Source organism: Phoenix dactylifera, chromosome 2 (assembly GCF_009389715.1).
Source record: "Phoenix dactylifera cultivar Barhee BC4 chromosome 2, palm_55x_up_171113_PBpolish2nd_filt_p, whole genome shotgun sequence".
In the NCBI taxonomy this organism is placed as follows: domain Eukaryota; kingdom Viridiplantae; phylum Streptophyta; class Magnoliopsida; order Arecales; family Arecaceae; genus Phoenix; species Phoenix dactylifera.
This window is the reverse complement of record NC_052393.1, coordinates 23,480,141-23,622,575: the sequence shown is the minus strand read 5'-3', so window position 1 is coordinate 23,622,575 and position 142,435 is coordinate 23,480,141. Positions and strand designations below refer to the sequence as shown.

The 142,435-nt window shown below is 40.6% G+C and overlaps 11 protein-coding genes, 1 long non-coding RNA gene and 1 other non-coding gene across 23 annotated transcripts in view; 4 read left to right on the top strand and 9 right to left on the bottom strand.

The window, feature by feature from the left end:
- LOC103699260 (pentatricopeptide repeat-containing protein At1g03560, mitochondrial) overlaps window positions 1–356 on the top strand; it is a 7,216-nt gene extending 6,860 nt beyond the window's left edge. For all 3 annotated transcript variants that reach the window (XM_039123707.1, XM_039123706.1, XM_039123705.1), the window contains exon 3: window positions 1–356. This exon is cut by the window's left edge. The gene's annotated coding sequence lies outside the window, so the exon portion shown is untranslated.
- Window positions 357–8,910: 8,554 nt separating this feature from the next.
- On the top strand, window positions 8,911–9,718 carry LOC103698620. Its single transcript, XM_008780658.3, has one exon. The coding sequence runs from the start codon at window positions 8,960–8,962 to the stop codon at window positions 9,530–9,532; it is 573 nt and encodes a 190-aa protein (XP_008778880.2). The 5' UTR covers window positions 8,911–8,959; the 3' UTR covers window positions 9,533–9,718.
- Window positions 9,719–11,643: 1,925 nt separating this feature from the next.
- LOC103698619 (probable RNA-dependent RNA polymerase SHL2) lies at window positions 11,644–23,441 on the bottom strand. Of its 2 annotated transcripts, none has more exons than XM_008780657.4 (3): window positions 23,146–23,441; window positions 20,268–23,043; window positions 11,644–12,802 (listed from the first exon to the last, which is right to left on the bottom strand). In XM_008780657.4, exons 2-3 carry the CDS (start codon window positions 22,992–22,994, stop codon window positions 11,933–11,935), a joined length of 3,597 nt encoding a protein of 1,198 aa, XP_008778879.2. In that variant the 5' UTR covers window positions 22,995–23,043; window positions 23,146–23,441; the 3' UTR covers window positions 11,644–11,932. The 2 variants fall into 2 exon arrangements, with proteins under 2 accessions (XP_008778879.2, XP_038979632.1); XM_039123704.1 differs by having other exon boundaries at window positions 20,268–22,994.
- A 12,119-nt stretch (window positions 23,442–35,560) lies between these two features.
- On the bottom strand, window positions 35,561–37,065 carry LOC103695709. The gene has a single exon (XM_008777099.4). The coding sequence runs from the start codon at window positions 36,686–36,688 to the stop codon at window positions 35,801–35,803; it is 888 nt and encodes a 295-aa protein (XP_008775321.1). The 5' UTR covers window positions 36,689–37,065; the 3' UTR covers window positions 35,561–35,800.
- A 7,629-nt stretch (window positions 37,066–44,694) lies between these two features.
- LOC113461131 lies at window positions 44,695–45,606 on the bottom strand. The gene is made up of 2 exons (XR_003383199.2): window positions 45,166–45,606; window positions 44,695–45,083 (listed from the first exon to the last, which is right to left on the bottom strand). It is a non-coding gene; the product is annotated as an uncharacterized LOC113461131 (long non-coding RNA).
- Window positions 45,607–51,083: 5,477 nt separating this feature from the next.
- On the top strand, window positions 51,084–65,743 carry LOC103695710 (protein STRUBBELIG-RECEPTOR FAMILY 3). Of its 6 annotated transcripts, none has more exons than XM_039123703.1 (17): window positions 51,084–51,100; window positions 52,277–52,424; window positions 54,589–54,649; window positions 54,729–54,800; window positions 54,999–55,064; window positions 55,171–55,242; window positions 55,336–55,407; window positions 55,495–55,566; window positions 55,640–55,705; window positions 56,431–56,496; window positions 56,736–57,109; window positions 57,203–57,483; window positions 59,030–59,298; window positions 59,413–59,551; window positions 63,452–63,591; window positions 63,691–63,847; window positions 65,283–65,743. In XM_039123703.1, the coding sequence occupies exons 2-17, from the start codon at window positions 52,316–52,318 to the stop codon at window positions 65,400–65,402; spliced, it is 2,136 nt and encodes a 711-aa protein (XP_038979631.1). In that variant the 5' UTR covers window positions 51,084–51,100; window positions 52,277–52,315; the 3' UTR covers window positions 65,403–65,743. The 6 variants fall into 6 exon arrangements, with proteins under 6 accessions (XP_038979631.1, XP_038979630.1, XP_008775326.2 ...); XM_039123702.1 differs by having other exon boundaries at window positions 54,520–54,649; XM_008777104.4 differs by lacking the exon at window positions 51,084–51,100 and adding an exon at window positions 51,140–51,392.
- A 3,368-nt stretch (window positions 65,744–69,111) lies between these two features.
- Window positions 69,112–69,185, bottom strand: TRNAV-CAC. The gene has a single exon. It is a non-coding gene; the product is annotated as a tRNA-Val (tRNA).
- A 1,264-nt stretch (window positions 69,186–70,449) lies between these two features.
- On the bottom strand, window positions 70,450–72,639 carry LOC103695712 (pentatricopeptide repeat-containing protein At1g03540). Its single transcript, XM_008777106.4, has one exon. It carries the CDS (start codon window positions 72,524–72,526, stop codon window positions 70,601–70,603), a length of 1,926 nt encoding a protein of 641 aa, XP_008775328.2. The 5' UTR covers window positions 72,527–72,639; the 3' UTR covers window positions 70,450–70,600.
- A 1,302-nt stretch (window positions 72,640–73,941) lies between these two features.
- Window positions 73,942–76,653, bottom strand: LOC120109923 (MDIS1-interacting receptor like kinase 2-like). The gene is made up of 2 exons (XM_039123699.1): window positions 74,969–76,653; window positions 73,942–74,420 (listed from the first exon to the last, which is right to left on the bottom strand). The coding sequence occupies exons 1-2, from the start codon at window positions 76,542–76,544 to the stop codon at window positions 74,059–74,061; spliced, it is 1,938 nt and encodes a 645-aa protein (XP_038979627.1). The 5' UTR covers window positions 76,545–76,653; the 3' UTR covers window positions 73,942–74,058.
- A 1,928-nt stretch (window positions 76,654–78,581) lies between these two features.
- LOC120110006 lies at window positions 78,582–81,790 on the bottom strand. Its single transcript, XM_039123966.1, has 2 exons — window positions 81,366–81,790; window positions 78,582–81,216 (listed from the first exon to the last, which is right to left on the bottom strand). Exons 1-2 carry the CDS (start codon window positions 81,788–81,790, stop codon window positions 78,597–78,599), a joined length of 3,045 nt encoding a protein of 1,014 aa, XP_038979894.1. The 3' UTR covers window positions 78,582–78,596.
- Window positions 81,791–95,859: 14,069 nt separating this feature from the next.
- On the bottom strand, window positions 95,860–98,549 carry LOC120109922 (MDIS1-interacting receptor like kinase 2-like). The gene is made up of 2 exons (XM_039123698.1): window positions 96,848–98,549; window positions 95,860–96,301 (listed from the first exon to the last, which is right to left on the bottom strand). The coding sequence occupies exons 1-2, from the start codon at window positions 98,421–98,423 to the stop codon at window positions 95,940–95,942; spliced, it is 1,938 nt and encodes a 645-aa protein (XP_038979626.1). The 5' UTR covers window positions 98,424–98,549; the 3' UTR covers window positions 95,860–95,939.
- A 20,059-nt stretch (window positions 98,550–118,608) lies between these two features.
- Window positions 118,609–126,131, bottom strand: LOC103696801 (polyubiquitin 3-like). Of its 3 annotated transcripts, none has more exons than XM_008778519.3 (4): window positions 126,009–126,131; window positions 119,503–120,414; window positions 119,413–119,450; window positions 118,609–118,842 (listed from the first exon to the last, which is right to left on the bottom strand). In XM_008778519.3, exons 1-3 carry the CDS (start codon window positions 126,048–126,050, stop codon window positions 119,418–119,420), a joined length of 987 nt encoding a protein of 328 aa, XP_008776741.1. In that variant the 5' UTR covers window positions 126,051–126,131; the 3' UTR covers window positions 118,609–118,842; window positions 119,413–119,417. The 3 variants fall into 3 exon arrangements, with proteins under 3 accessions (XP_008776741.1, XP_038979628.1, XP_008776742.1); XM_039123700.1 differs by lacking the exon at window positions 126,009–126,131 and adding an exon at window positions 125,824–125,995; XM_008778520.3 differs by lacking the exon at window positions 118,609–118,842 and having other exon boundaries at window positions 119,021–120,414; window positions 126,009–126,130.
- A 3,455-nt stretch (window positions 126,132–129,586) lies between these two features.
- Window positions 129,587–131,397, top strand: LOC120110005. The gene is made up of 3 exons (XM_039123965.1): window positions 129,587–129,909; window positions 129,991–131,035; window positions 131,125–131,397. Exons 1-3 carry the CDS (start codon window positions 129,587–129,589, stop codon window positions 131,395–131,397), a joined length of 1,641 nt encoding a protein of 546 aa, XP_038979893.1.
- The last annotated feature ends 11,038 nt before the right edge of the window (window positions 131,398–142,435 follow it).

Sequence of the window (142,435 nt, the reverse complement as noted above, 5' to 3'; positions counted from 1 at the left end):
GAGATCATGATGATAATTCAGGTGATCTATCCTGTCAGGTTGTTCGATCGATGATTGTTTGACCTTTCTAGCCCATGAACAGGACAGATGGTGATGGGTCTTTACTCACTTTGACCTGAAGCTTTTGTGCTCAATTACTAGATGGAATGATATCCAAGGTTTCAATATAGATGTACTCCCACATACTGGGCTCTTCCAAAATTATTATTGGCTACTATAACAGTAACGACTGCTGTTATTTATACGGTCAACAATTGACCAACTCGCTTTAGAATATGATTATGGGCCATGTTATTGAACTAAGTAACTATTATAATGAGAAATAAGTTATGGTAATAAAGGCATGATTTGCTGAAGCCGCTATGTGTACAAGCAGGTTTTTTTAACTGTTTACGGAATTTTAAAAAAATAATTTTCTGGTCTTGTATTGATATTTGAGTTTAAAATAGTTGTTTCTTTTTGGCATATTTGAATTTTCTTTTTCCACGTGTCCCATTGGTCATCAGGGGTGGCAATCGGGTCGGGTCGGATCATAAACGGGTCGGGTCACATGCAGGTCGGGTCAGAAAATCATAAATCTGAACCCGATCTGTTTATTAAACAGGTCAGAAATTACAACCTGAACCTGACCTGTTTATTAAATAGGTAACCCGATCCGATCCGTTTAACCTGTTTAATAAACAGGTAACCTGTTTATCCAACTTGACCCGACCTGTTTAACCTGTTTGCCCAACCTGATCCGTTTAACCTGTTTAGACCTGTTTAATCTGCCCAACCCGACCTGTTTAACCTGCCCAACCCGATCTGTTTAGACCTGTTTAGACCCGTTTAACCTGTTTAGACCTGTTTAGATCCGTTTGACCCGTTTAACCTGTTTAGACCTGTTTAACCTGCCAACGGGTTAAATGGGTTAGACATCTAAAATCCGTATTCGACCCAATTAATAAACAGGTTAAACGGGTCGACCTGTTTACGACCCGAACCTGTTTAGGCCAAACCCAAACCTGTTTATGGCGGGTCGAACACGGGTCGGATTGGCGAATCGGGTCATATTTTGCCATCCCTACTCATCTATCATTATAAGCTCATTCCTAGCTGATCCTGGGAGTATGTCAAAAGTGTTTTCAATTTCGCATAAAAGTCTAATCAGCTAATTTACATATCTTCGAGTATCAGAACATGTATTAGAGGCTTCTACCTTGAAACAGAATCCATGTTGATCCTTGCAACGAGCACTCCATGATATTATTTCTTCTAGGTGAGCGAGAATTCGAATCATAAGTAAGACACCTGAAAGCCTTGAAAGCGTGATGGTATCGAAAGCCGTTGGCGTAGGCGTGGCATTTCGATTCCGAAAGCAAGTAGGAATCGAACTGGAAAAGACCGTTAGCGCAGGTGATTTTTTGAAACCAAGCAGGAATCTAACTGAAAAAGACCGTTAGCACAGGCAATTGTCCGAAACCAAGCAGGAATCGAAAAGTTTCCTCTAATTTCTGACCTGATCGGAACAGTCTAAAAAACTATAAATAAAACCCTACTTCATGCTTTCACCCATACGTCTTCAAGCTCTCTTTCGCTATAATCTCTCTCTTTATTTCTCTCTCCGAGCCAACCATGGATCTATGGTTGAACCTTGTCCGCGGCAATGCATCGTTGCAGTTTAGGGCCTTCTTCAAAGCAGGAGGCCACCGCACAGCAGAGCCCATGGTGAAAGTCAAGCTCCAAGTTTCGAGGTCCTGCATCCCCCTGCAGCCGAGCTGCATCGTCTAGGTCTACGTTCTTGGCTTCCTCCTCCCCCTCTCCGACCTCTTGCCCCACCGGTGCCATTAGCTCCAAGTCGAGTGCATGCTCTCGCACGTCGGCCATCCCCATCGCGGCGACATCCACTTCTAGACGGTCCTGACATCCTGCTACGCCTTTTATGTCGCAAATGTCACTCTTCGTCAAGGCTGTAGCGGGTTCTTGATTGTCGTCGACCTTAATATCTCGTTCTCTGAGCCAATGATCCACGAAAGGTTGTGGCGCTCTTTCGAGGAGGCGGCGGGTACCGGAAGGGCATTTGGTGCCGCGCCGATGTCCGAGTCTTTGATCGAGGCTTTGGAGACGTAGAGGTATCAAGGGGACGGAAAGGATGGGTCAGCTTGTGCTGTTTGCTTGGAGGATTTCAAGGCCGGACACAAGCTGACCGTAATGCCGTGTCACCATGAGTTTCACCGGTCTTGCGTGACCAAGTGGCTGGAACGAAGCAACATCTGCCTGCAATGTCGTTATGCGTTGCCGACGGTTTTTGGAGAATGTGTGATAACATAGGTTTTGATGCTCCAATGATGATTTGGTGCATGGATGGTGGTGTGCATTTGGGGTGTATATATATATACATACATATATCTATATACATATATACATACATATATCTATATACATATATACATACATATATATACATACATATATCTATATACATATATACATACATATATCTATATACATATATACATACATATATATACATATATATATATACATATATATATACATATATATATATACATATATATATACATATATACATATATACATATATACATATATACATATATACATATATACATATATATATATACATATATATATATATATATATATATATATATATATACATATATATATATATATATATATACACACATATATATACATATATATACATATACATATATATACATATATATACATATACATATATATACATATAGATATATATACATATATATATATATATATATATATATATATATACATATATATATATATACATATATATATATATATACATATATATCCCCTAATCTTTGACCTCCATGTCTTTCTAAACCCAAATAATTGACCAAACTGGTACCCGCCAACAATAAGATGAGGCTGCTCTCTGTTGTATTGTCCGGATTAAAGGATCTAAGAGCTCCCTCCCCTCAATATAGTAGCATAATACTACCTGCACCATAGAAGTTAGCGTTTGGCCATTCTTTAGCATTCCATAGAAACCGAAATTCCCCCTTGGTTACCCTTCTATCTTTGTCCGGGCAACAGAAAACATCCTGATGCGGATCACTTGCATCCTATCTTGCACCATAATTGGCTTGGGATGATGCAAAAACAAGATAGTTCATCAAAAAAGATGTTGGAAAATCTTAGACTGAATAACAAATTACATAACAAGACAAAAAAAAGGCAATTTCACTAATTATGCAACGACTCAACATTAAGAGAAGCAAACCATCATGCACTTTATCTGGCCTTGCAATTTCTTTTCTTTTCTTTTTTTCTTTTTGAGTTGGAAGCATGGGCATAGCCCCGCAAGTAAATGAAAATGAAAATGCAAGAGGAATTACAAGTAAGAAACAACAAAAAAACGATAGCCAAAGGCATCTACGGTAACGAAATACTGGAGATACCCTCCATGCAACTTTTATCAAAAAATGCAGCGACCTTCACATGATTAATTAGATTATATAGCATTGCACACTGATTCCATGGCTCATTAAAGTTGATAAAATGTGCAGAAATTAGAATGAAAAAAAATGTAGCATATGTGAGAACTGGCTTTGATGGGCCATACTAGGCTAAAGTTGGTAGGCCCAACCGACTTCAGCTCATGGCCAAGAAAGAACCAGAACAGAAGATCGCGATCGTGATATTCTGCTCCTTCTTCGAGAAGATAAGGCCGTAGAGTCGTGGCCGACTTCGCGGGCAAATGAACCCTGACTCAGGGGAAGTTTGAACGGCTGGTGGTCATTCGGTCGAGCCCATCCGCCGCGAGAATCACGACGAAGCAACGACCCCCGACTTTATCCCTTCGAAAGCTCTCCTATAAATGTCCCATCCCTCTACAATTGATCCACCACCGAGCCCTCTCCTCCCTATTTCTTCTCCTTCTCCAATGGTCGGTGTGCCACCCCGGCCGAGCACCATCGCCCGAAGCACTCTTCTCTCCCTCGATTTTCTCCGTATACTTTGTTCCAAGGCTCCTTCTCCCTATTTCGAGGGCCGCCGCCGCTAGCAAGCCGGACCAAACTTCTCAGCTGAGATCTTCCATCTCCGCCACCAGTCGGTAAGCCTCCTTCCCCTGTTCCTCTGGTCGAAGCTAACAGAGATGTTTTCCTTCTCCTATTTTGGGCCAAATTGAGAATGATCTCGGTTTCTCTTTCTCACTAGCCACCGCAGCTGCCGCTGGCCGCCACCTGTTGTCGACGGCTGGCCATCGACCATCCAGGCCCGCCCGCCGCCAGACCTTCTTCCCCGGCCTCTTCTTTCTCCTCTTCCCTCTCTTCCTCCTCTTAGTTCTTCTTCTTCTTATTTCCTCTATTTTTCTTCCCATTTTTTTCTCTATTTGTAATTAATTAAAATAAGGGGAAAACCCTTCTCTCTACTTGACTTGTGGACCAGATATATTGATGATCCTGGATGGCCCGTGCCATCGACAGACCAAACCTAGACCCCTGACTGAACCCGAGCTAAGATTCTCTCTCCTCTCCCTCTTTCTCTCTCTAGACAGGTTTAAGGATCCTAGTGTAATCTTTGCTTTTCTTGTTGCTCGGATCTAAGTTGACCTAGTTTGGAGACTTTGAACCACCCCAGTACATGAGTGGTGGACCGGCCTATTATTATAGTCCCTACGAGATCTTTTAAAATTTGGCTACTTCTGTTCTTCACCTGACCGACCTGATTTGGGGGCATGAGGCCATTCTTCAGTAGTGTTTAATTTTGCTTTGCTTGACTTCTGGAATGATGATGAAATTTATGATGTTTTAATTATATTAAAATAGGTGCTAAAGTCAGATTTTTGAAGCGAGAAGAGTTAAGTAACTAATGCTTTAAAGTATGTTTTCTGGAATCTTGGTAAAATAATAATTAGTTAATTAAATTTAATTATGATATCTATTTTATACTTAGCTAAACGGGTTAAGCATGTTATGTTATGATAGTAGTTATTTTAAAATATGTTATGTGTTATGTTATGAAATCTGAAAAATTTAACTAGGCAAATTATGAAAAAATAGTTTTATATGTATGCGTTCTCAATATGGATATGATCTGATTTGGCCCCACCAATGGAGATTATTTGTTGGCCTTGTTGACTTATAATCTGTGAGAAACTAGTTTCGACACAGCACCACATGTTACTAAAATAGTGGTATTTGGATACTATACTATCGATGGTTAATAATAGTGGTATTTGGCACTTTGAGCATCTAACCCATGCCACTGGGTTATATGGCCATAGCCTGATATCTTGTTTCTGACATTTGTTTATGAAAACAATAGCACACTTCAAAAAGAAATATGCATTATTTGAGAAATAATTTATTTTTCAATCAATATTTTGTGCTTTTGATTAATTATTTGGCATGCTTTGATCCCACTTTAGAGTCTTATGTTGCTTACTGGGCTAGTGTAGCTCATTATTATATTTTTTTAATTTTTTAGATCCGAATGCATAATTGCTCGGGATTTGGGGAGTGCGCTAATTTTTTGAAGATACTTTCAGTTATTGGAGTTTTAGACAGACTAATTAGAATACTTTATTTGATTTATGTTAACAGTTGGCAAATATTGACTTGTGTCACTTTGAAACTATTGTAAGAACAATTTGGATAAGTTCTTGATTAAATAAATTTTTAGAAATTATTATTGGTTTGATATATTTTGTACCCTTGCATTATGGTTTGCCATACAAATATGCGGCATTTGTTATGCTCTAGATTTGAGGCATGAGAGCATATACATTTAAAATAGTGTTTTTTTTTCGCATATAACTTGCATATAAGAACTCTTATTTGCATGATTGTAAAGATGAACCTGACAACATCAAGAAACAAAAGTTAGCTTGCTAGTTAGAAGCTTCAAAGAGCTAAATGAAGTGAGGCTTGAGAATAAGTGAAGGAAGGGCTATGATTGTAGCCGGTGAGACCATCTTTTATAACAGATAAGATGAGGAAAATTGGTCAATAATTTTAAAAGGTTAGCTCAAACGAAAATATTCGATAACATTCCATTATTGGTGTTGAAATGTTGATGGATCTCTAGCGGAAAATTTCTAGAAGAAAGGTATTAATTTGCAAATGTGGGGTTTATCTGCAAATAATCTATAAAAAGAAGATATTTTAGACAAAAAATTTATTTGATGCACAGTGAAAAAATCATATCATGGCCAGTACATATCTAATGGTAAAAGACTCCTTCCCTTTTCCTTGGATATCAGGGAGGTAAAAGCCATCCCTGACCTCTTACTTGAAGGCCAGAGGTTGTATCACTGAGTTAATTTTCTGGTGTATGGGTAAAATCATCCTTACCATAAGGATCTAAAAAGTGAACCAACGTCCCTTCTTAATTAGAATAATGTTGGGTCACCATTAATCATTTCTTAAAAAATGATTTGAGAATTACCTAGGTCAAATAATCAGATAAACTCCTGCTTGAAAACAGAATCTCATCTTTCCAATGGATGAGCTATAGCCCACTTCGCCAAATAGCAGCTGCTATAAGCTTGTTGCTGCTGTTATTTTGAACCCTGGTGATCATCTTAATTGCAGTTTCCAGACTTGATAACCTTGCTGTTTGCCCTATTTTGATGGGGCTGTTCCACTTAACATATCCTTGTATGACATCCCAGATGGCACTGGATGCATGCTGCAGGAAATCCTCGGAGATATTACGTTGAAATAGTGCTGTCTATTTGCAGAAGGGCGAAGCTTTAGACAGGCTGAGTGAAACAATTAGCAGTGCAAGTTGATGCTGTACGTGTTAGCAGATTGTGGCTTGAGAGAGCATGAACTCGAACCATCCATAATCTAATCCTCCACCTTTCCTCTCAAAAACGGATTCTCGATCTCTATTTTATAGTGGAACTGACAAGAAATATATCTTACAAGTGATTACATTAGTTGATACAAATTGTGGAAGGAGCCCAAGATTGAGGTGTCTTAAAATATGTCTAAGAGTTTCACTTGGGAACCAACTTAATTACGTGCCTTAAGGTGTTGTAAGACGATAGGTTGTGAACTAGCTGTTGAGAAGAATATTTTTAAAGATATTTACTGGGAAGAAGACTAGATTAATGGCACGATAAAAATAATTGCAAGAGTAGCACAGCTGTGAAGGAGAAGAGTGATTACACTACCTGTAGTTCTGCCGAACTGTTGAAAGATCAACCACTACTAATTAAACTAGTAGAATTGCCTTCCATTGTCAAGTCATTCCATTGGAAGACTTGATCCAGAAGTTAATAACATCCATATGAGGCTTGTGATCGTGATCGAGAAAAAAAAAATATTGTAGAAATTCTAAAGTTTGCGGACCCTGACAAGGATAGGACTTGTACAAAAAACATTAGTGTGGCGTTGTACTGCTCATTGACAGATATGCAATGAGTTTCATGGCATTAAGAACTCCCTTAACGAGATTAAGGGTAAATTCAATTTATTTTTAGTGGGCAGTCATAGGGGGCTCCCTTCAAGATATTCCTTTGATATTGAAAGCTTGGCCATGAAAACCAACATTTACCAATTAGAAATAACTGAGAGGATAGAGATATACACATGTTCAATGGATTTTGAAATACTGGAATCTTTTCAAGATATTTAGAGAAAGGAAGTCAACCTAATGGAACATAATTACTAGATGCGAAAAAGAATATAGAGAGACTTTTTTTTTTTACCCGGTGAATCAGAAAATTAAACCATTAAACATTCGAGAATAAATATATATATGGGAATCAGAAAATAATATATTCAAAAATTGAGCACGAAAATCTGAAGTAGGATTTTACAGTATAGTTTTAGTATGGTTGGCTACACAAGCCACCATCCAATGAGCTGTATTATTTGTTTTTAATAAAAGAAATATATAGTGATTGATATAAAAGGGCTTAAGAAATCCCGCATTGACAGCTGTAGGCCCTATGATGCTCGCATGGTTGTAGCTGTGGTTAGAAGTAGCTTGAGTTGTAACTTGGGTTCAGAGTTCAGAGAAACGTACGGAATCTCGGCATGGGTTGGGCGTGCGTGTGTTCGTTCGCGCGTGTGTGTGTGAGAGAGAGAGCAGCTTTTGGACCATGACCAAGATATTTTCCCCCGGTGCCACGTTGCACTCTAGGCTCCGAGGATGGTCCAAGTGATAAATTCCAAAGACACCATCCATCTCCTTACAACAAAGTACAGAATTCCATTTCACCAAAGCTGGACAAAATTTCCCACATCTCAAGCCTTGTGTTCTCCTCCAAAAGCACATGCTCTTTCCATCCAACTGTTGTTTGCTATGTCCCTTGGTCGATGCTCTCAAACTAACACACACCCCTCCTCCTTGGGTATCTCCGCCACCCCCCACTATATCTTCCCACTCTCTCCTACTTTGAACACTCCCTTAGCCAACCCCCACCCTCTCCCCAATGGGCTCCTTGCCTTCCCGTCCTCCACCACCACTCTCGCCGGGAAACCGGGCCGTCTCCAGGATCTACGTCCCCTTGTGCCCCCGAGACCCCGCCGCCGGCCTGTCCAACTGGCTCGACTTCTACGACCTGTCCGACGACACATGGCGACGCGCCGGGCCAATTCCCGGCATCCCGGAGAACCACGTTCTCAAAGGCTTCGTCATGGTCTCCCTCGGCAGTTCTCTTTACATCATCGGCGGCCGGCTTTGCCGCAAAGAACCCGATACCTCCGGCATCAGTGATTCCGTCGAGGTGGACGTCGCCGTCCGGCCGGACGTCCTCCGCCACGACGCCGTCACAGGGGAGTGGTCCGCATGCGCGCCGCTCGTCGTCCCACGTTTCGACTTCGCGTGCATGGCTTGCGACGGGAAAATCTACGTCGCCGGGGGGCAGTGCATGCTGTCGAGCGCCCGTGGGACGTCGGCGGCCGAGGTTTTCGACCCCACGCTTGACAGGTGGGACCCGCTCCCCCCCATGAGCACGCTGCGGCACAAATGCGTCGGAGTCACGTGGCAGGGGAGGTTCTACGTCGTCGGCGGGTTCACCGACGGGAGGGTGCCGTCGCCGGTGGCCCGGAGCTCGGCGGAGGTGTTCGATGCCCAGCGGGGGGAGTGGGAACTCGTGCCAGGGATGTGGCAGCTAGACGTACCGCCCAACCAGATCGTGGAGGTGGAGGGGCAGCTGTTCAGCTCCGGCGACTGCCTCAACACGTGGAAGGGACACATCGAGGCCTACGACGGGAAGCTCAACATCTGGAATATCGTCGAGCGGTCGCACCTCCACGACCCATCGTCGCTTGTCGTCGGAGTCGACCTGGGTGGTGGGCCGGCGGTGCGGATGCTGTACCTCACGATGGCTTCAATTGGGACGCAGCTATACTTCCTCGCCGGGTACCGGATGCCGGGGGACGAGGTCAGGTCGGTGTCGGTGGTGCACACGTTCGACACGGTGTCGGGGACCGGGGAGGCGTGGCGGAGCTCTGAGCCGATGGAGGTTGATGAGGTGAAGGAGCTGTGCAGTCACTGCTGTGTGCTGCAGCTCTCTTGAGCGCTTGGTTCTCTCTCTCCAGTGAGTCTAGCAGCAGTTTGCTCTGTTCTAGTTGAAGTTATGAGCACAAACTCCTACATATATATACATATATATAGATACATAAAGCTCATACCTCTGTGCTGAAATTGTCGATGCAGCGTTGTACTCAGTGTCTCATGAATATATACGTTATGTATTTGTGTACTACTAGGAAAGTGATTGTCCTACCCGGCTTTTATAAGTTGGAGTTGATGCATCTGCAAATATATGGACATCATTTGCCCCAATAGATTTTATTTTGCTTTCTCTGAAACTGATGAAAAAAAAATAGGGAAAAGAATCAATTGAATCCAATTAACCTTGAAGGGCTATCCAAATTCAGCATGAGTTGCCGTAATCCAGCTTAAAATCTGCCTTGGATCATTTTGAGGCCTAAAATAAGCCATTTTAATAAATAAATGATTCCTCATTTGCCTGCCTAGACACACTAGTATGTGTGAATCTTGAGAGCATTTTGTTAGATCTAGATCATTTAAGGTTGATCGTTATTTCCATTTGATATACTTCTGCTAATTGTTTCCTTTAAAACTAAAAGAGGGTGTGTTTGTTATGAGATGACGAAAAATAAGTGGGTCATGTAGAAGGAAGGAGCATGGCAGCATATTTCTCAAGCCAGAAGGTTTTCACTGGTGAGAAATCTTGAAGTGCCCAAGCTACAGGCTTACAAGCTCAAGTTTGTAACCAGGCACAAAAATGTGGATTAAGTTGCACCAAGAACTGCATTTCTTCGAGGATTTATCTTCCACTCCCTCCCAAGCTATATGCCAACAATTCCACTTTATCGCCACTTAAGATCTATTTGGATATTCTTGACGTCTCTTAGCCCACCCAACCCGCATCTTCTAAGAGCCTGCTAAAGTTCCAGCCTAATCCCTAGAAAGAAGAAATATTCATAAAAGTATTTTCTTTTTTTTCAAGCTGGGAGGTGGGGGTGTTTGGGTTGATATGAGCCATGCTCAAATGGACTTCTCCGGTTCCGATCCACGAATCCAACAAAAAATTCAGCCCAAATCCTGCTATATACATTACTCTTACAAGCCCTTATTAGTACGACGTCAATTGAATTGGATTAAGAATTCCTGCTTTTTCTTGAGGGCATGCATTTATCTTCCAGTCCAGCTCAATTCAGGCTTCTTGCAGTCTCAAGCTTTGTTGAGCTCATGTGGAGCTAGCTTGACTCGTTTACACCACTAAATTTCCATGGCAATGGACATTCATTTGGTGGTGTGGCAGCGAAGCAGTCAGCAATTAAATTTCTGAGCAAGGCTTGTGAATCTCTATCCTTCATCTTGCTGGACGTGCTTGGCTGTTTCACAAGCTTTGGTTCAATTTGTGGACTTAAGTTTCACTTAAAAATGGCAAGTATGCCTGGTCAAAGCATGGCTATTAGAAGAAATATAACAACTAGCTTTCACTCGAATTAATGGAGTTAAAAATAAGTTGCAGCTAAGAGTATTGCAATCCAAATGGCAGAGTCCTGTTTTCTCCTCTCCAGTTCTTGGCTTCACCTTATTCAAGAGCAGCTCATCCAAGGCAGAGGCTTTGGACTCCAGAGTTTGATGGCTTCGTCTGCCATGTTGATGTGGGGGTAGGAGATCCATCCACTGCCCAGTAATGACGGCAATATCTTCATAAAAGATATTTATCAGTGACAAGAATAAAATGTCAGAGAAACAATCTTTCAAATATTGAAAAACAAATCCAACAGTTGCAGTAATCGGTCAGAACCCTGATCTAAAATTTTATGCTAACTAGTGAAAGCCCCGAATAATGTGGCAAGATGTTAGATCTAAGATCATGAAACATTATAAGCGCTGCACTTCATGCATGTTTGCACACTAAGGGAATGGGTTTTACTTTAGCATGCACCTGATGGCGGCATGATGTACAATCCTTGCCCTGTAGGATGATTTAACAACTCTGGATCCAATTCTCTTTTCTTGCTTCAATCTAACATAAGAGTGATATAATTCTGTAGTATAATTAAGTTTGTCCTTACTGAAGCAAAGTTTGACCAAACAAGCTCAAAATTATTAATGATCCAGGTCCGTGACTAAGAAGAGAGCAAGTTGGCAACTCAGCGATCGCAATTCCAAAGAAGAATCGATGCACATGCCACAACAAAATAAAGTGAATTGAATCTCTAAAGTGATAGCAAAAAGCTTTCAGTAATTGGAAATAATCAACATGTAAACATCTCTGAAACATGACACAACAATAGCAAAATTATATAAGACGGTAATGCCATTACCATCGGGAGTTAACTGCATTCATAACCTACTAGAAGAATGGCAGATTGGCAGAGTGGCCTTGCTGTACTGATTTCAGAATGAAAATGATAAGCAGAGAGGTCGTTCATCATATCCTTTCCGAGAGATAGCATGCAAGTGTATCAATTGGCCTTTTATTGTCGAACCTTCCCCTATCTCCAGACCTTATCTTGATTCGAACCAGGTAATCAGCCGCTATCCATGCAAAGCTAAGCCGCGCAGGCACTGCATCCCCATCTGCCTCCTCGATTTCACTTAACTTCTTAATCCAGCGGGGTTGATAAGTCACTTGGTACCATGCTGAAGCCTTTTGTTCATATGATAAGCACTTCTCATCATCTGTGAGTTGTTGAAAATCAGGCCCCATATTCTCGAATATGCGTCTGAATTCCTTGTGGAGAGCAGAGTACGCATTCCTTAGCCGCTCCTTCAGCTCCCCTTGCTTCCTGCTATTGTATTTTGGCAGGGACCAAATATGCCCGGTTACAACCTCCCCTTCTGATCTAACTCTGTACTGCGCCAACAACGCATTTAGCTGCCCATCATATGAGCATTTGTTTTGCCAAGCATCAGCAAGGTAATCAGAGGCCCCAGGTATATCAAGATCTGCATCATATGGTAATTCCTCAGCAGTACAGAGCAGTTCAGATGACACATCATTGTCGGTGGCATCTTTAATGTTCCGATAAAGAATTCCCAAGACCTTCTGTGACTGGTAGGACATATGGTCATCCTTGCCCATGAAGTCAGGATAAACTTTGGGTTTTAGGGCTGGTGGCATCATTACAAGCTTCCCTGTTTTGGGGAAGTCTACAGCAGTAGCTGCCAGCTCAGCCAGTTGGAGGCACTTTTCATCCAATGCTCCATATTCACTGCAGTCTGCATGAACAACGTGAGCATTGCAAATGACACCAAGATTTTCATTGACCATGTTCTTCAAGAAGAAGTCAATAATGTCCTGTCGCACAACAGAAACAAAAATTTGTAAGTTGGGGTATTTTGATAGTTTCAAAGCTTTTCATGCATTATAACTGAAATAATGGCGTGATGCAGAAATCCATATGTGATAAACCCCAGATCAAGTGGATTTGAATATTTCAACAATAGAATCTCAGTAATGTGGTGAAGACATCCATATAAGGCCCGAATGTCTAGCTATTCTGCACTGTGGAATTTATTAAACTATCAAAATGAATAGATATAAAACAACTCACATGTAAAAGAATTATAACCATAAGTAGGCTGTCAAATCAGCTTCAGGTACAGATATCATTTTCTTTTTTTCCTTGAGCACACAATTTGATCAATTTATCACCATCCATGTAGAGTCACACAAAGAAACTTGGAGCAACACAGTCAGCAACATAATTGCAAGCCTCCTTAATCCATTTTAATTTACAAATTTTGAGAAGTTGTTCACATTGAATATGATATACTAACACCACATGGAGCACTGAACTTGAGCTTAAAAGTTCCACAAGTTTAAATCAACATCTTTCGCAACAAATCTAGCACATTAGGCCTAATGTAGAATCTCTTCACCTTTGAGTTAGAATATTCGCTGTGGCTGCAAATAAGCCGAGCAAATCTGAGTTTTAGGCTGCTCGGGCTCAGCTTGACATACAACAGATGTTTTATGGTTCAGCTCAAGCTTGAGTTCAGGCTGCTTTCAACAGAAGCTGTTCAAGCTTAGCAGGATAAGCAATAAGCCATTCTAGGCAAGCTTCCCATTGTTTCTGCAAGTCCCCGGTGTGTTCCTAATTTCCTAACTTAGCTGAACTGAAATGAGCTCTTAAATAGCCAATCCTGAGCTGCTCAAGAGCAGCTCATTTGCAGCACTAATATTAGCAACCATGACCAAACCACCATCTGATTGTACTAGGAACTAATAAACACATCCAAAAAGGCCACAGGCACATGCAGTCCATTCCACCATAACATTGACTCCACTCTATGGAGTCGACAAAGGTGTAACTACAGGGAAGCAGATCTATCAAATACATGCACCCAAACACACAAACATATGTATATATGTACCTATGTCTATGTATATATTTATGTATGTATATATACATAGATACATGTACATATATACATAATGTATATATGTATGTATGCACCTATGTATTTATGTATATATGTGTATGTGTATGTATGTATGTACGTATATACATATGCTTATGTATTTATGTATTTATATGTATATAGATATGTATGTATATATATAGATATATGTATATGTGCATATATTTTATATAGGTATGCATGTATGTATTTACACATGTATATAGCAAGTGCTTAGGAAGCAGATGCAGGGGTAATTCTCCTAGTAGATTCTGAAACAAATGCCGTAGCATAGGCAGAAGTCTCCTGCTACTTGGTCTACATTTACTCTTTTAAACTTTCTTTCCTACCTTCTCACTGCTCAAAATCACATTAACTAAAAATCTCCCAATAAGTCAAATATATTTGCATCTCGATATAGGGCAGTCTCAAATTTGACTTCCACGTGGTGTTAAATTTTAGATTTCCTCTGGATTTACTCTCTCAAACAGAGAACAAAACTCATGTATTTTTAATATTAGCTATCGTGAAAACCAGTCAAGCCCCAAGTTTTTAAGTTGGGCTTTTGAATTTAGGTGAATAGCTCTAGCATCTGTACTTTTGAGCTAAAACTAGTTCTAAAGTTCAGATACAGTAATATAGTGAATAAAAAGAACAAACGATGGTTATTCAAGGGATTTACCTCAATTCACTCTGAAAATCAGCGACACTTGTTTTTATTAGTTATCTGCGGTGAACTCACTCCACCTGAGTTAATATTGTCCTCCCACCAGTAACATTCTTTAACCAAGAAGAACATGGCTCCAACTTTTATTGATGCTATGAAATACAAGCTCATTACAACAAAAAAGAGGGGTACTCTTTAACAGACCCAAAAACTATTTCTATATGCATCCTACCTTCAACTAATGGCAGTTTTAATATTCACTAAATACTAACTTAAATTTATAAAAATGGATTATTAAGACTACTATAAAATAGAATATTTGTGACCTAGCATTTATGATCCAGGATATACCTAGAGTATGACCACTAGACACAGATTGTCCTTGGAATAAGTCTTGAAAACCTTTCATGAAAAAGAATAAACATTTAATCCAAAAAATAATCAGAAAATATAAAATATCTAACCTATCCCTAGACACTAAATAGAGGGAGTTTCACTTAAATCTTGGCCTTCCATGGGTGCTTCACAATGGATAAACATTATTTCATAATTAAAAAATGCCAAATCGTGGTCCTAAATAAGGATTTCTCCAATTGTAGGTTCCAACAGTTGTCCCCTCTGATCAACAGATCCAAAAAATTAAGTTCTGATAGGTCGAGAATAACTAATTCATGATCCTTCTAATCATTGGATCTGTGGTCATGCAATCACCAATCGGAAACATTTCTTTATTTCCCAATCACAATCTTCATTGGGTAAAAACCTGCAATCTTTATCGCCGTTAGATTTATTATCCCATATAATACAGAATGTTAAATCATTTAACTTGTGACTTCTCAATGCCATATCACTAAACAATTATTCTACAGAAGCAGTGCGTACATGATCACTTTTAGTGATATCAAACACAATACATGGCCAATAAAGTACAAATTGGTTTAATTCCTCAGAAACTAACAGAGATGTATAAAATATCATACAAAAGGATCATATAAAACACGTTCATTATACCTAACACAAATCCTCCTCAAAACAAAGCAAGCTTGATGACACAACTTACATAGGAATAACTTCAGGTGAGAAAATTAGATATCATTTTCTTTTCTTAGAGCAATTTCTCTCTACCTACTAAAGCGAACCCTTAGGAGGAAAGAAAAAGCATGAGAGGTGAAAGAAAATCTTCCACTAAAACGACAAGTACAACTATAACACTGCAATTTTATTTGAATTGATAAACAAATGCATTAGTTACCATGCCTGCAAACTTAATCATAATCATTAAATTAATGAAGCTAGGATATTTGTCTTATCAAAATCTGCAGAATGCTCATACTTTCACTCCATAAACTGAGCTCAAACTACTTCTACAAGGGCTCAACCACCATTTTGCTTCAACCTTTGCACCAGACCAGTCCAACCATCTTCCTTGAAGAGTTTTAGCCTGAATCTTCACATCCTAAGCCCTCCCGCTCTAGAATTTGCTTCAAATAAGCCCTCACTATGAGGGAACCATATTTAACTTATAAAATGACTACCATCTCTAATACCAATTTTAGAGACATCCATTGCTAATACCAATTTTAGAGATTCTACCACCATAGTTTATGTGTAAAGAAATCACATGTTCAAAAATAAGAATTTAGAAGTAGGTATTGTTCTTCCTATATTTGACATCAACCTTAATGGAACTGATCTAATCAGGGAGAAGGAAGGACTTCCTTCAACCCACTTAGCTCGAACTTTTAGAATAGAATAAAAGAAAATAAGGTAAATGGTGAAAGTAAGGTTTAGATATCCTTTACTTTCATTGTTTATTCATGATCCACAAATTGTGTAGTCGAAACTAGAGTTTATTCTCATTTCTTTCAATCCCTTTGTTGGGGTTCTAGTGAGTGGGAAGTAGAGTCTATGCTCTTTGCTTTCACTCCCTCTATTTCTATTCTCCAAAATCATAATATATTCCCTCTATTCATACTAGCAAGGTCCTCCTTATTTGAGTCGGATTCTTCTAGCTAAAAAAGGAGAAGTTGCAAATTCTCTATTATTATATAGAGGTCCAAGCTCTTTATTTCAGTCGGATTCCTCTTTTACCTACAAGAAGATAGAACTTCCCACACGTTATACTAGCAGAGTCCAATCCAAATTGGATTAGATCCAAATTACAAAAATAACAAAAACATTTAAAAATTTCAATTTGAGCAGGAACTAGATCTTAACTCCTATATCATTTTTGTCTTCAATCGCATTGCCAAATTCCTCCCAGATTAGAAGTTATGGTTTCTCAATGTTTTGTGACTCCATTAACTCCTAGATGTGATGGATCTTGCTCTTGGAGCTTGTCAAATTAGTCCATGACAGGTTAGATGATCCTCCTGAATCAAAGCACCCAATATTTAAGGAATTTAGCTTATGCTAGATTAAAAATGGAGTTGGAGAAATTCCTGCTTCCTCATCTTATGGCTGAGCCTCTTATCTTTTTGGCTTGAATTTGTCCTTTGCTATATAGTATCCACCTTTTTCAGCATTAGCAGCATAAACTTCTCGACATACCTCCATGTTACAGATAAATTTTTGCCAAGAATTGCAAGTATTAAAGCTGAAGGCATCAATCGAGTCACAAGCTCTATATCGTATGATTTTTCTCCTCCAATTAACTGAGACATGATTTCACATCATCATTCGCCAAGGTAGGGATCCTAGGCTCTGATACCAACTTTGATTCGATCTGGGAGAAGGAAGAATTTCCTTTGACCCGCTCAACTTGAACCTTTAGAATAGAATAAAAGAAAATGACTTAAATGATGAAAGTAGGATCTAGATCTCCTTTGCTTTTATTGGTTTTTTTCATGATCCACAAATTATGGTCATATCGGATGTGGAAGTAGAGTCTATTCTCTTTACTGTCACTCTCTCTATTGGGGTTCTAGTGGGTGAAAAGTAGAGTCCATGCTCTTTACTTTCACTCCCTCTATTCTAATTCTTTAAAGCCATAGCAAGTGATGTCATCCTTATCTGAGTCGGATTCTTCTTCTAGATATAAAAAAAAAATTGCAAATTCTCTACTACTCTACAAAGGTTCGCTCTGATTCCTCTTCTTGAATACATTCCTATTTTTATACTAGTGAAGTCCAGTCCAAATCAAATGGGATTCCTCCTATGCAAAAACAATAAAAAAATTTAAAAAATTCAAATTTTGTAGAAGCTAGATCTTGACTCCTATATAAACTTTATCTTCAATTGCATCATCAAATTCTTACAGGATTGGAAGTTATGGATCCCCGAAGTTTTGGTACTCAACTAAGTCCTAGATGTGGTGGATATTACTCCTAGAGCTTGTCCAAACTTTACTTGAGTGGCCAGAGTGGGCCACGATGATCAGATGATCCTCCTAGATCAGAGCTTCTCCTATTTGAAAAATTTAGCTCCTGGTAGATTAAAACTAGAGGTGGAGAAACTCCTGCCTCCCAATCTAGCGACTAAGCTTCTTAGATTTTTAGTTTAAATTCATCTTCTGTTGTGACGTATCCACCTCTTTCAACATTAGTAGCATAAACTTCTCATAATACCTAGATGTTAGAGAGAATTTTGTGACAAGAGCTGCAAGTATTGAAGCTGAAGGAATCCATCGAGTCACAAACTCTGTGAATTGTATGATTTTCTCCTACAATTGAGACATGACTTCACATCATCATCCATCAAGGTAGAAGCTATCCACATCTTTGTCTTTAGATGTACTTCAAGCATCAAAAGCTTTTCTTCAATTTGCTTGCACTGCTCTTATGTCTAGACCATATACTAAGACTTCATAGAATAGCGATCCTAGACTCTAATACCAACTTGATCCGACATGGGAGAAGGAAGAATTTCCTTCAACTTGCTCACTTAAATATTTAGAATAGAACAAAAAATTTAATTGGTGAAAGTGAGGTCATGACCTCCTTTACTTTCATTAATTTTTCACCATATACAAATCGCGGTACATATTATGGTGGAAAGTAGAATCTATCCTATTTGCTTTCACTCCTACTGAGGTTCTAGTAAATCAAAAGTAGAGTTTATGCTCTTTGCTTTCATCCCTTTATTCTTGTTCTGCAAAACCATAGCGTATACCCTTTATTTATAGTGTTTGAGGTCCTCCTTATTTGAGTCAGATTCTTCTTTTACTTAGAAGAGGAGGAAAACTTATCCCTTTTTATACTAGTGAGGCCCAATCCAAATCAATTTGGATTCCTCTCCTAATTTAAAAAAAAAAAAATTAGAACACTAAAAAAATTAAAATTTTAAAGTTGGGCAAAAGCTAGGTCTTAACTTGTATATCAACTTCATCTTCAATTGCATCACCAAATTCTTTTCAGATTAGAAGTTATGGCTTTCCGAAGTTTAGGTACTCAATTGAGTATTGGTTAATGGCGAATCATTCTCCCAGAGCTTGTCCAGACCTACCGAAGTGGCCACATTGGTCCACGACAAGTCAGATGATCTTCTTAGATCAGGAACCCAAAATCTTCAACCATTAGGGTATACTTTAACCATCCATCACTTATTCTCCTTAGGAAAACTTTCTTTTTAGTTCATTTAATTCAAACCTCAGCTCCAGTCTTAATTTCCAGCAAACCATAAATTTGCTTAGGCCTTCCTCAATCCATCATCCCCTTCTAACCCTCAAACACATATAGACTACATATATGTGTTTCTATGTACACGTGTCTGATTCTGTGCATGCAACTATATATAGTTTATATGTATAAGAGCATATATTTATCATTATGAGTCGCATACATTTCTGGATTTGTCACCACAAGCATGACTAACAATTGCAAGCACATCTATATGAGTAGCTGTCTAGATCCAAGTATGGTCCGCTACGGTTTGGGAACATTTTAGGACCAGATCTCAACCTGATGTCAACACTCATGAATAGGTGAAGGCAACCTTGCATTAGAGAGAGACCTGCATAAACCTAAAAGGCCGTTTATAAGTAACAAGACTTGCCTAATTGATGCTGTACTCTACGCTCATGCAACTAGAACGTGCATCATACACACTATTCCACCTCTCTATTCTGATAAGTAGAACTAGTAACATGTTTCCAACTACGTAATTTTCAAGGGAAGAAAACACACAACAACATTTGACCTTTCAACACATTTATGACTCATAATCATTGACTACAAAATGATAGGTCCAAACCAATTACCAATTTGTGGACTGGCCAAAAGCACCATTGGAATCTTCTCCGCAGTTGAAGTCTATGATCCATGATCCATCATGAACCCATAATGTAGGGAATTGTAAAAGACGCTGGTAGTATAAAGTTGAGTAATGCAATGGAAGTTATGGTAATGATGTGATTAAATGCTTCTAATGGTAAAATTTCCAGTTCAACTAAGAAGTAAGAGGTTACGGCTTGATGTGATTAAATGCTTCTAATGGTATGCTTCTGAAAGTTTGCTGAGAAACCAAGAATAACAGAATTACACATTGCAAGAAAACAATGGCCACGAGAGGCTCCACTGGTTAAAAGGAAAAGAAAATTGCCTGCATCTTAAGTACCAGTTGAAAAGTATCTTAACATGTTTTAACTGTAGCGTTAAGTTATGGAATGTGCACCATGCTAATCCACCTATGGCTAGAGAAGACTAATCTAGAAAGGAGACTAGTAGAAAGGTTTCATTTAGATCAAGTCACTTACTCGAGGAGTCACCCCGCGTGGCTCAAGTTTGGGCTTAGCAGGGGTGTAGTCCATTGGGATCCAACTCTTCTTGCCTGGAGGTATAAGATTTTCATCCCATGTAACAAAATAAAGATCACCATCAAGGTCACTTCCTGATGCCTCATTTGCATGAGGCCTATCTCCTTTCTGTGGGAATACCAAGCAATCAACAAGATGGTGCAAGCTAGGCACATCAACTGCTTCCAAAATCCGAATATCTCCTGGATGAAGACAGGGGTTCTTGGCTATGGCCACAGTACCCACAATTACTTGTCTATTTTTCTTTATTCCAGAAAATCTTGAGCCATGCTTCATGAAACAATTTTCTAATGAAGGAATTGAGGACTGAATGAAGCATTGTCCATGCTCGAGTACCCCAAGTTCATCAAGACAACCCATCAACCACCTTCCCTTTGGAACAAAAATTCTTGCTTTTGCCAAAAGATCTCCTAACTGCGCAGACCTTATGCATGAAAGCATTGCTTTCAAATGAGGCTCCGTTTGAGGTTTAAAGCCAGCACTCAGCATTATTGCTGCTGTATTCCCTTGCTCAGCACACGAACTGGTAAGGACATCGAATGCAACATCAGTGTCTACAAGCATCTGGTTCAGCTTATAGATCATTGAATCTTGCATGCTTGCAAATACACTGTCAGGAACATTCAAGGATGAAAGCAATGTCACGATTTGTCGGTTTAAGAAGCCTGGCTGGAACCTCGTCCATGATACAACCTCCAACATCGTGTGGCTGGACTCAAACTTATTCATGCTTGGCCTTAGTGATAGCCGGATCCCATCATCATCTCCTGGCCAAACAGCTACAACCCCCTTGGTGCCAGCATATCTGATTTGATAGGCAGAAGGGGGATTCTCAGTTAATTGCAATTTTTCAGCAACTTCCATTGCCAGCTCCGGTGTGATCTTTCCAATGCCATCTGAAAAGATGTACCCCTTTCTTTCAATATCTGGAAGTAATGGATTAACCTGGTCCGGTGGCACATCCACTGTGGCATATGTAGATGAAAAACATTGTCCCATTCTAGCTGCACATTTTGCCACATTTTTATTAGCAAACTTCCCCATCCAATCCCTGATGTCCTCCACAGATGTGTTGCTATCCTCTGCAAAAAACCATGCAGATCGGTCCCTAAGCTGATTAGATGAAAATGCTAGAAAGGAATACCTTCTACCACAGAGGTGGAATCCATCTATTAAAATACTCCTCACCCTCCTGAACACTGTCGTCTTCTGTGGGAATGAGTTTGATGTCAGTTCCTTGACGATTGGAGCAACATAATAATTTAGAACATTGTTATTCAGCTTCTGCATGCCTTCATCCATGAAAGTCACCCTCAAAAACCTATCAGCAACCTCTTTATAATTCCTAAGAACCCTGTTAGAAAGTTCTACCCCTGGGGGGAGACAATATGCCTTTGTCGGTGTTATAACCAGCCTCCTCACTTCACTGCTATCATCAGAAAGCTTGGAGCTCTTGAGAAACTTGGGGTTCTTTAGCAGCCAGTCCTGGACGAGCTTCAACCTTCTGCAAGCATCAAAAATAGGGGTTTTGTAAGCCCATATATGCCTCAGTGCTGTTTCATTCATCGAATCACTCTGGCTCCTCAGCAAGGCAAAGAACTCTTCGGATAGCTGGTGCTGATTGACAATTCCTTTGTGCACCAATGCATCTACCAAGAACATTATCGAGAAACTGATGCCTTCCTTATGCTGAACAGAGAAAAAAGGGTCAGGCATGAGTGTACCGAAGTCAGGCTCCTCTAGGACTACAAGTGGCCGTTTAGGCCGGTGCTCAGCTATCCTACGCTCCTTTAGATAGGCGAGGGATTCCTTCAATATACGCCCATAGCGAGGAGAGAATGAAATGCGATATGAACAACACCTACTAATGGCACCACCAGGAGTGAAGTCCGTCGTTCTGATCCATGGATCTTCATCATCCAACAGACTAAACGGGGCAGTCACAAGTATGTCATCATCAGCAGTTCTGTAATACACCCACGGGGTAGACGCGAGCTGAAAAAGCATCGCAGGGGGGTACTGGTCTGTAAACAGCTTAACCTCATTGATGTCCCTTGCCAAGAATTCCACCTTGAAATCACATTTTAACACTGCCATCTCTTTTATATCCTTGAAGGCGAATGCAGTCTCTTTAGAGAAAAGAATCCTGCAGCGCCCATCAAAGGGATCAATTAGGAAATCAACCCCCGACTTCGGTCCCTTCCATGCAACCAAGAATTCATCCCTGCTAGCCAGTGTTCCAATCTCGACACCAACATCGGTGAACCGAAAGGGATCCATCGTCCGCCGCCGGCTAATGCGGAACGAGCTGTCGGTCCCGGAATTTGCCCTCAGAGGGCAGCCTTGCAAGACAAGCTCGCACTTGCCAGCAGCATTGATCGCCCTCTTGGCGGCATCGAGAGTGGCAAAGTGAACAAAAGCGTGAGGAACCACCTTCGGATAGTCATCCTTCCTCCGGACGTCGGACACGTCGAGGACGTCATAGTCGGGGTAGGATTCAGGCGGCGTCCAGGAATTCTTCACTCTACACCGCCATATCAAGCCAGCTTCGTGCTCCAAGAAATCCGTGAGGTCCTTCGCGGAGACCCTCTCATCGAAGCCGCCGAAGCTGACCTGGCTGACGACCAACTCCTTCTGGTCCCTCTCATCTGCCCCTAGCGAACCCATCTGCCCTCACCTCGTGATCAAGCACTCCACAGTGAGGGATTTTCTCTCACTTCATCCAAATTTCAAATCGTAGCTATTTTCAGAATTAACTTTCGAAATAGATAATCATCCCCCCAAAAAAAATCGAAATTAGGGTTTAGGGGTCACCGACCTGGGTGTTTTTCCGGCGATCCGCCGGAAGATGGGGATGTCCGACGTGAGGACGCCGCCGCAGTTATTGCATCGGGTAACGGGCGGTAGGATGGCGGCGAGCGGAGCCTGTCCTCTTTCCTCTCTTCTTTTTCCGATGACTTCTTCGAATGTGGCTTCGAAGGAAGCTGATTTCAGTAATTCTTTTACTGGTAGTCTGTTGCCGGAGCGGCGATCAGCGGCCGAGGTCGTGGCCGGTCGCTGCGGTGGAGTCGGGGAAGTAGGGAAAGGAGTGGGAAAGGGAGCGAAAGGAGTGACCGAGTGAGGATTCGTGGGTTTGGTCTGGGTTTCATATCTGAATTCTTTTCCCAAAATGACCTCGCTTCCGGCTCTCGAACGATGCCGAATTCAGTAGTACTCAGGATGTTTTCGTCTTTTGAAGTCGGCAGATTAGCAAAGTCGGCATACGGTCTAGAGGGCATTCATGCAGTCCGCTGGGGCTGACAACTCTACATGCTATAAGTGCTACCACAAAAAAAAAAAAGAAAATTCCCGAAATGGCCCTCGCCCCGGTAGATACCGGAACTGGGCGATCCCCGCCATTGATTTGATGCAAAGAATCCAAAACCTTTTTTTTTTTCCGAAAAAACTCTCATATGGTAAGTATGAGATTATAATTGTTTCTCTTGACTTCATACCGAGAATGCCCCGTTGTTTTGATAAACATGAGAGGGAGAAAAGGATTAAAAAAAATTAAAATCTTGGCCAATCCCAGCCGCCACTATTAGGTCCAGTCCTCTTAATCCGGGACTTGGCTGTACGGGTCCAATATCGAAATCACAATTATTCGCATATTATACGGTCCAGATTTTCTTGGACCAATACAATGCATGAGATAGTACGTTTCCTGCACCGCATGCACAATATATGAATGACAGTGATTGTAAGCCAAGATCTCTTTGATCCAAACTTTGGATTGAATCAAACTTAAACATTTTAGCGGTCTTATAGGTCTCATAGATCAATCTAATGATAGGTTCGAGTTTTATAAGGCATTCGATTCCCAAAAAATGCAAGGCAAGATTTAATATTTGACTTTTAGTTCTTACAATAGGGATAGCTCGTTTTGAAAAGGCTTAATTATTCCAAAAACTCCAAATTTTTGAGAGGTCTTTATTTTTATCCTGAATTTTGATTCATTGCAATCAGGTCTTCGAACTTTCAAATCAGTGCAATTTCTTCGCCGGTTGTTACTTCCATCTAGTTGTCATAATAGAAGTAGTCACGTGCTATCATGTAACACATAATGGAAGCTGATGTTGCGGGGAAGTTGTTGATATGGACTAAGCTATTTTCCGCATTTTTCATTCTTTATCTGACTAAGGTTTATAGTTCTCTTTTTTTCCCTCCTTCCCATCCGACGATTGGAGATCGGCAAACCCTTGTGCTTCCCTTAGTCGATGAGTGGTGGTGACAGGTAGAATTTCTTCTCCACTTTGGCAACGAAAGTAAAATAATCGGCTTGCATTAGGCTTTCTTATTTTAAACATCTATGCCTGGTTTTTCCTATGATCCGTTAGTTTAATCAACTAGCATCTCTCATCAAACTTGAAAAAAGATAAATTTCTAGTGATTGTGAGCATTATTATTAGCATTTAATAAAAAGTGGTCCTAACACCTCTATTATTGTTATTTTTATATGGCCTTGAAGCCTCTGTTGTTTTACGAAAAGTGCTCTCGAAGTCTTTTTATACCTAATTGTGCACTTTAGAGCGGTATGTTACCTCTTTTTATTGCAAATAATTCTTTTGTTTGATTGTAACTTAATTTGTTGCATGCATGGCACTTGTTGAAAAAATTGTTGCTTGATACGTCATGTGGAATAGACAGTCTCACCATAGTTGTGCATCATTGTGGCAAATTTGTTGACAAGGATTGATACATCAACTATTCTGGATGAAGTGTGGTATTTTATGACATTGGGGACATGAAAAATGTGTTTAGTGAGAAGTTAAAAGATATGGTTGAGCAATTGTGCGAGGATAAAGTTATAAGGTTGTTCTATAGGGTGTCTATTCCGAATGATACTCAAAGAATGAGGATCTTGTTTGAAGACAGCTAGCTTAAAGAGATGATAGAACTTCCATTGGATACAATAGAGTTTCTTAATATTTATGTGGAACACGAAGAGGTGGTTGATGAAGCTATCAATGCTCTAATCAGTGAAGCAGCCAATATATCAATCAGTGAAGCAACCAATGTACCAACTAGTAAAGCAGTCAAAGAGAGAGGAGAAAGAGTTTGGGCTGGAAAAAAGAGTAGCAAAGAAAGAGACTAAAAAAGGATGAGAAGCAAAGGAAAAAAAGCAACTAGCAGAGAGACCTAGGGCTCGAAGCAAAGGAAAAAGAAAGTAGCAAAAACACTCAGGGCTCAAACGGATCAAGCTTCTTTAGATGATGACTACAGCCCAGATGGTGATAGTGAACATGCAAAGAGTGAAGATAGCTATTTTATAGATGTTGAACAACTAAGTGATGATGAGGAGCTGGGAGATGCAAGGAGAGTAGTAAAAGAACCAAGAAATAAAAACAATGACATGTTTGATGAGGTTCAAAAAGAGTAGCCACCACTTGTGAGTGTTAGTAAAGGACTAAGCCATTAGAGTGCTACTGTGGATGAAGTAGAAGACAACACCAGGTACTATAGTGAGTATTTTGATTCGTCAGAGTTTGAGATCCCTACATCAAGCTCTGAGAATGAGACAGCTGAGTTTAGGAGAAGGAAGAAGTGGGCATACTTCAACCCCAAAACTGGCATGCATGATGTGAAGTTTTGTAAAAATATGACTTTTAGTACAATTAAGGAGTTGAAAGATGTTGCGGTCAAATATAGTATTGCTCAGAGATATGATCTAAGCTTTAGCAAGAATGAGGCTAATAGAGCTGAGGTTAAATGCACAATCAGTGGCTGTCCTTTTTAGACTGTAGTATTCGTTTGAGAACACTATTAATAAATTTCAAACTAAGACATATATAGGAGAGCATTAATATGTAAAGACCTATAAGAACAGGCAAATAACTACCAAGTAAATTGCAATGAAGTTTATAAAGAAGCTGAGGGTATATCCTACATATAAGCCAAGGGACATAAAGCATGATATCAGGACAAAATATAAAGATGTAATTGTGACCAAGTGTTGGAGGGCAAGGCAAATAGCACTAGAGAAGATTAGAGGGTCCCACCACAACCATTATGCAAGACTATATGATTATTATGAGGAGCTTAGAAGGAGCAACAAGAGCACCATGATGATTTTGAAGATTGATAGGACTGATGATGAAGTCCAGCTTCAGAAGTTATACATAGGGTTTAAAGCACTTAAAAGGAAATTATTGGCAGCTTATAGGCTCATTTTTGGGCTTGATGGATGTTTTCTAAAATGGTTTTGTAAGGATGAGCTGCTACATGCCATTGGTAGAGATGCCAACAACATATGTTCTTAATTGCATGGGTTCTGGTTAAGGTGGAATGCAGACTCTTGGAATTGGTTCATTCATCATTTGGCTGAGGATTTAGGGCTTGGAGATGGGTTGGGTTAGACACTTATCAATGTCCAACAAAAGGTAAAAATGTACATTGTTGGATACTTATCAGTAACCAACAAAAGGTAAAAATTTACATTGTAGCTACTTACTAATGTTATTATTTTTGAACTTTAACTTGAATTCCATGTTTCTATATAGGGTTTGGTACAAGCAGTTACTGATTTGCTGCCATATGCCGAGCATAGACATTGTGCAAGGCAAATATATGACAGTTAGAGGAAAAAGTATAAGGGTGGAGTTCTGAAGTCCACCTTCTTTAGGGCTGCAAAGTATACTATAGAAGAGGAACTTCCATAATTTCTTGGATGAGATGAAAGGGTTATCAAAGGAGGCATGGACGGACTTTACAGAGGGTATTACAAGAACTTTTGTAAATGCCTTTTTCAAACCCTTTCAACAAGATGATGTGGTTAACAAAATATGCTAGAAACATTCAACTCATACATGATAAAGGCAAGGAAGAAGCCAATCACCGTGATGGTTGGAGATATAAGGAGGGCAATAATAGAGAGGATGGCAAAGGAGAAGGAGGATATTGACAATGACTTAAAAGAATATACCCTCGGCTTTAAAAAAAATTGACAAGAATAAAGCTGAAAGTAGGTGGTGTGAGACAATCTATAATGGAGATAGGAAATATGAAGTGGCATACAAAGGACAATCTTATGAAGTTAGTTTGTTGGATAGGAGTTGTGCTTGCAATGCATGGAATCTAATGGGCATACCATGCATTCATGCTATTTCTACAATATGGAATGATGCTATTGAGGATTATGTAGCAGATTGGTATACTAAAGATTCTTGTAAAAGGTTTTACCAATTTGTTCATGTAGCAGAGTGCTATTTCTACAATAATGGAGAGAAGCTGTGGCTTAGGACTGGTGCAGTAGTAGTGCTACCTCCACCTATAAGGATAATGTCAGGTAGGCCCAAAAAAAGTAAAAGAAAGGACCCACACGAGGAGTCCAAGAACCCTCACAAGCTTTTAAAAGATGGAAGACATGACCTATCAAATATACTTTGAAAGAGGTCATAACAACCAAGGATGCCCTAAAAGAAGTGAGGCATCATCAAGTGTTCTAACTCATGAACTAACATCAAAGAGACCTAAAGGCAGTCCAAGAAAAAACTAGGTTGTTCTTGTTTAATCATCAAGTATTCTAACTCATTATTTAACTTAGTGTTAGGTTACAACTTATTCTTGTTAATCTTTGACAAGTTGTTCTTGTTTTATGCTAGGTTACAACCAGCACAAAAAGTCAAGCAAAATTGCCCATAAAGAGAAGGACTCCAGGCAATGAGCAGCAGTAGCATAACCAAGGCTCCAAGAAAACTAGAAAACGGCCAAGACATGAAAGGTTACGAGATGGTTATGGGCTCTCTGTGTTACCTAATACTAGATAAAGATTTTATATGGTAAGATTCATATTAATTTCATTTTCTCTGTCACCTTCTTACAGGGCCCAGGCCAAGTGAGGCATTTGAGTAGGGAAGGTAGAAGGCATGTTAAAAGGGGATCACTAAGAGCTCATTTAGATGCCGGAAGGAACACCATCATTAATATATCTAGTCAACCTATTTCTTCTCAACCAGGCATTCAGGAAAGCATTGTTGAGGGGACTAACATGTAGGGTCAATGCGTTGGATGGTCTTGGGGGGGACCAAATTTTGGAACAATTGCTGGATCAATGTCCTGTCAGTGGACAGTGTTTTGTTTTGTCTGAATATTAAGTCTTTGTGTTTTATCTATGAATAAATATCCTATGTGTTGTTAGTTGTTGTTTATTTTATGTTTATTTTTTCTGTACTTTATTAGACGTTGTTGTCAATGTGAATTATAAGTTCAATATTTTAGAGCTCTGATATATAGTCGGTTGTACTTTGTTTAATAACTTGAATGAAAGAATGTTTATGAGTTCAATTTGTTGTTCATAACTCATTTGTACTACTAGACAGAAATGACATGAGGCTTTAGAGCTCATATTGTTCATGAGTTTAATGGGTTATCAATTGAGTTGTTCATGAGTTTAATGGGTTATCAATTGAGCACTATTGTCTATAGCTCATAATGTTCATGAGGATTTAGACTCCAGCAACATGAAACTAAGCTTTAGTCTTTTCAGCTGAAACTATACACTGAAACTGAGCTTAGTCTTAAAGTTTCAGCTGAAATTGATCTTTGATTCAAAGTTTTAGCTGAAACTTTTTGCTCATCTTTTGTCTAAAATCAATGTTTCAAAGGTTCAGTTTTCCTTTTAAAAGTAAGCTCTCAAAGTTTCAAAACTCTAAAACTGAGGTCAGTCTCAAAGTTCCATTTAGACACTTCATTTCCGAAGGAGAACTACTCTCTGATTAAAAGTTTCAGATATCCGCAAATTGAGCTTCATTTTAATAGTGTCAAAGCTCTGAAAACAAGCTTAATTTCAATGTTTCAATTCTGAAATTGAGCCCTAAAACTTATCAGTTTCATTTACCTTGGAAGTCATATAGTGTTAACTCAATTTCACTTGCCACTTTAAGTTATTCGGTTTGAGCTACTGAAGTCTCAATATGAGATAATCAAGCAACTTTGAATTGGCTTGAGCTACTAAATCCAAGACAATCTACTGAAGTCTCAATCTAAGATAATCTACTAGAGTTCAATCTACTGAATTGGTAGGCAAAACGATCTAAGACATATGATGCAGCTCTAAATTGGTTTAAGCTACTAAAGTTCTTGATAAGGTTTAAAGAAGGACATTCATGTGCATATGTTGCAGCTCTTTATATATAAAGTTTTTTGTAATAGCATTACACGTGTCGTGGGCAAAAAGTTTCAGCCAAAAACTATTTGTAATAACATTATATATAAAGTTCTTTGTGCATAATGTTTCTGTGAGGATCCGCACGGGCGTGTATTTAGTCTCACATCAGTTATTTGCCGAAAATATTTTAGGTACTTATACAGGAGTAAGGAATCCAAATGATACCTTTTGGCTAGCCTTTTTGGGAGAGGTCATGGATTGTGAAAAATGGTATCAGAGCTTATGTGGATTAGGGGACATGCAACACGGGTTAATGGAGGCTGACCACGGGCCTATCATGGTGCATATAATTAGATTTGAATGGATTTGAACTCTTAGCCTGACAAAGACATCAGGGCTTAAACGGAAGGAGTATGTGCGGATCCGTGCAGGCGTGTGTTTAGTCCCACATCAATTATTTACCGAAGAGATCTTCGGTACTTATACAGGACTAAGGAACCCAAATAATACCTTCTAGCTTCCTTTTGGGTGAGGTCCTGGGGAAGATACCAACCGTCCCGTAGGCCATTTCAGCCAAAATCAATATCTGAATATTGACCACACATGATGCAGCTCTGTGTAAAAGTATATCAAACCATTACATTACATATAAAGTGGATTACAAAGCTGACTACGAAACATTCATTACAAAGCTGATTATAAAGATGATAACATTCCTTACAAAGATTATTACAAAATATTTATTACATAGTTAATTTTCAAAAATATAACATAATCACAGATATGTCCTTCCCCCAACATATAAGCATAATTGCTAGCACAACCCATGAAAGTATCATTACAACCACATAAATCTTTTCCCTTGTAGCACACTTTGCTAGCTCCCTTCTCAACATAGCACATTTAGTCTTCACCCTTAACTGCCTCCATTTTGATGTCGATAGCCTCTCTTTTTAAAACCTCTGCCTCTTCTAACAAACCGATTACCTCTCCTTTTAGTTCTGATACATGTCTTTTTCAAATCAGAACTTTCTCCTCCATATCTTCCTATAATTGTAGATAATATTCCCACCTTAGTTTTCACATCCCTAGCTTTATCCCTCTTTTCAAGAAGAGCTGCTTTTACTTGACCATTTTTTTTAGGACCAATCCATGTGAAGTACCTAAAATATGAATCCTTCTATAATAAAAACGATGTTGCCCAGCTATGCAGCCCAAGAAGGAGGTCTTTTTCAAAAAAAAACTTTAGCTAATAATGCAACAGAATTATTTGCTTAACAAATAAATATTTAAATCGGCATATAAGCACTAAGTAAATATGCATGGAATTAAAACAAGAAAAAAACAAACAAAGCAAACAAAAAAAAATTATAGTAGTTTGGTGTCAACTTGCACCTATATCCACTCTCCAAGACTTTTGAAAATTTTACTATAATCTATGATCCAAATTACAGCCTAGTTATTTTTCGGGTTCATAACAAAACTCGGTTAATTTTCTCTAGTTAATCAACCAGAACTTTACTGATTATTTTTTGGGTTCACAAATAACCCAGTTGATTTTTTAGAAAATTAATCAAAAGTTTCTCTGAGCCTATCCCAGGCTCAACACAATCCAATTACAGGTTTGGATGGATTTTTTTTCCAAGTTTCAATCCTTGAAACTTGTTACAACAAAGAATAGAAAAAAATAAATATTGTTACAATGAATATAGCTCCAAAACAATAAAAAACAAAGCAATAAATAGAGCTAGGCTTTGTTGGTTAATTTGAATACTCTTGAAGGTGCTTCATGAACTCTATGAAATTAAGGATGTGATCTTTTTGGCTTATAATAAAAGCTCTTAAATGATTTGTTTGTTGAAACTCTCTCTGGTTCTAGTGAATTTATTTTTGTAGTGTGTGAGCTGTCTTTTTTCTTTGATGTTTCCATTCATTTATATTCTTTGAAGAAGGTTGGAACGCTTTTTCTAGTCGTTAGACAGTTAATAGAGCCATTGTGAGATAACAATAGCCATTTAGACTCACAAAAAACTAGTTGTTATAGTTGTCAGGCACAGAGGGGTCGACTCACTATTTTCTGGGATCGACTCGGGATCTTCAAAAGTCGGTTCGAGCTTGCTTATGTTTTTGCTGCACTCTGTCTTTTGTCTGTGGCATTTGTGGAATTGGTTCTCTCGGTTCAGGGATTGATTCGAGATTTTCAGGAGTCGACTTGTTGATTTTAAGGGTCAACTCTTCAATAGACTGTCTTACGCCGCTTTCTGTCTTCCCACTTTGCCCGTTTTGGGATCGACTCAACTATTTCTAGGGTCGACTCTAGTTTTACTAGAGTCGGCTCGTGAATTTTATGGGTCGACTCGCTAATGCAGTGATTTTTATAGCTCTCTGTCTTTTTTCTGTAGCCATTATGGGATTGACTCACCTTTGTTTGGGGTTGACTCGTGCTAAGTTGGAGTCGGCTCAAGTATTTCATGAGTCGACTCGTTAATGAGATAAAATTTTTGGCTTTCTATCTGTCCTCTGAGACTATTCTGAGGTTACACTTGTGATTTGTTGGAGTTAGCTCGTAAAGGTTTATCAGTCAGCGACAATGTTTCTGGGGTTGACTCGTTGCAAGTTTGGAGTTGACTCTTGAGGTAGCTTAGAATAAAATTTTCAGTATTTGTCCATGAGCTTCCAACGAAGGTTTTTATGACCTTTTGGAGTTAGCTTCTTGATGTGGTGCTTCAGATGAATGATCTTCATTTGAAATGAAACACATAAGCTGTAATCGGACAATAAGGAGGGACATGGAGGGAAAAAAAAAGAGAACTAGAAATCCTAGCCAGAGAAAGCGTGGGAAAGGTGGAAAGGAGCTTAGTCATCAGTAAATCCTATCACATTAGCTTCAATAACGTGTCACGTGATAGCATGTGAGCACTTTCGCGTCGGCAACCAAACGAAAGCAGCAGCTGGCAGAGAAATTGCAACATTTTTAAAGTTTGAGGACTTGATTGTAACGAATCGAAGTTTGGGATAAAAAAAAATGAAAACCTTCAAAAATTTTGGGGGTTTTGAAGTAATTAAGCCCTTTGGAAATAGTAGCTAACTCAATGTTTAACAAAGTTTCCTCGTACTTAGTGTTGTATTTGACTAAAAATGAACAAATATGATTTGTGCTATTAGGAGAAGGTGCTGCTATAAATCACCTCTGCTCTATTTACCAATCCTATGTGGCACTAAAAACTTGCCCAAATATAATTGGGCATAGGTAGGTGATTGTAGAAACCTAAGTACCAGTAGCCAATCACATGTTTCTATACATAAAATTGGCAATTTGAATGGTGATTAGATAAGTGACATTTGATATTTTTCTTGAATAAAAAAGAAGAGAGAGATTCCCAACAAGCATAAAGTCTTTAATTTATTTTTAAAACTTAAGATGCTATAAGTGGAGCATAGAAATGGCTAATACCAAGTGTTTTAATCAACTGAAATTCAAAATGTTTGGCGATATGTTGCATTGAGACTCCAAAAGTCCAGTTACAAAAAGGTTATGAAGCAAAAACAAGGTCTAATCGCATGGAATTCTCTCTTTAAAATTGCATAAGATGATGGCACCAAGTGCTTGCTTGAATAGTTTTCTTGAATGCGTGGCCCTCGCTCTGACACCTAGTTAGCAAGACCCTGTTTTTATTGGGGGGGCTTAGGCTCAGAACAGGTTGCATAATGGGTGGTGGATGAGCTCTTTCGGCCTTTAAAAATAAAAAAAAAATTAGAGAACAGAAACAAAAAAAGAGGAGGAGAAGAAGGGTTTTATGGTTTGAACCAAGTAGCCTGCAGCAAGTCTAGAGTATCAGACACTAGCTCGAGAGCAATCCATTCCAAAGCCCAATTATGTCTGATGCCCATGAAATTTGGAAGTTGCAAGACTCAACCTGTTTAGTGTTGTCCATATTCCTTGGGGCCCAAAAGTTTTGCTTCAAGATACGCCCAAATCAAGCTAGCTTGCACCAGTCTTATTGTCCTCAAGTTTATATCACCACTACATTGAAAATTACTGAGTCTTGGAACTGCTCCCATGTTTTTAGTTAGGCTTACGTTCCTCTATTTGAATTTGAAAGTAAGGTTTTAAATAGGGATTTAAATTTCCTCGACCTACCAATCCTTTGGGTCAATTGTACCATTTTGTCGTATCTGGGTCTTGTTGCCCTTTGATGAGATATTGAAATTTTCTGGTTCAATCTAAAGTAGGGGTGCAAATAGGTCGAGTTGCACCTGATCATGAGTAGCCCAGATCCAACCCGGTTCCTTATTCGGATCCTAATGTTAGACCCAGATCAATCCAATAGAAGATCGGATTGGGTCAGAATAGGTCTACTGCTAAATTTTCTGACCCAAGAGGTTATTCAGGTTGGGTAAGTCCATGGACACTAATATAACCAAGCTAAGTCTTAATATAAAATTCATACCATTGGACACTACACAAAAAACAATCTCTTTCATTCCTCTCATTATCAAATACAAGAAAAGATTAGAGGAATAGAGATATAGAGACCCTGAAGTGCCTCTGCGGGCCCTGATGGTATATCGGGTTTGGGTCGGATCAGGTCAGGTCATAGGGTAAGAAATCCAAAAATTGCCATAAAAATTAAACAAGGTTAAGTCGGATCAGAATTAGTAAACTCAGACCTGGCCCTTGGGTCCTTCATATCGGGCCGACTTGAGTCTAAGCGGGTCGGGTCACAAATCAATTCGATCCATTTAGACCCTGGTAGAAGATCCACACTCAATAATATTAACCCACAAATTGCTTTCTAGAAAAGATAATCCTTTCTCAACAACGGGCTAGCTGCTTGATTAGTGATTACTCTCTGATTGGAAGGAGGCACTTGATTTATAACTTAGTCCTAGTCATATCCATTTTTTATTTTCCTATTGAGAAGCTTACTGGGGACCTTAACCTCTATGGATGACCATAGCAAAAGTAAGAAACAATATTTTTTATTGCTTTTGGATGGGATTATGATCAGTTAGGCTGTGATCAAACACCAAAGGAATTTAGGCTGCACTTGTATATATTATAAAATCATGATATTTCAGGGTTTTTTTTTGACTTTTGAGTTTAGGAGGGAGTTCCATCTAAGAAGTCCCATTCAAATAATTTAGTACGTGGGCTAGTTTGACCTAAAAATTTTATTTGGGAGAGAAATCCGACCCCTATAAGAAGTTAGTTGGAACGAATTATTCAGGATATACCACTCTTGTTTTGAACCCAGTAACTCCAGCTAGTAAAAGGAAGGGTATCACCACCAAGCTAACATAGTAATTATAATCCAAGTTGTTTCATTGTGCCATAAAATCTCAAAAGATCATGGAATCTGAAAATTTCAACTTTGTATAGAATTTTCAAATAAAATTCTTGAGGCTTCTTATTTTCATACTTTTCTAATTTTTAACTTGCTCTTTGTAGAGCCCGAATACCTTCTAAAAGTCTAAGTTTTAATAGTTAAAAATACAAATTCATGGAAATTTTTTTTTATGATTTTTATATATGAACTATCAAAATGATACCTAAATCCATAAGGCAACCTTTAAAAGTATTATGTAGTATTGTAGATCATTGATTTTTTTTTTTTTTAACATATTTTTCACTTCTTTGATACTTGCTTAAGATTGCCACAAATGAATAATCAAAATAGTGCTGATAAGAACATGACAATCCGATTCTCATTAACTTCTTTCATAAAATTAAGATATGTAACCAAATGAGTGCTTGATATATAAGTACAACATGTTCCATAAGCAAACAAATCATCATAAAAATATAAATTCTTCATCTGCCTAATTACACAAACACATGCGAGATTATTAGATTATGTACCAACAATATTTGATCCAATTCTTCAACATCACAATAACAATATAAAAATCCAATACTTTCTCACAAAGAAGAATCGTATATGCAAGCACAGTTAGCTAAACCACATTCCCCAGTATAGAATACTTATGCATCACACTAATTTTTTTTAAAAAAATAATGATAACACTATTGCAATATAACAAGAAATTATAATTATAGTCAGCCCAAAATAATGTAAACAGATAATTATTTTAGCAACCAACAAAACTTGCATTTATTTTTGCATATTAAGCTGCAACCTTAATAAGATTAAAGCCACTGTACATCACATATATATCCTTTATGTCTATGAATCCAAGCATCCTATACCATTCACTAACTCCAAAAATTCACAGTTGAGGTTCCTTTTTCTTCCCTTTCAGGGAAAAAACTACCACCAATACGGTACTTTTTGAGGTATGGTTCTGTTATTCCTTGTGAACAGAATCAAACGATGGTGGCCCTCCAATCGAGCGGCTGCTGGGCCTCCACGGAGGCGACGGTGGGCTTCCGAAACGATACGATATGGCTGCTAACCATGTAGGCGGTGACCCGATCCGAGACCCTGACCTCCTCCATTCTCATCTCCCTCAGCCTCTGCGCGAGCTCCGGCACGCACACCAAATCCCACACCACCCCCACCCCTCCGGGCTTTAACACCCTCACCACCTCCCCCAGCCCCCTCCCCCTCTCCGCTGCCGCTGCCGCCGCCGACCCGCCGCCGCCGGCTGCCATCCGGCCGAGCCCGCTGAGGTGCACCGCCGAGACGACGACGTCGAAGTAGGCGTCCGGGAAGGGCAGCCGCCGGGCGTCCCCCTCCCGGCACGTCACGTACTCCTGCACCCCCTCCGCCCACGCCCGCCGGAGCGCCGCCACCGCCGTCTCCCGCCGGCGGTCCAGCCCCACCACCCTGCCCCCGGACCCCTCCTTCTTCATCTGCTTCGCCACCGCGTTCAGCAGCATCCCCCGCCCGCACCCCACGTCCAGCGCCGTCCGCACCGCCACCCAGTCCGGCACCGCCGCCACCATCCGCTGCGCCATCTCCCACCGCAGCGCCACCGAGGAGTACAGCACGTTGCCGGCGGCGAACAGCAGGCACAGAGCCGACAGGGCCGCCACGGAGCCGGTGAAACCGGCAGCGAAGCGGATCGCCGGAAGGGGAACGCCGGGGAGGAGGGAATGGAAGAAATCCAAGATTGGGACGAAGTAGAGGAGTAGGAGGAGGGAGACGGCGGCGAAGATGGCGGCGTGGAAGGAGAGAAACGCCACCGTCTGCCCCTCGTCGGTGCCGTAAATCGCGTAGATCTGCATCCAATCCCTCCCGGCCTTCCCCATTTTCGACCAGATCGAAGCCGATCTCAATTCTAGGGCTTCGAAATTCTTCTCTCAAAACCCTCAATCTTTGATCCAAACCTCTGAAAGTCTGAACTCTACACTAAGCAACAGAGGAGTTGGAAATGAAGACGGGGGATCACAGACTTACAAGGAGGAAAGAGGAGGGCCGTCGGATGGCCCGATCTCGTTCGTGGACCGTTCGATCGGCGGTTCTTCTCGGTGGAGGCAGTGGAGGAGCCAAGGGTGGGGGAAGAGGAGAGCGAGGGGGTTCGCTCCAGCATTTAAAGAGACGGCGGTAAATCCGGGCGCGGTAGTTCCGTACGTTTACGTACCGGGGATCGCCGGTCACCTCGGAGGGAATAATTAAATAAAGGCAACGGTTATTATGTAGAGACTTGATGGATTCCATCGTAGCCGTTAAACTAGAAGATTTTTCGATCAGACGGTGAATGATGATGTCAGACCCTTTATTTGTTTAGTAATGGTGAAATTAGGCAAGTGGGGATGCCGGGAAAGCCGGTGGGCGGCGGTGGGGTTGGTGTGGGTCGCCATCGTGTCTGCCGGTCTGTCCGCTAATCTCGGGATATAGAATTTTAATTAATTAATTGATTTTGTATAATTGAATAATACGGTAAACTTTCTAAAATTTAAAATGCCAAACTTCTCTTTCTATCTTCTCCTCCTCCTTCTTCTTCTTCTTCTTTTCTTTTTCTTTTTTTTTTTTGAAAACTTCTTCCGAACTGCAAACTAATTTAATAACTTCACCTTCTTATAAAGCTCGTTTGGTTCGCAGAAAGTATTTTTTTTCTAGAAATATGGTTTCTGAAAAGAAAATTTCTATGAAAAGAATGCCTAAGAATGTACTTTTAGCATATTTGGTTAAAAATGAAAAAGTAACAGATTTAGAGAGTGCTTATATTTGGTTGGCCATCTACTTTTCTGAAAAAGTTATATATAATTTCTATTATACCCTTAATAAAAATTAGGTCTTTAATACCTCTTTTATGCTAAAGGGCTTTTTTGGAAAAAAAATAAAGATGGAGTGATTTCTGCCTCAATAACTTTTCCATGTTTCTCACGGGAAAGACTTTTCCATAAAATGTGAATCATATGCCCATGAAAATACAACTTTCTCATTTTTCTCCTTTGAAAACTACAACCAAATAAAAAGCATCTCATTACTTTCCCATTGACCACACTTTCTCCCTTCTTTTTCCGCGAACCAAACGAGCCCTATAAAGAAAAAAATCTTATTTCAAATATGTTTACCATATTGCCATGCCTTTGGAATCCGACAGGAAAGTAGGAATATAAGCTTAAATACTCCTTTTTTTTATTGAGAATTAAATACTCTTTTTGAATGTCCAAAAATTAGCTTTGCATGGTTATATTAGGTATCATATGTAATTTTAATTATAAAATTATTACATGTATAATATAAGAAAAAAATTAAGAGATAGAAGATTTTCTTTCAACAATAAACTCATCAATAATATTTGTTTAATTGAATTTCTTTCTGTTTTTTTACACGATGCATATTTAATGGAAGAGGTTTAAATTGCCATATACAAGGAGATGGATATATGAATCATATAGGAATGATATGATACATGACAAGCATCCACTTAGGTCAACATCTTGTAGTGTTTCTATTGATTTTGATATTGCGATCAATATTAGTGACAGTATAAATTATTCCTATTTGAATATGGAAAAAGTGTGCAATAAAACACCACTTTGGATATATAATTTTTTCACCATTATAATATTTACTTTTGAAGCTTTTTAATTTTGCTATTAGTTAATGAATTATCCCAACTGGTCTGTCTATCTATTGTAAAGTACAAATAATTTTAGAGATTAGTCTTTCTCAAGATTGACGGGAATTTCATAATTATGTACATTGTAACTTCACTTGTGTTTATTAATGCATTAGTCTTTAGCATCTTCTTTTCAATCTTTTTTTTTGAAAAACCCTTGAGCCTTTAATATCACAATTAACTGCTATCTTATGCATAAAATAGAATAGTAGCGTCCTTAGAACTTAATAGAGTTAGCTCATTACAAAATAAGTAAAGGGATGCTAACCTATTTAACTCTTAACTTTTTTGATCTATCCCATTTTTTTTCACCAAAAGTTTAAGAGTCAGGCCCCGACCTCAACCTCACATAATTTTTTTTTATTTTTTTATTTTTTTATACGATACCCCTTATCTAGTTAATATATTTTTTAAATTTTTCACATAATGATATATATTCACTCTTTTTCAAATTGTCTTATATGCATTATACTTACCTAAGTTCAGATTTTTGAAGATGAACCACCTAAAAATTAATTAAACATAAAATATCAGGTTATTGAGTAGATGGTTGCGACCACTAGGACAAACCTGGTTCATAACATTGTTCAAGTTATTATGACTTAATTTATTTAGCTTACATATATCTTTTTGTTATCAAATGATTTTTTTATTATTGAGTTAAAAAAGTTAACATGAGCCTTCCTATTCTATGATATATGTATACATTTACATACATACGTATATATATACACACAATATATCTCTTACATATATAAGTACACACATATGTATATATAATCAAACAAATGCTTGCCAAGTAAGTTAGTTGATATTTGTCTGCTATTTTTGTAATGTGTGCGCTCTCACGCGCGCACACGCACATATTATATATATACATATTATATATATATATATATATATATATATATTGATCAAACAAATGCTTGCCAAGTAAGTTAGTTGATATATGTTTGCTACTATTGTAATGCAAAGTGCAAGGCCTAGACTCCATTTTTCCCCAGTATTGTCTCTTGCCTATTATTGTAATGCAAAATGCATGGCCTAGACTCCATTTTTCCAAAAAATTGTCTCTTGCTCCGTATTTTTTTTTGTTGACAGAGAGAACAAGGAAGTAAACTAGGGAAAATCGAGGTGGCTTTTTCTTTTTGAAAATAATGGTGGTAGCCCCATGATGAGGTATTTACTATATCATACAAATAATGAAAGAAAGTTAATTAGATGTAATACAACCATCCATCTTCTTCTATGTTTATCGCATCTCTTTAGTACCTACCGTACATGCAGAGAGAACTTCTTAATCATGGCAAATGTGACATCTACTTCTTTGAATTACAGTTAAAATCAAACTTTAACGTGTATTTCTCTTTTTTGTTGGGGGGAGCTATTCTTAGATTAGTTTATTTTTAGTAACTAAATATTTCCTCGTAGACTCTCCCTCATACACTCACCCTCACTCTCGCACATATTTAAACAAGCATGCATTCACGAGGCCTTTTCTCTCCTTTTGTTTTAGATGGAAGGAAACTAGCATCCATTTTATTTTGTGGCACCCCAAAATTGGATTTATAATAGATACCAAGATTATTATCTTCATTTTTAACTTTTTCTTGGAAAAATGAATTAAAAAGACTATGCGCAACACATGATCTGTAGTGCATCCCTTGAATATGGTCCAACAGGTCCATGGATGGTAACATGTGAATCCATGAATAAAATTGGAAAAAGTCATTATTTGTTGCTGCTCAAAATTCAACCTGATAAGTGGATAGACTAACAAGTGAGTTGCTCTACTCTGTATAGTGGAAGGAGTGTAGCATGATGCTGGAGCTATTATGCAACCATATAAAACGACTAGAGGGTCACTGGAATGTGTCTAGCTAGGAACCCTCCAACGCTTAAATTAGGTAGATTTTTGAGAGAAAATGGGAGAGATAAAAAAGAGATAGGAGTTTTTGGAATACAGTGATGGAAGTTCACTTCATTATACCTAAGGTCCTCCTACTTGGTATTTATAGAGGAGAAGATATGAATATGTATGTTTCCGATTGTAAAATTTATGATGAGCAGTTGAGTATTCTCCATATCCGCTGATCAAGGTAATGAGGTTATTCATTTTCAAGTGTGATGTGATCGAATGCTTTCCTTATTTGTTGCACAGTTATGTTATTCCTTTTGGGCAGATTGAAATAGCAGCAAGTTGTCATCGATCGGCGATTATTCGAATATTTGATTGGCCATTGATTCATTGTTTGATTCGGCGAGTTGAGCTATCAAGTAAAATTTTAGGGATGGCAAATTCGTGCCATATCACGTCCTTGCTCAGAGATCGGTGATTGGCTACATGATATACAAGATCTTGATTGACATTGAAATACTTCTTGTATGTTGCACCAATGCTCCTCTGCTACACAGGATTAGTCTGCCAAGCTTAGATGCTATGGCATAGTAATACTTGTTAAATTATACTTCACAATTAACTACTGTGTTGTTCTTTTGAAGTCTCCTTAATTATGTCATAATATTTTAGAATGTCTATTGTTCTATATTAGATTAGAAAAATTTTAGATCAATGCAGTACATAAATGCAAGAGTCACCTCCTCTTTGTGATATCAACTTTAAGATCTCTTGCATGACAATATTATGAGATGCTTGCATCAAGAGTGATGTGAACAGCTAGAAAAAAGAATATCGGTGTTTCGTTCTCTATTAGGCATTGCCACCAGGTACCCTTTTTAAGACAAGGAAGATCCTTCAACGCGTTTTTGCAACTGTTTTCAGCTAACAAATCATTAAAGAGAGAAGATTTCAGGTTTAGCTTTAGAATCATCTAAAGAAAATTATAATTAATATATAAGAGTGGAAAGAAGCATAAAGTTTCTAAGAAGTACATCCTAGTTGAGCTACTCACCATGAGCAATCTTACTTATTAGAAAATTGTAGGCAACCCATAGATAGTTTACCTTAAGAATAACTTAATGAAGAAGACTTTTCACTTTTATAATCACTTTAAGTTATGGAGACAAACATTGTTTGATCTTTTTTTTAATCTCACCGCAAAATGGGCATTCTAAAGACTGAAATAGTGGGGTGTTCGGTTTACCCCTTGAAGGAATGCTTAATGAACAAGCTAGCATTCATGAGTCAAAGTTAGATGAAGGTTCTATTAATACTTAAGTGGATTCCAAAGAGACAAAAAAGAAAAAGTTTCATGTAGATAACATAGATTGCTTTGTGAAAAGAAACCATGCAATATAATCTCCTTTCCTCTTTTACTTTAGCCAATTCCTTTTATTTAGATCTGGATTCAGATCTAGATTTAGTCCACTCTTCCCCAGATCTCTTGTAAGCAGGGTCCCACCATGCCAACTTAAGGTAGAAAAATATCTAATACACCTATACCCTTCCGCCGGCACCTGCGGAAAAACTATTTGAGTGTTGTCTTATAGAACCTTAGAATTGAAAAAAATTTCTTCAATTTGATCATCATACAATGGCCTGATTGCCATTAGTTCAGTGGTCTCAAGGGTTTGGCTCTTGAGTTGTATAACTCTTTGGGATTTCGATCCTTCTGAGAATTTCTTTAGGTGAAAATTTTAGGTTGATTGGATGCTCTCTCTTACCCTATGGGATGGCACTTCTCTCATGTACTTTATTAGAGAAAAAAGAAGGGTAATCATATAGTATCACATGAGGTTAAGCACAAGGCAATAATACCACTCCTATGATCATAGAGAATGCTGATATTTGTTTTGTCGCGGACGTAAGTTGCTCTAGGATAATTATATTATTGTAAGTGGTAGTTATAACAAGTTTGATATGTATTATTGGATCGTTTTGAGTAGCCTAAACTTTTTAAATCAAAGAGTTAGTTAAAATAATATCAAAAATAAAGTTCACGGGAAATCGTTTTAGTTAGACTTATTGCTAAGCATTGTGGAGTCACGTGCCTTGGTAGACTAGTGGGGCCAAAATGGCTAGTGGGCCTTTTCATTCAATTTTTATCCTTATTTTTTTTAAAAAATAAGTGTTTATATATATATATATATACCCTCATAAAAATAGAGAAAATTGTCTCACAAATTTATTATTTATATATATAACCGTGTAAGTTATTTATTTTTTCATGTCTTCCCTTGTTGAGTTAAGCATATACATGCAAAAAAAATAATTATATAAGGGTACTCAAAAAATAAATAATTCATAAGAGTATAACGTGAACAGTGAATTTGCAAAGATATACACATACTTTTAGATATTTGCAAAAATATACATATAAAAAAAATAATTATAAGAGTATACATCTAAATAGTAAATTTTTAAGAGTTGGCATACCATAATTTTTGATATTTATAAAGTTATATATGCATAAAAACCTAAATATAGAACAAACCGTAAATTTTCTTGCCTAATGAATGAGACTCTAATCATAAGTGGTAGGTGAACAATGTGCAGAAGCAGAAATAAGGACATGCCCTACGATCAGGACTTACTAGTTAGCTAGATATCTCTCTTTCTCCTATTACAATTTCTCTCATCCATCCCTTTGTTTTTAGTTTTTTTTTTCGGTGAAGGATTGAAGTAGCCAGATAAACGGTTAATAAAAATATACAAAATAGTAAGACTAGAAAGCAAGATATGCCGATTCCGGGATATGCGGTTCCGGATATCCGGGTGTGGAGCACGTCGTGCAGGACCGGAGTGAGGGTGGGGGACCTCTCCCGAGTGCTCCGGCCAGGGCATGAGCCAGGACTGGAGTGTGCCTGGGTTTGGCGCCTAGGCCTCCATCCGAGGGTCGCACTGTTCTTATGGAAAGTCGTCTGGGTTCGGCTTCCGACAAGAGCAGTACTGAGCGAACGGGGCTTGAGGATGCCCCCTGAGTGCGGGGCATGCAGAGCCGATGAGTCGGTGGACCATGTACTGTTTTAGTGCACATGGGCGAGGGCAGCGTGGCGTGCGGCAGGGCTGCTATGGGAGGGTTGGACCCGAGGAACCAGTTCTTACGAACTATCCGTTGGTGGTCGGGTAACCCATTGACACGCCAAAAGGCGGTTAGAGCGACCTGCACAGTATACCAGATATGGCTGGCAAGGAATGCTCGAAACCTTGGTGAGCAGAGCATGTCGCCAAGGCTCGTGGCGGAGAGCGCCCGGGCGCAGGCGGCAGAGATTAGTCGTGCTTCCTCCTTAGATGGACTTTTGATAGCTCGGGATATCTGGGGTTCCCCTTCTGCCTCGGCAGCTTCTCACACGGTGTTTTTCACCTGGGAGCCCCCACCCCCAAGCTTCCTCAAAGTCAATTTTGATGGGTCAGTGCTGGATGGTGGCACGATAGGTGGAGCGGGTTTCGTTATTCGGAACCCGACCTCTAGGGTAGTGGCGGCGGGAGGCTGTCAGTTATTTGACTGCACGGTTTCTGGAGCGGAACTGAGAGCTGCCTGAGCGGGTCTTCGACACGCTCAGCGTGTGCTCTCAGCTAGATCAGTTATCTTGGAGGGTGACTCGGCTACGGTCATTAGTTGGATCCAGGGGGGTCAGAGGGTCGGTGCTGCCGACCATCCCTTGATCCGTGATATCTGGTTGATGATGAGGGACGGAGGGGTGGTCCAGGCGAAGCATGTATTTAGAGAAGCCAACGGGGCTGCGGATTGGGTGGCCACGTATGTGGCTAACCATGCCAGTAGTACCCTATGGGCAGGGGATGGGGAGTTGCCTCGGGAGCTCCGGGATGTTTTGTTTTCCGACTTTATTGGGTGCATCCGCACACGTGTTGTATAGATCACCCAATTTAGCAAAAAAAAAAAAAAAAAAAAAAGCAAGATCTACCATATTAGTATCGAAGGCCGTATCGGTCAGCCGATGGCATAATCCGATACACCCCTATGTCATTCCTGTTGGGCTCATACCGATGCAGTAGAGAGGGTGAAAGAGCACGAGAGAAAGAATGGGAGAGAGAAAAAGAGAGGGAGAGAGAGAGAGGAGAAAAGAAGAGAGAGAGAGGAAGGGAGGACCACCGAAGGCCTTCGGAATGTGTCGGAGGGGCACTGAAGGGCTAGAGCAGGGGCTCCACTCTCTGAACCCTGTTTTGTTTGAAACAAAAGTTTGTTGGGATTTTTTTTTTATTTTGAAAATTTTAAATAAAGCTGATAAGTTCACTTAAAATTTTTAAAATAAAAAAGCCACTCATATTTCAAATAAGATAGAAGCAAGTTAGAAAGAAACTCCAAACAAAGGAGTATATAAAGCCCAGAAAATTGTCACTATAGAGGCCCATCTTTTGCAACATCCAGCCAGCAATATACGAGCCAAGTCTGGGTTGAGCCTGTCAGTAGGATTCAATATGAAATCAACCTTCACAGCAAAAGCAGCTTGGTTTCCTTCACGATAGATGTGCGAAGTAACAAAGGAGTTAAGATGTTTAGTCCAAAACATTTAATCCTGAAATATGGGAGAATGAATAAGCCAGCAAGTGGATTGGGAGTCAATCCAGTTTAATACCGTAGCCGAATCTCCACGCAAATGAACATCTTTAGCATTGCAATGACAGAGAATGAAATAGAGTCCAAGCCAAGCTCCTGTAAGTTTTGAATAGGGAACAGCATAGTAGGTTAATTTCTTTCCCCTAGCAAGAATCAAAGAGGCTTCAGAGTCTCTTACAATGAAACCAACTGCAGCTTGGCCATCTCCTACAGTACCATCAAAGTTCACCGAAAGGACTCCAAACTAGCTGCAGCTCGGCCATCCCTTCCCTTGCCCCTTGTCCTCCTATTTAGTCATATTATAGCTCGTATATGCTGTGAGATAAAGTAGATGAACTGGATAAACATTGTTGATCATTACTGCTTTCACATTTATATTCCTACTAGTATGAATTAAGAAAAATCTCTAAAACATAAAATATGGATAAATATAAATTCACAACTCATGCTACATACTTGCTAAATAATGTAATTTACAAAATTCAATTTTTAATGTTTAGGTATTCAAAAGATATTTACTTGTTGCTTACCAAATTATATATAGATTCCTTCACAAAAGCATCGAAGTATCCAAAGCCATTAAAGTTCAACACAGGAAGTGCCATTCTTTTAATGATTTTCAGTTATTAGTGTTATGAAAAAAATAGACGGTAAGAAAGAATTTATCGGTTGAGACGTGTTGTCACTATCCTTAAGAATAGATCGTGCCTCTCGGAGAATGAATCTTGGTGTAGCAGGCAATGGCGGCCTATCCTCCAGGATACAACAACAGGGTCACTCCAAGCGTACACTCGCAAATGCAGTGCAGTGACTAGCGAAGGCTTGGGTCTCCATTGGACTCGTGCACGCGTAGGCTACTTACTTTCTTTGCTTCACTAGGTTAAAAAGATCGAAAACTATATAAAAACTATTTGAGTTTCATTTCTTTCTAATATGGGACTAAAGAAAATAAACAAGAGAAAAGAAAAGTAGACATGGAATTTTGAAGTACTCCAACAATTAGTACCTTTGTGATTAACAAACTACATCACAAAATCTATTGCAATATTTCACTACCAGAATATGGTACAATTCCCACTAAATTATAGTGTGGATGGTATTGGATCGAGTGGGAGGTTAGAACCCCACACCATTCTTAAAAATAAATTAAATTAAAAAAAAATATTTAGTTGCTATAATTTTTAATCCAGTGCGCGTAAAGGGATGCCTAGGCAACATATTTAGGACCTTTAGCCAAGAAGGAGCACAATATATATGTCCGCATATCTGTAAAAGAAGTGAGGAAAGGTCACTGGGAGTGCTTTGATCCAAAGTTGCTATTTGCTAGTACTTGCTCTAGTTGTAATTTGTAAACACTCAAGACTACATTTGGCACTGTTGTCATTTTTTTTTAAAAATAAAAAACAAAAATCCTATTTCTTTTTTTTAGATTTCTGATAACAGAAAATATGCTTGTTTTTTTTTTTTATAACAACCAGAGTAGGGGATATGGTCGGCAACGTTATAAAGGGAGAGATCATGAGACCGGCAACATGACCAAAGCGGCAGAAGAAGAGGGAGTAGAAATAAGGCCAGCAACATGGATGGGGATGACAGGTAGCTTGGCATTGAGTGGAGAGATGATCGATGAGGCTCGAAGAGCTAATGTGGTCAGATAGGGGCGAGATTGGATGGAAGAGGAGGGTTCGTGGGAAGAAGGGCGAAAACCTACTTAAAATAAAATGGAAGTAAAAAAAATTTTACTTCTACTTTTTTCAGAAAAAATGAAAATATTTAAAAAAATAGAAACAGAAATAGGGTAATCAAACATATTTTCTGCATCAGATACCTTTCTTTTATGTTTAAAAAGAAGAAGTACAAAAATACATTACCAAACAAAGCCTCAATCTTAGCTTTTGCACGCATGCCCCGGAGCAACGTTGGTTTGGCACAGTCTCGCCTAAGCTATAGGTTTGGCCTGCTCAAGTTTAACATCCATGAATCCCACCTATTACTCGTTGGACAAAATTTGCAGGTTTTGGGGCCAATAACCTGAATGCGCAGGGTTACTGGGATATGGTACAAGGAATGCCACAAGTATTAGGGTCTGAGAAGCCAAATTGGACATAGCTTATCAACTTTAATTTTCATCAATTCATATGATTATTCAGATAGGATTTTTTTTTACAGTTTTACACTATTTTTATTATTCCACTTATAAGCATATTTTCATGTACATGCTGCAAGAGCTGCTTCTTCTTCTTCTTCTTCTTTTCTTTTTGCCTTTATTTGTCAGCAAAAACAAGGATACTCTCCATTCATTTCATTGATTTAATGTAATAGGAGAGGCAAACTACCAGCCCGGAGAATGGCGACCGCTCACTCAAAGTGTTACAATCCATTTAGAAGCAAAGGAACAGGGCTTACAGAATAGTTTGGAGCACATTCTAAAAGGGACCACAGACCTGTTTGCCTATCATCCAAAACATCTATGTGATACTCGTTACGAGAGGCATTAGTCACAGGCTAGATTACGTTCTAAGGGTGGAGCCACACATGGATGATTGGCAATAGTTTTTAGGAATACCTACTAGCTGGCTGTTCAGGTCAGATGCTAGTTTAATCACATACTTATTGAAACAACCTATGGCCTCATCCAAAAATAATAACCGGAAGGCATTATTTGAATTTCTTGATCATGTATAAGTATTCAAGATCTTCATAGCGAATAACCGATGTGGGACTAAATATACGCTTGCATGGACCCTCATATGTTCCTCTATTTAAGTCCGAATGTTTTTACCCAGTTTAAGGATGCATATCCATTCAAATCCAATCACAAACACCACGCTTGTGGTCAATCTTAATTTGATTGGAGAGACGAAACATTCCGATATGGTGGATCTTGCTTTTAGACCCTATCCGACCCTACTTGTAATGGGCAAAATGGTCCACATTGAGTCAGGGATCCTCTTAGATCCATATCTCCTAGTCCACATAGGCCAAGGACAAGGTCTACTCTGATACTATTCGTAATAATTCAGAACCTCATCCAAAAAAACTAGTTAAAATGTATTATTTAGATTCGTTGATCATGAATAAGTACCAAAATCTTTTTGTCGAATAAAAAATATGGGGCTAAGCATAGACCCGTACGAATCCTCACACTTATGCATGACAACAGAAAATTTTACCTACAATCATAGTGTCTAATAAATAAGCACCAACTAATAATAACAATTTAATACACTCGGCTATACACTTGATTGCATCATGTCATTTCTTTTAAAAATAAAGAGATTACATATAAACACCCATTTCACTGATTAGTTACATGCAGTGACTCCTTTGCTTTTCAAAATTAATACATCTCTTTTTCTAGAAATTTCTTAATATGACTTCTAATAAGTTTAGTTTTCATCAATAATAATAGAACGTTAAAAAAATATTCTCATTGAGACTAACCTCATAAACTTAATTAACAAATTTTCTTGCTTTATTGTTTGTAGCAAGTGTGTATTTATCAGATAGAATTATAGCTTATTTTTCTAATTAATTTCTCTCTCTCTCTCTCTCTATGAGTGTGTGTGTGTGTGTTCAAGGATATGGGATGTATTGATATGTAAATCTGTAAAGAAAAAGTTTTTACATAATTGATATATAAAGATAGAAATTATTCTAAGAAAAACTGTAATGCCAAGGCCGATCATGATGTTGTATAAAACAACAAAATAAACTATTCATGTAGAATTCTTCTGGCCAGACTTGACTGCGAGTAAGCTTAGGATTTCTAGTTTTTTTTTTTCTCTTACGAATCCCTCCCATCATTGGACTCCAACTGCATTATAAGTGTATACCAGTTTAAATTCTTACATGGGCAACTAGTCTTATAAGCCTTAATAATGCTTATTTTCCAGTCTAGGTTTTATTAAACATGAGCTGTTGTTAGAGCTCATAAAATCTAACAATTATATGGAAAAAAGATAAGAAAAACGAGGACAGAATAAAGAGAAAGGGGAAGAAAAGTGGTTTAGTAAGAGCTTGAGAAATGGGTAGCTAACCATTGGTCTCACTAAATAAGGATGGGTCCATATGGGGGGAAAAGAACTTGATAATGTTTTTATCCTAACCGGGCACATGACTCCCCTATAGCAGATTCCTTCAGGCCAAACTACATGTCAGTCCACACTCAGTCTGAGGTGTCGCCACATAAGCGCCAACCAATCGCATGGGTGGCACAGATTCGTTTCAGCAGGATGGAACCATGTTCGATCGACAAATGTCCCCGGTTATCATTTCATCTATAATCAACCAAAAGGAGAGTGGAGGAATATGATAAGAAGTCTAAATATAAAGTTTAGCTGCTTTGCTGAGGATAAAGTTTAGATAATGGTTGGTATGACTTTGTAGAAGTTTGATGATGTGAAGATTCTCATACGGTATCTCAAAACCTTTTTTATTCCCTATACTGCAAGTTGGGTGACAAAGCCGATCAAGTAGATCGCCGGGTTTCTATAGCTTATTGTGTCGTCCATTAGAGAATGATTACATAAAATAGACGGTATGCTTCTTTTCGATCGGTGTAAGTTTGGCTATAGAAGGATATCAAAGGCATGATTGTGCTTCTAGATCTTGCTAATGACATCTTCCAAGTGATGTGCCATCAAGTTAATTACTCTTGTTAGGTTATCATATTGAATTTAAAGACCTAAAAATTGGTATAATTTTTTAATGGATTTAAAACTGCGCTCACAAGTAACTCTCTATTAGCATCTTTGAGCAAGAGTGTGTTTAGCTGAGTTTGGTAGATTGAGTAAGGTATGCTAAGAAGTTGATATATAAGAAAACCTATAGCCAACTTGATTATGTTGCAATTATGTTAAACACTATGAGAAGTCCCACCTCCACCATGACCATTTCATAGATAACAACATACCTTTTCAGAAAATGCTCTCATATTAATAATAACACTATAGAAAAGTAATCCGGCACCAAGTTTGGCTAGGTATGTTCTTAATAATACCTGGATTATATATTTGATGATAAACTACTGCACAATGCCCAATCTCCGATATAGCCACGCAAAGACAACTTTTCTTCTCGAGAAGGATTTTAGAGAAAGTAATTTAGTACAAAGCAGTTCCATAGGCAGCTCATTTAATTGGTAGTTGCATTTATTATTAGTCGCGTGTGCGCGTGTGCACACACACACACACACAAATCTTGGCAATGTTGGATTCCACAATTCTTCATCACTTGCCTTTTTAGCAGTCACAAGCTAGCTAGCTAGCTAGCTCATGTTATCATCAAGTTAGTCATCATATTCTGACCTAATCTCTATGCATTTCATATGCAACCCATTAATTAGCTCGAAAGATCAACATCTCTGAATTGGTTGACACTAGTTTTCTACATTCAATGCACATCACCCTTCAAGATTAAGAAGCATTTTATAGATGAATGCCATCTAATCAATTTTGATTATCTAAAATGTTACTACTAATAATTTTCTTTAATTCATTAGAACAAGAGTGTACGCCTAGGAAAAAAAAAAAAAAAGGAGATATAGTATCTCATGCCTAAAAGTTTTGCAGCCATTCGAGCCACCGTTATAACCCTTATGACATAGAGGAATTAAAACCGATACAATTCAATTTGATCCAACAATATCTTGTTACACTCGAAAAGATAATTACTAGATACACAAGTAATGGTGGATTTTACCACTCATCTAATTTGGAAAGATGATCACATATTAATAAATCCGATCCAACTCGGTCCAACTCAATCCAACCTAAATCTGGAGCAAGCATGAGAGAACCCAAATAAAGGCCGGTCCCATCTGACAGAATTGCCGCACATAGTACAGGATCAGATCACATGACCCCAGAATACCCATGGGGCCCATTCCCATATCATGGAGGTCGTCATCTTTTTGGAAGCTTTTACGCAACAAAACTTTTCTCCTTTTACCTCTTGCAAAATTCACAAATATTGGGAAGGTTAGGAAGGAAAAGCAGCTTTGTGTCTATCTCTTCACAGATTCCCATACAGTGGAGTGCAAGGAAAAACTCGACCAAAAGGGAGGAAAAAAAGAGGGAGCTGGACTCCTCTCTTTCCTTCCAAAACCCAACGTATACTTTTAATTTTTATATATCTTTATATATAAATGCACCATTCTTGCACGGCTTTCCTATTCTACTCCTCTATTTACAACTTGTCTGTCCGTTTCTTTGCTCTCTTTTATTCCCATTCCCTGCTTCTTTCGTTTCTCTCCGCACTTAGAGTGGAGTCTTAGCGGCGAAGTTTAGCATACTTTAGCTTAGTTCTAGCTAATTGTGGCGTGCCTTTTGACGGCACTTCTGCTGAGACCGCTTTTGGGAAGCAGGAGAATTCTTGGCCTCTCTCTTCCTCCTCCCTCTTTGAGTAAGTTTTTGAAGAGTTCGGTTTGGATTTTTTTTTTTTTCTCTTTTTGAGTTGGAAGTGTTGTTTGGTTGGAGTGCAAATTGCTGCTTGTGTTCTTGAGGATTTTGGGGTTTTGTTTTGTTGGGTTTTCAGCATTTTGGTTTCTTGTTTTGAGATTGTTTATTTTGTTTGTTTATGTAAATATGTTTGAAGGAAGCGATTTTCTGCCTGGAGTTCAAATCTTAGTTATATCCGTGTCTTGGCCAGCAAAAATGTGATTTTTGTGTGGTTTTTTGGTATTTGAATTGCATTACAATTTTTGGTCTGCAGTGAGAATCAGTGGGAATGCTGATTTAGTAGTTTTTTTTGTTTTTGTTCTTGTTTTTGTTTTTGTATTTTTGGTGGTGGATTCTCGAAAAGGTACATTTTAGATATATGGATTTTACTGGGATCATTTTTTCTAATAATTATATGAAGGGATGGGTTATGGGTAGGTGAACTAGCTTGCTTCTAACATGAATACTACCCTTCTTGTAAGTATTTTAATGATACTGTGGAAAAATTTATGTTTTATGCAAAGTTTTGTGGATAGTGTGAGGGAGAATCATTGAAAAGGTATGCAAAGAAGGATTCATAAGCTGTTTGTAATTAGTTGGGATAAAGGTTTTCTGGCTTTGATGCTTTGGTTTGTAGTGAAATGTTACAGCGAGCTGCATCAAATGTTTTGTGATCTCCTAATTTAACTCAGTTTTACTTCCTTTTGACTTGTTTGGGCTTTCTAGGTTCGAAGTATTGATGCTGTGACTGTGACCTATCAATTTTATATTATTCTTTCTGAACATGGCTTCTCTCTCTCTCTCTCTCTCTCACAATTAGTGTCTACTCTGTTTGATTTTTGAGGGCAGAACAAAAATCCGAATGATTGGTGTGCCATTAGTTAGAAGATGTTGACGGTGAATGAAGCTAAGTTGAGGATCTTGCTATGGGTTACTGTGGGCTTTATGGTTTTGTTTACCATGCCATTTTCACAGGGATACACCAATGAGAAAGATGGTAATTTACTGTCTCTACTTGTTTATATGATATGTTATGTTTTAATTATGTGGATTTTCGAGCATCCAGCTCTCTCTGTTTATGGTTACATGTAGAATTTTAGTTTTATTACAGTAGACAACATGGAATATTTTTCTTGTTTGTGCATCTGCACATCAAGTGCATTTTATTGCTGCACTGTTCTATAAGTTTTTACAATAGTTATCAATTGTAAGAATTACTTTATTTAGCTATCACTGCCAAAATGTGAACCTTGGATCGCCATTTGGTTATTTTACTAATTTCTTTTTCTTGGTTGTGGATAAGAAAGTTTTTTTAGAGTGAGCTGTATCTGTCGATAGGGTGTGCTTCAGTATACATAACTATATGTCCATTTTTTTTCAATTTTATTAAGTTTATTTCTTCTTACTCTCAGACTATCCGGTAATAAACAGGATATAAGACAAAAGGGATGGATATTCAGTTGTTCACTCTCATTTATATCTTTATGAAAGCAGCGATCATTACTTTTGTAATATTAGCTAGCAGAGGTTCAATCTTCCGGATGTAGAACTGGTTGTGGAAGTTAGTTTTGTGAAATTGGTTACAGTTGGCACCATTTAGTGTTGCATGATTTGAAGAATTCTTTGGATAAAGTCCTAAACCTTGATTTTTTTGCATTTGCTTATACAGTTCTCTTGTCAATATATGGATAAGTTGGGGCCTAAATTCTGAGTCCCCTTATAGCATCCTGCAGATTAAATGGGGGTCCTTTAGATTGAAATCCAAGTTAAACACATCTTGAACCTGAAATTCAGAATCAGCGGGTTGGATATGTCTAGGCAAGGCCATCATTGGCTTGGCAACTTTGGACCTGACTTGGACTGGTTAGATCTAAAAAATAGAGGCTCACAAAGTCAAGTCAATCTAGCCCATAAAGCTCAATGTCCATCATTGTATCATCTCTTTTGATGGCATCTCTTAGACTGCCTTTGCTCTTTGATATAGCCCAATTCAAGCACTACTGCACACATTATAGATGTATATCTTGCTGTCTGTGTGTTGTACAGAACTTCTCTTCTATTTACTTGTTATTACTTGTCTATATCAATGTTGTTGAATCAAACTAGATCATGTTTGTGCAAGACATATAGGAATTGAATGTTACAATTGATACCAAGGTCTGCAGAACTGTCCCGAACCGTCCGGTTCAGAGCATCCTGGGCTGTACCGGCGGAGGACTGGGACGGTTCCGACATTGAAACTGAGACGCCGTCGCCGGAGGGGGAGGAGGAGAAGAAGAGAGAGAGAGAGAGAGAGAGCGAGGAAGGGAGGGAGAGGGAGAGGAAGGAAGAGAGGCCGGCTGGCGGAGGCCGGGGAGCCTCCACAGGGAGGAGGCGGAGGCCGGAGAGACATGGAGGCGGTGCTCTGCCTCCGGTCTCTTATTTTGGTTCGAAACAAGGGTGCACTTTTAAGTTGAAGTCGGCAAACCCTTTGTTGACTTCAACCCTTAAAACACAAAAGGGTTTGCCGACTTCAACCCTTAAAACACAAAAATAAAAGGGCCCCCTTCTGGGCCCCTGTTTCGAACGAAACAGAGGACTGGAGGCAGAGCCCCGCCTCTGTGTCTCCCCAGCCGCCGTCTCCTCTGCGCGGAGCCTCTTTGGCCTCCGTTAGCCAGCCCCAGCCGGCCTCTCTCTTCCTTCCTCTCCCTCTTCCTTCCTCCCCCGCTCTCTCTCTCTTTTCCTCTCTCGTTCTTCCTCTCCCCTGTCTCTTCTACTGTGTCGGCACGGGCCTCGCCTGGCATGGCACGGGCCTGTACAGACTCGTCCCATCGGGCAACCGGTTTGACCGACGTTGATTGATACTCTTGTCTACTATCAAATATAGATTAGTGTTTGAGTGGAAATATAAATGCTTTGCCGAAACATCTAATTATATAGGCTGATATAGTAGAACTTGGAAGAATATAAGGTTGCATTTGTTCATTTCTTTTTCCTTACTTGCTTTTCTGCTTTCAACTATTTTGGAGGGGTGGTTTCTTATTTATTGTATCCATTCAACATCTTGAAGCTACACTTCCATCTATAACTACTAATACTTGATTTACTTTCAGTTTATGCTATAAATAACTTATATACTGCACTGGGATCACCTCCTCTTCCTGGATGGGTTGCAAGTGCAGGAGATCCCTGCTTTGAGGTCTGGCAAGGCGTCCAGTGTGTTGAGTCAAACATAACCGCTATGTACAGTTCCAAAACCTCTCTCATCTACACTATTTAGTGATGCTTGATCATCTCTTCTAATATATTTCATCATTGATAGAGTACTTAATGACGCAAATTTGGGAGGAGAACTGGGTGATAAACTTGCAAATTTCACTTCAATTACAACGATGTAAGTGTTGCATTATAAAACACTTTTCCTGCTTGCATCATGAACTGACATAAGATTTTGGATGTGTTACTCTGCAAGGTTCCAATTCACTGCAGAATTTGCTGCTTCTTTTGCAAAATAAATTGATCAAACACTAATCTTGTTATGCATTCATTATTGCGAATCATTCAATTAATTTTCTGGCATATATTGTTTTAGAGATCTGAGCAACAACCACATTGGTGGAAATATACCAGAGAATCTACCTCGTACAATGATGCAGTTGTATGTTTCTCATTCCTATTCATCCATGTTTACTAAGTTGCTTTTATATGCAGTCATTCCACAGTAATTATTTGCTAGAAATTTGTGAATTTTTTCTTTATGGCAGTTTCCTTTCAGCCAATCAATTTACAGGAAGCATACCGGATTCATTATCAGAATTAACACTTCTATCAGACATGTAAGCCTTTTCATCATTTCCATCTGTAGTCATATTGAATAAGGAGCTGTAGTGATTGCTTTTCATGCATTTTCTTTTCCTTGGTTCCCCCAGGTCAGTCAATCAAAATCTTTTAACAGGAGAATTGCCTGATGCCTTCCAGAGTCTCACTGGACTAATAAATTTGTAGGTTTTTTCCTCGAAAAGTTTTTCTTTTCTTATAGCTTTTTTAAATGTTTCTTATTTCTTATTCTATGTCTTCTGTTGAAGTAGGGATCTTTCTTCTAACAATCTGACTGGCCAATTACCACCTTCCATGCAGAACTTGTCCTCTCTGACTGCCTTGTGAGTGTTCATCTTTATGTTATGATAATTCCTGCAAATTCCTTTAAGAACCTAGATACATTCTGTTATGCAGGCATTTGCAAAATAATCAACTATCTGGAACCCTGGATGTCTTGCAAGATCTTCCCCTCAAAGATTTGTACTTCATACATGCACCTCTTATTTTATCTTGTCTATATATTTTATTCTCTTTTCACAATTTTATGTGTGCATTTTAGGTGGGGGAATGGTTCTTCTATGATTTTCTATTGTTATCATGTTCTAGATCGCGAAGGTTTAGGGAAATAAATACATTGGGATGTTCAATGAACCAAGGCGTAAGTCATAAATTTTAGGCATCTATTGTCCATGTGTTCATATTGAGAATACATGGATCTTAGGCTACATATTTTTGGGGCATGTTTGTGTGTGTTGAAGATGTTTTACAACTCATGGACACATGAACAAGCTGCTTTTCTTTAATTGGCCCAAAGTGCAAATAGTATTTTCATTTCTATCTTTGCCTCTCTGATTTGTGGCCAGAAGGGATGCTGAAAAAAGTTCTCTTGATTCTGAAATAAGTAACAAACTTGATAAAGGATCCTTAGGTTTAGGAACCGTTAATTTACCTTTTATTTGATCTTGGAGGAATTTATAGCTTGACTGATTCACCTTTAAGGAAAGGTATAAGATAAGATGTGGACATTCTGCACTGCTGTGTGAATATGTGTCCTGTAGCAAACATCCTTTGCTGTGCACCTTATGATATTTCTTTAAACACTCACTTTTAGGTGTTATTCATTGTAAAATCAAATGAAGAATCTCTGTCCACTGGCTTTATTATTTTTATTCATCTAACAAAGTCCTTGACTTTATGTTTGACAGGAATATCGAAAACAATCTATTCTCAGGACCTATCCCTGAAAAGTTGCTGAGTATTCCAAATTTCAAGTAAGTGTTCCATAACTGCTTAATTGTTATTACTTCCTAGTGCAGCAATAATTTTTGTTGGCAGACAAATAGACCAATAGTATATGCTAATTTGATGACTTAAGTTATCCAAAATTTGTAGTTTTTTTCCTTTTTTGGCTCATTGAAAAATCTACTACTCTGGCTTGAGGGAATGCAACTAGCTGCATAGTGGTGGACTTTGTATTTGCAAATGCTTAACTTTTATATCTATTGTGCAGGAAGGATGGGAATCCATTCAATACTAGTAGTGCTCCTTCACCTATGATAACACCATCACCTTTGCCTCATTCAGGGGCACCATCTCCTGAAACCATGCCTTCGAACTCTTCTGAGGGTCCATCCATCCATGACAATGAAACTCCTAGAAAAGAAAAAAAAGTTTCAGTTGTAAGAATTATTGGATATGCAGTAGTTGCTGTGATTGTTCTTATCATGGCTGTGCTGCTGTTTATGTTTTGTATATCAAAGCGGCGAGGAAGAAAACAAAAACACGAAGAGATTCCCAAGAGGCTGGAAATAAGGGCACATGGAAAGCCCAAGGAGCCTCAGATCAATGCAGACTTGAATGAACCAGACAAAGAAGCAGGAAAAGGTATAGTTCATTCATTTTGTCGATAGCCTGTCCTTAATATTTCTGGTCGGTTGCTGGTTTTGCTATTTATATGTTGTGGATTTGTTGTTGCAGTTCCCATAGTGGCTGATGAAAAACAGGATGAAGTCAAGATCAATATGGCAGGGCCTGGGGCACTTGCGTTGCCACCACTAGTTGATAAAGTCATTGTTAACCCTAGTGCTTCCAGCAAAAAGAATCCAAGGACTTGTCCTGAAAATCTAAATCCCCCGGCTCCTGTGAAATCATATTCTGCTGCTTCCCTTCAGCAGTATACTAACAGTTTCAGTGAGGAAAGCCTGATCAAAGATGGCTGCTTGGGCCGGATTTATTTGGCAGAACCTCCTGAGGGAAAGGTTTGATCTACTACTTGAAATTTAAATGAATATATCTTTGATGTTTTATTGAAAATTTGTCTGTTTTTCTGTTATGTTCCTCATATGCTATCTGATTGATAAAAAGTACAATATTCATATATTGGATGAACTGGATCACAAACTTTTAGCTTGTTCTGGTGCCTTGTCAGAATAGATGTGTTGATAAATGCACCATTTGAATCTTGTAATTATACCTGCTGGCTTTAATTTGACTAAGTCATATTCTGTGGCTGTTAATCTTAAATGGCTTTGACTATTATTTTATTGTTTCTTTATACTCTATGTGGTTGATACCCCCAAAAAATAAAAACGAGTGCATTCACTGGACCGTAACATTTCCGTTCATCCTAATGGAGTATATCTGTTGGTGCAATCTTTGTTTCCTGTATGTATTGGACCAAAAATTTCCAAATGATCCAAGTATTTTCAAGAAATTTAAACAATTCTATTGTCTTCATTGGTTGATTGGTGGGGTCTTAGTTTCAATTTTGTCAAAGTAAACCGATATCGGAAATGTGATGATATACAGGAGTTTGGGAAAAATCTGAAATAAAAAGGCAGTATTATATTATTTTCTATTTAAGATAAACATAAGGATATGATGATGCTCCTTGCATCTTTCTTTTGATACTGCTGGAGACCATTTGGCAGACATTGTAGTAACTATTTTAAATCCGGCCATCTGCTTTTATATAGGATAACACTATCAATTGTATAGTGTACACTAAATATGTATAAAACTTTTACATACAAGACAAAAATGGCTTCTTTGTATCTTTTCTTGAATTTCCAATGATATATTACATACTAGGATAATATTATTGTTGGTTTCTTAGATTTAGCGATTTTATATATGTGCTTCCACAAATCTATTTTCTCCACGTTCGTGTTTTGTTGCCTCCTCATTCTAATCCAAATTCTGCACTTTCTCGAGCTACCATTTTGACATGAGTAAAAACTTAACAAAATTGATTAATACCATGCCTACAAGCATGCAGTATTTATGTCACAACCAGGATTTCACCTAAAAAGGCTAGCCGGAAGGTATTAGTTGGGTTTCTTGATCCTGTATAAGTACCCAAGATTTACCTAGTGAATAACTGATGTGGGCCTAAACACGCTGGCACGGGTTCTCACATTCTTTCCTCGTTTAAGCCCTAACATCCTCGTCAGGCTAAAAGTTCAAATCTATTCAAATCTAATCATAAGCACCACGATTGGCCTGTGGTCAGCCCCAATAGATCCGTGTTGCAGTGTCTCATAGTCTATCTAGTTTATGGGCCGGATCCGCTCTGATACTATTTATCACAATCCAGAATCTCAACCAAAAAGGCTAGTTGGAAGGCATTATTTGGATTCCTTGATTCTGTATAAGTACCAAAAATCTACGTAGTGAATAACCGATGTGGGTCTAAACACATGCCCGCACGGGTTCTCACAATTTACAAGCATGCAAAAATTATTGTTATGATATGATAATATGTTGCTTTCAGTTCTTTATCTGATCTATTTTCTTGTTATGCAGCTATTGGCAGTTTTGAAGCTTGACAATATGAACTCAAATATACAACTTGATGACTTTCTTGAGTTGGTGTTGAGTATCTCAGAACTTAGGCATCCTAATATTCTAGAGCTTGTTGGCTACTGTGCAGAGTTTGGGCAGTGTTTACTTGTCTATAATTACTTCAGTAGCAAGACACTACATGACATCCTCCATAGTGAAGATGATCACAAGATAAGGCTATCATGGAGGGCTCGTATCCAGATAGCCTTTGAAGCTGCAAAAGCTCTAGAGTAAGTTAGCAAACATTATATGAAATTTCTAGAACTGTCTTTCCCATATCTGTCATTTGCTTGATGAAAGTGCACTCTGATAGACATATTTGTATCTCTGAATATGGACTGAAGGTATCTTCATGAAAGCTGTCAACCACCAGTCATACATCAAAATTTTGAGCCCAGCAATATTTTCCTTGATGATGATCTAGCAGTACGAGTTTTTGAATGTGGCCTAGCTCCACTAATGTCATCCAACTCTGTTACTCAGGTAAGTTACTTCAAATGGTATTGAATACATGGATGACATTACACTAAAGTTGAGTGTCCTTTGTTGTTTCCACTTTTTCTTTTCTGAACGCTAGAACAACAGCTTAAAGATAGGACATACCATTCCAGAATTTAGAATTATCTGTCTCATTTAACTTTTTTTTTTTACAAGCGAATGCTGCCAACATAGAGAGCAACTTAAATCATAGTGAAATCTGCAACTTTTTTGCGAGATTGTGTGCCTCACCTCTACAAGCACACTCTTCTTTAGTAAATAGAAGCTTCTCACCTCCCTCTCCCTCTCTCTATCTCTCTAGATATTGACTGAGGGAGATAAAAACAAGATGCATTTAACTTGGCAGACACTCGTATAATTGTGTGCATTCCATCATTATGTAGGTGGAGTAATGAACATTCAGGGAGAGACAAAACAATCCAGTCAACATGATTTAGATAATAATACTCTAAACTAAGTAACAAACTCATCTACAGTAATGCAGTTATCAGTCATTAGATTTAAGTATGATCAGGTGGGAGGGCATGAGGATCATCGGCATATTCTTGATCATGATAATCTATCACAATATAACCTAAAGGCTACAGCATTGAGTGGAAGAGATTCCTTGTTTGACCAGGAACACTGAATATGCCTCTACTCGTATCACATTGCAGCATTAATTGTTTAATTTGCCCCAATCATCTCCACTTAGCAGCTAACTCCAAATGGCGTGGATATATGTAGTTAATTTTATGTGTTGCTCAAATGGCACAAGGACCATCTGAGACAAGCATACCCAGCATAATAACAGGCACTTGACTAACAAACAAATTATGGGGCCAATATTCGGAATTGAAACCTTTGAGATGGATTCGTAGCATGATATGGCCGTGCTACCGAGGGGTACAACCCACGATAACACGAAGCTAACATTACATTTAGCTTTCAAATCCATCTCAAAGGTAATAGAATAAATAGAAATTCAATTCCGTCATCCATTAAATAAAATCAATATTGGTTCAGAGCATTTAAATTCAAACATAAATACCAAACCCATAATCCTTACTATTCAGGAAATCACTAACAATAAATTTATAATCAACTGAAGAACTAAAGTTTTGCTCTGCTATATAGATCGCCAAGCTTGTTAGCGCGATCTCTAAGTCTAGACCATCCTTCGTTTCTATCGACTCTATTCGTCTGGAGAGAGAAAAATAAATAGAGGTATATGAGCGATACAGCTCAGTAAGCAAATCTTACTCTACCTTACCGGATCAAGCATAAGTTTTTCCATGTCAATGCGTCATTTAAGAAAAATATCAGATATTCCAAAATAAGCATTTTATAGTACAGTATATTAAAACAAGTCATAAAGCAAATCATGCATGAATAAAACATCCATCTTTCATAAACATAGTACCAAGTTTATTATTGCAAATAAATTCATAAGTTATTTTTTATGTCATTTAATCCTATCATGGATCAAAACATTGTCACAGATATTCATGCTATGGTTACTATAACCTGTAATAGGACCATCTTTGTAATCGATAAAATATCGTAGTTCGTATTTGTTACCAACTTTAATCCGTTGGCAGAGGGTCATTTTTGTTAGATGCTAGCTCCAGGGTGTCGACTGACCCCTATTTCTAAGGACGGTCATAGCAATCTGAAACTCTTTAGAAAACTTTTATCTTTTTCTTAAAACATACATATAAATGGATGAAAAATGCTTAATGACATGATCAAATTCATATTTTATAACAAAGCTATATTCATCAAAATATTTATGAAACTATTTCTCATAATAAAGCATGATTTTTATAACATATATGTTGATCCATAATTTTAAGAAATACATGATATTTCTACAAGCAAATTTAATGCATATAAGACATGATCATTTGAAAAGTAATAAGAAGTGTAAGATCTACTTACTCTTTTTGTCTTAGACTATTAGACTTCGCTAGGCGATTCCGCTAAACCTATTTAAAGATATTAAAAGAGATTAATTTTTATTCGAATTAAAATTATAAGAAACAGGGACGATTGGCCAGATGATCGCGTTCAACGATTTCAGGTGGGTCAGGGCTTAGCGATTCGATCAATAAATCATAGGGCAAGGATTCGATCAAGGCCAAGGTCGTTTAACATAGTTTATCATCAGTGGGTTCCATGGACACTTGATAAGGTTGGGTGATCGGTTTAGTAGGCGACCCGGGCACTAGGGCAGTTTAGGGCCTCTTTTCAGGAATCAACTCAGGTTCGTAGATCATGTCGACAGAACCTGATACTGAGTTCCATAGATCTTCTAGAGAAAGTAGAGAGAAGAGAGGAGAGAGAAAGAAGAGAGAGAGGACTCTTTTTTCTTCTCAAAATAGGGGAGAGCCCGTCTCTTTCTTTTTTTTTTTGGATCAGAAGGGGCGACGACCATGGTGGCTAACCCCGACGATTGTGGCCACGGGCAGGTCTTCAGCCGCTGCCCCACCGGAGATGGTGGCTGGCTGATACAAGAAAGAAGGGAAGATCCCGAAAAAGGTGGAGGATGATCCATGGCAACTCGGCCTGAACTATGGCTAACTCCATAACAGGCAGCCACATGTTCTCAAGGTCTTAGACGGCGGCGGAAACCAGCCGAATCCGGCGGCCGGTGGCGGCATAACTCGAAAGGATGCTGAAATAGGGTACCCCTGTTTCAGGAGGTATTCTGGTGATTTGCTGGCTCAAATCGGGGCCAATCAAGGCTAAAATACCAGGAAAGGAAGGACTAGAAACTCTTACCTCAGTCCGTTGAAGCTTCTAGCAAGGTTTCCGGCAAGGATTAAAGGAGGAGACTTGGAGAAACAAACTTGGAATCAGCGGTTCTGGTAGTGGAAATTAAAGGAGGGGGAGGAAAATTAAATAGGCGCGATCTTAGAGTTCGAGTCGAACTCGGATTGCCTAGGGGAGTCTTCGATTCCGCCAGAATTGGGGGAGGAAGAAGGCTCCCATCGGAGTCTTCTTCGCCTGGATCGTGCCACTGTGCACGGTCGGGCTGGGCTTGGCCCCTTTGGGCTGGCCCATAAGCCCACGGGACCAGGCTGGTCACGGGTTGGGCTGTGCCGGGCCACTCCGGATCGGCCCACGAGCCAAAAAAAATTCTGGTTATTGCAAAATCAAAAGGCTTATCTCAATTATTTGGTGTTAATATTGTGAAATTTTTCTATAAGCTACCTCCTTGCATCCTTTATATTTGCTAGCTTTTCTAAATCCTTTCTAGAACCTCCATCCATTTTTTATTCAGCATTCCCTTGACCCTTTCTCAAATGTTTGGTACAAATCCAAGTCATTCTCTTCGTGTTACACTACTAATTCCAACCAGTTTTTCTTTTTGGATTTTTTAAAAAAAGGACATGCTGAAAAAAGTGAGACATGATATCAATTGAGCTCTGCGAGATTTAAATATAATGAATTACCTTTAAATTATTCATACATTTTGTCAACCAATCAAAATCTGACAATCACATTACGCTTCGATGAAATTGGGCAAATATAATAAAAATTCTCTTATTATTTGTTTATTTTCGGCTTATGAGTTCCATAAGAGTGGAAACCAAAATGATAGTCATACATTGATTTCAGCATTAAAGGAACTATAAAGGTGGAATTTGATTATTTAGAGATAAGATTACTCCAAGGTATATGAAGAGTTAAAAGTAAGTTTTGGCCTTGCTGCTATTATGACCTTGAGAGATTATGGGCGGTTTAAAAGTTGTATGCAGATAGTGGTATAATTAATGAAAGTCAAACTTTTTGTGTAGTTTGGCTTTTTTGTTACAGGATTAAACCTATAAGCAGTTGAAATTGATTTAAAAAAGGAAGTGATGTATGCAATAGTAACAAAAGTCTCAATCTAAATTTCAGTTGTCAGGCCGGATACATGCTTTATTCAGTTATGAGGCCCCGGAATTTGGTGAATCTGGGTCACATAGTGAGCAGAGTGATGTTTACAGCTTTGGAGTTGTTATGTTAGAACTTCTTACGGGGCGTAAACCCTATGACAGGTATAAAATTGTCTTGGTTTTTCCTTTGAGCTGAGTTTATAATTTACAAATTCTTTTTAGCAGTTTCCTCAAAAATTTAAATTTCCTTCTATACTACAGGTCACGGCCTCGTGCAGAGCAACATCTTGTAAGATGGGCTAGTTCTCAACTTCATGACATCAACACATTGTCAAGAATGGTGGATCCTTCTATTGATGGGAAATACTCTGTGAAATCATTATCACGGTTTGCAGATATTATTAGTCGTTGTATACAGGTAAAAGTTTCTATATTCTTTCAAACATAGTCTTGCTAAACCATAAATACTGATGCTTGGATAATGTTATGCTTCCTTTGGAATAATTTTTTTTTACATCTTTGATTCACTTATCCATAATCCATATGCATGACATATTATCAAAATTATCTAGTCCTTTAGTTTGTTCATGTATTAAAAAATTTGAACTTTCGTCAAAAGTAGAGTAGGCATAGTTTTAATTTAAACCATGATACATGATAAAATATAGCAAGTTCCACATGCTTAAATGATTCCAGGTTATAAAGTGAAGTGTCGCATCGTAAAGTGACAAGAACTTAACTACTATACCCTTACATAATATGCTTAAATTCTCAAATATTGAATAGATATTGTCGATTATTCTTTTTGAATATGTTACTTTATAGGCTTAAAATTTTTAATACTTCATATTTACAGCTACAGGCCTTTGGTAAAAGACACGGATTTCATATGTACTGTGGAAACTTACAGTAGACCCACAAGTTGTAACTTTGTGGGCATTAAGAAGGAAAGGTCTACTGGGGGATATAGTGAGACATTTAAGACAACCTTTATTACCTATCAACTTGTAAGCATAATTTTTCAAACCCTAGATATCAACACTTTTGGACAATACAAGTCAGGTTTTGCAATTTGAAAATGGACTTAGTGTTAGCTCCTCAATGTAGATCTAGCATTAGATCATTAGACTTGCCTTAGTCTGCATGTTACCAATCACTTTGTCTGCAATTTGAAAATGGATACGAACTCCTCGGTGTAATCTAACATTAGATCATTAGATACTACTTAGTCTGCATTTTACCAATCACTTTTATTAGAAGCGTCTAGCACCTTAAACATCATGCATGCGCACGCTTGAGAGAGAGAGAGAGAGAGAGAGAGAGAGAGTATGAAGGTGCGCTGAAAGGGCTCCTGTATGTCGGGTACCCTGAAATGGTCGCTTGGGGAGGCAGGCGACCTATGATACATAAAAGTTGCAAAGAAAGTTTGTGCGGACGGAAGCCTCTCCATGATAGGGGAAATGGTGCAGAATAATCTGATATGCTTAAGATGAAGATATTGTAATGCAATTGTCATGGTTATGCATTTAAGTCAGCTTTGTTAGTGTGGAAATATCTAATATTTATTCTCTTCCCAAATTTGTCTACCTGGCTTGTGTTACATTATTTTTGATCTCTCTACTGATTGGCTGATGTGGTGGGCAGTGACATGGTTTTACATTTTAAGGTATCTTCATATCAGAGAATTACATTAACCAGTTTGCGATTCAATGATACAACTGTAAAAATATAACGTGTTTCCTATTGAAACATGCACACAACATTACACAACTGCTATAGACAGTTGCATATGTTTGCATTTACGCAAAAAATTATGAATATAGAAGAGGCTGATCTTTGATTCGGTTTTGCAGCGAGGGCCAGAATTCAGGCCATTAATGTCTGAAGTTGTCCAGGATCTTGCTCGTGTTATTGAAGATGCGATGAAGAATGAAAATGGAAACCCTCACTCAGTTCGGGAGAAAAGGATATGAGAGATCCAAGCTCACTAACCAGTGAACAAACATTAGTTTCAATAAGAATGGCATGAATATTAATTAACTAAAGAGTTGATCACCCGAGTAGTTATTCGCAAACCTGCACCCTCCTTTGCCAGAATCTCTTCTAGTGGAATGGAAAATTTAGTCATGGAATGACTGACCACTGCTACCTCCTTGATCATTGGCATTCTGGAAACATCACAAATGGGATGGTCCATTTATTTAAATGTATTTTGTTATTATTTTTTGTCTTGTATATTAATCTGTTTATATTAATGATAGTCTGTCATTGTCCATCATTATTTAAGTAGGCCTTTTCATGGTGGCTTAACAATCATGTAACCCTTTCTCTACAGCATCTACACTTGGTCACTAGATAGCCTTTTTCTCATGTGGCGCACTCTATGCTCGGATCGTACCAAATGTTATTCCCCTAATCAATATACTGAAGATGCCTTGGCATTAGAAGTGCCTTGGCTTAAATTTTAATCAAGTACCTAATAGACTACCATGCTCCATGGTGGCTCTCATTATGGTCTTTCCATGGGACAACCTTCACTCTAGAACAATTAGGTATACCAAATGTTACAATCCTATCAAGTAGTCTGCGACCAATCAGCGTTAACCAATCAGCAAAAAAAATTAATGCGTAGACATTACAGATGCATTAGGCCTAGGTTTTAATCAGGTATGTAGCATAATATATAATTGCTCAGAGCTTTAGATAATTTTATCTTTAAGCGGCTAAAAAAAAAAAAAAGAAAAAAGGAAGGTAGGGCATTTAGAATAAAAAATTCAATTCAACCAACCGAGAGATTGTCTTTCCCCTACACTCTTTCTCAAGGCCAGCTGAAAGTCTAAAACTGATTACCTATGATTGTAAATATAATAGATATATGACTACTGTCATGATCATCAGATTGAATCCTGTATTTGCTGATGAAATGTTAACATTGTCTACTTAGGAAAAAAGGACAATTAAGAAAGAAAATGCTAGTATTCTTATTTCCCGATTGAGTTTCTCTTATGAAGGATTGTTGCTTAGTATAGTGCCTGAACTCCCATAGGATCCAATTGCTACAAGAAGTTGTGATTGTCACTTGATGCTTCAATGGCCATCAAGACCCCAAGATTGCCTGCATGAGAGATGTGATGATGTGGGTCCGACCTCTCTAGGGTTTCCAAGCATCTAGAAAAAAAGAATAAAGAAAGACTACTTTGGATACTATAAACTAAATCAAAATTATGAGTTGATGCAAAAAGACTAATAGCTATGATACTAACCCAAGAGATTTTGCCGGAAAGAGGATGTATTAGAATACCTCACCTTCCCCTAAAACCCCGAAAAGAAAATAAGCGCAAGGTTAGTATGTAGAGATGAAATAATCTGCTAATGGAGAAAATTAAATTGAAAACTAAAAGAGAAGAAATCCTAAGGAAACTTTCCTACCCCAACAAGCTCCAAGATAAATCTTTATCCCTTGAGCCCCACCAGTCCTATGTGCCCTCTAGGAATGTAAAAAGCTTAGGAATTGCGGCGCCCTTCAATGTAGGAAAGCCTAATCTTCTTCTCTCTTTCTCTCTCTCTTTAATGAGGCAGATGGATTAAATCATCCTAGAGTAGATACAACCCGAGAGATCCGAGTACAAAATATCCCGAAAATGGGAAGGAGTCAAAGACAAATTGTCCCACCAATGTCCACTGAATGACTAGCAACATAAAAGGCAATCCAATCTACAGCTCCATTCGCCTTCCAATATACATGAGAAGCTTCAAAACCTGTGAGGCACCTTGCAGCATTCCAGATGCTGATTAGCAAGGAATAGGCACTAGGGGAGCGAATGTGCATTCTCAACCATCTCACAACAGTGCTGAAGTCCCCCTCTAGGATAATGTAGTCAATCCAAGGATCCTGATCACATATCTAATCCCTTTCGATGTCTCTCTCAATTTGACCATGGGAATATTGGTGTCATAGAGATGGCAACCCCTGACCGCCAAGGAGAATGAGCTCGGGCCTTTGACTAGAAGTGGGTTTTTGCAAAGGCTCAATTCTCTTTCTTCGAGACTTGTGATGATTCCTCATAGTCTTTGAACAATTTGTCCCCTAAGTACGGAGCTTTACATAAGCTCTTTAGGGGAGGCCCAGAGCCTACGCATCCAATATGGGATAAGAATTGGTCTAAAACAACTTAAAACTCGAGAACATCGAGTTAAAATTGAGAAGAATTCAATTTGAGGGAGTTGTACCTCCATTGAAGGTTTAGAATCTTTCGACTGTTGGGTCAATGCCACTGGAAATTGATCCTAGTTAGTTTGGCATTAAAAGGCGACCGACCAAACTAACGGTCAGGTTCACTATTAGTTGTTCCCTTTCTTCTATAAAGCTGGGAAGCATCAATGCCAAAAAAGTGTGGTATTAGTATTCTAATGACAGCAGGTGCATATTGTTAATATGGCATTAATGATGAGATCCCACCTTTAATTGCTTTAGAGGAGGCTTTGATCCCTTTCCTCGATAAATTGAAGGATCAAATGTATGAGTTGAACTCCTTTTCTAAAGCAAAGACTCATGGCATCATTCTTGTGGATACTTTAGATCTCTTCCATGGGGTGCCAATCCCCCGCCCACCCTCCGATTTAGAAAACCTATCTCCCCAAAAAGGCAAAGAAAGATTAAAAAAAAGGGAAAAAAAGAAGGAAATAAATATATGCCATAAAATTTTAAAAAGAAATAATACAAATTTATGTCTTCAATGAGATGGTAGTATTTTCCAATCATTAAAAAAAAACTAAAACTCTTTTTTTAAATGTTGGCAATCTTATTCCCATCTCTCCAAAAAGAAAAAAAAAAGAAAGAAAAAGGATATCCAAAAAACTCAATTTTTAGGTAAAAATGTAAGACTCTATTTTTCAAAAGATTGGGATTCTTATTCCCATCTCCCTAGAAAGAAAGGAAATAGAAATGAGATCCAAAAATTCATCTCCTTGAGATGAAGAAGGAATTTCAAAAAGAAAAAAGAAATATTGTACACAAGTAAAAAAAGAAAAATCATATCTCTGCAGCTAGGAAAAACAATAAAGAAAGAAATAATTCAAAAAGGAAAAAGGAAAAAATAAAATAATACAAATAGGAAAGGGAATTTCACAAAAGGGAAAACATGTAGAAAAGAATGAAGGAAGTTCAAAGAGGAAAAAGGAAGGAAAATATACAATAACATGAATTTATGCTGTTGGTGAGACGACTTTTAAACTTAGGTAAAATATAAAGATCTGTTTTTATAAACATATTAGCAATTTTAATCCTATTTCCTTAGAAAGAAAAGAAAGAGAGATGAGATTCAAAAAAATAACTTTTCGAAAAGAGAAAAAAGAGGAACGAAGGCATTTTAAAAAGGAAAATGGAAAAAAAAAATATAAAAAGAACAATGGAATTAAGAAAAGAAACCAAAAGGAAATAAAATAACATATCTTCCCAAAAAGGAGAAAAAAGAAAAAAGAAGGAATTTATCTTAAAAAATAACTTTCTCAAAAGGAAAAAAAAGGAACGAAGGAATTTTAAGAAGGAAAAAAAGAAAAAAATGTAAAAAAAATGGAATTAAGTAAGGAAAGAAAAAGGAAATAAAAATAACATATCTTCCCAAAAAGGCAAAAAAAGAAAAAAAGACGTAATTTTAAAAATAAAAAAAGATAAAAAAAAAGTGTCTGAGCCCGGGTTCGAACCGGGGACCTCTAGTGTGTGAGACTAGCGTGATAACCAACTACACCACCCAGACGCATGTGTTGCCTCCATTACAAAGATCATCATTGTCATAAAGTTCTTTGGGCATGGTCACTCCCTCCAAATCATATATTCACCATCAGCTTTACTGAGCTGCTTAGATAGTTTCCATCGAAGTGACAAACCTACTCTTTATACGGATTATATCTACATAAAATGTCATAGATAACAAAATATAACCTACACTAGGTAGACTTGAGAGCACCTAGGAGAACATGGAGCTCAGATTGTTTTATAGAACGGAACCTTTAAAGACAAGGAATGAGGTTTTTCTCATGCTAAGTGGTGTTTGTGGATCGACATTCCACCCATGATGAGTCAGAAGGGTGCTATGAGGTAAATAATTTCTTGCTCTAGATTTTCAAAATCTAAAAACAATATAGCTCTGCTGTTTTTTATGGAGGTTATCGTACAGTGCAGCTTGTTACACACACACACACACACACACACACACACACACACACACACACATATATATATATATATATATATACACATATACATATACACACACAGCTGGAAGTTAAAAACTTCTTTAATATTTTTTTTGTAAATTTGTGTACACTATTATTGCATGCAGGTAAAATAATTTTTGTCAGATAATGTCATTATCTGAAAAACCAACTTTCCATCAGTCTTACAGACATTAAAGTTGCCAAGCTAAATACAGGAACTTCTTTATTTTCCTTTGTGAATCCAAATTCCTTTGCTTTCTTATTCTATCAAAACCAAGGCAATGACTGCCGTTTTTTCAAATTTAATCCACCCTTGCTCTTTATACTTTGATACCTTTTCCGTGGTTCATCAATTCAGTCCACCTATTAACAGATATTTTTTCCTGGATTATTTGTGCTCCCTTGCTGCAGGCATCTTTCAGATCTAGCTAGATTCTTACCAATATCAGAGAAATGACAAAGTTCCAGATTTTAATTCCTTATACCAATCTGCCTGAGTGCCTGTTCTTATTTTAATTTCATGTCATATACTTGTCTCGAGCTTATAATCTAGATTCAATTTTTTCTTGAGGCATATACTTCCTTTGCTTTGAAATATTCTTACTAAATACTTTGCTTTCCTCAATTGTGAGTTCATCATAACCAACACATTGAATTATGTTCATTATGTATATCTAATATTCTACCTTTCATAACAAAGTATAACTCAATAATTATAAAGGAAAAAGATATCTGCCAATAACATCTGCTAGACCTTGCGGAGTTGTTGTATAAAACAGTGCTGAACTACATAAGAATCAGCAGAACTCGTTGAATCAAAAACCTGATGCAAATTTGACAATTGAACAAATATGAATGAAGTTACATATACTTTAATTGCTTCAATATTTTTCTGTTTATCAGTATCACTAGCATTACATCTAATAAATATTAGAATCCAGAACTCAAAAAAGTGTCAAAAGGAATTTGCACTTTCCTCATCCAAATCTAGATCTTCAAGATCTTCAGATTCATTCTTGACCAAAACAGTACCGCCAATGTAAGAACTGGTGTTACGCTTTACTTCAATCCAGCTCTTACCTGGTTCCTTCCTTACACCCCTTTTTCTCATCAACCTCCTTATCTTCAAAGCATTGTCCCATCGACCAACCGTCTTGTAGACATTAGCAAGAAGAACATAGCTCAAATGGTACCCTGGTTCCAATTCCATCATTCTCTTTGCGACACGCTCTGCTACATCTGGGTTTGAATGGGTGGCACAGGCACCTAAAAGAGCAGCCCACAGTGACGAATCATCTCTATACACAGCCATGTTTATTAAATCTTCAGCTTCCTCGAGTAGACCAACCCTGCTGAGAAGATCAACCATGCAACTGTAATGCTCGATTCCAGCAGCAATACCGTAATCTTCACCCATTGATTTAAAGTAACTCCTCCCTTCTTCGACCAAACCAGTATGACTACAAGCAAATAGCACACCTACGAAACTAATATAGTCAGGCCTAGTCCATTCCCTAACCATCTCATTGAACAACCTGATAGCTTCCCGACCTTGACCATTCTGAGCAAAACCACATATCATGGCATTCCATGTTATCAAATTTCTCACAGAGATTTTAGTAAAAACTCTATATGCATAATCTATAAGACCAGATTTTGCATAAAGATCAACAAGTGCAGACTCCACAACGACATCCGTCCAACCTCCTGTCCTCAGGAACCGACAATGGACCTGTTTCCCCTGTCTCACAGCTGAAAGGCCAGCACATGCCCGAAGAATTGTGCCAAAACTATAATGATTCTCTTCTGTATCCATCTCCCGGAATTGAGCGAGGACAGTCTCATAGTCACCACTCTGGCAGTACCCTCCAAGCAGGGCACACCAAGAGACAGCATTCTTTGTGGGCATCCGGTCAAAGACCTTGCGAGACTCTTCCATGAGCCCGCACTTGGCATACATGTCGACCGTGCTGCTCTCCACCACCACATTCCCTCCAAGCCCACTTGTGATAAACTTAGCATGAGCTTCCCTTCCCTGTCTCGCCCTACCCAGATTACCCAGAGCAGTCATGATGGTCCCGAAAGTAAATTCATCAGGAAACAACCCAAGCTTTCTCCTCATCATCGAGTGGAAAAGCCCCACTGCCTCCTCAAACCTATCATTCCTCGTGCAGGCCGAGATTATCGAAGTCCAACAGATAGCATCGGGCTCGATCGTCTCACCAAACACGCGCCATGCATCTTCCAATCCAAAATTTTTACCATACATATCAACAAGAGCACTAGCAATCACATGATTCAAATCGAAACCACGCAACAAAACCATTGCATGGAAGCAACTACCGATCTTTATGTCTTTGAGATCGGAACATGCCTTGATTGCAGCAGAGAGAGTGAATGCATTCGGCTCGATCCCAAAAGCTTGCATCTTTCCAAACATTAGGAGCGACTCGGTGGGTCTCCCTGCACGAATATAGCCGGAGACCATGGAGGTCCAGGAGATGACATCTTTAAGGGGCAAACTCTCGAACACGCGGCGGGTGAGGGAGAAGTCGGGGCTGACCTTGAAGTAGAAGGAGAGGAGGCTGTTGCCGACGAAGCGGTCGTTGTCAAGGCCGGACTTGAGGACGCGGGAGTGGAGCTGGAGGCCTTGGGAGAAGGAGGAGGAGGTGGTGCAGGCCTGGAGGAGGGCGGCGTAGAGGATGGGTTTCGGGGGGAGGCGGTCGGGGTCGGCGGAGTTGAGGAGGGAGAGGGCTTGGGAGAGGGAGCCGGACTCGCAGAGGCGGAGGATTTCGGATCGAGGGGCAGAATGAGAAGGAGATGATGGGTTTGGATTGAGGTGGGAATAGGAGGTGTAGTGGCGCCAACGGAGCTGCCTCATTTACCAAGGTTTTTTGTTTTAAATGGAGGCGGGAGGAAAGGTAACGGCTATATTGGATGCGTCGGCCATCACGAGGGGGTGCATCGGAGCCTCCACAGGAAAGTGAACGGCGGCCACATGCATGCATCAAGATTTTTGAGTAAATTATGTATGTGTCAAGATGGCATATTTTGTCCTCTTGTTGTAATTAGTAGCACCATTTTTCCCATATTATAATTTTTCATATAATAAGCAACATAATTTATGGTGCATTTTTTTAATTAAATTTATCCTCAGTTATAAATTTCTTGAATTTATTATTATTGTAATATTATTATATCAATTTTTGAGAAAATGAAATGCGTGCTTGGCTTGACACAAGCCGGCCATTTTTTCCAAAGTATGACAAAGAAGGAAAGAAAAAGAAAGTCCAACTGGCCTTGAGTTCGCGTCTCCTGGAGAAAATACCAGCAAAGGAAGACAAGCATTTATTTATCTTCTGGTTCATTAGGCAAAAAAGAAAAGAAAAAGAGATTTCAACAGGCTTTGAGCTCTTGGCTTTTCTCCCATCCTCTCATTACTTTCTTTCTTCTTATTTTTTTCCTTTTTCTTTTATTTGAGATAAAGGATTCTTAGTATATTAAATAATTTGATTTTTATTAACAGAGCAAGTGGCATTATGGGACGCGAGTTTTTTTACTTACACATCAACTATGTGTGACTATACATGGGATCGGACAGGCATAGCGCGAATAGACTATAGCAGATTGATCTTAAGATCAAAATATTTGAAGAAAATACCTGCAAAGGAAGACAAACATTTATCTTCTAGTTCATGAGGCAAAAAAAAAAAAAAAAATGTGCCACTGCAGGTAGGAAGAAGAAGTTGTTCGTCGACCATCAACACAGAGTGAACCTGTTCTAAGGGAGAATTCTTTTACACCGCCAAGAGGCAGTTCAAGTTGGACAGGTCGCTTGAGAAAATTCTTTTTGTCTCCCATGCAATGTCTTGGGATGCTGCAAGCAGCATGTAGAAAACACGAATTAATGGAAACACTCCATGTACCTCGATGATAAGGGTGGAGGCAACGCTCATATCCTAGCAGGATTGAATCCTTCTGGAAGATTTATCGACAGTGAGAGTCCAAGCCCTCTTGGTTCTAACATTTCTAATAATAATCAACATGGAAAATTACCATAACATAATATTTAGGTGATCTACAAAACTAAAATGATCGTTACACCTATTCTGATTCTACTTCTTCTCTTCCTGACTGATCACTTTTCTTCTAAAATTAATGAAATTTTTTTTCCCAAAATCACCAAACTACCTTGATAATCAGATGAGATTCATGGATCATATGCTGACCTGCATTGCAAGATGCTGCTGCATGTTTAAATTTCTCATGATAAGTTCACAGAAATTTATGCAAGATGCGGAATCAAGAGAAACAAAAAATGCTGATACCTGATGCCATTTGGTAATGCACATGAAGCTGTGAATAATCAGAATTCTTGATCCTACAACAATCCAGGCCAACCTCGAGACAACATTACACATTAAGATTCTTCAACTGGAACAGGGTAATTCCGTCAACCGGCTCAAGCGAAGGTAGACGAGATTTTGACAACCTTTGGGTTACGCATCGCATTGTGGGTCTGTATTTCGGATCCCAACATATGCAAGAAAGTGCCACTGCAACTATGTTGCATATTTCCTTCATCTCCAAGGCGGAAGGGGGAGATGAGAGACGCTGGTCCAACACATCTTTTACCAACATGTTCCGGTCAGTAATAGACGTTGATAATGATAAAACGAGGTCTCCAGGATGTCTTCCCATCAATACTTCAAACGCCACCACTCCAAAGCTATAGACATCGCACCATTCTGTTATCTTCATCGTGTAAGCAAGCTCTGCATCAAAAGAAAAATATAATGAACTCTTACTTGCTCTTTTCCTTTGTTTCGCAGTGAAAGCATGTTGTGAACAGAGGCAAACATCGTCATCTCCAGAAGAAGGAAGAAGAACATTATCTTCTTAAGGAACGGAGAGCGGAAAAATCTAAAAGGGCACATATCATTCTTTATTTTCTTGGCACTATACCTGTTTACGGGTGTTTTTAGGAATAGTCGCTTTTAAGAGATGTGTCTATTACCATCAGTTGTTTCCCTTCTAATAAGACAAGTCTCTCAATGAAAGAGTTGTCTCCCTTATGGAAAGACATGTCTCTATATTCATCCCTTCGGGATGAGTCGAAGCTTGAGATCCTAGGTTACAATTGAGCCATGGTTAAGAGATAAACTAACTGCTGTACTACTTGAATACTCTCTCACATCTTGAGCAGCTGAAGTCATTGGCAGTAAAGAACAACAGAAAAAACATGCTATTGATAACAAAAGAAACAAAGGAAAGAAAAGAAAAGAAAGAATTGTTAATAACAAACCAAATTGTTAGGCTGTACCTGGAGCAGCATATCCGCAGGTGCCTACAAAAGCCGTCCAGTTCGAGGAATCAAGATTCAAGAGTTTTGCAGCACCAAAATCAGAGATAAAAGCCCTTAATTCTGAATCAAACAAGATATTGTTGCTCGATATGTCTCGATGCACTATTGGTCGGGAGCAATCATGATGCAAGTAACTCAGCGCACTGGCGACATCTTTAACTGTCCTCACCCTCCTATCCCAATCCAACTCCATGGCTCTTCGGTGATTGAATAATATTTCACTTAAGCTTCCATTTTCCATGTACTCGCAAACTAGAAACATGAATCTGCTGTGCAGACAGAATCCATAAAGTTTCACAATGTTGCGGTGCCGGATTTCGGTCATCACCCGTATCTCATTTATGAAGGTTGTGTCGTGGGGAAGTTCTCCATTGTCAGGTGAATGAATTCTCTTCACTGCCACCACTTGACCTGTAGGTAACTCTGCTTCGTAGACACACGCACTCCCACCAATTCCAACACAGTATATGTCATCGAAGTTCTCTGTTGCTTCTATGATGTCTTCAAACACAACCTTCCCATCAAATTTCCAAATGGAGAATACATTTGAAGTTCTTATTTCAACGATCTCTTTTGCTGTTTCCTTCTCTTTTTGCGGACTAGATGCACATTTACATTTATACAGGATTGCAATAATAAATGGCGATATAAGAACAGGAACCGCAATAAAGATGAGAATTCTGTGCTTTCCATGCACGTCATCGATGCAACATTTGTTCCCATAAAGCGTTCCTTTCAACCCATAGTAGTTGGCCCAGCTTCGATGGATCTCCAAGCTATTGTATGATAGATCAAATTCTATGGGAAGTGGAAAGTTTGATGGTGGTAAAGTGCCTGAGAGGTTGTTGTGGGAGAGGTCCAGAACGCTGACCCGGAAATGGAAGAAACTGATGGGTATCTCCCCATTCAAAAAATTTTTGCTCAAGCGTACTTCTGTAAGTTGCGGCATTAATGCCAGCTCATTAGGTATCGGCCCAGTCAAGGAATTCCATGATAGATCAAGTGATCGCAGGAATTTCAAATTGCCTATTGAGGGAGGAATCATACCACTGAGATTGTTACTAGCTAACCATAGCATGTTTAGAGAAGAAAGATTTCCTATTTCTAAAGGAATGGAGCCTGAAAGCTGATTGTCAGACAAATTGAGGCTTACGAGTTTGGAGAGACTACCAATGCTTGTAGGAATACTTCCATACAGAAAATTATAACTGAGATCGAGATCGGTAAGGTTAGGAAGGTAGGAGAAGTTGAGGTTACCAAGGATGCTGCTGATGAAACTATTTGGTAATCTTATTCCGATCACACTTTTGGCACGGTTGCATGTAATACCGGTCCAGTTGCATGGGTCGTTACCGCAAAAGCGCCAATATTCGCAAGGTGAGCCAAAGCTTTTTACCCACTGGTGGAGAGCTTCTGCTTCTGAATTTGCTGGAACTGGACTAGCTGCTACTGTTGCTGTGGAAGACAACACCAAGTGGATTGTAGCTAAGTACAAAAGCCAATAGAGGAAGGGAGGCAACTTGCTTCTATCCATGGAGAGGGGGATGGATTGAATCCCATGCAATTGGCGTCTTGCATTTGCTTTAAGAGAACTTGTTGTAGACTAAGGTCCTTATTGACCTGTTTAGTCTTCGTCCTTGGCTTTCAACCATCGCATAAAATTCCAATTGGGAGATATATGGTCGCCGACTCCAGTTGGAAGATAGACTAGTATGTTGCTCATTGCTTGTTTTTTTCCTTCCTGGACTAGGAATTCCATGTTGACCTGGTTAGTCCTAGTCCTTTGATTTTAACAATCACCTAAAATTCCAATTGGAAGATAGACTAGTAGCTCGCTCCTATTGGAAGATAGACTAGTAGCTCGCTCTATAGACTAGTATGCTACCCATCACTTTCTGGTACGCTACTCATCCCTTTCCTTTTTATTACTTTCTAGTCTAGAATTCCTTGTTGACCTGGTTAGTCATGGTCCTTAGATTTTCACTAAAATTCCAATTGGAAGATAGACTAGTATGCTACTCGGGTCATGGATATTGATACCGCTTGGATCAATTTGCAATCCAATGGAAATGGGAGAAAAGATAAGATAAATTTCTTGTGCAAGAAGGAAGATAACTTTCATTCAAATACTTGGATGCATTCTCATTACAATTCATGACTATTTATAGGCAAGTCATGGGTAACATGAAAAGACAAAAGAAAATGAAAGGTCAAGAGTCATCTTAATATGGGTAACTCACACAATAAAAGACATCAAAGCCAAAACTTAATTCTCTTAGGGAATTTAAAAGGTCAAAAGAAACCTGCCTTTTAAAATACCTATAACTTTCCAACCATAACTCGGATTTTAATGTTCTTAGGCTTGTTGGAAAGAAGAGAAAGAGACCTGAAACTTTTATGTTATTAACTTTTTCTAAATTCGGCCATTTAATACTCTGAAAATGGCATGCAAGTTGTATGACGTCCATGCACCTGCATCATACTCCCCTGGTTGAAGCTCAACTCGTCCTCGAGTTGTCCAATGCCTCTTCTTTATCATGATATGGAATTAGATCAGAAATATTGAAGGTAGCAGAAACTCCATAGTCACCAGGAAGTTCAATTTGATAGGCATTTTCTCCAATACGCTTAAGAACTCGAAATGGTCCATCGGCACGATCTTATAATTTGCTATATCTTCCATGGGGGAATCGTTCTTTACGAAGATGAATCCATACAAGGTCGCCTTCTTTAAATGATGCCGAGTGTCGATACTTATCAGCTCTCTCCTTAAACTTTTGATTGCTCTTCTCAATCTTGGATCGAACTTGCTCATGCATCTTTTTGATTTCATTAGCCCTTGCTTCTGCATCACCGCTAAATCGAACAACATGAGGAAGGGGAGCTAGATCAAGGGGGCCATTAGGATTGCACCCATAGACGATCTCAAAAGGACTAGCACCTGTAGTAGAACTACTTGAGCGGTTGTATGCAAACTCCGCTTGAGGAAGAATTAAGTCCCAATGCTTCTTGTTGTTGCCCAAATAACTTCGAATAAGATTGCCAAGGCTTCGATTCACCACTTCCATTTGACCATCGGTTTGTGGATGATGAGAAGAACTGAACTGAAGTTTGGTGCCCAATTTCGCCCATAAAGTCCGCCAAAAGTGTAAGTGAAAGTCTTTGGGATGCCATGAAGTTTGACAATCTCTCGAAAATAAAGATCAGCAATTTTAGATGCATCATAGGTCTTCTCGCAAGGTACAAGATGTGTCATTTTAGAGAATCGATCAACAACCACCATGACCGAATCCTTTCCACGTTGAGTGCGAGGAAGACCAAGAACAAAATCAATACTTACATCCTCCCATGGAGCTTGAGGTACAGGAAGAGGAGTATAAAGGCCGGTGTTTTTAGCTCGGCTTTTGGCAATATGGCATGTTCGACATAAGTTAACATGTCTCTCTACATCCTTTCTCATCTTCGGCCAAAAGAAATTTTCTTTGACAAAGATTAAAGTCTTGTCTCGACCAAAGTATCCTCCAAGTCCTCCATTGTGGGCTTCTTTGATGATTGCTTGACGAAGAGAGCAATTAGGAATACATAATTAGTTACCTTTAAATAAGTAACCTTCTTGAATTGAATAATCTTCATGAGGAGCATTACTGCATCGAGCCCAAATCTCGCCAAAATAATCATCATTAGAATAGAGATCTTTGATGAAATCAAAACCGATTACCTTAATCTCCAAGGTTGACAACAAAGCATGTCTTCGACTAAGAGCATCCGCAACTTGATTGAGACTTCCGGCTTTATGACGGATGGTGAAGGTAAAAGATTGCAAAAATTCAATCCACTTGGCATGCCTTGCACTAAGCTTGTGTTGAGTATTGAGGAATCGCAAGGCTTCATGATCGGAGTAGAGAACAAATTCCTTAGTCATAAGATAGTGCCGCCAATGACGAAGAGCCTCAACAATAGCATAAAATTCTTTATCATATGTTGAATAGTTCTTTCGCCCATCTCCAAGTTTGGCGCTAAAGAAGGCAATAGGGCGTCCTTCTTGACTAAGCACCGCGCCAATGCCCACATTAGAGGCATCACAATCCACCTCGAAAACTTTTTCAAAATCCGGCAAGGCAAGGATAGGGGCCGTTGTCATTAATACCTTAAGCTTCTCAAAACTTTCTTGAGCCTCCATAGTCCATTGATAGAATCCACCTTTCAAACAATTTGTGATGGGGGCCATAATAGAACTGAAATGTCGTATAAACCTTCGATAAAATGTGGCCAACCCATGAAAGCTCCGGATCTCGTGAATGGTACGAGGTACCGGCCAACTAGAGATAGCTTCAATCTTCTTAGGATCAACTTTGATGCCATTGGAGGTGACCATATAACCCAAAAATATTAAGCTATCGGTCAAGAAGTCGCATTTGCGAAGGTTGACATAGAGCTTCTCCTTTCGCAACATCATAAAGATTTGTCTAAGATGCTCCAAGTGTTGCTCTTGATCCCTGCTATAGACCAAAATGTCGTCAAAGTAAACAACGACAAATTTACCTATATAAGGCTTGAAGATTTGATTCATGAGGCGCATGAATGTGCTTGGTTCATTAGAGAGCCCAAATGGCATCACAAGCCATTCATATAGTCCATCTCTTGTCTTGAATGCCGTCTTCCATTCGTCACCCGGTCTCATGCAAATTTTATGATAGCCACTTCGAAGATCAAGCTTGGAGAAGATGCAAGCGCTGGCAAGTTGATCTAACATGTCGTCTAGCCGAGGGATAGGAAAACGGTATTTGATGGTGATCTTGTTAACAGCTCGGCTATCAATACACATGCGCCATGTTCCATCCTTTTTGGGGACAAGTAAGGCAGGAACCGCACATGGACTCATGTTTTCACGTACCAAACCTTTGGCCACCAACTCGTTCACTTGTCTTTGCAATTCTTCATGCTCCTTGGGACTCATTCTATATGCCGCCTTGTTTGGTAAAGTTACACCTGGCATAAGATCAATGCAATGTTGAATTTCTCTCATTGGTGGAAGATTAAAAGGAATTTCATCGGGAGTCACATCTCGGAATTCCTGCAAAAAAGAAGTAATCTTGGGTGGCAACAAATTGCCTTCTGGGTTAGATTCCACCACTATGAGAGCATATGCTTGGGAGGCTTCTCGAATTTCAACTTCAAATTCTGCCATGGACAAAAAGGTACTTCCCTCTCCCTTAATGGGTTTGGGTGTGTTGTCCATTTTTGAAGGCCCAAGGGTTATTTTGACACCATCCTTCAAGACTGCATAAGTATTTTTGTATCCATCATGAACAACCCTTCTATCAAATAACCATGGTCTCCCCAAAAGTAAATGGCAAGCGTCCATAGGAACCACGTCGCACCATATTTCATCACGGTAATTTTTCCCAGTTGAAAATTGAACAAGGCAACGTTGGAAAATTTTTACCTCATTTCCTTTCTTAAGCCAAGAAAGAGAATATGGGTGGTGGTGAGGTTCTGTCTTGAGTTTCAACTTTTCCACCATCTCCACTGAGACACAATTCTCGCAACTTCCTCCATCGATAATGATATTGCAAATTTTGCCATGAGCCGTACATCGAGTATGAAAGATGTTGTGCCGGAGCCACATATGATCATCTTTGCTTCGTACTGAATTCAGGGTTCGACGGACCACAAGAGCTTCACCATGATCACTATATGTGATGTCTTTTTCAATTTCATCATATATAGAATCTGACTCATTTTCTTCACCATCACCTTCTTCAGCAAGAGAAACCACTCTTCTATTTGGACACTCAGAAGCAATATGCCCATAGCCAGAACACTTGAAACATTGAGGTCGAGATGATGTTGGCCGAGAAGAAGATGAAGCATCTTTTTTCACCGTTGTGGTTGGCTTGGATGTAGAAGACGAATGAGATTGCGATGCACTCCCCCGGTTAGGAATGCCCTCATGCTTGAAATTTCGGCCTCCAGGAGCATTTGTTAAACCCTTTTCTCGCCGTTGTTGAAGTTGACGTTCCACCTTAGTAGAAAGTTTAATAACATCATTAAGAGAAATAAAAGAATGGAGGTGTACCATATCATGGATGTCACGCCTCAATCCGCTAAGGTAACGAACTATTATTTGCTCTTCGGCCTCTGCTACACCACAACGAACCATAAGATTGTCAAACTCTTCAGTATACTCCTCCACGGTTCGCATCCTTTGAGTGAATTGATACATAGTGAGAAATGCATCTTGAAGGTAATTTTCGGGAAGGTACTTTTTTTGCGAAACTCTTTCTTCATTTTCTCCCAAGTACGAATCTTGGTTTTGCCCTCCTTTGCTCTTTGCAACTTGAGGCACTCCCACCAGATTGATGCATGCTTTCGAAGCTTGATGGCTACAATCTTCACTTTAAGCTCATCGGGGACCTCTTTGTAGTCAAAGATTCGCTCAATAGTGTTAAGCCAATCTAGAAAGATGTCGGGTTGCATTTTTCCTTCAAACTCAGGAATGTTTATCCTGATGTCTGGAAATCGAAATTGATGACGATGTTGGTGAGATAAAGAAGAGTTGCTCCTTCTACCACGACGTAAACTTTGGTCACGGAAGGTGTTGCGATCTTCTTCAGTGGTGCCGCCCTCCTCTTCACTCGGGTTTTGCTCATAACGAACCAACCTTTCGATAAGATTTTGGACTTGCCGCCGCAACTCATCATTCTCTATGTCGCGAAGATCTCGCTCTCTACGAGGTTCTTCATCGCTAGAAGGACCTAGGTTGCCTCGGCTCGCCATAGTTGGTTGAAGCTTGCGTCAACACCACCACGAGAAATGCGATAGGTTTCCTCTCGAAACGTCAAGAGATGATAACCTCGCTCTGATACCACTTGATACCGCTTGGATCAATTTGCAATCCAATGGAAGTGGGAGAAAAGACAAGATAAATTTCTTGTGCAAGGAGGAAGATAACTTTCATTCAAATACTTGGATGCCTTCTCATTACAATTCATGACTATTTATAGGTAAGTCATGGGTAACATGAAAAGACAAAAGAAAATGAAAGGTCAAGAGTCATCTTAATATGGGTAACTCACACAATAAAAGACATCAAAGCCAAAACTAAATTCTCTTAGGGAATTTAAAAGGTCAAAAGACACCTACCTCTTAAAATACCTATAACTTTCCAACCATAACTCGGATTTTAATGTTCTTAGGCTTGTTGGAAAGAAGAGAAAGAGACCTGAAACTTTTATGTTAATAACGTTTTCTAAATTCGGCCATTTAATACTCTGAAAATGGCATGCAAGTTGTATGACGTCCATGCACCTGCATCAGATATATCTTTCGTGCGAAAGAAGGGAATAGAAACTAGTATGCTACTCGGGTTGGGGGTGTATCTTTCGCGCAAAAGATGGATTCACCTTTCTTCGTGTGAATCCACTATTAATGGATCATGTTATGGTTTCTTTGAGATTTGTGCAGGCAAACGAACAACGGAGTTTGGAGCGCTTTGAGATCCGTGCAGTGCACAATCCAATAGTGGATTCATGTGAAGGAAGGTCAGTCTTTTCGCGTGAAAGATACAACCTCGATTAATGCTACTTATCGCTATCTCTTTTCCTTCCTAGACTAGGAGTTTCAACGACCATTAACATCTTGAAGTCTTCGCCTACACTTTCGAGGAATTTTCAGAGCAGATTTCAGATGGGCTACTATGCTACTCATTGCCTTCCCATTTCCTTTATAGACTAAAAATTCCTTGTTGACCTGGTTAGTCTTGGTCCTTATGTTCCAACCATCACCTAAAATTCCAATTGAAAAATAGACCAATAAGTGGCTCCAATTGGAAGATAGACTTCTATGCTACTGATTGCTTTCTTTTGTCCTTCTTAGCTACTAGGAATTCCAGTGACTGTTTATATCCTGAAGTCTTCACCTATACTCGCAAGGAATTTCCAGAGGAGACCCACATGGGTTTGTAATAAAAATGGGAACCTTCCTAAATATTTATCTCTAAGGTGCTTTTATATAAGTTCAGCTGCTGGTTGGTGGAGCTGTAATAATACGTATATTCCTCCATGCTTTGGCGATAATACATGTGGTAGACCGATGGTGTTTGCTGAAAATTTAACATGCAGCTGTTTACATGATATTTAATTCTACGTGTCATCCTAGTTTTCGAGGTCAAATGGTCTACAAGTAAAAGGTAATTTGGTAGGAGAAGGGTCATGTTTGAGAATTCTCATGGCACCGCAACTACTTATTCAAATACAAGACTGAGAGCAACTCAAGATGTACATACATCCATATTGTTAGCCATTGCAGTTGTTGACATCACTCGCATTTTTGTTTAATTATTGTTTCTGTTGGCAACAAGTATACGTGTACTTTAGAGGAAGTGGAGAAGTTGCAGAGATGAAGCGTGAAGCTGCATGCAGAGCTATGAGGGCGGCAATAAGATATGGATTCCAAAAATCACAAATTTGAGCGTTACCATCTGAGGAGTACAGAGAACTCAATTTAAGGTTGTATAGTCTTTATGTAGTTTATAGTTAATACTTTTATTTTCTTTTAATTTTTACTGATCTTGTTTGTTCATCTAGTTGAGATGATCTGTAGTTTGTGATTTGCTGTTAAAGGACAAATTTAGTGGGTGCCTTCTAAGGTGTCAGGAATTAGACTTCATGTTCGAAAAGGTGAAAGAAGTTTTTACACGGTACATATATTGTTTGTAGATGGTAATTTGATGCTTCAAAGTCAAGTAGCATTGCCTCGATTATTGGCATCCCTCTCCTGTCTCCACTTGAGAGAGGTGCTCTCCGGCCCTCAAGGTGGCCGCCATCGAGAGCCGGCAATGCCTGTGGTCGATGGCATGCCGACGGCCACAGGTGCCTCCCCTTCTTTTTCCAACTCCATTGGTTCCTCCCCTTTCCCTCTCCCTCTTCTTCTTCCTTTCTTTCTTTTAAATCTTGAATAAATTAGAAGACAGGTGATGACCCAAAGATTGATTTAAAGATTGATTTTGATGATCACAAAACCTTGAAGTATAAATACTAATGTTTGTGTTGCAAGGAGAAAGATATTTATTTTGCAAGGAACATAGCAAGTTGGAAGAATACAAGAAGGCCTCCAAAGCTCTCAAGAAAAGTTGGAAGAAAGCTACAATTTATTGGCCCAAGTTTCAAGTTTAAAGTATTCAAGTTGGAGGAGCAAATTCTAAAGAAAAATTCAAAAGAATAGTTCTCGAGTCGACTCCTCGAAAATTCGAGTCGACTCCGATACATGCCGAGTCGACTCCCAACGTTTCCGAGTCGACTCAAAAGAGTAATAGAGGAAAGACAGAACAAAGAATTTTAGACCCTGCAATCGAGCCGACTCCAGAGGACCACGAGTCGACTCCGAAGTCAGGCGAGTCGACTCCTAATTGTGCAAGAGTCGACTCTCAGAGAAAAGCAAGGCAAAAAGTCAGAGAGACAATTTCGGATACTGAGAGCCGAGTCGACTCCCGCAAAGTCCGAGTCGACTCCGAGGCAGTTCAACTCCAAAGACAGAGGATCAGTTTTCGAGCTCTGAGAGCCGAGTCAACTCGAAGAGAATCCGAGTCGACTCGAGGAAGAAAATCAGAAAGTATGTCCTCTGGATTCCTGAGAATGAGCTGACCCCCAAGTGCCCGAGTCGTCTCCAGCTATTGGCGAGTCGACTCCAGTTTGGTCCGAGTCGACTCTAGGACAAGGCATGCACATTAATTCAAATTTGGAACAGTGGCCGAGTCGTCTCCAGTCAAGCACGAGTCGACTCCTGCAACAGGCGAGTCGACTCCAGATCGCGCGAGTCGACTCCGATCCCAACGGAAATATTGTCAGGAGGTACAGACTGTGTCCAACGGCTCTATTTTCGTCTCTAACGGCTAGATTCTTGTTTTCACGCCATCTAAAGCTATAAAATTAAGAGGAGAGCTAGGGGAGAAGGTATGGAAGTGGAAAAGAACATTTAGGAAAGAGATTTCAATGAGATTACAAGGGAAATCTCCCATAAGCACAAAAGGGCCATTCAAAGTAAAATAGAGAGAAGAAGAGCATCCAAGTGAATCCCAAAGCTTCCTCTCCATCCGTGTGCTGCCTCGGTGATCCTCTACTTCGTGCCAAATCAGAAGAGGGTCAAGTAAAGAAGAAGCCGAGCTCCTTCATCTTCAAAACTCATTTGAGGGCTTCTCTTTACTCTATTTGTTCATATTTGCTATATTTGCTTAGTTAAGAAGCTTGTATTTGCTTTAAATTCTTAGTCTAATATCTTGTAACTTGATTCAATCAAGGGATTGAATCAAGAGGTTAAGGTTTGTTGGTGAGCCAAAGGAAAAACCAACGGTGTTAAGGTTTGTTGGTGAGCCAAAGGGAAAACCAACGTTGTAAGGTTGTGGTTGGTGAGCCTTTGGGAAAAACCAACTGGGTTGATTGTGAACCCGGAAAACAATCGTTGTAAGGTTGTGGTTGGTGAGCCTTTGGGAAAACCAACTGGGTTGGATTGTGAGCTCGTGAAAACAATCGGTTGGTTCTAGTCGGTGAGCCTGTGAAAACCGACCGAGTTCGTTGTGATCTCGCAAAACAACAAGTTGGGTTGTGAGCTTGTAAAACAACCGGCTGTAATCTGGAGGATTATAATGAAATTCTCAAGAGGTCTTGGGGAGTGGATGTAGGTGCTAGGGTGCACCGAACCACTATATGTTTGTTGTGTTTGTGATGCTTTTTGTCATTGTCTAACTTGCTCACTTACTTACTTAGATAAATTGCTTGCTTAACTCTTATCCGCGCATCCTTTAGTTGCAAGCATATTTAATTTACTTAATCAAGTCTCATTCAATAAATCAAACTGTTGCTAAGTTTAAATTCCACTGTGCATCTATACAACTTAGCATAATTAATTGAAAAGTTTTAGAAGTAGTATAAAAGTTTTAAAAGACCCAATTCACCCCCCCCCTCTTGGGTTGTATCTACTGGGCAACAAGTGGTATCAGAGCAGGTGCTCTAAGATTAATTATTGATCTTACAATCAAGAGCCAAAGATCATGACAACTCAAATAGATAGTTTTCTAGGAGAAGGACAATTAATTGATACACCTCCACTATTTAATGGGATAAACGATACACATTGGAAAGCACGCATGCGCATTTTCATACAATCACTTGATTATAATTTATGGAACATTATAGTCAATGGAACACACACAAACACTAGTCATAATGAGAAAATGGTTCAACAAAATTCAAAAGCCATGAACCTATTATATTGTGCATTAGATAGGAATGAGTTTAATTGCATATCTTCTTGCATGACTGCTAAAGAAATATGGAATATGCTTGAAGACAAATATGAATGCACTAACAAATCTGAAACATCATGTGTAGAAGAAGAGCAGTATCATATTGCAAATCCATGCTTCATGGCACATGAGGTACATGTTGAAACTGAAAGCAATTTTACATTTGATGAACTTCACGATGCCTTCTCTGATTTGTATTTAGAATATAAGAAACTTATTTGTAAGAATAAGAACTTGAAGAATGAAAATCAAATTCTAATAGATGAAAAACTGAAACTAACTAATAAAACTGAAATCTTAATTAAAGAAAATCAAGAACTAAATCAAAAAAATCAACTTCTCACTGAAAGCCATGATAAACTTAAGAAAAACAATGAATTACTTTCAGAAGATAACAGAAGATTAACTAAAGAAGTTGACAAATTAAAACCTGTTGTTGAAAGATTTACCTTCAGCTCTGAAAAATTGAACCTTATGATAAATAATCAAAGAGCTGAATTTGATAAAGTTGGATTAGGATATCAACCTTGGTACACCCAAAAATCTTTCAAGAATATGTTTGTTAAAACAGTTTTTAATTATTCTAAAACAGATTCTTATAATACTGATAAACAGGAACAAAAGCTAAGTAAAATCTCTTCTATTGTTTCTAAATCTATACATTACAAATTTGATGAACCTAAAGGGCAAAAACAGAAAACTAAAAGTTTATCTACTACTTATGTTAGATCTATGTTTGTTAAATTCAACAAGAGGATACAGAAATACATCCCTTGTAATCCTAAAATCTGTAAATTTATGGACAAAATAGCTATTAAGAAAATATGGGTTCCAAAAGGAACAATTATAGCTAACCTACAAGGACCCAAAAGAGCTTGGGTTCCTAAGTTGAAAATATGATTATTTTTCAGCAAGTATGTCTAGCTATCCAAGGTTCTAATGAAAGATGTTTTCTAAATAATGGGTGCTCTAGACATGTGTTAAAGAATTGAATTTAAAATGTAATTAAGAAGAATGATTTAAATGAAAGAAATAATGAAATAAGTAATTCTTGCATCCTCTCGTATTGAAATTACTTTATTAGTTGATTAAAACATAACTTGCAAGAATTAATCATTTTTGTGATATAAGTGATATTTTTGGTATGAAAAGAAAATATATTCAAATCACTTCATCTTATAGTATGCTCTACTCACTATTGGATAAGTTGCTAAATGATTAATTAATTAAAAATAACTTTATGAATTCTCTATATGCTTGATTAAGAGTTTTTGTCCATGGCATTATCTTCTATTGATCATAGACATAATAATGTGTACTTGGTATGCTTTTGAATATATGCACTATGAATACCAAGATTAAAGAAACCATCTTTGGCCTATAAAATCAACTCATGCTAGTATGTACTTAATTTCAAGAGACCTTGCCATTGGCTTACTTAGATTATCTTCTGAAAGGTCAAAGGTTGCTATGCATGTTAACTAAGGAAACAAACAAGAATCAATCTCTAAATCTAAAGATGTTGTTTCCATCACTAAGTTTTCAAAAGCTTACATTGGATTTGTTCTTGGCAAATAAAATTGAAGTATTTTCTGTATTTGCTAAATCCTGTAAAAGTGTTTCAAATGAAAAAGGTTTCCAAACTGTGAAGATAAAGAGTATCATGGCACAGTGTTGAAAACCAAAATCCTGATAAAGTTTATACAGAAAATAATTATTTCAGCACCAAGGACACCTTAAGTAAAATAGGGTTAATAGAATTCTTGAAGAAATGAAAAAGACAATTGTGTATGATAGTCATCTACTTAAATAATTTTTAAAAGCTATCATCACTGCTTGTCATACATATGATTTCTATTAGATCTATTTTTGATGAAAACTCCTTTTGTTCTTCTAAAAAATAGAAAATGAACTATTGCATATCTTTCATAATTTCCAGTCGTACACGTTATGCTTGATATGTTCTTATGAAAATAATGCCAAACCTGATAAAGATATTTCTATCATTGGATATCATTCATCAAGCAATGCATATAGAACATTCAATGAAAAGATTCGAGTTGTAGAAATATCAATTCATTTTATTCTTTATGAGACTAATGATTTATTATCAAGATACTAAAATTAAATTATATATGTATATAGTTAATCTTTTACATATAACAATCTGAAAACTTGTTAATAATTAGAACCAAATTGAGTTTTTCAGAAATGCACTTAATGAAGAAAAATTGATAACTACTAAAAGACTAAATTAAGAAAAGATGAAATAGATCTTGAAGAAATTCTTGCATGATTAGAAGTAAAGATCACCATTATCATTTGCTTGCTTTATGAGCTTTATATTCTATCAAATGAATGTGTAGAATGCACTCCTAGGTGCTTATTAAAGAAGATATATGTTAAATAACCACCATATTTGAAAACACTCATTACAAATATGATAAAGCAATACATAATTTGGAACAAGCATCAAAAGCAGGATATAAAAGCCTAAGTAACCTTTTTTTATAGAAAGTAATAGTGATAAATCTATGCATCAAAAAGAAGAATTTGTGATATCTTATTTGCTCAAGGTATGCATTGATGACATTATTTTTGGTTCTACTAATGAAGATTTATATGAAGATTTTACTAAGCTCATGCCAGGTGAGTTTGAAATATGTATGATGAATGAATTAACATTTTCTCTCGAACTCCAAATTAAGACAAACAAGAAAGGGGATCTTCATTGACCAAAGTTAGTCCACAAGAAAACTCTTATAGAAGATTGGCATGAAGAAGGTATGTCTATGACCCCATCTTGTAGAATTTGAAAAGGATGAGCAAAGTAGATCTATTGTTTTAAAGCTGTATTGAAGCATGATAGAATAATTATTTTATCATACAGCTAGTAGACCAGATTGTATGCTCATTATGTGCCCTTGTGCAAGACTTCAATCTAACTTTAATGAATCATATTTTATTGATAACAAATAAATCATAATCTGAATTTTGATAGAAACAACTGTTTAAGATAAGTTGATTAAAACTTAGCTAGCGTGTCTTATTGATAATTATCTTAAGCAAATAAAATCTAAACTAAATTGATTTTGAAAATAAGAAAGTGATTTGACCTTGATAAATCTTCCTATTGCCTCACATGCTTGTCCTTGAACCATCTTGGTTAATGAAACTATCTCTTTAGTTCAAGTGATATGTGCTTGCTTATATTTAGGCAATCTCTTGAGAAAAGTGACTCAATATTCAACTATTGTCATATCTTATATTGAGTCATCTAGTTAAAAATATGTTGGATGAATGGTTTGTATCTTGAAGAAACTAATGACTTTCTTTCAAGAAAGAAAAGTTTGTTAATAATGCAGGATCCTTGAGCAAGAAAATGAGAGATTTCAACTTGAAGGACACCTCCACATAAGATACAATAAACATTCACATGCAAACAAGAGAGAGGACCTTCTTCAGCCAAAAGTTCACACATAAGAAATCTAGTTTGGCTTGAAGAATATAAAATGAATAGGTAATTTTAGATACCTCTCTCATAAATTAATTGAGCAAAGTCAATAACTTAATCTTATTATGGCATGATTAATTCTTTAATTATTAATTTTTGATATCATGTCTATATATGTATTGATTGACTTATACTTTTAGAAAGTGTTTCATGGTTTTTCCAAACTAAATTATTTCTTTGCCTATATCATAACCATGAAATACACAAGTATATGCTTAAAATTTTGATGAAAAATAACTTGTGAGAAGTTATGAATCCTTGAGCACAATGAAAATGTTGTTTGCATGATATACATCTATATGATACATAAGATTATTTCTTTATTCTGCTCTTTCATGTAAATTACTTGAGAATAACAAAAAGAGAGAGAGATAAAGAAAAGAAAATGCATATTATTCAAGAGAAGTAAAATCTAAGTAAAGGCAAACACCTCAATCTTAAGAAAAAGCAAAACAAGCATAATATATTTGGCACATTTATGAGACTTGTGAAAGGGATAAAATCCGTAATTAATTACACTTAAACAGGGAGAGTTTGAAGTGAACATTTTAACCTTTCTATATTGCTCATCATAGGGATGGTGCCAATGGGGAGGCTAGTGATAGTACCCGGCACTATTTGACCCAACTATTCGGTGTAGGGTATATCAGGGACGGCACAAGAGGGAGGCTAGTGGTAGTACCTCGTGCCCCTTCCAACTCCACCGGATAGAGAGCAAATAGAGTATAGAGCATAAGAAAGTAAAAATGAAAGACAAAGTAAATGAAAGTATATAAGAAGAATCAAGTCAATTTTTTTTTTAATCACTTGAAAACACACTTTAAGGATAAAATCAATGCAAGATTATATTTAAATAGGGGGAGTTTATTTGAAAAGAATTGATTTTGATCCTTGACATGCTTGTCCTTAATATTTTAATGCATGACTTAACACATAATATATTTTGCATGTGGCATGATGTCTTGAATTATGGGTTCTCAATATTTTGTAATGCTCCATGCTTGGACAATTTGATTGAATGTGTAAAATACTACATAAAATTTTTGTTTGGTATTATTGAAAAGAAATTTCAGATTTGTCATTCACAATCATCTTTGAAATCTGAAAGTTGAATAAATTTGTAAAAAGGAGAAGAGAAGAATATCTCTATTTAGGCAAAAAAAAAAATGAATTGATTTTGTTTATCTTTCAACTTGCCTAACCTTGGTATATAATGTTCTAATTTCTACCAAAACTCAACATAAATACAAATATTCTGAATATGCTCTTATATGTTTGAAATATGTGTTTTCAATCGTAATGATTTAAGATGAGCTACAATGTGGAAGATACATATTTCAAATTATGACTTTGAAAGCCTCTATTGAAAATCTTTATGAAATTCAGAATCTGATTTTGTATAAAAGCTTAAACTCAATATGATTTCTAAATGAAAACTTTAATTTAAGAAAAACAGAATTAATTTTGATGCCTTGGTTGATTGCTCCGATACGCATCCGAAACATATCATTTCTTATCGTTAAAGTGTACTAATATTGGTCTAAATGATGTGTCTTTCAATGATCTTGATTGCAAACAAATATTTTTAAATATATAATTTTTATTTTGATATTAAAAAAATTTATTGTGCTTCATGTATACATTGCTGAAAAACTATGATTAAGAAATTGAGTTCTATAACTATATATACTTCAATGATCATCTATATGTTTTTTTCTCTCCTACATTATTAAAGACTTCCATCAAAATATATATATATATTATTAAAAGAGTGAATGATCTTAAGTCTAGAAACATTTCAGCTCACTCAAATGATTCTTAAAAGAAAGAAAATGTAAATGCTTTTGAAAGAATTTGAGCTTCAAATGAATCATTTTCTGATTAATATTTCAGTACATTTTCTCAAAAATTAAGAGGAAGCATAACTTGTTCTTGAAAGATTAAAAAGAGTGATTGCTATAAATTTTGAATAATTCTAGATCACTCTACATTCTCGATATCATAGAATTTCAGTTTTATTCACGCTTGTCATTAAAATCTGAAATTCAACAAAAGAAAAGAATGATTAAAGAGGAATGCATCTTTTGAGGGGGAGCTTTAGATATTCAGTATCTTATCCTAAAAATTACTTTAATTTTGATGCATACCTTGATTTTTATGGATTGATTTTGATGAACCTCCTTATATTGCAAGACTTGCTTTAATTATATAATAAGTTTATACCTTGAGATGAGTTCTATAAAGGTTGTCTTATCTCAAACATTGAGTCTTATGAAAATAAGCTGAAACTTATAGAAAATATATATTTTTTTGAGATTGACAATTTTATTGAACATTATCTTCAAATTCTAAACTCTTAAATGGAATGATCAATTGAGGGGGAGAAAGAAAATCTCAGAAGGAGAGATCTAATGGAACTTAATCGCATAAATCTATAACTAAAGGAGAGAGAAAGAATACTAAATGAAAAGTGATCCTAATACTCTCCAATATGTATCATCTGAAATTTAAATCTGAAAATCTTTATGATACACCTTGAGGCTTGTTATTTGGTTAATATATCTTATGCATAAATCATGAACCAAATTGCAATTCAAACAGTTGATCTTAAGAGCCTCTAACTTACTGAAAAAGGGGGAGAATAATGTGTTGAATTCTCTTGAGTAGCTCTAAGATATATCATAAATTGCATGAATTCATGTTTTGGCATGTATGCCACAATATTTTTACACCATAAAAGAACTTTGCAATCATACTTAATATATTGCTCTTATACTCTGAAAATTAGTTAAATTGCTCTCAAGTTGCTAAAATACTTAATCTATTAGGCAAAAGATCTTAAATGAACAAGCTTTCATACTTATTATTGAAGAGAGGTTAGATTTCCATTCGTGCTTTCCTTGAATATCATTTGTGGTACTTCTTGAATTAACCTAAGAAAGATTCCACCTACACTTGAGTTGAAAACTATCCTTGGAATCACATTCGATGTGTTCTCCTTTGAAATTATCCTAATTAGCTCTGATCTATGCTCATTAATCTTTTTTTATTGCCTTGAGTTATATGATTCATATTCTTGCAATAATTAGACAGGCAAATCAGAGTACTATAAGGAAAAGAAATACTTGAGTATTCTTATCTTTGTGCTTAATGTTTCACTATCTTTTTGATGTTGTCAAAAAGGGGGAGAAATATCTGAATATATGCTCATAATGCTTTATGTGTTGATTATGTTAAGATTAAATCTAAAAGCATTATCATGAAGTATATTTTAAAGATATATATTTTCTACTTCAAACAACTTAGCTATGCATTACTTCTAGAACACAATATATGTTATATTGCATATACTCCAAGTTTTGTCATCATCAAAAAGGGGGAGACTGATGACCCAAAGATTGATTTAAAGATTGATTTTGATGATCACAAAACCTTGAAGTATAAATACTAATGTTTGTGTTGCAAGGAGAAAGATATTTATTTTGCAAGGAACATAGCAAGTTGGAAGAATAAAAGAAGGCCTCCAAAGCTCTCAAGAAAAGTTGGAAGAAAGCTACAATTTATTGGCCCAAGTTTCAAGTTTAAAGTATTCAAGTTGGAGGAGCAAATTCTAAAGAAAAATTCAAAAGAATAGTTCTCGAGTCGACTCCGATACCGAGTCGACTCCCAACGTTTCCGAGTCGACTCAAAAGAGTAATATAGGAAAGACAGAACAAAGAATTTTAGACCCTGCAATCGAGCCGACTCCAGAGGACCACGAGTTGACTCTGAAGTCAGGCGAGTCGACTCCTAATTGTGCAAGAGTCGACTCTCAGAGAAAAGCAAGGCAAAAAGTCAGAGAGACAATTTCGGACACTGAGAGCCGAGTCGACTCCCGCAAAGTCCGAGTCGACTCCGAGGCAGTTCAACTCCAAAGACAGAGGATCAGTTTTCGAGCTCTGAGAGCCGAGTCGACTCGAAGAGAATCCGAGTCGACTCGAGGAAGAAAATCAGAAAGTATGTCCTCTGGATTCCTGAGAATGAGCTGACCCCCAAGTGCCCGAGTCGTCTCCAGCTATTGGCGAGTCGACTCCAGTTTGGTCCGAGTCGACTCTAGGACAAGGCATGCACATTAATTCAAATTTGGAACAGTGGCCGAGTCGTCTCCAGTCAAGCACGAGTCGACTCCTGCAACAGGCGAGTCGACTCCAGATCGCGCGAGTCGACTCCAGATCGCGCGAGTCGACTCCGATCCCAACGGAAATATTGTCAGGAGGTACAGACTGTGTCCAATGGCTCTATTTTCGTCTCTAACGGCTAGATTCTTGTTTCCACGCCATCTAAAGCTATAAAATCAAGAGGAGAGCTAGGGGAGAAGGTATGGAAGTGGAAAAGAACATTTAGGAAAGAGATTTCAAAGAGATTACAAGGGAAATCTCCCATAAGCACAAAAGGGCCATTCAAAGTAAAATAGAGAGAAGAAGAGCATCCAAGTGAATCCCAAAGCTTCCTCTCCATCCGTGTGCTGCCTCGGTGATCCTCTACTTCGTGCCAAATCAGAAGAGGGTCAAGTAAAGAAGAAGCCGAGCTCCTTCATCTTCAAAACTCGTTTGAGGGCTTCTCTTTACTCTATTTGTTTATATTTGCTATATTTGCTTAGTTAAGAAGCTTGTATTTGCTTTAAATTCTTAGTCTAATATCTTGTAACTTGATTCAATCAAGGGATTGAATCAAGAGGTTAAGGTTTGTTGGTGAGCCAAAGGAAAAACCAACGGTGTTAAGGTTTGTTGGTGAGCCAAAGGGAAAACCAACGTTGTAAGGTTGTGGTTGGTGAGCCTTTGGGGAAAACCAACTGGGTTGATTGTAAACCCGGAAAACAATCGTTGTAAGGTTGTGGTTGGTGAGCCTTTGGAAAAACCAACTGGGTTGGATTGTGAGCCCGTGAAAACAATCGGTTGGTTCTAGTCGGTGAGCCTGTGAAAACCGACCGAGTTCGTTGTGATCTCGCAAAACAACAAGTTGGGTTGTGAGCTTGTAAAACAACCGGCTGTAATCTGGAGGATTATAGTGAAATTCCCAAGAGGTCTTGGGGAGTGGATGTAGGTGCTGGGGTGCACCGAACCACTATATGTTTGTTGTGTTTGTGATGCTTTTTGTCATTGTCTAACTTGCTCACTTACTTACTTAGATAAATTGCTTGCTTAACTCTTATCCGCGCATCCTTTAGTTGCAAGCATATTCAATTTACTTAATCAAGTCTCATTCAATAAATCAAACTGTTGCTAAGTTTAAATTCCACTGTGCATCTATACAACTTAGCATAATTAATTGAAAAGTTTTAGAAGTAGTATAAAAGTTTTAAAAGACCCAATTCACCCCCCCCCCCCCTCTTGGGTTGTATCTACTGGGCAACAACAGGGAGGAAGGGGGCTTACCTAGCTTCCAGGGCGCCGGCGACGCTCGCGGCCGCACGCGGTGAGTCTTCGTCCTTCCCCTTCCTTTCTCTCTTTGTTTCTTTCTTTCTTTGTTATCTCGAATACATCAAGAGGAGAGAAGGCAGGGGGGTTTTGGGATTTCTTAAGCGGTAGTCACCGCGTTAGCAGCACCTGCTTCAGCTGCACCTGGTGCCGACAGCTGGACTCCTCTGTCCTCTCAATTAACATGAGGTGGCAGCCCTCAAATGGGCTGCCAACCATGGGCCCAAGAGGATATTGGGCTCAGATTGGGCCTGGATATTACAGTTCTAACATTTCTAATAATAATCAACATGGAAAGTTACCATAACATAATATTTAGGTGATCTACAAAACTAAAATGATCGCTACACCTATTCTGATTCTACTTCTTCTCTTCCTGACTGATCACTTTTGCTCTAAAATTAATGAAAAAATTTTCCCAAAATCACCAACCTACCTTGATAATCAGATTAGATTCATGGATCATATGTTGACCTGCATTGCTAGATGCTGCTGCAGCTTTAAATTTCTCATGATAAGTTGACAGAAATTTATGCAAGATGCGGAATCAAGAGAAACAAAAATGATGATACCTGATACCATTTGTTAATGCACATGAAACGGTGAATAATCAGAATTCTTGATCCTACAACAATCAAGACCACCCTCTATACAACATTACACATTAAGATTCTTCAACTGGAACAGGGTAATTCCGTCAACCGGCTCAAGCGAAGGTAGACGAGATTTTGACAACCTTTGGGTTACGCATCGCATTGTGGGTCTGTATTTCGGATCCCAACATATGCAAGAAAGTGCCACTGCAACTATGTTGCATATTTCCTTCATCTCCAAGGCGGAAGGGGGAGATGAGAGACGCTGGTCCAACACATCTTTTACCAACATGTTCCGGTCAGTAATAGACGTTGATAATGATAAAACGAGGTCTCCAGGATGTCTTCCCATCAATACTTCAAACGCCACCACTCCAAAGCTATAGACATCGCACCATTCTGTTATCTTCATCGTGTAAGCAAGCTCTGCATCAAAAGAAAAATATAATGAACTCTTACTTGCTCTTTTCCTTTGTTTCGCAGTGAAAGCATGTTGTGAACAGAGGCAAACATCGTCATCTCCAGAAGAAGGAAGAAGAACATTATCTTCTTAAGGAACGGAGAGCGGAAAAATCTAAAAGGGCACATATCATTCTTTATTTTCTTGGCACTATACCTGTTTACGGGTGTTTTTAGGAATACTCGCTTTTAAGAGATGTGTCTATTACCATCAGTTGTTTCCCTTCTAATAAGACAAGTCTCTCGATGAAAGAGTTGTCTCCCTTATGGAAAGACATGTCTCTATATTCATCCCTTCGGGATGAGTCGAAGCTTGAGATCCTAGGTTACAATTGAGCCATGGTTAAGAGATAAACTAACTGCTGTACTACTTGAATACTCTCACATCTTGAGCAGCTGAAGTCATTGGCAGTAAAGAACAACAGAAAAAACATGCTATTGATAACAAAAGAAACAAAGGAAAGAAAAGAAAAGAAAGAATTGTTAATAACAAACCAAATTGTTAGGCTGTACCTGGAGCAGCATATCCGCAGGTGCCTACAAAAGCCGTCCAGTTAGAGGAATCAAGATTCAAGAGTTTTGCAGCACCAAAATCAGAGATACAAGCCCTTAATTCTGAATCAAACAAGATATTGTTGCTCGATATGTCCCGATGCACTATTGGTCGGGAGCAATCATGATGCAAGTAACTCAGCGCGCTGGCGACATCTTTAACTGTCCTCACCCTCCTTTCCCAATCCAACGCCAAGGCTCTTCGGTGATTGGATAATATTTCACTTAAGCTTCCATTTTCCATGTACTCGCAAACTAGAAACATGAATCTGCTGTGCAGACAGAATCCATAAAGTTTCACAATGTTGCGGTGCCGGATTTCGGTCATCACCCGTATCTCATTTATGAAGGTTGTGTCATGGGGAAGTTCTTCATTTTCAGGTGAATCAATTCTCTTTACTGCCACTACTTGACCTGTAGGTAACTCTGCTTCGTAGACCATCCCACTCCCACCAAATCCAACACAGTATATGTCATCGAAGTCCTCTGTTGCTTCTATGATGTCTTCAAACGCAACCTTCCCATCAAAGTTCCAAATGGAGAATACATTTGAAGTTCTCATTTCGATGATCTCTTTTGCTGCTTCCTTCTCTTTTTGCTGACTAGATGCACATTTACATTTATACAGGATTGCAATAATAAATGACAATATAAGAACAGGAACCGCAATAAAGATGAGAATTCTGTGCTTTCCATGCACGTCATCGATGCAACATTTGTTCCCATAAAGCCTTCCATTCAACCCATAGTAGTTGGCCCAGCTACGAGGGATCTCCAAGCTATTGTATGATAGATCAAAATCTATGGGAAGTGGAAATGGAGATAGCGGTAAAGTGCCTGAGAGGTGGTTGTAGGAGAGGTCCAGAACGTTCACCTGGGAATTGAAGAATCTGATGGGTATATTCCCATTCAAAAAATTTTTGCTCAAGCGTACTTCTGTAAGTTGCGGCATTAATGCCAGCTCATTAGGTATCGGCCCAGTCAAGGAATTCCATGATAGATCAAGTGATCGCAGGAATTTCAAATTGCCTATTGAGGGAGGAATCATACCACTGAGATTGTTACCAGATAAAATTAGATAGTTCAGAGAAGAAAGATTTCCTATTTCTAAAGGAATGAAGCCTGAAAGCTGATTGTCAGACAAATTGAGGCTTACGAGTTTGGAGAGACTACCAATGCTTGCAGGAATGCTTCCATTTAGAATATTACAACTGAGATCGAGATGGGTAAGGTTAGGAAGGGAGGAGAAGTTGAGGTTACCAAGGATGCCACCGACGAGATTATAATGTAAACTAAGTCCGATCACACTTTTGGCTTGGTTGCATGTAATACCGATCCAGTTGCATGGGTCATTACCGCAAAAGCCCCCATATTCGCAAGATAAGCCAAAGCTTTTTTGCCACTGGAGGAGAGCTTCTGCTTCTGAATTTGCTGGAACTGGACTAGCTGCTGCTGCTGCTGTGGAGGACAACACCAAGTGGATTGTAGCTAAGTACAAAAGCCAGTAGAGGAAGGGAGGCAACTTGCTTCTATCCATGGAGAGGGGGATGGATTGAATCCCACGCAATCGGCTTCTTGCATTTGCTTTAAGAGAACTTGTTGTAGACTAAAGTCCTTGTTGACCTGTTTAGTCTTCGTCCTTGGCTTTCAACCATCACATAAAATTCCAATTGGAAGATATATGGTTGCCGACTCCAGTTGGAAGATAGACTAGTATGTTGCTCATAGCTTGTTTTTTTCCTTCCTGGACTAGGAATTCCATGTTGACCTGGTTAGTCCTAGTCCTTTGATTTTAACAATCACCTAAAATTCCAATTGGAAGATAGACTAGTAGCTCGCTCCTATTGGAAGATAGACTAGTATGCCACCTATCACTTTCTGGTACGCTACTCATTCCTTTCCTTTTATTACTTTCTAGTCTAGAATTCCTTGTTAACCTGGTTAGTCATGGTCCTTAGATTTTCACTAAAATTCCAATTGGAAGATAGACTAGTATGCTACTCGGGTCATGGATGTATCTTTCACGCGAAAGAAGGGAATAGAAACTAGTATGCTACTCGGGTTGGGGGTGTATCTTTCGCGCAAAAGAAGGATTCACCTTTCTTCGTGTGAATCCATTATTAATGGATCATGTTATGGTTTCTTTGCGATTTGCGCAGGCAAACGAATGATGGAGTTTGGAGCGCTTTGAGATCCGTGCAGTGCACGATCCAATTGTGGATTCATGCGAAGGAAGGTTAGTCTTTTCGCGTGAAAGATATAACCTCGTTCAATGCTACTTATCGCTATTTCTTTTCCTCCCCAGACTAGGAGTTTCAACGACCATTAACATCTTGAAGTCTTCGCCTACACTTTCGAGGAATTTTCAAAGCAGGTTTCACAGGGGCTGAATATAGACTACTATGCTACTCATTGCCTTCCCATTTCCTTTCTAGACTAAAAATTTCTTGTTGACCTGGTTAGTCTTGGTCCTTATGTTCCAACCATCACCTAAAATTCCAATTGGAAGATAGACCAATAGCCGGCTCCAATTGGAAGATAGACTTCTATGCTACTCATTGCTTTCTTTTGTCCTTCCTAGCCACTAGGAATTCCAGTGACTGTTAATATCCTGAAGTCTCCACCTATACTCTCAAGGAATTTCCAGAGGAGACCCACATGAGTTTGTAATAAAAATGGGAACCTTCCTAAATATTTATCTCTAAGGTGCTTTTAAGTTCAGCTGCAGGTTGGAGGAGCTGTAATAATATGTATATTCCTACATGCTTTGGTGATAATACATGTGGTAGACAGATGATGTTTGTTTACATGATATTTCTACTTGTCATCCTAGTTGTCAAAGTCAAATGGTCTACAAGTAAAAGGTCATGTGTTAGGAGAAGGGTCACGTTTTAGAATTCTCATGGCACCGCAACTACTCATCCAAATACAAGAATGAGAGCAACTGAAGATGTATATCCATCCATACTGTTAGCCATTGCAGTGGTTGACATTACTCCCATTATTGTTTTATTATTGTTTCTGTAGGCAACAAGTATACTTCAGAGGAAGTGGAAAAGCTGCAGAGATGAAGCGTGAAGCTGCATGCAGAGCTATGAGGGCGGCAATATGATATGGATTCCAAAAATCACAAATTTGAGCGTTACCATCTGAGGAGTAGAGAACTCAATATTCACTTCATATGACTGACCATCTTTTCTATATTTGGTTACTGGCTTTCCCCATGTACTTTACATGTTTATGAGATTTAAATGATAGTGGTGGTGTAAAGTAGTAGCAGAACACATTGGCAACCACTAGTGTTAATTTTTGTTTGGGAGGTTGTATAGTCTTTATATGTAGCTTGTAGTTTATACTTTGATTTTTCTTTTAATTTTTACCGATCTTGTTTGTTCGTCTAGTTGAGATGATCTGTAGTTTGTGATTTGCTGTTAAAGGACAAATTTAGTCGGTGCCTTCTAAGGTGTCAGGAATTTGACTTCATGTTCGAAAAGGTGGAAGAAGTTTTTACACGGTACATATATTTTGTTTATAGATGGTAATTTGATGTTTCAAAGTCAAGTAGCCTTGCCTCAAATATTGGCGCCTGTTGCTGGAAATTGGACCCGGGGGCAATCTTCGGTCGAGGAGAGGGAGCGGGAGGTGGTTACTCACGGCGGGGCGGTGGTCCGTCGACGGGCGGCGTCCTCCGTCTGGGGCGATCGGCGAGAAGGAGCGGCTGATTCCCGCGGCTGGGCGACGATCCGACAGTGGGCGGCGTCCTCCGTCTGGGTGCCTGCACACGAGCCGGTGGCCGGGTCTTCCGGCGCCGGCCCTCCGACGCTCAAGTCAGGGAGGGGGCAAATCGTGTAGAGTAGAGGTAAACAGTGCCCGTCCCCAGTATCGATTTTCCAACCCCCTTTTATAGACCGGGGGTCGGTTTACCTGCGATGTAACGGGGCGAAGCCGTAGTACGGCTCGGCATGTCGTTCAGGTCGGCGCTTGGTCAGGCGAATAATTGCACTGATGTCGGCGATGAGGGCGTTGTACAACCCGAACTAGCACGCTACCAGGCGAATTTATTGCATCAGTGTCGGAGGTATGGCCGAGATCAGAGACTTATCACAGTTGACTAGACCCTGCTGGGCTTATTTGCCGTGGAGAGCTGGGAGTCCGTAGATGACAGGAGTCACGTGCATTAATTGTTGAGTGAGCCGGAGATCCACATTTATTGTGGAGTAAGCCGGAGATCCGCATTTATTGTGGAGTAAGCCGGAGATCCGCATTCATTGTGGAGTAAGCCGGAGATCCATATTTATTGTGGAGTAAGCTGGAGATCCATATTTATTGTGGAGTGTGCCGGAGGATCACAGCGGTCATGCGCCATAAATGCCGGAGGGGCGTCATAGTACGGTCTCTGGCCGGACCTCGGAGACGTATAGCCGTAGTAGGTGGCTGACAAAAGTAGGTCTCGGGCATTGGGGTTTCTCTTAGGTCGGAGATTCCGAGTTCGGGTGCCGACTTCGGCCTTCCAGGGTCGACGATTGTGCGGCTTCTTTGGGGCATTCGTGTCATTTGGGGGAAAAACCTTATTCCCCCAACACTACCCCCCGACTTCCGAGTTCGAGCGGCTTGTGGGCTCGGACGTAGGAAGTAAAGTCCATCGTTAAAGTTGGGGGGCGAACTTCGTCCGCACCCTCATGTTTCTTGGAATTTTCGTGGCAGGACCTGCGCCCTTGGGCGTTTCGAGGTTACTTTGTTCGGCGAATTAATGATGGGGTCCATATCCCTACGTCTTTCGAGGCGACTATAGCGGGGGCGGTGTCTCTTGGATTACCGAGGTTGGTTTGTGAGGCGGATCCAGGATGAGGGTCCTCGGGTTCGACGAGGCGGCGCCTCGGCCCCACAATCGAGAGTTCCCGCTCATCAATGAGCGTGCCATTTTGGGTTTCAAAACGGACACGCGGCATGACCAGGGGTCGGACGCTTCCGATTTCGTGTTACCGGGTCATAATTTCGGGGGAGTGGAGGCCACACCGGGGCTCCACGTGTCCCAGATTTTATTAAACGAGGGGAGCGGGGGTGCCGTCCGCTCATTCTTCGAGGCGATGGGATTCTGTGGGCCCATAATGAGGTCCCGAGATCCGATGGGACAACACTTTGATTTCGTATTCGATTTATTGATCCGGAGTGGATGCAGTGCCTCGGCCTCAGAGGTCGCCACGTGGCGCAGCCCGATCGGGGGATGGGAACCGACCCCATCGATCCGGGCCGTCAGGGGGGTCTATATAAACCCCACGAGTCTGCCCTAAAGGTCTTGTTTGGCTTCCCCTCATTTTCGTCGTCTTTTTTTTTCCCTTGTTTTCTCCCTCAACCGAATTTTGCCGGCGGTGCCCGGAGCAATTTCTGGCAATGTCCAGTAGGTTTTCTTCCTGTTTTCACTAGAGTTTCCTCTTTTCTTCTCCTTGCTAACTTCCATTTTCTGCTCTTAATTTTTACTCCATTCTTCTGTGAGAATGAGTCTCGGTCCCGAAGAAGTTGGGTCGAATATGTCAGAGGAGGAACTGGAGACAATCCGCTCCCGTTTCTTCTTCCAGCCCGGGTTTCGTCTTGAAACCGCAGGGCCGGGGGACAGGGTGACGCAGCCTCCCCCAGGTCGGATCGCGGTTTACCGCGAGACACTCTGGGCGGGCCTGCGTTTTCCCACCCATGAGTTCGTGAGCAGCTTGCTGGCCGAGTACCAGCTCGTCCCGGCGCAGTTGGCTCCGAACTCATGGAGGACCATAATCGGGTTTTTGTCCCTGTGCCTCGGGCACGGGATCCCGATCACGGTAGGCCTTTTCCGCCGGTGTTTTCTGTTAAAGAAGAACACGGCGGACGCAGGGTGGCTATATTTCGCCTTTCGGGGCGGTATGTCACTCTTCCGGGGCGCCCCTTCCTCGATTCACGAGTGGAAGGTGAAGTTTTTCTTCCTAGCGTCCGCGGCGCCTTGGGGGTTTGAGCCGAGGTGGGGACACCCACGGCTGAAGGCCCTCAACAGACTCTCCGAGCCCACGGGGAGGGAGCTGAGGATCCTAGACTCTGTGCGAGCCCTCGGGAGGGGCAACGACCTGACCGAGCTCCTGCGGGAGGACGCCCTGGCGAGCGTGGGTCTGAGCTCGGCGCGCCCCGAGGGTAAGGGCGGCTACGTTATTTTCATTCTTTGTCTTTCGCTTTTACTGCCACTGGCCTGACACTTAACAAAATTTTTGATTTCAGATATTCCCCGCATGCCGACCAGTAACACGTCGCTTTTTTCCCGCCTGAGGAGGCGGGAGGCCGAGGCCGGGGGGGCTAATCCCCAGCCTCGGAGGAGGGCGAGGACAGACGGCGCTTCCTCGTCGGCCGGGACGAGTGGCCCCGAGACGGGGGCCCCTGCGGCCGACCCGAGGCGGGAGCGGGTGGTCAGTGGTGCGAGCCCATCGGCCCCTCCTTGCCCTGCCCCCCTTGCCCAGCGGGGGGAATCATCCGTGGCCCGGCCGCAGCAGCCAGGACCCAGGCCTGCCCGAGGCCCCGAGGCGAGCGGCTCCGGGACCTCGGGTCCGATCGTGCCGAGCTCTTCCCGAGCTTTCCGAGAAGAGTCGGTTGAGCCAGACTCTTCCGTTCCTGAGGGGAGCTCGGCCCTTCAGGACGCCGAGGTCGCACGCTCCATGTTGCGGCGTGCAGTGCTTCCAGCGGACCGGGCCGTGTTCCGGGGGATTTCGCTGGAGGAGGTCGCCGGCAGTGCTTACTGTAGCACGGCCCGGGTAAGTTCCCTTCTTAATTTTCCGGAGTTATTAGCGTGCATACGTGCCTTTCAACTCACAATACCCTCGCTTCTTCTTTTTTTTTTTTTTTTTTTTAGCATATTCTCGAGCTCGACACCATGGCGTTCCTCGCCCACGGGTATCGGGAAGAAGTTTGGCAGCTCGGCCAGCAGCTGGAGCCGGCCAAGAAAAGAATCGCCGAGCTAGAAGCGGTGTCGGCCGCTGCCGAGGCTCGGTGGGCGGCCACCGAGGCCGAGCGTCTTGCCGTGGTGGGGGCGCTTGAGGAGGAGAAGGCGGCTCACGCCATGACCAAGGCAACCATGCGCGGCACGGAGGCGCGCTTGGGGGAGGTCCAGGCTAGGGTCGCGGCCCTCGAGTATGAGGAGAGGGCCCTTCGCCTCCGACTCGAGCGACTTGAGGCCCGGGAGAGGAGGGCTCTCGAACGAGCCGAGCACGCCGTGGAGCTCTTCAAAGAGTCGCAAGAGTTCCGCGACATGTTGGAGGAGGAGACGGTCGACGGTTTCCTTCGAGGCTTCGAGAACTTCCGAGAGCAGGTGCGCCTGTACTGCCCTCAGTACGACTTCTCGACGGTCCGTCCGAGGGAGGACCGGGGCTGGGGGTCCGACGTGCGAGCCCTTCCCACTATCCTGACATCCGAGGCGGGAATATATGAGCAAGACCCCGCCGAGCCTTCGACGGGGGTAGCCGAGGCGGACGGTGTCATGGAGGTGGCTCTGGCGGCCGAGACGGACGCTGTCCCGGAGGTGGTGCCCGAAGCTCCTGCTCCCGACCCCGAGCCTGTTCCGGAGGAAGGTCTTGAGGTCATCAATGTGCCGGACGACCCCCCGGATGTGGCTCCCGCCGCTTAGGACATAGCATATTTTTCTTTTCTTTTTCATTATATCCGGGGTCGGCCCTTGAGCGGCCGACTTCCAGTTTTGTAATTGGCCTTCCGGCCCTTTGTTAATGAAAAAGTATTTTTGCCATTCCGTGTTCATCTTTCCCTCTGTTGTCATGACCGAGGCCAGGGCCTTAGCGAACCGCCTCGATGGCCTAGCTTCGCATTTTAATTTCCGGGCTGCTTAACGAAGTTGTCCTTCTTCCCGGGCTACATCTTAGCCTTCTCGGGTTCCAGTCATCCCGACGAAGAGGAGCTCCGAGTCTTGAGTTTTTTAGAAAATTTCTCTAAGTCCTATAGCTCGGATTTGGGAGTCGTGGAGGTCATTGCGTTTAGCCTTTAGGGGAGTCCCAAGGCGTCGAGGTCGGGCCTTAGCCCTTTAACTAAGACCGGACTAGGTCTGTGCGTGCCGCTAATCGGGGAGTTTAGTCGGGTCTCCGAACTTAACTCCAAACCCCTCAGAGGGAGCGCGGGCCAATAGGCAGGTCATTACCGACGGTTTTCGTAGTTATTGTTCTCGGACTCTGCCGAGGCTTCGGTGAGCAAGGCTGGATTTCCAGAGATTGCCTTGGTACCCGCGTTTGGCTGGCACATTCGTGGCCGGGACCACTTTTTCAGCCGGACGTAGGAGTTTACATCGAAGAGCCGAGTTGGGCACTAATTTATGAAATCCTCTGTACCAGTTTCGGAGGCTTGACGAACGGTGCATGCATAATGTAATTAGGAGGTCGACCCTAAGCCGACCCGTTAGAGAGGCCCGACTTTGGGGCGAGATAAGGCTCCAACATTAAGATTCCGCTCAGTAATATGTAAATAAAATTTGACAAGGAGGGCGTCCAGTTGAATGTACCTCTTTCATTCTCAGAGTTATGCTTCGCATGGTGGAGTAGGCTGCTTCCCTTCCTTGTCGACCTGCGGAGTCATTTTTGACTTTAAGGGGGCTCGGGCTTCTCACGGACCCGACAGCACCCGCCGAGGTTGAGAGGGCTTGGGGAGACTTTATTGATTTGTAGCTCTTTGCGAGGTCGAGGGAGTTTGAGACCCAGTGGTCGGACCTCGGGGCACCTCAACCTTGGTCGAGGGGTCTTGTGTCAGGTCGGCGGGTCTGCGGACGCTTTGCTGACCTGTGGTACCTCCCGAGGTCGAGGGAGTCTGGTTCTCTACGGTCGACCCTCGGGGCATCCCGACCTTAGTCGAGGGGGCGCTACGGGGGGCCGCGAAGGTACTACCCCATTGTTGGTGATGAGCGCCACGGGGGGCCGCGAAGGTACTACCCCGTCTTCCCGAAGTGTCGAGGGGTCTGGGTACGCACTGTCGACACTCGGGGCATCTCGACCTTAGTCGAGGGATCGCTCGCTTCGGGGATCGGGGATCGTCGACCGCTCCTGGGGGTCCACTTCGTGGCGCCCCAGGTGGAGCCACCCTTTCCACCCCTCACGGCGCCTTCCCGAGGTCGAGGGAGTCTGGTTCTCTACGGTCGACCCTCGGGGCATCCCGACCTTAGTCGAGGGGGCGCTACGGGGGGCCGCGAAGGTACTACCCCGTTGTTGGTGATGAGCGCCACGGGGGGCCGCGAAGGTACTACCCCGTCTTCCCGAAGTGTCGAGGGGTCTGGGTACGCACTGTCGACACTCGGGGCATCTCGACCTTAGTCGAGGGATCGCTCGCTTCGGGGATCGGGGATCGTCGACCGCTCCTGGGGGTCCACTTCGTGGCGCCCCAGGTGGAGCCACCCTTTCCACCCCTCACGGCGCCTTCCCGAGGTCGAGGGAGTCTGGTTCTCTACGGTCGACCCTCGGGGCATCCCGACCTTAGTCGAGGGGGCGCTACGGGGGGCCGCGAAGGTACTACCCCGTTGTTGGTGATGAGCGCCACGGGGGGCCGCAAAGGTACTACCCCGTCTTCCCGAAGTGTCGAGGGGTCTGGGCACGCACTGTCGACACTCGGGGCATCTCGGCCTAAGTCGAGGAATCCTGCTCCATTCCACGTCTCATCGTTCTTGCGATTCTTCTCGAGGTCGAGGGAGTTTGGGACTCTACGGTCGAGCCTCGAGGCATCCCGATTTTGGCCGGGGAATCTGAGGATCACAGACGACCCAATATTAAAAGAGGATTACAGTTATCAAGGTGAGAGAAATATTTGCAGAAAAAGGAGCTGAGTCCATTGTCCTGATTGTTTTGAACCCCTTAGGGTTTCATTGGTAATACATCCGTAGATTCTCGGAGTTCCAGCTTCGTGGGATCAGAGTCCCCTCCAGGGACTTCAATTTGTACGCCCCTGGTCGTTGTACCCGGGCGATTTGATACGGCCCTTCCCAATTTGGGGCGAGCTTTCCTTGCTCGGTCGGTTGAGAAGCCTCGGCTCTCCTGAGGACGAGGTCCCCTACTTTGAAGAGCTTGGGCTTGACTCTGGAGTTGTAGTATTGGGCCGTTCGCTGTTGGTATCTCGCCATGCGAACCCGGGCGATCTCTCTTGTTTCTTCGACAAGGTCCAAGTTGCTCCTTAGCTGGGAAGAGTTGGTGTCGGGGTCGTAATGCTCCATTCTGGGAGAAGGCAGGCCGATCTCCAGCGGGATGACGGCCTCAGTGCCGTATGCTAAGTTGAAGGGGGTCTCTCCCGTGGGTAGTCGGAACGTGGTCCGGTACGCCCAAAGGACATTGTACAAGTCCTCGACCCACTGTCCTTTGGACCGATCAAGCCTAGCTTTAAGTCCCTGCAAAATAGTTTGGTTAGTTACCTCGGTTTCCCCGTTTGTCTGGGGATGGGCAACCGAGGTGAAGCGATGATCAATGCCGAGTTCAGAGCAAAACTCCCTGAAATGAATATTGTCAAATTGTCGACCATTATCAGATATAAGGATACGGGGTAGTCCGAATCGGCAGATTATAGACTTCCACACGAAATTCCGCATCTTTTGCTCGGTGATCCGGGCGACAGGTTCGGCCTCGACCCATTTGGTGAAATAGTCGATGGAGACGACCAGGAACTTTCTCTGTCCGGTGGCGAGGGGAAAGGGCCCCAGGATGTCGATCCCCCATTGGGCAAACGGCCAGGGGGCGATGATGGAGGTCAGCAGAGCTGAAGGTCGGCGCTGGATATTGGCGTTTCGCTGGCACCGATCGCACTTGCGGACGAAATCTGTTGCGTCTTTTTGGAGTGTGGGCCAGTAATATCCCTGCCGCAGGATCTTATGGGCCAAGGCCCGGCCCCCCAGGTGATTTCCGCAGATCCCTTCATGGACCTCTCGGAGAGCATAGTCCGCCTCGGAGGGGCGGAGGCATCTGAGAAGGGGGGAAGTAAATGATCGTCGATAGAGCCTGTTCTCGTATAGGACATACCGGGGGGCCTGGCGCTTGATTCGGCGAGCCTCCATCTCGTCATGAGGTAGGGTTCCGTCCTGAAGGTAGCAGACGAGCCCGTCGATCCAGCTTGGCTCGGAGCCGATGCACATGGTAGGCTCGGGTCCCTCCGTGCTGGGGGTCTGAAGATACTCGAGCGCGGTTCCCTTAGGAAGCTCGCTCATGCGGGAGCTTGCCAGCTTGGATAGCTGGTCTGCCCTGAGGTTTTCCGTTCTGGGAATGTACTGAATGTTGAAAGAATTCAGGGCAGATATGAGTTCCCGCACCTTTTGGAGATACTTTTGCATGGATGGCTCTTTAGCTTCAAAATCTCCTTGGACCTGGTTCACCCCCAGCTGGGAGTCGCTGAATGTCGTCAAGTCTCCCACGTTTAGTTCTTTCGCCAGTTTGAGCCCGGCGATGAGGGCCTCATACTCGGCCTCATTGTTCGAGGCCGGGAACTCGAGGCGCAGGGCTTGCTCAGCCACCACTCCGTCTGGACTAGTGAGGATAAGTCCGGCCCCGCTACCCCCCGAGGTCGAAGACCCGTCCGAGTGCAGGACCCATGGCTGCCTCGGGGCCTCCTCCGCGGGTCCAGATGGCAGGTCGGGGTCGTCCGGAAGGGTGCACTCCACGATGAAGTCGGCGAGTATCTGAGCTTTGATAGCCGGCCTGGGCCGATATTCGAGGTCGAATTCCTCGAGCTCGACCGCCCATTTGGCGATCCTCCCCGCACGATCCGACCTCTGCAATATTTGCTTCATGGGCTGGTCGGTCAATATAGCTATCGTGTGGGCTTGGAAGTAAGGCCTGAGTCTCCGAGCCGAGATGATGAGAGCTAAGATGGTCTTCTCAAGTTTAGAATATCGGGTCTCGGCATCCCTGAGAACCCGGCTGGTGTAATAGACCGGCTTTTGGAGCTTGTCCTCTTCCCGGACGAGAACTGAGCTCACTGCGGCTGGGGAGGCGGCCAGATATAAGTAAAGGACCTCGCCTTTCCGGGGCTTGGTGAGCAGCGGGGGAGAAGCCAGAAGGCTCCGAAGATCTTCAAAGGCCTGCTGGCATTCTTCTGTCCACCGGAAGTCTTTCGGCCGTTTGAGGCTCTTGAAGAAGGGGAGGCAACGCTCGGCTGACCGAGAGACGAACCTTCCCAGGGCGGCTACCCGCCCCGCGAGCCGCTGCACCTCCTTAACTGTCTTTGGAGGCGACATCTCTTGCAGTGCCCGAATTTTCTCCGGGTTGGCCTCAATTCCGCGCTGGGTCACTATGAAACCCAGGAACTTGCCCGAGGTGACCCCGAACGCGCACTTCGCCGGATTGAGTTTCATTTGATATTTTCTGAGCTTGGCGAACGTCTCGTCGAGATCGGCTATGTGGTGTCCCGCCGCTCGGCTCTTCACCAACATGTCGTCCACGTAGACTTCCATGTTCCGGCCGATCTGGTCTTTAAAAATCTGGCTGACCAGCCTCTGATAGGTGGCCCCAGCGTTTTTCAGGCCAAAGGGCATCACCTTATAGCAGTAGGTGCCCTTGTCGGTGATGAAGGCCGTCTTCTCCTCGTCTTCTGGCGCCATTCGGATTTGATTGTATCCTGAAAAGGCGTCCATAAAAGTTAGCAGTTGGTGTCCTGAGGTGGAGTCGACGAGCTGGTCGATGCTCGGGAGGGGGAAACTGTCTTTTGGGCAGGCCTTGTTCAGGTCGGTGTAGTCCACACACATACGCCATTTTCCGTTAGCCTTCTTTACGAGGACTATGTTGGCGAGCCAGTCCGGGTAGAAGACCTCCCGGATGAAGCCGGCTCCGAGGAGTTTGTCCACCTCCTCGGCCGCAGCTCGTTGTCTCTCGGGGGCGGAGCCTCTTTTCTTCTGCTTTACAGGCCTGCTGGTTGGTTTCACCTGAAGTCGGTGGACCATGACCTCAGGGTCAATTCCTGGCACGTCCGCGGGCGACCAGGCGAAGACGTCGGCATTATCCCGCAGGAAGCTGACGAGGCGATCCCTCTCATGGGCGCCGAGGCCGGAGCCGACCTGCACGGTTAGCTTGGGAAAATTTTCTCGTAGTGGGATTTGAATAAGGAGCTCACCGGGCTCTACTTGCTTCTTCCAGGGGGTGTCCCTCGCATCGAGGGTTTCTATGGGGAGTGAGGGGCGCGTCGGGCGGTCTGGCGCCTCAGCTGGTTGTTTCACTGTGTGGGCCGCCATGTAGCATTGCTTGGCGACCAGTTGGTCTCCGCGGACCTCGCCTACTCCTTGGCCGGTGGGGAACCGCATGAGTAAATGGCGAGTTGAAACCACGGCTCGAAGGGTGTTTAACCCTAGGCGCCCAAGGATGGCGTTGTAGACCGAGGGCAGACGGACCACCAAGAAGTCCATCCTCACAGTGCTCTCCCGGGGGGCGAGGCCAACTGTGACAAGGAAGCTAGCCTCACCTTCAACCGAGACCGCATCTCCGGTAAACCCGACTAGCGGGGCATTGATTCTCCGGAGATGTCCTCCTGTCAACCCCATTTTTTGGTAGGCATGGTAGTACAAAATGTTGGCTGAACTTCCATTGTCAACTAGGACACGCTTTACATCAAACCTATTTACAATCATGGAGATGACCACAGCGTCATCGTGAGGGGTCTCGACCCCTTCTAAGTCCTCGTCCGAGAACGAGATGACTTCATCAGTACGTGGGCGCTTCGGGGGTGTTCCCTGGGCGGCCGTTCCTGCCGAGGCCCGCCCGATCATGTTGATGGTGCCGGCGATGGGCCTGTTGTCGCCTGGATTTTCGGTTGGTGCGACATTCTCCGCCGGCCTTCTTTCCTCAGGTCGATTCCTCACGAACCGGTTGAGTACTCCCCGTCGGATGAGCGCTTCTATCTCGTCCCGGAGTTGGAAACAGTCCTCCGTGTCGTGCCCACGGTCTCGGTGGAAGCGGCAATACTTCCTGGTATTTCGGGGAAATCCCGTGTCTCGCATAGGAGGCGGGGGTCGGAAGAAGTCCCGACCCTCAATTTCCATCAGGATCTCGGCCCGGGGAGCATTGACGGGTGTATAGTTCTCGTACCTCGCCTGATACGTTCGGGGCCGTGGTGGAGACCTCGGACAAGGAGGTGTCCTCTGCTGAGGTCGCCCCTGCTGACGGGGCGGACTCCTCAGTCTGGGGAAATTTTTCTCTCTGCGGGGAGACCGGCTCCTTTGTCGGCCGTGCTCCTCGCGGCGCTTCTTCTGCTTCTTAGAGGCGGGCTCGATTGCTCCCCGCCTGGAGGCGACTGCCTCCTCGGCCTTGGCATACTTCCGGGCTCGGGCCAGCATTTCGGTGAAGTCGGCCGGGAAGCTCTTCTCGATGGAGAAGAGGAATCGGTAGGAGCGAACCCCAGTTTTCAGAGCCGACATGGCTATCGACTGGTCTAGCTCGCGGACCTCCCATGTGGCGGCGGTAAAGCGGTCCAGGTACTCTTTGAGGGACTCCCCCTCCTTCTGCTTGATGTCCAGGAGGGAGTCTGATGTCCGTCGCTGGCGCCGGCTGGCAGCAAAGTTGGTGGCGAACTGCCTGCCGAGCTGCTCAAAGGAGGACACCGTGTTCGGCTTCAGTCCAGAAAACCAAAGCCGAGCGGTCCCTCGGAGGGTCGCTGGAAAGGCTTTGCAGAGTATGGCCTCCGAGGACCCTTGTAGGGCCATGAGGGCCCGATAACTCTCCAAGTGGTCGAGGGGGTCGGTGATTCCGCTGTAGGGCTCCACCTGAGGCATTTTGAATCTCACGGGAACCGGCTCGTCCTCGATCTGGCGGAAGAAGGGGGACTTGGCAGTGAACTCAAAGTCCCCTTCCTGTCTTGCCTTCTTGCCGTGGAGTGCCGCAATCTGGCGCTCCAGATGCTCAACTTTTCGGTCGAGCTCCCCCACCCGTGGGACTGTCGTTGTGGTTTGCGCCGGCCCTTGGCGGTCCGGGGCTGACTCCGCCTCGGAAAGTTGGGGTCTCCGATCGAAACCTTCTCTCGGTAACTCCCTACGGGGAGTAGCCCGTTCTCCGTTGTTGGCTCTGGAGGAGCCATGCAGATTTTGACTGGGGAGAACCGGGCCGTTGGGGAGACACTCCGGCGGGGCCTGGGCCTGCGGGGGAAGCGCCGATGAAGCTTCCACGCGCCGTAGGCCCTGCACGGCGGCGGCCAGGGCCTGGACTTGCTGTACCAGGGCATTGAACTGTTCCAGCTGGACCTGAGGACCTGGGTCAGCTGGAGTTGGGGAATTCTGGACGGAGTGTCCAGGACTTTGCGGGGGACGCCGGGAGACGTTAGAGGCTCCCTTACTTCTCAACTTCATGACTGCTACTCGGGCCCTTCCTCTAGCGCCAACTGTTGCTGGAAATTGGACCCGGGGGCAATCTTCGGTCGAGGAGAGGGAGCGGGAGGTGGTTACTCACGGCGGGGCGGTGGTCCGTCGACGGGCGGCGTCCTCCGTCTGGGGCGATCGGCGAGAAGGAGCGGCTGATTCCCGCGGCTGGGCGACGATCCGACAGTGGGCGGCGTCCTCCGTCTGGGTGCCTGCACACGAGCCGGTGGCCGGGTCTTCCGGCGCCGGCCCTCCGACGCTCAAGTCAGGGAGGGGGCAAATCGTGTAGAGTAGAGGTAAACAGTGCCCGTCCCCAGTATCGATTTTCCAACCCCCTTTTATAGACCGGGGGTCGGTTTACCTGCGATGTAACGGGGCGAAGCCGTAGTACGGCTCGGCATGTCGTTCAGGTCGGCGCTTGGTCAGGCGAATAATTGCACTGATGTCGGCGATGAGGGCGTTGTACAACCCGAACTAGCACGCTACCAGGCGAATTTATTGCATCAGTGTCGGAGGTATGGCCGAGATCAGAGACTTATCACAGTTGACTAGACCCTGCTGGGCTTATTTGCCGTGGAGAGCTGGGAGTCCATAGATGACAGGAGTCACGTGCATTAATTGTTGAGTGAGCCGGAGATCCACATTTATTGTGGAGTAAGCCGGAGATCCGCATTTATTGTGGAGTAAGCCGGAGATCCGCATTCATTGTGGAGTAAGTCGGAGATCCATATTTATTGTGGAGTAAGCTGGAGATCCATATTTATTGTGGAGTGTGCCGGAGGATCACAGCGGTCATGCGCCATAAATGCCGGAGGGGCGTCATAGTACGGTCTCTGGCCGGACCTCGGAGACGTATAGCCGTAGTAGGTGGCTGACAAAAGTAGGTCTCGGGCATTGGGGTTTCTCTTAGGTCGGAGATTCCGAGTTCGGGTGCCGACTTCGGCCTTCCAGGGTCGACGATTGTGCGGCTTCTTTGGGGCATTCGTGTCATTTGGGGGAAAAACCTTATTCCCCCAACAGCGCCCTTCTCCTGTCTCCACTTGAGAGAGGCCCAGGTTCGTAGAATCGTAGCAGCATCCGAATTGTACATCTCAAAATATTTGATTGTTCAAGATTGGATAGGTAATGCCGAAAGATTGACAGACATGATTGAAGCTAGAAACTTAATAATGAATTCCAACTCTGACCTGTAATGACTAATTTTCAACTACTAATATCCAAAGACAGCAAACACTTGAAAATCCCTTACATAGTTCATATTTTGATATAAATATAATCATTCTTCTTGTTTAGAATATGGAATATCACAAAGGAGGTGGGGTTATATATAGAAGTTAAAAATTCCTTTAATATTTTTTTTTTTTGTAAATTTGTATACACTATCGTTGCGTGCAGATGAAATAATTTTCGTCAATAATTTCAATATCTGGAAAAACCTACTTTCCATCAGTCTTACAGGTATTAAAGCTGCCAAGTTAAATACCGAAACTTCTTTATTTTCCTTTGTAAATTCTATTTTCCAAATTCCTTTGCTTTCTTATTCTATCAAAACCAAGCCAATGACCGCCGTTTTTCCAAATCCTGTCCACCCTCTGCTCTTTATACCTTTGATACCTTTGATACCTTTCCAAGGTCCATCGACTCAGTGCGCCTTTTAACAAATATTTTTTCCTGGATTATTTGTGCTCTCATGATGCAGACATCTTTCAGATCTAGCTAGATCCTTAGCAATATCAGAGAAATGACATTATTTGTGAGATCAAACTGCTAGAGGAAAAAAAGAATGGTGCCTATTTACTTGATGTTAAATATATCAGTCCAATTGATATTTCCTTTATTTGTGGATTGCAGCTACGCACAAAAGCCAGTGAAGGAAGGGAAGCAACATGCTTCTGTATCCATGGAGGTGGATTGAATCCCAAACTATCAGCACCTTGTATTTGTTCTGAGAGAACTTTTTTTGTAGGCTAAGGTCCTCGTTGACCTGTTTAGTCTTGGTTCTTAGCTTTGCACCATCACTTAAAATTCCAATTGGAAGATAGATCAGTAGTTGGCTCCAGTTGGAAGATAGACTAGCATGCTACTCATCGCCTTCTAGTATGCTACTCATCCCTTTTCTTCCTTAATTTCTAATCGAGAAATTCCTTATTGACTTGGTTAGTCTCGTTCCTTAACATTTTAACTAAAATTCCAATTGGAAGATGGACTAGTATGCTACTCGGGTCGGAGGTGTATCTTTCTCATGAAAGAAGGATTCACCTTCCTTCGCACAAATCCACCATTAATAGATCATCTACTAGTTGCTTTGAGATCTGTGAAGGCAGATGAAGGATAGAGTTTGGAGCGCTTTGATATCCGTGTAATGTGGGATCCAAAAGTCGATTCGTGCGAAGGAAGGTGAGGCCTTCTTTTGCACCAAAGATACAACCCCAATCCATGCTACTCAGCGCTCTCTCTTTTCCTTCATAGACTAGGAGTTCCGGTGACCATTTACATCCTGAAGTCTTCGCCTACACTTTCAAGGAATTTTCAGAGCAGGCCCACATGGGTTGAGTATAGACTACTATGTTACTCGTCGCTTTCTTTTTTTCATTTCTAGACTAAGAATTCCTTGTTGACCCGATTAGTCTTTGTCTTTATGTTCCAACCATCACCTAAAAATCTAATTAGAAGTAAGGCTGCAAATGGGTTTGGTTGACTTGCTTAGACCCGACCCGACCTATTTTGGAGTCGGGTCGGGTCTTAAAATTGGACATGTTCTATTTTTCGGGTACAGTCTGGATTTTCTGAATTCAAATCCGACCCGATCCATTTGAAATTTGGATAATTTTGGATTTTTAAATCCTACGACCCGCCCCAACCCGATCTGACTCGAATTTGTAAAATTATTTGGGCCCGCAGGCCACAGAGATACAAACAAAACAAATCAGCTGGAAGCCTAGAATTGGGTACTTAAGGCTAGACCGTCCGGCCCAAATCAGACCCTCCGTCTCTATTTTGTCCAGATGGGCCAGACCGTCCAGACCATACCATGGATAGGGATGGCCACGAGTAAGCGTGATCCACACACACACACACACACACACACACACACACACACACACACACACACAGAGGAATGGCAGGGAGTTGCATCCTGTGAGATGGGGTGGTCTTTTCTTTTCTTTTTTTTTCCTTTTTTTTTTTTATTTCTGTGCGTGCGTCTGTGCGTGTGGGCGCGTATGTAGTAGTGCTTTCTGAACATTAATGTCATGTCACGTCCACTACCATGCTTGGAGGAGCCAACATTGTGTTGGAAGTGAACTTAAAAGGATGCTGATCAATTGAATAACCAAAGCAGCGACCCAGATTAAAGGTGCTCATCCTCTTCCGAAATTTGGAGGATCAATTCCACCCTTGTCCTATCCGAAGCTACCCGGATCTACAGAGAGACCAATGATGCTATGTATAGGATAGCTTTTTATGTTGCCAACATCTGGTATAATATTTCAATATTTTTTTGAAAAATACAATCTCTATATCATTGTTATATTTTTATTTTGTAACCAGTTATACAAAACATTGATACTTAAGCAAATAACATCATTATTTTTTTTCTATTATTGCTTGTAATTTCTTGTTAGATGTTGTAAGTGCCACATCCCCGAAAAATCAAAGCAAAGGTTTGCAAGGCAAATTATTTTGCTACAACAATAAAAATTTTTAATAATGATAGTCATTTTGTCACAACCATAAATAACATTCCCAAAGTGCAATTTGCTGAGGAGCAACACAAAAGTGTGGTTTATTTAGGAGGAATGAGCAATTGATGGATGCCTGTAATTTCAAAGAAAATAAATATTTTATATTATTTATAACTCTCCTATGGTCATTCACAAGGGAACAAAATACAAAATATATTTCCTCAAAGGATGATTATATTCAGTAAAAGGAAAGCTAGACTCATATTGCGTCCAAACTTGGAGCCAAGGGACTCTATATTAATGAAGATGAAGGTGGTTTGGCTTGCTTGCTGAGAAAGCTGTTGATTGAGATGAATCAGGGGGCTACAAGGTGATGGTGGAGAAAGAAAAAAAAAATGAATCAGGTGATTGCACTTCAAAATGCAAGGACCATAAGGTGAGGAAAATCTCTCCTTGTCTCGTCTTGAAACCAGCTGACAATGAGAACTGTGGTGTGAAAAGTGCACAGATAGTGATCGAATGGACAGAGAGTGGTTAATGGGACATGATTCATTTATAAATCTGTTTAATAAATACTTTTTCCTCTTGTAGATTGTAAAAATAGGACATGATTCATTTCTACACTTCCTATATTCTAATAGTTGTAGTGTAATTAGACCAGTAAGATAAAACAAAAGGCAAACGTATCTCACGAGTGCACATTTTATTGCATTCATAATATTTTGCTGTAAAGTTATACCACCTTCAAGAAGAAAAAAAAAATCTCAAATTAGAGAATTTTAGCTCCCAGCCTTTTGTTGGACTGCCATTTTATGCATTTGATATATTATATTTATGCCGGTGCAGAATTAGGAGTATGTTTAGTATAAAGTTTTCTTAAATTTTGTACACAAATATCTTTGTTGTCTAACAAGATGACTTATAAGGCTAGAGATTAAGCATATATAATAAAGGACCAGAGATAAAATTTTGAATCAACAAAAATTAAATGTAAAGTAAAAAAGAAACTTTTTTTTCTTTCCGATGATCCGATCGGAAAGAAAAAAGAAAATTTTCAATCCGCTTAACTTAAATCTCATCAAAGAAATTTAGAAGATGTAAAAATTATGAAAGTAGAACTTAAGTTCCCTCTTTTTTTCATTAATAGTCTGAAACCGATGTACACAATTTCTATTTATTATAGTGAGCTCCGTTCTTGCATAATTCAGATCAGATTTGTTTTCATAGCTCTAATAAGATTTTATTTTTTGAAACAAAAATGTCTAGTAGAAATAAACTGAAAAAAGCTAAAATTTTTTAGAAGGTAAATTTCGATTTCTACATCAAATTTACCTTTTATTGCCCCGCTTGATTCTTCTGAGATTGAAAGTTACATCCGATCAAAGTTTTACCCAAAAAGAAAACTTTCAATCGGTCCAGCCTGTTTTAGATCCTAAATAGGCAAACGTTACGTTATGGATCTCGAAAAATTATTCTTTTTTTTTAAAAAAAAAAAGAAGATGCCCCACAGTATCGTATAACCAAATTATGACCTCCAAAAATTTAGCTTATAACTTGGCTTTCTGATATGCCAGATCTTGCTCCTAGACCCATCCAACTCTACTCATAGTGGCTATAGTGCTCCATATGAGTCTAAGGATCCTCCTGGATCAGGTAAGGTTCCAAAGAGAGCTACCATCTTTCATTAGAGGCTCTGGTTGACTGCTTAGCATATGCATTTTCTAAATTATGTTGTTGCTCGCATGCTAAATATTTTTAAAGGAAACTTCATGGTCTTCAAACTGTTGGATATAAATCCACGGAGGTTGAGAGTACGGGTCCGTAATATCTGCATCAATAATGTGGTATATACAAGCCCTGCGCATCATTTATTAACTTTAAATTGAATTTCTAGATTATTTCCTTCTCATGTGGATTTAGGGAAGCCAATAAAGTTGATGTTTAAGGAGCAAACTTTGAGTCATAAACAGCAGCAAATCAGAAAGCATCAGCAGAGTTCAATGCAAAGATATGGCTAATTTTTTGGGTTGTTACATAAGCACGCAAATATGCCATTACTAAACGTCAAGTTCACTCCATTTGCAGATCAACAAAAAGCAATAACAAATTTTTTTCACTCCTTTATAAGTCTATTTGGAGGTTTTTAAAACAGTTGATTTTGGCCATCTTGGTAGGTAGCCAATAGAGAGATGATGCTTGAGATCTTGATTTAACCTGCCACGAAGGAAAGCCAGGAGAACATGGAAAAATTCCTCAAGCTCCAAGGTTTCCCAGATTTTTGCTGATATTGTGGAACCAAAAAATCATGATCTTGGATGTTATAGCAGACCTGAATTTAATTCTCATATTAAATAGCTGATTTTAAATACTTAACAATTAAAAACTTAGTTTAAAATTCTCATATTAAATAGCTGATTTTAAATACTTAACAATTAAATACTTAGTTTAAATAATAACAGACTAATTAGGATATCAGCTAATATAACACATTATATCAGTAAACATAGGCCAAGATAAAAAGGTAGAACGTGCCAGTTACATAATTATACATCATATAGGTAGGTGCCCGGTACCAATACAATACCATCTCAACTGATATCCCGGCGTTGGATGAAAACCTTGGTCTGGTCTTCGGAGAGTAATTTATCTCCAATGGCAAAAGCAAGCCTAGGGTTACACTTAGCCACCAGCTTTTATAAAACAGATGCCAGGACCTGATACCAAAATTTCTGAAATAATTTGACAAAATCCGGCTGAATAAAATCATCGCATAATAACACCAGATTTTCCATTCTCTTAATCTAAAGCAACAAATTGTAAACGACCATTGAGGTACTAGACACTAGTAGCATCTTGGCTTATAAGAAATAGAAAGTGTCACGATAACATAACTTGCAGAAGGACCTCCAAAAGAAAACCTCATGAGTTCAGCAAAGCGTCATCATCTCAATTATCTCCACCTGCAAAATTAAGGTAAGCATCATACTAGAAAGGAACATGCAGTATATTTCTAGCTCACATTCAACAGCAGAAGTGGAGCTTCTTGGACAACATAAAACAAGAAATGCTCGATAGCCACCCATCGTCTCAGCAGCAGCCCCTGATACATCAGCCTACAGATCACCTAAACATATATCCTTTTCCTGTTCCAACAGATATTGACTATGTTTTGCCATTAAAATAACCATCCAGAAAGGATTATCAATCCAGATACAAGTTAGTTGGTAAGTTTTTTCATAAAAGCATACGAAAGAAAATGAAAAGAAACCTTTCCTTTCTAAGATGTCACCAAAAGAATCAGCCACAATGGTGACACATCCTGAAAAATCTGTTTATCCCAATATTTTATCTCACAGATCTATTGTACCTTTCTATCATCATAAAATGCATTAGGAACTAAGCAGTAGAGTAGAGCCAAAGTGAATGTTGTTCTGTGCCAAAGTAGAACACTCATGGAGCCTTTTCTTAAAATAACAAAGCTTTAGATTTATGCATGGAATATTGGTCCTCTCTTGGATCATGGCTTTCACCTCTTTTATTTTAGTGTCTGGCTCCACGTTCGGAGAGATTCTTTCCCCATTTACTAAGTTCACAAAGATATGATGTCAGTACTGAAAAGAAGCATGTGTTCGTAGATCGATGGCTGAACCAGCACGTGTTCGGACATCGATGGTTGAACCACCCTGAATATGATAATCTGCAAGAGTTGCATCTTTGTCAAGTACTTTCCCTGCATACACCAGCATCTGGTGATTCAGTTTGAACCCCTTCTTTTCCATATTATCCATGACATTAGCTACCGTGCTGCTCTTTTCCACCATGAGTGTTAAGGTCTTCCCACTTGCACTCTTAATGAATATCTGCATTGGAGACGACGACAACTGCAAGACAGAATTATCACAGATTTTATGGTCATGCAAAGTTAGAGTGTCCTGTAGCTGGTTTCCAGCATAAACAAGCATCTGTTCACCAGTAGGATCCCCCTCCAAGCTCTCAACTATCATCTTGACATCCCTAATGGTGTACCAGGTTCTCACTTCAAGTATTAGGGTTTTACCACTAGTGATGTTGACATATATTTTCAGCTCATCTTTTGGATGCAATACTAAATTAAGCAACGAAGCTTCTTTGATATCATAAGCAATCAATGTCTCGTTATCCTCAAGTGATCTGCCTAAGTAGACGAGTGTTTGTTGGTTTAGTGGGATTCCCTCCTTGTCCTGGATTTTAGACTTCACATTTTGAATGGTGTCGCATTTCTTCACATCAAGCACAATTGTATTCCCAGTGGTTGGAACCTTAACAAATATTTGCATTCCATGTCCAATATAAAGGTTGATGGTGGAATTCTCGGGAATGTTGTAATCGGCTAGTGTATTAGTACCCTTGAGATGATTACCTGCAAAAAATAGCTCTTGTTGACTCGGTGCAAGTCCCTCTACGGGGGAAATCTTAGCTTTGATGTCATCAATTGTGTCTGTGCTGTTTACTTCAAGGGCTACAGTTTTCATCAACTTTAAGAAGATCTTCATCTGCACAAAGAAAAGATATTGGAAAAAATTGAGAGAACAAAAAAAAACATTTTCTAAGGAAGAATGGATCGAGAGAAGAATTAAAGATGAGATGCAAATTTAACAACATTCATAAATTAAAAAGGAAAAAAAAAAGAGAATTCACCATCATAATCAACACTAATGTGAATATCATCAAACTGATGCCAAGGACCTTATAGTTCAGTAGTCAAGTTCCATAGTGAAGAACATGAGTTATAAGGACATAACTGAGATTAGATTTGTTTCATGAGGAGCAGAGAAAAGATCCACCTCATAAAGACACAAAGTTTTCCATGAATAAAGCCCCCCTTCCAACTTTGTTTATCATATGCACTCTATAATCTATCATTTTCAGCCCATCCCAGCCAAAATCCGGCAAGCCTGTGCAGATGTTTTAAACCTGTTAAGTTCTGCCGGCAGAATTACGTTTGACTAAGTTTTGGGGTAAGCGTGTTCTGGCCAAAAGCAAAATAGACTGGGCATTACTCAACTTAAAATTTAATATTATAACAATTATATATGTATTTTGGATCTCTAACTTATCTACCTCCTCTTTTTCATCTCAATCCGCATCCTCATCTCATCACCACCACCCACCAACCTCAGCTGTCTTCCCCACTTTCTCCTCTTTCTCTTCTCCCTCACTTTCTCATCCCTGTCCTCATCCTTGTCTGCAGGCCCTGAACTGCCTCATCTCTACTAGCACCCCCCCCCCCCCCCCTCTCACCATTTCACTGCACAGCATGGCCATCACCTCTCTTTGATAGGTAATGCCATTGTCCCCATATCTCTCATGCCCCCAGACACTAAAACCTTGCTCCCATTCTTGTTCAAACATATCATCCCCTCCCCCTCTCTCCATCTCTCTCTCTCTCGCTCGCTCGCTCGCTCACTTATAATTGTCAGTTAATTGCAGCCATTCCTAATGGAAATTGTCACTAACTCCAAAAAAAAAATCACTCCCCTTGAGCCATACAAGGGAATATGCATGTGCCCTAAATTTGATCAAGCAAGGTCAAGTAAGTCTCAAGCCAGAGCATTGCAGCTGAGTTGGGATCAGGGTGAGAGATTTAGGCTAAAGATGAAGACAAGCAACTTTGGACCAGTAGATAGGTTGTTGATATTAAGGGCAAGCCCAACCACAACTTGGTCCAGCCCGATCAATGCTCAAGAGTTATCTTGATGTCATTTCATCTTAAAGAAATTTAGTTACCGTTTGGAAATATAATTACTTTCATGGGGATCTTTATCTAATGGAGCCTTTTCTCTCACTGTCCCCTTCTCCTTGAAGACTGATGGAAACAAATTTTTGCTGACTACTGTCTATGGACGGTATGAAAGAGTCTTGTTTGATGCTTTCTAGGTAGAACTGGATGGTGTCCCAGCAGTATTTTCTTTCATAGCTACCCCAATGATAGAAAAACAGAACTATTTACTTGGTGGAATATGATGAAGTTTTATACTCTGATATTAAAGAGGTGGATGATGGTCTCCTTCCCCACTAGTTGTCCTTGTTTGGACAACCTGAGGATCAGGCAATCTTGTTGATTGGTTATCTCTATATCCACTTCCTTCAATTGAACTTAATAGCCTGGAGTGCCTTTTCTTTAAAGACGAAGTACGAGCTACGAACATGGTTTTTCCCACCTAATAAGACATCAAGCCCGGGTGATTTTCCCAACTTCTTCTGTGACACCCAGTAACTGGGCCCGGTCCACCTAACCGGCCAAGCCTTTTGGCCCAACGAAATGAAAAAAAAAAATTCTGGGGCTCGTGGGCCGGCTTGGAGTGGCCAAGCCCGGCCCGATCCCACTCAGCCCGGCCCAGTCTCAATGATGTCAACCACATGTGTTTGTTTTTAGATATCCATGAAAAAATTGGTTTCACTCGATATCTCCAAAGAAATTGTTTGTTGAGTTATTATCAAAAAATGTAGCTTGAAAATGCAATATGGCAACCAAAAATGTTTAAGGGAATAACCCATCTAGTAAAGGAAGTCAATCAAATAACACCATGTTACTTCCAATACACATTGAGATGGTTAGTCACTTCATCATCTCTACTCGGCGCAAAATTCCTTGGTCAAAATTGGAGAATTTAATGAAGAAAATAGAATAATAATAAAAAATGCAAGATACATCATAAAGAAATTGAAATATTGCCCGAAAGAGATAGACTTCGCGTCTTCACCTCTATGATCATAGTCAAACATTGTGGTTTCATGGATGAGGATGAGTACTTCTTGACAAAATCATTGCCCTCTTCACTTGATGCATCTTTTGATGGAGGCAACTCTCTACATGTCAATATCTACTCAATTTAATAGTCCCCTTTTCAATGAGTCCATCCTTTACCAATAGGTTAATGAACACATCATCTAAATGCTCAGATACCTAAACAATGGTAAGTCACCGCCTCTTTTCAAATTGTCCCAAAACTTGCTTATATCGGTTCGGAACTCCAAAGGACAAATTCATGAAAGAGGTAGAAATCCAACATATAAATCTTTTTCATTTTTTCATTGTATTTAATTTTATGTGTTCTAACTTTCACAAAAATGTAAGTGTTATTTAACTATGGAGTGACTAGACACCCTACATGTAACAATTGATCACAGATAGATTTTTTGATAATAATGCTCCAAAAGTTTTACGAGATTTTTTCTTTCTTTTTGGAAGTATAAAGGCCCAAATATGTCCTTCCTCCAAAAGGCAATGCAGTCCTAAAGGTCATTGACATAATTGATCATCCATCAAACTTTTTGTTACAGTCCGCATACCGATGCATACTACCTCATACTAGGCATACCATATCGTATCAGTACCGAATCAAAACTCTGTATGGAAGGTATACCGAGTATCAACACACCGAACCGACCTCCATACCAAGCATAAAAACACTATACCAATGTGGTACTGGTACAGGATCCGGTATCCAGATGGCAAACTTTGCTCTTGTATGCTAAATTTAAAATCACTTAATTCACTTATGTTTTACAGGTTATGAACAAAGATTTCTTCAAATACCTCATAAATTATGAAGGAAACAACACAACAAGTACAAGTCTCACATCTTTAACTACTATAGATATATTAGGAAAGGAGGATAAGGAGAAATTATTTTTTTGCAAAAAATCAATGCAAACTCTCGACTAAACAAAGAATTGAATCTGAGTTCTCGAACTTTTGGGTGTTCATTGATAGTGATAAGCACCTCTTCTATACTTTTCTTGCCTTGTATGCATTTACTAGCACTATTAACTCATGAATAAGATTTATAGGGTCACCATATTAATATTCATATCCATATACTATATGTAACAGAATCTCTTGAACAATTATTGTCCATCATTTATTCATTTAATGGTCTCACTTGATGTCACATTAGAAAGGATAGTGATTCATGGGGTGATCAAGAAAGTCCAAAATAATCAATGTAATTAATTGCAGATTTCCAAGAGGAAAAGGAAAAAAAGCCCAAGGTTCTTATAGAAGTTCTACTTAAAAGGGATAGGGATGACATGAGAAAGGAGATCTCATGGCTATCTTGAAAATAATTCTCACATAATAAAAAGAATAGAAAGAATAATTAAGAACAATTATCTCTTGACTTGACCGATAGATCATGACCATCTATGCTTTCCATGTGCATTGTGCATGTATAATTCTAGTACACCTAAACATTTTAGGCTATGTCAAACCATTTTCATGGATTTCGACCAACAATGCATTGATAGGTCACATGTCTATTATGATTGGACAAGAAAATTCTTGAATATCTCAGCGTACGAGAGGCTGAGAGTCTTCACCTCTATACTCCTAATACTTAGCCCTACATACATGTATGCAACCATGATGAAGTTCTAGATTGATAGGTTGGAATTTATGTAAGGTCAAGGTTATGATTGATTTCAACCCAAGAATGCTAGTATTCCCATTTGAATATACGAATATAAGGAAAAAAGACGGAGAATATGTCTTTGCAAGAGATCCTCTAGTAATCAAAGAAGCAAATACAAAATATTATATCCTTCAAAGTTCATTCCATTTTATTTCTTAGCCTTCGTCTAAAGAATTTTGCATTGCGCATAAAGCCTGCAGGTTTTACACATTAAAAGTTCATCCACAAACTTGAGGTATACCATTTCATCTTCATGGAACATAACTCAGAAGATGTTTTCATGGAATGTAGGTTGCACATCCTCTTGCCAAATGATGCTACAAATCTTTTAACACCAGCTATAAACTACCTAAGAAACAGCAGTGCTTTTGTCCAGTTATTTCCTATTAAAGTCAAGGGCATTTCAGCCTTCTTCATTGGACAAATGGTTGCAGTGATTCAAACTAACCCACTGATAATCCACCAAGTAGTGACCCAGCTTTCACAATAAAGGCAGAGATACTTGTTACTTTAATGGCAACAAGTGATTGGAATTGTTCCCATTGATCCCTAGTGAAACTTACAGGGATCACTTCTGTTCCAAGGGAGGAGCAAACTAATAATTCCTTATGGGGTGGTGGTGGGGTTTTGTTTCTAGGGTTGTTGGGATTGAACTTTTATAAAAACTAGCACCAAATGACATGGTTTAAGTATCATAGCTTCTGCTTCTAAACAAAGACAAGGTAACTGAAAAATAATAGGTTCCTGGTATCTGAACTTCCAAAAAATATTATTTCTCTATTTGCCATCCCTCCAGAAAAATGTTTCCTCGTGGCTGCCTTTACAACCAATGAGCAAGCTTCCTCCATTTTAAACTCAAGGAACTGAAATGAAGAGGAAACATAAAAATTAGACTAATTAACATATCAATATAGAGCAATATATCAATCTGCGCATACAAGTTTGGCCCCAACATTTGGTTTCAGCTGAAACTCAAAATCATATATAACAGGCTGATCCCAGCATTTAGTGTAATTCGACAGGTTCATGAATCATCTAGATCACCATAGAGCACTTGCATATGAGTTAGTGTCCACATATGCTTCTATTCAGATAAAATGTTCATTCTTACAAATGTCATGCCCTGTGCCTAACTAGTTCTTACATTAATATTAACTGCAATAAAGAATTTGGAAGCAGTGGTGAAGGTGGTGAAGATTCTCCATGATTGAAACCTTCAAACACAAATAGAAAGATATAAAAAGGTCCACATGAATGGATCATCTAAAGCACAGGATATAACCCTAAATCATCTAAAAATGTTATTTGAGCGTCGAGATAGCGAGAGGATCTCTCATCAAACATCTGGAAAAGAATATCCAGCTAAGATTCAACTCCAAATCTTGGTAAGCAGTAAACTGAAAATGCTGCATATAAGATGCCATTATGTACAAATTCACCAGCTAGATCTTGTCAATAAAAGGAAAATTTGAAATAAAAGAGATATACTTATCCATTATCTTAATAGAACAAGAATAGCATTAGCAAAATATTCTGGGAACGATCTGCAAGATATCAGTACGAAAAATATAAAGAGTGAAGAGGCCCAGACAAAGGCGACAAGAACCATGTTCAAAAAGCGAGGAGGAATACATAAGAAGCAGCAGTACAGCAAGAAGGATCAAAAAATTGACCTTGGATGGTTGGTCGGAATCCATGATCGCCCACTGATACATCTCACTTTTTACCTCCCTGCCCACGCTTCCACCCTTCCATCTTTTTACCCCCGGCGAATTTTTATTGCAGCCCTAACCAGTAAGCATCGGTTGCAAACGGATCTCGGGTCGACCCGGTTGGCCCGCTCCGAGTTGATCTTGGGTTGGGTCTGGGCCTAAAATATACGACCCATTTTCAAAAATCCGGTTCATCCGGATCTATGACATTGTCCTTTTGTCCAGACCATGTCAAAAACCAGCCTGGTAAAATTTACTGCAATTGCCTTTTCCAATAATACTCCCCCAAAAATGTGAAATGGTGCTATTTGAAAAGCTACCCATATGAAACTTCTACATTGGTAGCACTCCTAACTAGCCAATCCAAATCTATTCAAGTCTAATCATAAGCATCATGATTGCCATTAACCCCAATAAACTCGTTCTATACTATTCCCTAGTCCATATAAGCTATAGACTGAATTGGTTTTGATACTATTTTTAACAACTCAGAATCTCATTCAAAAAAAATTAACCAGTAGATGTTATTTGGGTTTCTTGGTCCTGTATAAATACTTAAGATCTGTCTAGTGCATAACCGATGTGGAAATAAGCATACATCCGTATGGATCCTTACATTATTACAATACAATATTATTAACGTTTATCTATATACTTATGGTAACATCATATCATATATAATTAATAGTAACACTAATAAAACTATAATATAATATTGCACAATATTGTGTAATTATTATAAAAAATCGCATAATATGTACTATAAAAAAATTAGTTGCATATTTTGATAATATGATGGAAGCTACTTTGAGGTCAAGTCATTTGAGCCATCCTGCAGACCTTACCCATTGGCACTTATGCGGGGAGTCTGCATCATTTACGACCTATGCTGCATAAAAGTAGGGGAGCCTGCCTTCATCTGAGTGACTATTGAAATACTACTGGCGTCGATCAAACACTAATTTCTAGGTCCAAGAAGGATGCTAATCTGCTAGACACCCCTAGTTCTTATTGAAATCAGATTCAGTGACTTTTGGGGGGTTGGGGTTGCGTTGGTTTACATTAGCCGTCATTATTTTCTGCAACTTAAGGTCTTCGGTATCGAACGTCTTTTGCTACTTTCGTGATGAAGAGAAATTGCTGGACGATCTAGCGAATGATTATATCACTCCTTGTAATGATTATTAGATCACTCCTTTTTACCAAGAGAGGGAGAGGGAGGGAGAATTGCTGCATGGCTAGGAGTGTAATTAGAGCCTACAGCCCACGAACCCAATCCAAAATATAGGCTTGGGAACAAACAAGAAGAGGCTCAAAGCATTACCTGTTGGGTGCAATTCAATTTTTAAGTTTAAATCGGAGACATTTATTGGGTTTGGGTTTGGGTTTGGACGGCACTGTATTTATTGTGAAGAATAGCTGACAACATTATCATGTCACCTTTTCGTCATTCTCTTTAATTTATCCATCTGGTCTAAAAGGCTCTAACGATGTGACATAGTCTCTGTTTTTACTGAGTAGATTAGCTGATGACAACATTATCATGTCACCTTCTGGTTACTCCAATTTATCTATCTGGTTTTTAAGGCTTTAATGATGTGTGAGTTTTTTCTCGAGGGAAACTACTGTCCCAATCACACGAGTAAATGTCTCGTGAACGAATGATGTCCACCTGAACGTTATCAGCTTCACCGATAAGTTGGGGGCCTACCTTGCATTGCAGTGGATAAACAAGCTTGGTTACACCTAGTGGTCGTCGGCCCCCACCCCTCGGATTGCGACCCCAAATCAGGTGAGGCCACCTGCCGAGCTTAAGCATATCAATAAGAGAAGGTGAAGAAATTTATGAAGATTGCCTTAGTAAAGGCAAGCAAGAACCAGGACCAGCCTAGCTTGAAAACCAGACGACCATGCCTCCTGAATTGTAGTATGAAGAAAGCGTCCTCGGCAACAAACTTGGCCCAAATCTCTTGGGAAGAAGCACCGAGAGGGGTGAGCTCTTTTCGGCCCGAACCCAACGGCACCACGAGGTGCCGTCAGCAAGTCTGGTTGTTTGAGCATGCAGCCCCAATCAGACAGTAAATTCTACAAATGACACAAATTTCATTTTCTACAACTAAATGAGGCAAGATAGGAACAGTCAAGCTGAAGCAAACAATTGAATTATCTATAAAGATATTATTAGATGCGCACTAGAACAGCAATGCTTTCAACTTCGACGTATTCTCCAGTGGTCCATGCCACTTGCACTCATATTTCATTGTTTTCTTTCTTCCTTCTGAAATGGTGACGCATGCATGAAGAAAAGTGTGGCAACACAATGGCAATCCATTAGCGACCAGGATCAAGTGCACAAAATATTAAATACCCTTAACTGAGAAATTAATGACTTTACAAGGAAATAAAGTGCTCAAAGGAGAGCAATACACCAGCAGGCTAGCCTCTTACGAGCTGCCTGGACGGGTCTGGGCGGGTCTTCGATATGCGAGGCAGGCTTTGCAGGCTGGCTCGATTATTTTGGAGGGTGACTCAGCCACAGTTATCAGTTGGATTCAGGAGGGGCTGAGGGGCGAGGGCACAGACCACCCCTTGGTTCGGGATATAGGGATGATGTGTGGGGTTGGGGTGTCGTTTAGGCCAAGCATGTATTTAGAGAAGCCAATGGGGCAGCCGATTGGGTGGCTGCATTCGCGGCTCATCATTCAGGATACACCCTTTGGGTGGGGGAGGGGGAGCTGCCACTGGCTCTCCGTGAGTTAGTATTTTTTGACTTTATTGGGTGTATTCGTACACGTATTGTATGAAAACCCGTCTTTAGCAAAAAAAAAAAAAAAAACCATTCTAGGTTTTATTTACGGTAAATTACTTTCCCATCCCTCTAAAGACCCCACTGTAACAGGAGGTCCCGGTTGACCCAAAAAAAACTTCCGGTCCACCGCTTCATGGATCTTTAATTCCCGGTCCCTAAGTTACTGTTTCCTTTAAAATATAGTACCCAAAGTGCCCCCAGGATACTTAAGTACCCCCATGCTACCAGAAGCGGGAAAAAAATAGGTACCGCGTTCTGTTTTCTAACCGGAAGACACTCTGTTTTTGTCTACCGAAGATGCTCCCAAGTAAAAATCCCACTTGCAGCCCTTAAGCGTGGATGCCCCTGGTGATCCCACGGAAGATGTTTACCGAAGATGGCTTTGGAGGAAGATTTTGAGACGGAAAAAAAGGTGTAAAAATAGGCCGCAACAGGGTATGCATTTTGTCTCCGTTCTTCTCTGTTTTGTCTTTGCCAATGGAGATTGTTTGGTCTGGGAAGAGACAAGCACCCATTAGGATGGATGCTAGATGGATAGGAAGAGAGCATGTCGAGCCTTTGTGTTGACCTAAAAACGTTGAGACTCTCTCTTACTCTTTACCTGTTCCCTGTTTGAGAGAACGCTGATAGTCCCTCTTTCTCTGTGTAGTGAGACTCTGCTCCACTATATTCCTAAGTCTGTTTGCAATTCGGAATTATCTGTTCATTGCCTCCTCTTTTTTCCATTGTCATGGCTTCGGAAGACACTGCTAGCTCTGTTTTTATGGCCATTTGTTGTTATGGTAGCGAAGCTGTGATTATTTCCATCTCAAAAGACACAATTCTTGATCAAATTTTTAAGGAAATAGTTGAAAGGTGGAGACATTTATCTTCTACAATGATAGAAGTTAAGTTTTATATTCCAAATAAGTCTAAAATGCTTGTTACGCTCATGAGCGATAAGGATGTTCGTAACATGCATGAAATACACGTCAACTTAAATGCCAAGGTGATCGAGATGGTTGTTACTCATTCTCCAATCTTGATCGAAGGTGCTGCTGTGGTAATTGAGAGGTATTCCGTTTTTAAAATTTTGTTTTGTGCAACGAATTTAGTAAGTTTGCTAAAATAATGTTTATCCTATTGTATGAACAGTGGCTCATCGCATTGTCCTGAAATTAGTTCGAGAGGGAAAAAATTTTCGAAGGGTAGCTCAAGTAATTTTGGTCAAGTTGTTGAAGAAACAAGAGCCGCAATTGAAGAGGAAGCAAGTCAAAAAAATTCGTTGGATGATTGGAAAAATAGTATAGAGGGTGTTGGTCAGGAGTTCATGAATGTGGAAACTCTACGTGACACCATTCGCAACTATTGCATTGCAAATTGCAGGGATTTTATCTTCGTGAAGAACGATCGTGATCGAGTTACTGTAGAATGTGTTTATGAAGGTTGCGAATGGCGTATTCATGCTTCTCGCCTTGGGAATGGTGAAAAGTTTGTAATTAAAAAAATGCACTGTAACCACACATGTGGAGGAGGATTGCAAGTGCGGTCTCATCCAAAGGCTTCAAAACGTTGGGTTTCCAAAATTGTTAAAGATCAACTTCAAGATATGCCGTTATATAAGCCGAGTGATATTGTAAAGGATATTCGAAGACAATATGGTGTTGAATTGCCGTATCATCAAGCTTGGCGTGGTAAGGAGGTGGCTATGATGGATCTTTATGGTAATAGCCGGCTATCTTATGAACGGATTCGCTGGTATTGCGATGCCATTCGTCAGACCAACCCCGACAGCATTGTAGAGTATGAAACAATTGATGGTCGATTCAGACGTCTATTCATTTGTTTTCATGCTTCACTAATGGGTTTCATAAAAGGATGTCGTCCTCTGATTTTTATGGATAGCACATTTATAAAGCATAAGGATGGAGGTGTATTGCTTGGAGCCACTTCCAAAGATGGAAATGATGATATGTTTCCTATAGCTTATGGTGTTGTAGATACAGAAAGTGATGAAAATTGGGAATGGTTTTGCCGGTTTCTGAAAGAAGCTATTCATAGTTGTACTGAGTATAGTGGTCAACAGTTCACATTTATGACGGATAGACATCAGGGCATTATTAAATTCGTGCCGAAGTACTTTCCTGATTCTTACCACTCATATTGTATACGTCATGTGAAAGAAAACTTCAAGAATCAGGTTTGCATCGTCATATTATGAATAATTTAAACTACAAAGTATCTATGTAATGTAGCATGTGGTATATCTGATTTTAATTATCAATGCAGGTCCTTGTCCATTATCATGCAGCTGAGAGAAAGAGGCTCATTGATTTACTAAATGCTGCTGCCTATACACCAAGGCTTACTGTATTCCGAAAGCTAATTGCAAAGCTTACATCAGAAGCCCCTGGTGCTACCACCTTTCTCCTACATGCAAAGCCGGAGCATTGGGCTCCAGATCCACGCTGGGGCATCATGACATCGAATGTGGCAGAGTCTTTTAATAGTTGGGTCGTGGAGGCTCGTCATCTCCCTGTGCCTCAGATGGTTGCCATATAAGGATCCAAATAATGCAGATGATGCATGAACGGCGTAATCGAGGATATAGCATTCAATCTCAACTTTGTCCTGATGCGGAGAAAGTGTTGCATAAAAATGCGGAAGATGGTCGGAGATTAGCTGTATTTACGTCCAACATAATGATATATGACGTAAAGGATACCAACTACTCATGCAAAGTTGACCTGCAGATGTGTAGCTGCTCTTGTGGCGAGTGGCGAATCTTCCGCATGCCATGTAAGCATGCTTGTGCATGCATCGAGAAGGCCGGCAGATCACTATACCAATTCACCGACAATTGCTTCCAAGCTGAATTGTATAGAGTAACATATGCCGAAGCAATCAGTCCAATTCCTGACATGGAGAAGCCCCAAAGTGCCTCTGAAGAGATTCACATTCTACCCCCTATCAGAAAGACACGTCCTGGCAGGCCTAAAAAGAAGAGAAGACCTTCGCAAGTGGAGTCAGTACGTGAAATGAGATGTGGACGATGCGGGAAGGTTGGGCACAATAGAAGGACTTGTAATGAGGTCATCAAGTAAAGAATATGGACATTATGAAGAATGTATCGAGATACCTGCAATGTATTTTCATGTTAGTCACAGCATATTAACTGGGAATCTCTTGTATTGATGTAAATGAAGTGCAAACTGAATTGTATATGTTGATTTTTTGTTAGATTTTAATTCAGTTACTTCAAATCGGAATGCAGTTAAAAAATTGTTACAAACACGTAATGATACACAGTTAATCAACAGTTGGCATAGCATTCGACGTCAGCTCCGACAATTACAATAGTTGAATATGGCGTGGAAAAATATATATTGACACCTAAAATCCCGTTTCCCGGCTTCCCTTCGACTTTGCCTAATCTGAGACTCTTAACGAGTCGACTTCGAAAATATTGGAGTCGACTCGATCTGTCCCGATGTCGACTCGGTAGGAAAAGAGGTCGACTCTTAGGCTTGGCTGAGCTAAGCTCCACTCTCTGTCTTTGTTCTGTCTCACTTAACGGGGCGACTCGCCTTTCACTGGGGTCAACTCGAACTGCCCAGGGGTTGACTCAGAACTCCGTGAGGTCGACACTTAGGCTTCGCTTATTTTGGTTGCTCTCTGTCTTTGCTCTGTGCCACCTAAGGAGTCGACTCGCCTTTCACCGGAGTCGACTCCCACTGCAAGGAGGTCGACTCAAAACTCGGTGAGGTCGACACTTAGGCTTCGCTTATTTCGGCTGCTCTCTCTCTTTGCTCTGTGCCGCCTAAGGAGTCGACTCGTCTTTCACCGGAGTTGACTCCCACTGCACGGAGGTCGACTCAAAACTCGGTGAGGTCGAGACTTAGGCTTCGCTTTTTTCGGCTGCTCTCTCTCTTTGCTCTGTGCCACCTAAGGAGTCGACTCCCACTGCACGGAGGTCGACTCAAAACACCGTGAGCATGACACTTGGGATTCGCAGATTTCGGCTGCCCTCTGTTTTCGCTCTTTGCCACTTTAGGGGTCGACTCGCCTTGAAATGGGGTTGACACAAAATGTGGCAGTTCGACCCAACTCACCATGGGAACACAGTTACGTTTTTTGGAACACAGTTATGCTGTCTGGGAACACAGTTATAGAGTTTCTGAGAACACAGTTACCTTGTCTGGGAACACAGTTATGTTGTCTTGGAACACAGTCATGGAGTTTCTGGAAACACAGTTAGCTTGTCTGGGAACACAGTTATGGAGTTTCTGGGAACACAGTTAGCTAGTTTCTGGGAACACAGTTACGTTGTCTGGGAACACAGTTAGCTAGTTTCTGAGAACACAGTTAAGATGTCTGGGAACACAGTTAGCTTGTCTGTGAACACAGTTATGGAGTTTCTGGGAACACAGTTAGCTTGTCTGGGAACACAGTTACGTTGTCTGGGAACACAGTTATGGAGTTTCTGAGAACACAGTTAGCTTGTCTGGGAACACAGTTATGTTGTCTGGGAACACAATTACGGAGTTTCTGGGAACACAGTTAGCTTGTCTGGGAACACAGTTAGCTTGTCTGGGAACACAGTTATGGAGTTTCTGGGAACACAGTTAGCTTGTCTGGGAACACAGTTATGTTGTACAGTTATAGAGTTTCTGAGAACACAGTTAGCTTGTCTGGGAACACAGTTATGTTGTCTGGGAACACAATTACGGAGTTTCTGGGAACACAGTTAGCTTGTCTGGGAACACAGTTATGGAGTTTCTGGGAACACAGTTAGCTAGTTTTTGGGAACACAGTTACGTTGTCTGGGAACACAGTTACAGAGTTTCTGGGAACACAGTTAGCTTGTCCGGGAACACAGTTAGCTTGTCTGGAAACACAGTTATGGAGTTTCTGGGAACACAGTTAGCTAGTTTCTGGGAACACAGTTACATTGTCTGGGAACACAGTTAGCGAGTTTCTGGGAACACAGTTAGCTTGTCCGGAAACACAGTTAGCTTCTCTGGGAACACAGTTATGGAGTTTCTGGGAACACAGTTAGCTAGTTTCTGGGAACACAGTTACGTTGTCTGGGAACACAGTTACGGAGTTTCTGGAAACACAGTTACGTTGTCTGGGAACACAGTTATGGAGTTTCTAAGAACACAGTTAGCTTGTCTGGGAACACAGTTATGTTGTCTGGAAACACAGTTATGGAGTTTCTGAGAATACAGTTACCTTGTCTGGGAACACAGTTATGTTGTCTTGGAACACAGTTATATAGTTTCTGGGAACACAGTTAGCTTGTCCGGGAACACAGTTAGCTTGTCTGGGAACACAGTTATGGAGTTTCTGGGAACACAGTTAGCTAGTTTCTGGGAACACAGTTACGTTGTCTGGGAACACAGTTAGCTAGTTTCTGGGAACACAGTTAAGATGTCTAGGAACACAGTTAGCTTGTCTGGAAACACAGTTATGGAGTTTCTGGGAACACAGTCCAATAGTTTCTGGAAACACAGTTAGCTTGTCTGGAAACACAGTTACGTTGTCTGGGAACACAGTTATGGAGTTTCTGAGAACACAGTTAGCTTGTCTGGGAACACAGTTATGTCGTCTGGAAACACAGTTATGGAGTTTCTGAGAACACAGTTAGCTTGTCTGGGAACACAGTTATGTTGTTTGGGAACACAGTTACGGAGTTTCTGGGAACACAGTTAGCTTGTCTGGGAATACAGTTATGGAGTTTCTGGGAACACAGTTAGCTAGTTTCTGGGAACACAGTTAGCTTGTCCGGAAACACAGTTAGCTTGTCTGGGAACACAGTTATGGAGTTTCTGGGAACACAGTTAGCTAGTTTCTGGGAACACAGTTACGTTGTCTGGGAACACAGTTAGCGAGTTTCTGGAAACACAGTTAGCTTGTCCGGGAACACAGTTAGCTTCTCTGGAAACACAGTTATGGAGTTTCTGGGAACACAGTTAGCTAGTTTCTGGGAACACAGTTACGTTGTCTGGGAACACAGTTACGGAGTTTCTGGGAACACAGTTAGCTAGTTTCTGGGAACACAGGTACGTTGTCTGGGAACACAGTTACGGAGTTTCTGGGAACACAGTTAGCTTGTCTGGAAACACAGTTATGTTGTCTGGGAACACAGTTATGGAGTTTCTGAGAACACAGTTAGCTTGTCTGGGAACACAGTTATGTTGTCTGGAAACACAGTTATGGAGTTTCTGAGAACACAGTTACCTTGTCTGGGAACACAGTTATGTTGTCTTGGAACACAGTTATATAGTTTCTGGGAACACAGTTAGCTTGTCCGGGAACACAGTTAGCTTGTCTGGGAACACAGTTATGGAGTTTCTGGGAACACAGTTAGCTAGTTTCTGGGAACACAGTTAGCTTGTCTGGGAACACAGTTACGTTGTCTGGGAACACAGTTATGGAGTTTCTGAGAACACAGTTATGTTGTCTGGGAACACAGTTATGGAGTTTCTGAGAACACAGTTAGCTTGTCTGGGAACACAGTTATGTTGTCTGGGAACACAGTTATGGAGTTCCTGGGAACACATTTACCTTGTCTGGGAACACAATTACATTGTCTGGGAACACAGTTAAGATGCTGTCCCGAAATCAGAGAAACCAAAGGGTCGACCCCAGTAAGTCGAGTAGACGTCGGCAACGATTGAGTCGACCCGACTGATATGTGGAGTCGACCCCTAGGTCCAAGGCAAGAAACGATGTTCCTCCTCCTCGTCCGCATGCTCCACCTTCTCCTCCTAGGCAAGTACCCTTGGTAACTCGTCCTGTTTCTCTCGGTAGGAAAATAGATTTCGACTTCTTAGAAGCCGAGGGTTTTACCATAGGTCTGAAGCTCAAAGCCATGGGTTGGGAAACCCTATGTTCCCTTAACATTCCGACGTACCCGAACCTTGTTCGCCAATTCTATGCCAATCTCAAAACCGGAATTGCTAGCTTTGAAAGTGTGGTAAACAAAACGCCAATTCTGCTAAACCCGGAAACCCTAGGGAGTGTTGTGAACATGCCAACCTCTGGTTCAACCGAAGATTTTTTAGAAAATAGAGTGTTGGGCATTCAATATCTTCTTGGTACAGAAAATGTTAGTCCACTTGAGCAAATTTCAGCCAACCGACTTAGTGTGGAAAATCGACTATTACATCATATTGTTAGCCGAATCCTCTTTCCGAAAATAGGTAGGTTTGATTTTGTGTCCGAAAGAGATATTCTTGTTATGTTTCACATTCTGAACGGTAGCCCCCTTAGTTTACCTCACCTGATGATTAGACACATGCTAGAGTCTGCCTCTAGAGCTAAGGCATCCTTGCCATATGGAATGCTCTTAACCTTAGTCTTCGAGGAGTTCGGTGTAAATACTGAAGGGGAGCCATCTACAACTCTTTCACGTTGGGATACTTACAATGACCGGTCGCTACATCGAATGGGTTTTCGTAAGAAAGATGGTCAATGGATAAGAAAAGATGAAGGGAAGAGCAGTGCGTGCTATAGAGAAGAGCAGCGACCTGTCGAAAATGAAGAATCATTTCATCCTCCCACTGAAGAACCAATTGCCCAACCTCAGCAGCCCACTGAAGTTAGACTTAGTGCTGAGCAATTCAGAGCACTAAGGGAAGATATCGTGCAAGAGTTAAGAAATTCTAGAGATGTTGCTTGTACAGACTTGGTACCTTCCAACGCAACCGTGTGTCAATTGGTCGCTGATATGAGGGCAGAAATGGTCAGTCTTCGATGTCTTGTTCAAGGACAGTACCAGAGATTTGTGGACATAGAAGAGGAGACCAAAAAGCTTCAACAATCTGTCAGAAAGGACATGGAGAATCTGAATGAAAATGCACAGGATGTATGCGACAAACTTCTACAAGGACTTCATAAGATCAATCAGACTTTAGCTGAGCTGAACAAGTCCTATCTCCAGTCCAATTCTGAAGTTGCAGCCATTCTGCAGAAAGTTTCAGAGGTTCTAAGTCCTGTATTGGGGAGACTGCCAAGAGCTTCTTCGAGTTTCACTGCCCCATGATTTCTTCTTTTCCTAGAAACTTAGGTTATTTTGTCTGCAAGAGTTTAATAGGTCTCGAGGAGACTCATTGTAATATATTTTTGTAATGTCTACAAGTGCAATGAAATGTTCTATTTTTGACCAACATGGCTTGTATAATGATATTTTTATTCTATGGTAATTGTGTATTCGTAACATCCAGAAGATTGCTAAAAAAGGGGAATGAAATAAAAGTTAACTAGATTAAAATTTAAAACTGAACTTGTGTAAGTTAAGTAGTCTGGGAACACAGTTATCAAGTCTGGGAACACAGTTATGGAGTCTGGGAACACAGTTAAGGAGTCTGGGAACACAGTTAAGGAGTATGGGAACACAGTTAAGGAGTCTGGGAACACAGTTAAGGGAGTCGACCCCAGTGAATGGCGAGTCGACCCCTTAAGTGGCACAGAGCCAAGACAGAGAGCACCCAAAAATAGCCAGCGCATAAGTGTCGACCTTAGCTAGTTTCTAGAGTCGACCTCTGGACATAAGGGAGTCGACCCTTAAGAGTGGCTGGTGTGCTGGGGTCGACTCCAGTCTAAGGGAGTCGACCCCAGTGAATGGCGAGTCGACCCCTTAAGTGGCACAGAGCCAAGACAGAGAGCACCCAAAAACAGCCAGAGCCTAAGTGTCGACCTCAGGCAGACTGGAGTCGACCTCTGGACATAAGGGAGTCGACCTTTAAGAGTGGCTGGTGTGCTGGGGTCGACTCCAGTCTAAGGGAGTCGACCCCAGTGAATGGCGAGTCGACCCCTTAAGTGGCACAGAGCCAAGACAGAGAGCATCCAAAAATAGCCAGAGCCTAAGTGTCGACCTCAGGCAGACTGGAGTCGACCTCTGGACATAAGGGAGTCGACCCTTAAGAGTGGCTGGTGTGCTGGGGTCAACTCCAGTCTAAGGGAGCCGACCCCAGTGAATGGCGAGTCGACCCCTTAAGTGGCACAGAGCCAAGACAGAGAGTGGCTGGTGTGCCAGAGTCGACCTTCGGACATTCAGGGAGTCGACCCTTAAGAGTGGCTGGTGTGCCAGAGTCGACTCGTGGCGAACAAGTGTCGACCTCTGAATTTAGGATTCGACCACATGAATGTATTGGGCGAAGACAGTTTCTCAAACTCCGACACGCTTTATGAAACCAGAAATGTTGATGCATATCATTGTTAGTTTAGTGCGGGATGATATTGTTACGATAAACTCGCACTGTACAAATCGATTTTTAAGTTGTCTGAGATTGCATTTGCGTAATCGAGAAATTTCCAATACGAATTACGTGACAACCTCAAAATACGTTTAAGTGGCTCAGTTTAATAAGTCACCGTAGACTTTTCGGTTAAGCGATGAGCATGACAGGGAGTTGGAAAAATTGCCAATAAATAAGGACTTTGCAGGGAATAATGATATTATCTCTGAAAATGTTATATTACACAGAACAAGAAAATTACAGTTGGACAAACATCCTTTAGAACACATTTACAATCAAGTTTTACAACTAATTTGCATTCATGTGATACAACACGTAGTCTACGATTTCTCTATACAAGTCTTCGCAGGGTACATTGACCTAAACCTAACACTGGCAACGCTCCCGGAATGTAATAGAATACTCCCTGCAGCCCAGCTCCTATATAAAGATGGATCCTTCAATTCTTCCTGCAATGGTCTCGTGCTGCCTCGGGTAAGTCCCTCTGCAAACATAAGCATGTATGCCCCGCAGTCAACACTATCATTTAGTTGTTGTGCACATTGTCGAATTTCAGAATATGCTAATTCAGGGATACGAAATCCGACAACGTCGTTTAGCCACGATCTCACAAAAGATGCCTGTAATAATGTGAAGAATGCAAAATTTTAAGAACATACGCCTGATAAAGAAGGTTCTCAGTAATATCAAATTTCACAAGTGATACGAACATATCTAACAGCGTCCACCCCAACGTCGAAACTCCACAAGGAGTTGTAGCATTCGAAACGCTGGTCCTTCAAGTCCAGAGAGAGTAGATACCAATGCCATCCCGTATTCATCGGAATGAAGAGATATCTACACTTTTGAAGATCGGCACATCTGAATTCTCGAAGCCATGTTTGAATACTGGGCACCAATGACTCTGATTCTTTTGGTAGCATCAGTGGTAATTGAGAGGTAATCCAATGGTAGATGCTGGAGCACGGCAGCCTGCATACAATTTATTTGTTACAGCCCCGTTGGCACGCTGAATTTCAATTGGAAAAATGTAAGAACGAGACATCATGAGCAGTAATTCAAAACCTAGATCTCGCAGCGCAAATATAAACACGGATTGTCAATAATCTCATTATACGCACGAGGCAGAAGCTCCAAAATGCGAAAGTACACATTGATTACCTGTACGCAATAAAAAAAGTACGCACTCAGTACCAAATTACAATTTTCAGTACTAGTTCATTGTAGGAGCATACGTCACTCCGTAGTGCCTTGTCATGCAGGAGCTGCACTAAGGCATCAGGGCTGCATGCAGGTTTGGTACGATCTTCGTCCTCCCATATTATATCCCTACATAATACAAATGTTTAAGCAACTTTAAATGCGATAATTGTGAAAAACGGTCAGTTAATATAATTAACTTACCCAAACTCATGTTCTTCAAGGAAGAATTTAATAGCTTCTTCATAGCAAATAGGGAGTATACTTGTCCCCTTCCCATGAAAGCTATTTCAGTGCCACTCTCTGAACATCGTTAACTTTAGTGGACGACACTATATGCTAAGTTCAATAAATGGTGACGACAGATATTTTGGTTAGAAAACTTAACTGTATAGACTTAGCAAATTCAATATGGATAAATAAACACATATGGACGAGACAACAATTCTATACCGCTCCCGGGGGAGAGGTTTCCTCCCATGTTGGAGCAGATTTTTGGAGCTCCATTAATGAACTTGTCGGTGGGTCGAATATGTTGGTTGACCGAGCGGGCGAATCCTCGGACACAATAGTAATTCCCGTACAAACCTCACCTATTTGGGCAACTTTGACCCTTTTTTTAGCCCTTTTATAAGTCTTTGGCTGGTGTGATATGGCCTTCGCTTTCTCCGATGGCTTGCGCTCGCGTGCTCCCAGCTTCACGCGCTTGCATAAGGAGGACACATATGAGCTCGGAGCTCCAGCTTTCTTCTTAGCTTCAGCATCAGTGGACGAAATAACCTGATAAGAAAATGCATTTCAAGACAATTTATACTACCATTCTAAAAACTGCGAACACTACGTACCAAAAAATTACATACCTCCACCGAATCAGCACTATGCTGCATATGATCTTTCTGAAGAGCATCGTCGTGAATAGGTGGATCAACTGTAGTATGCTCCTTCACGTAACCAAGGAAGAGGTTATTTAAATCAAGCAAGTCGATTCATACTAGAACTGGTAGTTAACTTGTCAGACCTTATACAGAGGAAGCATGCTTACCTCAGGAGGAACTGTAGCATGCTCACCAGGTTTGTCATCAACCAGAAGGCCCTTATCTCGTAGGACCTTCTCTATTGTCGACACCCTCTTATCGAGTTGTTCTATGCGGGTATTCTCGACATCCCCAATAGGATGAGGGTCTGGTAAACTAAAGCCATGTTGTACCAAACACGTCTCAAGCACTGTGATACGTGTGTGAATTTTCCGCAGTGGATGTCGATCACTTTGGCTGGATGACGGAATCTAAAACAACACAATAATGAATGTGGTGTATGAATTGAACAAACTGTAGGCATGCATCCATTTGTGCAGACTTGAACTATGTGCCGACAAGTGAAAAGTGCATGCCAATTCAAAAGTGCATTTATTTGTGTTTGTAAATGCTATGTCACAGTAAGCTGCTAATACCTGAGTTCCGACATGCACGGATTGTTGATGTTCTGTCTCCGTACGCCTCTCATCAGGCCGTAGTAATTGTGGCCTTCCTTGCGAGAGAAGGTGCAACTCCTCCTCTCTTGGTTCTCTTCTCAATAACCTAAAGCATTCGAACAGTTAAATTAACGTACAAGTTAAAATATTTCCAATGTAAGAATTCAACATTCAAACCTCAAATCGTTTTAAATTTTTCATAACATCCGCAATCACGTCCACCCTGCGGGAAAATGGGGTGTTGTTCCAGCGTACGAGACGTGGATACATGAACGGTGGCCGGTGCCTTCCAACAATGTTGTTAGCATGCTCAACAGCCCATACCTGCCAAAAATGCATTGTAAACATCAAATTACATCTAAATATATATATTGTAACAATGAAATTTAAAAAAAACATCTTATGATGCTTACCACCAAGGCGACCGTGCAGCCATCCATGTATCTACCAACCCCTTGGCCTGTGACGTTTCTAGTCTTCACACTATCGGCTAGACTAGGTATTTGCTGCCGAAGAAAAGAGAAAACGGCAAGACCCCAACTATACGAACCTAAGCGGTCTAAATCATCGACATATGAACATAATGTCTTAGGGACATAGTAGCGTACGGTTGGGAAGAGGATAGTCCCAAAAAGATAAAGAACCCATAATTTTGTAAAATCCTCCACATCTTGTCGACTGCTCTTACCGACAAGGACTTGTAATCTACTTTTAATTGCATCTCTACTGGCTTTCTGGTGGTCACCATCAAAAAACCGGATGATGAGGTCACACGTAACCCTCCCCTTCCTATGCAGTTGCACCTCATCACCCGTCGCACTCAAACCAAGGATTAGTGCGAAATCAGTCCCTACAAAAGGCACTATAACCCTATCAAACCAAAAACCCTCCTCAACATTATCCCAAAGGGAGAGCAATGTGTCCAAGACAGGCCTACTCTGTTTTATACACGGTAGACCTAGCATGTGCCCAAATGGAGTGCCACGTATTCTTTCCTTCTGTTCATCAGACATGAATGGGATTAGGGTGACCATAAAATTTACAAAGTGGGTGAAATAACATCTTCCATTAACCATAGTACTCGGGCCAATAGAGGATTTTTTGCCGATACTCTGCTTTGGGGCCATCTTAGATTTCTGCATCACAAATATAGTTACAAATTATATTTTTAATAATATCAACTTTCCTTTAAATCATCCTAAAAACTAAAACAAATAACACAATTAGCACGGAATAGAAAAAATTTTCCACAACAAATTTCTCAAATGTGCTACCACAACCTCTCTGTCCATTAATCCCGCAAAACCACTGGACCATTCCAACAACTATCTGGAATGCCGTACAATACTGCATATCACGTCCCTGTTCAATACATTATTCGAGAAAGTATGCGGTGACAAACCTGTTGAAGGAATGCAGAGACGACTCAGGGAAGGTTGGAGAGACCAATGTCCACCTAAGCTTCCGCTACAAACGAACAGGGCGAAGTCGGTTCGAAGGTCGACTCCGAGGCGGGACAGAAAATATCTCCTTGCTTCTTAGAATCGGATCGGAAGGGTTCTACTTTTCCAAAAGGGGAACGGCTTAACAGGGGAAAAGAGGAAGATCGATTACCGTTGGGAAGTGGTTTGCAGTTCTAGGGTTCGAAACCGGGGCGTAAAAA

Excerpts from the sequence above, each read along its gene's own strand:
- LOC103695710 (XM_039123702.1), top strand. The coding sequence starts at position 52,316 with ATGTTGACGGTGAATGAAGCTAAGTTGAGGATCTTGCTATGGGTTACT. Across the intron at positions 55,567-55,639 it reads TTGTCCTCTCTGACTGCCTT|GCATTTGCAAAATAATCAAC; the intron begins GTGAGTGTTCAT and ends TCTGTTATGCAG. Across the intron at positions 59,299-59,412 it reads GAAGCTGCAAAAGCTCTAGA|GTATCTTCATGAAAGCTGTC; the intron begins GTAAGTTAGCAA and ends TATGGACTGAAG.
- LOC103698619 (XM_008780657.4), bottom strand. The coding sequence starts at position 22,994 with ATGGGTTCGCTAGGGGCAGATGAGAGGGACCAGAAGGAGTTGGTCGTC. Across the intron at positions 12,803-20,267 it reads CACGCGGGGTGACTCCTCGA|GACATTATTGACTTCTTCTT; the intron begins GTAAGTGACTTG and ends GTTGTGCGACAG.
- LOC103698620 (XM_008780658.3), top strand. The coding sequence starts at position 8,960 with ATGAGCACGCTGCGGCACAAATGCGTCGGAGTCACGTGGCAGGGGAGG.
- LOC103696801 (XM_008778519.3), bottom strand. The coding sequence starts at position 126,050 with ATGTATCAGTGGGCGATCATGGATTCCGACCAACCATCCAAG. Across the intron at positions 120,415-126,008 it reads ATTCCGACCAACCATCCAAG|ATGAAGATCTTCTTAAAGTT; the intron begins GTCAATTTTTTG and ends TTCTTTGTGCAG. Across the intron at positions 119,451-119,502 it reads TCGATCTACGAACACATGCT|TCTCTCCGAACGTGGAGCCA; the intron begins TCTTTTCAGTAC and ends ATGGGGAAAGAA.
- LOC103695709 (XM_008777099.4), bottom strand. The coding sequence starts at position 36,688 with ATGGGGAAGGCCGGGAGGGATTGGATGCAGATCTACGCGATTTACGGC.
- LOC120110005 (XM_039123965.1), top strand. The coding sequence starts at position 129,587 with ATGGCTTCGGAAGACACTGCTAGCTCTGTTTTTATGGCCATTTGTTGT. Across the intron at positions 129,910-129,990 it reads GCTGCTGTGGTAATTGAGAG|TGGCTCATCGCATTGTCCTG; the intron begins GTATTCCGTTTT and ends TTGTATGAACAG. Across the intron at positions 131,036-131,124 it reads AAGAAAACTTCAAGAATCAG|GTCCTTGTCCATTATCATGC; the intron begins GTTTGCATCGTC and ends TTATCAATGCAG.
- LOC103695712 (XM_008777106.4), bottom strand. The coding sequence starts at position 72,526 with ATGAGGCAGCTCCGTTGGCGCCACTACACCTCCTATTCCCACCTCAAT.
- LOC120109923 (XM_039123699.1), bottom strand. The coding sequence starts at position 76,544 with ATGGATAGAAGCAAGTTGCCTCCCTTCCTCTATTGGCTTTTGTACTTA. Across the intron at positions 74,421-74,968 it reads CTGCGGATATGCTGCTCCAG|AGCTTGCTTACACGATGAAG; the intron begins GTACAGCCTAAC and ends CTTTTGATGCAG.
- LOC120110006 (XM_039123966.1), bottom strand. The coding sequence starts at position 81,790 with ATGGCGAGCCGAGGCAACCTAGGTCCTTCTAGCGATGAAGAACCTCGT. Across the intron at positions 81,217-81,365 it reads CGAAAGCATGCATCAATCTG|GATGCGAACCGTGGAGGAGT; the intron begins GTGGGAGTGCCT and ends ATTCACTCAAAG.
- LOC120109922 (XM_039123698.1), bottom strand. The coding sequence starts at position 98,423 with ATGGATAGAAGCAAGTTGCCTCCCTTCCTCTACTGGCTTTTGTACTTA. Across the intron at positions 96,302-96,847 it reads CTGCGGATATGCTGCTCCAG|AGCTTGCTTACACGATGAAG; the intron begins GTACAGCCTAAC and ends CTTTTGATGCAG.